This window comes from Pelodiscus sinensis, chromosome 18, assembly GCF_052426305.1.
Source record: "Pelodiscus sinensis isolate ZL-2025 chromosome 18, ASM5242630v1, whole genome shotgun sequence".
In the NCBI taxonomy this organism is placed as follows: Eukaryota; Metazoa; Chordata; order Testudines; family Trionychidae; genus Pelodiscus; species Pelodiscus sinensis.
In genome coordinates, this window is record NC_143069.1 from 31,439,397 (window position 1) to 31,545,000 (window position 105,604).

Sequence of the window (105,604 nt, forward strand, 5' to 3'; positions counted from 1 at the left end):
AGAGACCCCAGAAGCCCTGGCACTCAGCTCCCCTGCTCCAACCACTCCCCTCCACTCCCCTCCCGGGGCTGGCTGGCTGGCTGGCCTCGTGCATGGCAGCCTAAGGCTTGGTAAGGCACAGGGCTGCGGCTCAGGATACCTGGGTCCCGTTCCTGGTGCCACACCCCTCCCCCACTTCATCCCATGTGCTCCTGGGCAAATCTCTGAATTGCTCCGTGCCTCAGTTTCCTTTGTGAGCCCTAAGGAGCGTCCGGCGTGACGGGGCCCCCAGCTCAGTGGGGGAGGGGGGTGTCTGTGCAGCTTTTGGGGGGGACCCAGAGCTCAGTGGGAGGGTGGCCCGGGTGGTGACTGACATGAGGGGGCCCAGTTTGGTTGGCACTACCGTAATGCACCTAATAGAAGTGCAGCAGCCTTGTCACTTTCCTCCCCCCACCCCCCCCACACTGTTTGGCCCCCTTCAGAATGGGAAGTGGAGGTTTTTCCATCGTGGCTGGTGGCTCATTTCCTAGGGCAGGGTTTGCCCTGGGTGCCTTGTCCCATCCCTGCTACTTCCCTATCGCTAGCCCGGCTGCTGCTCAGCATGGCCGTGACTTTGCCAGTCCTCCTCTTGACTGTCGGTGAGTGCCGCTGCCCTGGCCCCCCATCAGCATCCTGCCCCACAGCTGGGAAGGGGGCTGGCGCGGGAGGGTTGGGAGCCCAGACACCAGGAGTCTACCCCTGGCTGTGGGAGGGTAGTTGGGTCTAGTGGTTGGGGGGGGGGGTGGCTGGGAGCTAGGATGCCTGGGTTCTATTTCTGTCAGAACAGATGAGGGCTAAACAGGCCATTGAAACTCTTCTATAAAGGGGGGGTGACCCCCGGGATTCATGGAGGCCCCTCGGTTGGGTGGAGGAATGAAGGAAAGGTGCAGGTTGTGAGGGGTAGGGCTGGAGGGGTGTGTGTGGGGCGGGGTGAGGGGAATCCAGAGCAGGAAGGGGGTGTAGCTGGCAGATTGCGGGGGGGGGGGAGGAGAAAAGGGAGGCTTGTTTCGGGGTCACCCAGAGGCCTCACTACTCCCCGCCCTGCTCTCTGTCTCCAGCCCTGCCCAAACCATCGCTGATCTGGGACCCGACCCCAGGTGTGGAGGGGGGGGTCCGGCTGCGCTGCTCCATCCCGCAGCCGCTCCGCCGCGGCTGGTTCACCCTGCACCGAGAGGGCGCACCGGGCTCTGTGGCTGAGCAGCGGGCCCCCGTGCAGGGCTCGGAGGTCACCTTCCTGCTGCCCGCTACTGGCCCCGGCGAGCAGTACCGCTGCGGCTACTGGAACCGGGATGCGGCCGGGGGGCGGGTGGAGTCTCCGCTCAGCGACCCTGCCAACATCACCAGCGGTGAGTCCGAGGGTCTGATCCTGGGGGCAGGGAGGGAGCAGGATACCGGGGTAGATAGCCCCATGGGGCTGACCCAGGTGGGGGATACCAGGGTCTCCCCACTGCCCCCCACCTGCAGCTCGGGGTACCTAGGAGCTCATCCTGACACGCTGCTTTCCCCAGCGCCAGGGCCGGATCGTTACCCCAAGCCGTCCATTGCCGTCAGCCCTGGTGCGGGGGTCTTGGCTGGCCAGACCTGGACGATCCGGTGCTGGGCCCCGTATGCAGGCATGAGCTTCGTGCTGTACCAGGCGCGGGAGTTCCGGACCGAGCGGGCGCCCCGCGGGGACCCCCCCACCGCCGAGTTTCACCTGGCCAATGCCAGCGCCGCTGACACGGGGAGATACACCTGCTACTATCACACCGTCCACGAGCCCTTCGTCTGGTCCAACGCCAGCGACCCCCTGGAGCTCAGGGTCACAGGTATGCGGGGGTGGGACACCGGGCCCCTTCCTTTAGGGGGCGCCAGCTCCCACCCGACCCCAGGAGAGCGACTGGTTGGCTCGGGGGGTCAGGGAACGGGGCACAGGCGGGAGAGTTTGTGGATGGAGGGAGGGAGGCAGGGATGGACGGGGAGGGGGTAGACGAGGAAAAATGGAGGGATGGAGGAAATAGGGGTTGGCTGGAGGGATGTGGAAGGCTAATACCCCCAGTGCATTGTGGGTGCTCGGCAGGGCGAACGAGGGAGGGTGGGTGATGCCCCCGGTGCATTGTGGTTGCTCGGCAGGGCGAACGAGGGAGGGTGGGTGATGCCCCCGGTGCATTGTGGGTGCTCGGCAGGGCGAACGAGGGAGGGTGGGTGATGCCCCCGGTGCATTGTGGGTGCTTGGCAGGGCGAACGAGGGAGGGTGGGTGATGCCCCCGGTGCATTGTGGTTGCTCGGCAGGGCGAACGAGGGAGGGTGGGTGATGCCCCCGGTGCATTGTGGGTGCTCGGCAGGGCGAGCGAGGGAGGGGGGGCGATGCCCCCAGTGCATTGTGGGTGCTTGGCAGGGCGAGCCAGGGAGGGTGGGCGATGCCCCCGGTGCATTGTGGGGTGGCCCCGTGGGCTCCGTGGCTGGAAGCCCCTCCTGCAGACCAGTGACCCGGCTCGGGTCGGGTCCCGACAGGGCCACGCGGAGAGGCAGCAGCGTCTCACGGGGGCTCTCGGCTCTTCCAGATGTCCCCAGCCCCTGGGAGCGGTTCGTGGACGTGGCCAGGACGCTCCGGGTGAATTGCTCCGTCCCCGACGCCCCGGGCGGCTGGTTCCTCCTGTACAGAGTCGGGGACCCCGAGCCCCTGGGCTGGATCGCAGCCAGTGGGAACGGCGAGCCGGCCGGCTTCGATCTCCCGGAAGAGCAGGTCCTGGGCCCCCACGAGGCCTTCAGCTGCCAATACGGGCGGGAGGCTCCGGGCAGCCGTGGGGACCTGGCTGTCAATGACACAGAGGTGTGGACTGAAGGTGAGGGAGCGGCTGGACCGGCGGCTTCTAGCAGATGGAGAAGGCATGTGGGGGGGGGGGGGGAGACGGGCTGAGTGTACCCAGCTCTGGGATGGGTGTGGGAGTCTAGGGGGTCTGAGCCTGGGGGGGGGGGGGAGCAGGACACCTGGGTTCTCTCCCCTCTCCCTTTTTTCCCCCACCCGCCATGGGACACTAGTGGCGACGGCCGATCTCTAGCCAGGTATTTATCCCGCCCCCCAGGCTCACAGTCGGGGGGGACCGATTGCAGCCGGATCAACGCGCTGCGGCTGAGTCTGGGGGCCGCTGTTCTGCTGCTGGCTCTGCTCTTCGTCGCCCAGGCCTGCTGGGAGGAGAGACGCCGGCGAGGCTGAGGCTGGTGAGTGGGTGCTCGGGTGGGGATGGAGCCATGCTACAGATTCCTACATCGCAGGCCCCTCCCCCCTCTAACCACTAGACCTCACTCCCCTCCCAGAGCCAGGGAGAGAACCCAGCAGTCCGATAGGGTACCTGCACCCCCCTGCAATGCCATCCTCTTGATTTCTGCCACCTCCCACTGCAGCCCAGCCTCCAGGCGGTGTTTGGGGGAAAGTCCCCCCCCCCCCAGTCTGTTGCACGCTTGGTGCCCTCTCACGGCTCCCCACGCTCAGGGGAGGGCTGGGGTCTGGCCAGGCCCCTGGTGGGAGGAGCAGGGCTGAGCCGCCCCGCTCTCAGGGAGGGGGGGTTGGGAGCCCTGCTATCCAAAAAGGGGAGGTTCTCAGGGGTGCAGCTAACAGGGTCCTCTCTCCCCTCACAGGCTGTTGTGGGTCCGCAGGCAACTAAAGGAAGGTGGAGCCACTGTCCCCTCCACTGCATGGACACTCCCCGTCTTCCCCCGCTGGGATCCTCCCCCCCAGCTCCCCCAGCCCAGTGTGCCCCATCCCCTCCCTCCCAGTCCTTCGGCTCCTGCCCACCAATCACCCCTCTCCTGTCCAAGCCAGCCCTCTGTCTCCTCCATCCCCCATGCCCCCTCCACATCATCCTCTCCACCCTGGGCTATCCCAGCCCGTCTGGCCAGCTCCCCAGCTCCCCCTCTGCTGGGACCCCCCACCCCCTCCCCTTCCCCCCAGCCTGGGCTATCCCAGTCCCTCCCACCACCGTGCCCCCCCCCCCCCCCCCGGGTTATGGCTGCCCTGGGATCCAGGCTGGGTCCTGTGTCTCCCGGGCAAAGGACGCAGCAAACGTGTCTTGGCGCAGAGGGGTCCTGGAGGAGCCCAGTGGGGGCCAGCCTGGTTCCTGGGGCAGTTGGTCGAACTGCGCCCCCCCCCCCCCGCAGGCAGGCAGGGGAGCTACCATGGCGAGAGGGGTGAGGGGTGGTACCATGTCACCAGCCTCTGGGGCCGCCAGTGTGGGGCTTCCCTGCTGCCCGGCACCTCCTGGGATTACACAGCCCAGCCCCTCATACGGCCCGGGGACTGGGCCTCAATAAAGAGCGTGATGCCCCCGGGGGGGGGTGTTTCCGGTGACTGGCAGCTTGTGTCCCCCCCGCACCGTTATTGTCACGTTCCCACGGTTAGTGCCTGGACCGAGGCAGGGCCCCCGTCATGCTGGGCTGCCCCTGGACCGAGATCGGGGCCCCTGCTGCATGGAGCATCACCCCGGCCTTCCTGGCTGAGATGGGGGGCCCCCCGTGCTGGGTGCTGCCCCCTGCCTCCGTGGCCAAGACCCCGTGGCCCAGGGTGCCACACATCCCTCCCCCCATGACTGAAATCAGGGTCCCCATCACGCCTGCCACTTCCCAGTCCTCCCCCACTACGGTCTGAGCCTCTGTCACCCCAGGCCTCGCGGCGGGTGGCGAAGGGATAACTAAAATGCCCACCCGTGGCAACGGAGTCTCCACCCCCGCCCCGGAGGCTGAGGTAACCCGCTGCCCTGGGCAGGCGATGGGGGTGGAATGGCGCGATCCCCGGATAGGCAGAGCCCGGCACCACCCAACCACGGGCTGACGGTTAGAAATGGGCAGGCTGGCTGCAGCCCCTGGCTGGCCACTCTGCCGCTGAAGCGGCGGCAGGAGGGCGGCCGCGCTGGGGCCAGGAAAGGCAGGGAGGGATTCTCGGTCCAGTGCATTTGTTGCATGACTCTGCCGCTGCCTCCGGCGAGGTACCGGGAATGTTTTAAGCCAGGGATGGGGTTGGGGGCCCCGACCCACAGAAAACTCAACTGGGGATCGCACAGGAGTGAGAAGCAAAAAAAAAAAAAAAAAACCCACCTCACTCATGTGGCCCCTGAGAAGCAGAAAGACACTGCCCACGGCCCCCTCACACGTTTAGGGGGGCCCCTGGGTTTTGGGGCGGGGCCAAAAATGAGGGGTTCAGTGTATGGGAAGGGGCTTGGGATGTGGAGTCTGGGTGGGAGGGAGGGTGCAGGAGTGGTCTGGGGGTGCAGGGTCTAGATGGTGGGGGGGGGACTTACCTGGTGCAGCTCCCCAGGGATGCACGTGGCTCCGGGTTCCCTGGCCATTCCTAGGCACCGCCTCCCGCTGCTCCCGTTGGCCGCAATTACTGCCATGACATTTCCCCAGCCGGTGTGCGGGGGGTAGGAACTGGCAGCCACTTTGCCCCCCACCCCGTTGATCAGATCCAGTCCCTGCTTGCCTGACTCCGGCCCGCGTGGCTCGGGGCTCCCCTCCTGCAGGGGGGACCCAGCGCTCCAGCCCTCCAGTGCTGGGAGGGAGGAGCCCCGAGCCACGCGGGCCAGAGTCAGGCAAGTCGGGGGCCAGAGGTTCCCCACCCCTGTTTTAAGTGGTTAAGCAACTGAGGTATCTAAAAACACGGGGGAGGGGAAGGGGGGGGACGCAGAGCGAGTGGCCAGCAGGGGTCGCCAGAGCCATTCCACAAAACGTAGTGCCCACGGCCGGCCAGTGGTTATTTCTCATAGAGTCATAGAATTGGAAGGGACCTCGGGGGGTCATCAAGTCCCGTCCGCTGCCCGCACCGCCGGACCAGGCACCATCCACATACAGCATCCCTGACAGGTGTCTGTCCAACCAGCTCTTCAGTATCTGCAGTGGGGGTGTGACGGCGCGTCGGGGAGCCCCCGACCCTGCACCCCCGTCCGCAGCCAGATGTGACGCTTCGCCAGCCAGTGGCGTAAACGTGGGTTTATTGCTTCTCCAAGAAACAGCACAGCTCAGGCTCAATGGAGGCGCAGGGGGAGAGGCCGAGAGCCCCTTGGGGGGAAGGGATTCACAGGCCCCTGAACCCCCTAGACTGGTTTGGATCTGCTTGCTCCATGCTGACACTGCCCTTTCTCCAAAACACAGAACACTCATCCCCCCAACTAGTCACACCCCACAGAACACTCATCCCCCCAGCTAGTCACACCCCACAGAACACTCACCCCCCCAGCTAGTCACACCCCACAGAACACTCACCCCCCCAGCTAGTCACGCCCCTTCCTTTGTTCAAACCCCTGCCAGTGCTCACAGACACAGACCAGTAGGGGTCACCCACAACCCACAGCAACCAGTGAATTCAACCAGACAGGATCCAGACCCACAAGCGTGTACAGCCCCCCCCCCCCCACTACATCACAGGTGGAGACTCCACAACCCCCCCCCCCCCCCGGGGCAATTGATTCCAGTGTTTCACCACCCTGACAGGCAGGAAGTTTTTCCTAGTGTCCACCCTAAACCTCCCTTGCTGCAGTTTAAGCCCCTTGCTGCTTGTCCTGCCATCAGAGGCCAAGGAGAACAATTTCTCTCCCTCCTCTCAACTCCCTTTTTTGATCTGAGGAAGTGGGTCTGGCCCAGGAAAGCTCATCATCTAATAAACCATCTTGTTAGTCTTTAAAGTGCTACATTGTCCTGCATTTTGCTTCAGCTACCCCAGACTAACACGGCTACATTTCTATCACAACTCCCTTTTAGATACTTGAAAGCTGCTCTCACGTCCCCTCTCCTTCTCTTTTCCAAACAAAACAAATCCCGCTCTTTCAGTCTTCCCTCCTAGCTCGTGTCTTCTGGACTTTCTAGTCATTCTTCTGATGGCTAATATCAACGGTTCTTTTGAAATTGTGCTAAAAGGTGTCTGTGGATTAAAGGGTCACTGTTTAAAATAGGAATGTAACCGATGAACGGGTAGGGATCACCCTTACCGGGTGATGCTTAACTGGTTAACGGTGCCCCAACCAGGGATTGCGGTTAAGTGGCTAACCCGCTAAACGTAATGTTTAACTAGTTAGCTGACATTTTACATCCCTAGTTAAAAATGATGCAGCCGTCCTGGGGGTTACCGAGTGCATAGCCCGACCTGGCTGCGGGGTTCCCTTGTTTGAACTGGACACGCTGCGCCGGGGGGGGCGTGGGGGCAGGATCCTTGTGAAGAATGACAGAGGGTGGCGTGGGCTCTGCCTACGAGCCATAGGCGCCATCTGCCCTGCCCCCTCCCCTGTTCACGGAGATCTGCCCAGGCTGGAATGGGTGGGTCGGGGTGAGGCTCAGACCTGCCACGGGACAGCAGCGTTCCTGGGGGCCCCCAGGAGCCGCAGTCACTGGGGGAGTCTCGGGCGCGATTGGACGAGGAGGCAGGTGGCAGCGGAAGACGAGGACGCGGGGAAGGCCCGGGCGCTCCACAGCGGCAGTGGGACGGGGTCTCTGCTCTGGACCGGCTCAGAGCTCGCGAGCGGGACACACAGACGCCGAGAAGCGCCCCCGCGGGACTCGACTTTCCCCGGTGACTGGCTGGGGCCTCGGGCCGGTTCTGTTGCGTTGGCAGGAGGGACTCTGACACGGAACCCGGCCCCGGCTGCTGCCGACTCCCCCCGGCAAAGCCCGCCGGTCAGTTTTCCCCACGTGGCTCGTCCGCCGGGTTGGAGCCGGGACGGTAACCCAGGGGGATCTGTGTGGAAATAGGCGCAGGGGTCAGTGGACCCGCAGACCAGCCCCAGGGTTCTCCTGGCTCCCAGCCCGGTGCCTCAGCCCCCGGCTGCAGGGCGCATGGCGCATGACCCTCCCCTCCTCTCCCCCCCGGTCCACCCTCCTGCAGACAGACAAGCTGAGAACTACATGACACTTGGCCAGGCTGAGGATCCCACAGTTTTCTGGATGTTGCAGGGATCTCTGCTGCCTCTGACCACAGGAGCTCTGCCCGGCCGATTGAACACAAGGTGAGAGGACTCAGGAAGGAGGAGCCATTGTCCATCGCTGGCTTCCTGTCAGGGTTTGATTCAGGGCCTTGTGGGAACTGGAAACTACAAGCCCCCGCCCATCTGGCCTGCCTCTGTCTTGTACCACTGGGCTAAGAGGAGCATCTCCTGTCATGCACGCTGGGAAGGAGGCTGGCTGAGTTGCTTCACCCTCATGCTCCAGGGCGGACACTGAGTCCTACCCAGCCGGGTCAGGAAGGAATCTCAGCCCTGCTGTGGGAGAGAGGTGTTTGGGGGGAGGGAAGCGGTGACTGGGGGGGGGGGTGCCGTCTCTGCTCAGCATTGTGGCTGCAAACAGGCTAGACAGGCCAGGGCAGCCTGGGCCCCTCCGGACACTGGGCGGTGCTGCAGGAGGGAGCAGGCGGCTACGGGGGGATGTGGTTTGCTGGGTGCTGCAGGGCTCTGGCTTTGCTCTGCCCACTGTAGATTTGGCCTGGAGGTTGCAGAGAAACCATCTGACGGGGAAGAAAGGGGCCGAGCGACTCGCCGGCTTTCTGGAGCTGCAGCCCCGGTGCGGTTCCTCATTCCGCTCTTACTCGGGCAGGGTGCAGCTGGGCACCGGGGCATTGGTGGGACCACTGAGGGGCCCCCACTGCCCTGTCATGGCGTCTGCTCCCACCGTCCTCCTCCTCTGTGAGTATTGGAGACAGCCAGGGTGTGTGCCCATTGAGGGGCCTGAGACCAGGGCGTGTGCCCATGTGGGGTGGATCTGAGACCAGGGCGTGTGCCCATCGGGGGGGGGGACGGGGACTGAGGCATATGTCAGGGGAGGGGGTGGATCTGAGATCTGTGGGATCCAGTTGCTCTGTGATCTGGCCCCTAACGAGCCGTCTCCTTTCCAGGCTGCTGGCTGGCCGGGCGGAGGGGGGGTGGGGTGGGGTGAGTATTGGTGGGGGGTGGGCGTGGGGGGATGTTACCATGCAGGATGGTGGGGTAGAGGGAGGGAAAAGGGAACCAAATTCTAACCTTCACTGCAGACTCTCATTGACACCCTCCACCACGGTTCCCCAGGTCACAGAGTGTCCCACGCCCGGCTGTGGAGGACCCAGAATAAACCCAGAATCCAGAGCTGATGCAAGAGTTCATCTGGATTCACCGTGGGAGGAGCAAGATGAGACCCCAGCCAAGCCTCCAGCGCAGTCCGGGGGGACTCCGAGATCAGAGTCTGACGAGGTGGCTCACAGAGGCGGCAGAGCTGAAATGCCCAGCTCACCCTGCTCCATGTTTCCCAGGGCTGTGAGGACGGGGCTGTCTCTGGACACCCAGGGACTGGACAGACAGACAGACACCAACAAGGCAGGGTGGGGGGCAGGATAGACAGACACCAACAGGGCAAGGTGGGGGCAGGACAGACAGACAGACACCAACGGGTTGGGGCAGGACAGACAGACACCAACAGGGCAAGGTGGGGGCAGGACAGACAGACACTAATGGGGCAAGGTAGGGGCAGGACAGACAGATGCCAATGGGGCAAGGTAGGGGCAGGACAGACAGACGCCAATGGGGCAAGGTAGGGGCAGGACAGACAGACGCCAATGGAGCAAGGTAGGGGCAGGACAGACAGACGCCAATGGGGCAAGGTAGGGGCAGGACAGACAGACGCCAATGGGGCAAGGTAGGGGCAGGACAGACAGACGCCAATGGAGCAAGGTAGGGGCAGGACAGACAGACGCCAATGGGGCAAGGTAGGGGCAGGACAGACAGACACCAATGGGGCAAGGTAGGGGCAGGACAGACAGACGCCAATGGGGCAAGGTAGGGGCAGGACAGACAGACGCCAATGGGGCAAGGTAGGGGCAGGACAGACAGACGCCAATGGGGCAAGGTAGGGGCAGGACAGACAGACGCCAATGGGGCAGGGCTGGCCCCTGCATCACTCACCTCCTGGTTCTTTTTTAATCAGGAGAGAAACTTGCCCAAACCCTCCGTCCGTGAGCCCCCGGGGGGGCTGTCTGAACTGGGGGAAACGTTTCCTGCTGGTGTGCAGGGGAACAGCCAAGCGGGAGCCGGGTGGCCAGAGGCCTAGTTCCCCTCCCTGGCCTGGAGCCGGGCGACCGAGGGAGCTGCACCTGCCCCCTCTCACACCAAATCCGAACTGACTGAGTGGTGGGAGCCCAGCGCCCCCATGTCCCTGCTCCCAGCCCTGCCCCGGGCCAGATGCTTTGGGGGGGGGGTTCCCCTGCACGAGGGGATACTCAGAGCCAGGCTCTGCCCCAAGCCCTGGGCCCCGCAGAGCGCCACGGGCCCAGGGAGCTGGGACAGCGTCATGAGGGGCTTTGCCAGCTGTGGGGAGCAGCGGCTGCGGGAGATTTGGGGCCGAAGGGTCCCTGCCCCTGTGGGAGCTGCAGAGCCAGGGGCTTTTCCCAGGGGGAGGCCCAGGATGTCCCTGCTCTGGAGACGCATGAAATTGGGGCTCTGGGGCTGCAGCTCCTGCAGGGGTTGCCGGGGGAGGGATGGAAGCTGCTCACAGGGGCAGTGACTCTCCCCCCACCCCGCTAATGGACTTGGGCAGGGAGCAAACCTGCCGCTCAGCCACAGACCCCTCTCTGACAGGACAGCCGGAGGCTCCCTCTGGGGGCAGCTGGGTCTCTCTGTCACCACGGGCGTGCCCTGAACTCCCCGCTAAGCAGCCAGCATGGCAGGCGGGACGCCGGGCCAGATGGGCCCGTTGGCTGGAGATGGGGTGGCCAGGCCCCGGCTAGTGCCATGGTATAATGTGTGTGTGGGGGGGAGGGGGGGTGCACTGGAAATGATGGTCAAGCTGGACCAGACAGCGCCCCCTAGTGCTGCGCTGATGAGAAGCAGCGCCCCCTACCGAGCCCCCTGCAGCCCAGCACCCCGTAGCGTCTTGCCTGCTCTGACACTGCTTGAGTCTCTGCTCCCCACGCAACATTCTCCCCATAGAATTCTCTGCTGCCTTTTCCCCAAAGGGGCAGGTTGAGGGGCCAGTCTCCTCCAGCCAGGGGTCCACCCAGCGCCCATGACCAGTTCAGATCAGTCCAGCCCAGGAAAACCCGCTGGCTTTCTTACACGCAGTCCTTGGCCGTGGACTTAAAATTACTGCAGTTGGCTTGATGGACTTCGGAAAGTAGCTTCCGAGATGCGCCGGATCTATGTCGGGAGGCTGGTGGCTACTTTTCCTACTAGGTTCTCTACCGCCAGTCTCTCACTTGTGAGCCTACTGTTGAAACCACTTGGGTCATTCCATTATGTCCACTACAACCAGAATAGATCTTTGTCCGGCAATTGAAACAACCCTGGGACCCCTCCGAGCGCGTCTACACAGCAGGGCTAACCTCGAAATAAGCGACGCAACTTAAGCTTCGCTAATTGCATAGCAGAAGTCGAAATTGCTTACTTTGACTTTTGGCGCTGCCTGCATAGCTGTGATTTTGAAACCAAACCTTCTTCCCCGCAACTTCCCTTTCCCCTCACACAGCAAGGGTTGCAGGAGTCGGCGTACGAAGCCCGTTATTTCAAATTTTATTTTGAAATAACGGGCTTGCTCTGTAGATGTGCTCTGTGTTATTTTGAAATAACACCGCTGGGCAGACATACCCTCAGGGTACGTCTAGACGGCGGTGTGATTTCGGGGGCGCGATCCCAAAATAGCTATTCCACATCTTTGGAAGTAGCCCGTTACTTCAAAATTGATTTTGCAATAATAGGCTCGCTATTCCGACGTCCCTGTAACCCTCGTGCCACGAGGATTAAGGGATGTGTCGGAATAGCGTTTTAGAGCAAGATTTGGTGCCGTGTAGACATCCTCCACTCACACCCAACAATTCTGTAGACTTTCAGAGAAGATGAATAGTGACTAGGGCTGTGTCCAGACTCCATGCCTCCGTCGACGGAGGCATGTAGATTAGCCAGATCGGAAGAGGGAAATGAAGCCGCGATTAAAATAATCGCGGCTTCATTTAAATTTAAATGGCTGCCCCGATCTGCCGATCAGCTGTTTGTCGGCAGATCGGGAGAGTCTGGACGCGATGCCCCGACAAAGAAGCCTTTCTTCATCGACACAGGTAAACCTGGTTTCACGAGGCTTACCTGTGTCGATGAAGAAAGGCTTCTTTGTCGGGGCATCGCGTCCAGACTCTCCCGATCTGCCGACAAACAGCTGATCGGCAGATCGGGGCAGCCATTTAAATTTAAATGAAGCCGCGATTATTTTAATCGCGGCTTCATTTCCCTCTTCCGATCTGGCTAATCTACATGCCTCCGTCGACGGAGGCATGGAGTCTGGACACAGCCTAACGGAGGAACAGAAAGGCAAAGGCACTTCAAGTAAACTCCCCCGCCCCTTTTGCTTGCTGCTGGGTCACAACAGCGTTTTACCTGCCCTGTCCAGCCACTCCCTATGGACAAGCACCCCTCACTCACGACCCACAGGGGGAACAGGGTGCAGGGACAGCGCAGAGCCAGAGGGGCGTAGGGAACAGGGGGAGCAGGGTTCACCGTGGGGAATGGGAGGCACAGAGCCAAAGGGGCACAGGGAGTGGGGGGAGCAGGGTGCGGGGTGCAGGGGAGGCACGGGGAATGGGACGCGGGGAATGGGAGGGGCAGAGGGATCGGGGTCCAGGGCAGACCAGGAAATGGGGAGCACAGACCCAGAGGGGTGCAGCGAAAAGGGGCTGCAGGGTGCAGAGGGGCACAGAGCCAGAGGGACGCAGGGACCAGGGTGCAGGGGTGGCATGAGGAACAGGCAGTGCAGAGCCAGAGGGGCACAGGGATCGGGGGGAGCAGGGAGCAAGGGTGGCACAGAGCCAGAGAGTCGCAGGGAACAGGGAGAGCAGGAGGACCAGGGTGCAGGGGAGTGGAGTGCAGGGGCGGCGTGGGGAACGGGCAGCGCAGAGCCAGAGGGGCACAGGGAGCGGGGGGAGCGGGGCAGTCTAGACGCGCCGCGGTCGACAAGGAAGCCTTTGTCGACCGGCACAGGTAAACCTGGTTTCCCGATCTGCCAACAAACAGCTGATCATCAGCTGGTCGGCAGAGCGCGGTAGCCATTTTAATTTAAATGAAGCTGCGATTATTTAAATTGAGGCTTCATTTCCCTATGCCGGGTAGCCTAATCTACATGCCTCTGACGACAGAGGCATGTAGTCTAGACATACCCTTAAAGGCGCAGCGCCCCTCCCCTTTTCTTTTTTTTTTTTGCTCAACAACTTTGGTCTCTCCCTTTTTTCCTGTTTTTTGGCCGGGGGTGGGGGTGTTAGTATTTTTTGTTAAACCATCTGGCAACCCAATCCACAGCAGAGGAAGAGGCTGCCTGGACTTCAACTGAGGATTCCCTACAAGCACGTGGAGAGACGGTTCAGACTCAGCATATGGGGCAGATTTGACGGTCAGAGGCACAAGCTGAGGCTTTGGTGAACTAAATCTGAGCTTTCGGGACCTCTCCGTCTCTTCTTTCTGTGTGTGTGTGGACTGAACTGTTCAACTTTTACTTTTACTTTTCTTTTGACTTATGTTTCCAGTAACAATGGACGTTATCTCTGGGGGATGACATAGCTGGGCTCTGTTGTAAGCATTAGATGATTTGTTTCTTCGTAAGATGTTATCCAGTTATTTAATTAAATCCATTTCTTTAGTTTCTTTTGGAACTTGAATGTAGGGAGGCTGACACCAAGCAATCTTTGCTGAAACTCCTTCCAGACTGAACGCTGGGTCTCCAGTACTGTATGGCCGTGGGAGTGGGCGGTTTTTTTAGGCACTGGAGAAGAGCAGTAAAGTCTCGCCCACCCAAGGTTACACTGGGAACATGAGGGTGTTGCTGGAAGGAGCCTCCGCAGACACCGGGAAGCTGACTGGGGCAGTAATTCCCTTCCCCCTCCCCACCCCCGTCATCTGCAGTTACCCGCCGCCTGTGACCAGCTGTGGCGGCAGAACTTTCAGCTGCAGGAAGCTGCCTTCCTGGAACTGTGTGTGGTGCTCAGCTTGACCCCGTGGTGCAGCAACATGAAGATAAGAGCTGATCTCTTGCCGGAAAAGCTGCTGGTGGTCGTAGTGTGGAAGCTGGCGATTCCAGACTCCTTTCAGTCAGTTTAGAAGGGGGGCTGCATTCACACCAGCGTGCAGAGCCGTTCGTCTCATCTTCCTACAAGGACCGTGACTCTTGGCAGTGTGTGTGAAATATTGGATGGGTTCTGCGGGAACAGGATTCGCTGACTGTTCCGGGGCGATAGAGGCTCTCGGCCACCTGGGGTACTTCGTCATGGCATTGCAGGCACTTGTGGATCGCCGCGGGTGTTTCACCGACATCGATGCGGGGTGGTTCGGGAGGGTATGTCTTCAGGAACACTGCCTGCAGGAGAAAGCTGCAAGCAGATTCTGTCTTTCCAGACTAGAAGACTCTGGTTGGGGATGTTGAAATGCCCACTGTGATTCCGGGAGATCCTGCATACCATTTACTCCCCTCGGCTCGTGAAACCTAACACAGGAAATCTGGAAAGCAGCAAGGAGCCCTTCTACAGAAGGCTGAGCAGGTGCAGCCTGACCTTGGAAAGTGCCTTTGGCAGATTAAAAGCTCCCTGGTGACGCCTTTGTGGCAGGTTGGATCCAAGTGAGGAAAACATTCCCATGGGGATAGCTGCCTGCTGCACACCCCATGATCTTTGCGATGCTGAGGGTGGCGAAATGTGCCTGGGGGAGGCGCGGAGAGACAGGAGCCTGACTAATGTGTGACCTTGTAGCCAAGAAGGCTAACGGCATATTAGGGTGCATTAGGAGGAGCATCGCCAGCAGCTCTAGGGAAGTGATTATTCCCCTTTATTCGGCTCTGGTGAGGCCACATCTGGAGTATTGTGTCCAGTTCTGGGCCCCCCCACTACAGAAAAGATGTGGACGCATTGGAGAGGGTCCAGCGGAGGGCGACCAAAATGATTAGGGGGCTGGAGCATGAGACTTATGAGGAGAGACTGAGGGAACTGGGTTTGTTTAGTCTGCAGAAGAGAAGAGTGAGGGGGGATTTGATAGCAGCCTGCAACTTCCTGAAGGGAGGTTCCAAAGAGGATGGAGAGAGGCTGTTCTCAGTAGTGACAGATGGCAGAACAAGGAGCAATGGTCTCAAGTTGTGGTGGGAGAGGTCCAGGTTGGATATTTGGAAAAACTATTTCCCTAGGAGGGTGGGGAAGCACTGGAATGGGTTCCCTAGGGAGGGGGTGGAATCTCCATCCCTAGAGGTTTTTAAGTCCTGGCTTGATGAAGCCCTGGCCGGGTTGATTTAGTTGGGATTGGTCCTGCCTTGGGCAGGGGGCTGGACTTGATGACTCCTGAGGTCTCTTCCAGCTCTATGGTTATATGATTTTGAGCAGCCTGATACCAGGGCTTTTATAGGGGTACCGTGGAGGGTGATTTGAATCAGGGAGGCTTTGAGAGAGCATTTTAATAATGAGCCCCAGTAATGTGTATTTCTTTTCAGCTACCTGCTGTGATTCATTATTTGAGTTTTCTTATTTTGCCTAACACCAGTGGTGCACCTGGAGTGGGATTTCAGGTAAGCAAATGATTACCTGCATTGATCTGTTTTACTACCAGCTTCAATCGCTTCAGGGAGGACACAAAGTAAAGACTGGTTATCTTTCGGAGCGCTTGTCGTTATTAAACAGCAGTGAGGACACACAAAAGGCGGGGTGAACGGAGGTAGTGGTACAGGACGGTGGCGGCTGTCATAGGGGTGTATCAGTGCAGCTAGCGTTTTGGAAGCTGTCTGAAAGGGGGGAGCGACTGGGTTGCCAAGATGCTCTGGAAAGTTGGAAGGAACCTGCGGAAAGAGTTTGGGGAGGACATGGAAAATGGTTCCGCATCAGCGGCCGAGGACGGGGGGGAGAGAGACGAGCACACATCTGTAGAAGTGTGTTGAAGGACTTCAGCCTCTTCTCCCCCCTGACTTTTATCCTCTGCTGATGGGTCTTTTGCACGCGCTCTGCACTCTCCTGTCTGCCCCAGCTTTTGCGTCTGCAGAAGCACAAGGAACAATACACAGAAGCACGGTTATTAATTCACGTCTAGCCCTGAATCATTACAGTCAAATACAGCTCTTGTAACATAGCGGCCGTGTTCCCACTGACCTTTGGCAATGCACACCTCTTGGCCAACACCCTAAACAGGGTGCGGTCAGCCCCGGTGGGCGGGGGCCTTCAAACTGGGCCCAAGAGCACAGGTGATGTTTCAAAGGGAGCAGTGCAAGTGAGTAGGGGCAAGATGGAGCGGTGGACGTAGTAAACCTAGACCAAGGCTACTCAACTTTGGAAGCCCGGGGGGCCACAATGATACTCCCAGCACATACCGAGGGCCACAACTGAAGTGTGGTTGCATATACATGCAAATATATGCAAATAGCTTCTTTCACACGGACAGGCATGAAGACACATTAAGGCAAGACTACAGAGATCAAGGCAAGACTACACAACACGCAGGCCCCATTCAAGTCAGTTCTGCTGATATTAATAAAATGCAACAATTACCCAATTTCCACCCATAGGACAGCACTTTGAATGAGCAATGATAGTCCAGGAATTGAACTTCCAAAAGGCATATCAACAGGAGACCATTATAGTGACGACTTTTTTGTTTTGGCTTCACAACAGTCCAGGTATTTAACTACTAAAGCACATATCAGCCCAAACCACACCGTAAACCCAAACCGCACCACGGGCCGCAAACTAACGGGTTGCTGCCAGGGGGTTGAAGCTTCAGCCGGGCGGGTTGTTGCCAGGGTTGGGGAGGGTGTTGAAGCTGTGGTCAGGCTGGTTGCTGCCGCCTAGGATTGGAGCTGCGGGCAGGCGGGTTGGAGATGGGGATGGGCCCGTGGCCACTGTGTCCTGCTGTAGGTTACCAAGCCCTGACTCAGTTGTGTGCTGCTTAAAGCATCAAACTACGAGCCCGAGATCGGAGAACCCAGCCAGGCCAAGGAGCACCCTGAACGGTTAGATCTTCATCTTACTTTATTTGTGAACGAAGCTGCTGCAGGCAGGACGATTACAGACTTTAAAAAGTATCACCAGCAGGCTGACCCGTAAACAGAAATGAATACGTTAAATCTTCCGCCACTTCGGAAAGGCTGCTGATCCCTGATCTAGAGCATCCCTGCTAGATGCCTGTCCAACCTGCTCTTAAATATCTCCAGGGAGAGAGATTCCATAACCCCCTGAGGCAACTTATTCCAGTGTTTCACCACCCTGACAGTTAGGAAGTTTTACCTAATGTCCAACCTCAACCTCCCTTGCTGCAATTGAAGCCCATTGCTTCTTGTCCTGTCCTCAGAGGCCAAGGAGCACAATTTTTCTCCCTCCTCCCTGTAACACCCTTTTAGGTACTTGAAAACTACAATCATGTCCCCTCTCCTTCTCTTTTCTAAACTAAACAAGCCCAATTCTTTCAGTCTTCCCTCACGGCTCATGTTTTCTTCGCCTTTCATCATTCTTGTTGCTCTTCTCGCGACCATCTCCAATTCCTCCGCATCTTTTCTGAAATGTGGTGCCCAGAAATAGACACAATACTCTAACTGGGGCCTCATCAGCTTATAGTAGAGCAGCAGAATGACTTCTCATGCCTGGCTCATGACATTCCTGTTAATGCATCCCACAATGATGTGTTTTGTTGGTTTTTTTTTGCAACAGTGTCACACTTGACTCATATTTAGCTTATAGTCCACTATGACCCTAGATCGCTTTCTGCAGTACCCCGCCTAGACAGTCGCTTCTCATGCTGTGTGTGTGAAACGGGTTGTTCCTCCTAAGTGGAGCACTTTGCATTTGTCCTCATTGGACCTCATCCTATTAACCTCAGGCCACTTCTCCGGTTTGTAAAGGTCATTTTGAATTTTAATCCTATCCTCCAATGCACTTGCAACCCCTCCCAGCGGTGAGGAGTCCTACAGCACCTTATAGACCTGATGCATCTGACAAAGTGGGTCTTTGCCCACGAAAGCTTATGCTCCAACACTTCTGCTAGTCTATAAGTGTAGCCAGACAGACCCCTCCCCCTTGTCACATCAAGCTTGCTTGCCCTCTGAGATGTCTGTATACAGGGCAGAGAAGGAACAATAAGGAAAATCAGCATAGCCATTAAGCTTTGATCTGCTTTGATGCGAGATCAGGATATGCGAGTTTTTCTCTGACTCTGAGTAACGATTAAGGCAATAAGCTGAGCTCAAGGCTGCAAGAAGTGCCCGGCTGGCACCCATGTTGATACGAACACACACAGCCGTCCCTGGGAGAGGAATGCCCCACCGAGAAAAGAATGCCCAGTACTTCCAATTTAATCCTCTCAACTCTCTCTTACAAGTGTAAATTAAGTTCACAACTCCCTTGTAAGAACTGGTGTCACAAAAGACAGACCAGCACCATTTGGCATCACAGATAAGAAAGAGAAATACGTGACCCAATGGGTATAAAGGTGGGTACAGCAGCGCACTCACTTTTGAGTGTCATTCTACCCTCTACCTGCTGGTCGGGTTAGGTGTTTGACCTCCCGAGGTTCCACGGGGACGCCCACCTCGTATTTTCGTCTTTTTGAGGAATTGAGGGACCGATCCTGGCCTGACACGCTGGGACCGAGCGACGCAGAAGGGGGTAAAAATTGTACCTGTATGTGTCCTTTTGTTTTAGTGCATGCATAGAATAGAGCTCTTTAAAGATTAAGCTGTCATTTGGTACCATTATTTTCTATTTCCTATCTTTATTTTTCTTTGTAACCATTTTTTTTTAAGATCTATATATACATATATATTTGCCAGCAGTTAAGAAATAGAATAGCCATTGCAACCATATGATTTATAAGCTTCCTCAATAAACCTGTAACTGTTTAAGCTTTAACCTGACTCCTTCAGTTGCTGAAACAGAACCAGGCACAATTTAAAAGAACTTCAGCCGGTCTTAAGGGACAGATATAGGGAGAGCTTGGGCGTTTGGATTTGTGTCACTCCCAGGTGGCAGATCTACTGGGGCACCTTTCAGTCTTTCCCTAAGGCTGCCCGCTACGAAGGAATTACGAATTCTAGCAGCTGAAATCCAAGGTGTTATAAGCTCTCCCTGTAAACTTATTGGGCACCCGTCAACCTCCTCCAGGTTGCCTGCTGCAAGGGACCCCGGTCCCAGCAGTTGAAGTCTTGGGTGTATAGCACATACACACTGCCCTGACCGTCGGCTGACAATAAGGTACCACAGACTCCTCGCCGCTGCCAGCCCTGTGCTCTTGGGAAGGCAGGGAGTGGCACTCATGGAAAACAAACCCTCTCCCCCAGGCCTCTGCTTGAAATCACAGACAAAGCAATGGAAAGGCCGGGGAAGACCCAGCTAAACTGCTCCAGACAAGGAGGATAGAATTAAGGAAACAGTCCAGCCTCCTCTGCATGGAAGACAGAACCTAGAGACATCTCCATTAGCATCCAGCATGGAGACCAGTTCTTGCAAAGCAGGATCCGCACTGAACTCTGGGATACCGAAAGCAGAGAAGCACGGCCTGATGGAAAATCTCTGCTCCAGATGCTAATGAACCCAGGCCTGCTCACACCCAAATTAGTCATGATCAGACCCATTCTAGTCATGGATCCTATTGACATCCAAAAACTGAAACTGCCTAGTTGCTTTGTGAGCTCCTTCAAGGAGCATCACCCACAGCCAGGGGTGCTTGGTGCTCAGTCTATTGTCTCACCTCTGTTTACCCAGAAACAAATCCAGTGTCCTCCTCCAACTATTGTCCTGAACCTACAAAAACTCCTACCCGTGCCCAAGAAAAACTGCTCTGATACCTGGATTTAAACTGTGTCCGTTCCATTGAGACATCTTCATCTCCTGCCTGATCGTGCTGGGAGCTCTGCTCTGCTTGTCTCCTGCCCTCTGGACCCCCGGCTCCCATCACCACCTGGGAACCCCGATTAGTGTAAGCTCAATGGAGAGGTGAGTGTCGCGAGAATCACAGGTCCGATGATGCATACCCAAGGGGGGAAAGACAGAACCAGGTGGACAGTTTTAGCAAATAAAAGGATATTTATTTATGACGGTGATGAATTTATAGTATTTATTATATTTATTCTATGATTTCTAATTAAACGTGTCAGAGATATAAGGATGGGAATGGCAAGGGGAATAGTCTCTATTCTAACAATATCCAGCTACACTAATTAAATAACTACAAACTCTATGTACTACCCAAAACAACTACAACACTAAGCTTATACAACAAAGAAAATCAAATCCTACATACCAACGTACACAGCACACGGAACATTTCAAAGATACCGGTTCAGTTGCGAAGGCCTTGGTTATGCCCGAGAGTCGGGGGAGGTGGCTGGTCGGTTGATCAGGCCGGCAGCGCTTTGGAGTATACGGGAAGGCACACGCACGGTGGTACGTGTGTTGCGAAGACCTCCTCGAGCAAACTGTGTGATGGGTATTTATCCGCAAATCTGCACATCGCTTTTCTGCGCTTGTATATTACCATACATGGCCCAATGGTCACCAAGTGGGGGGCCTGTGTACCAGGGGTTGGGCAGAAACTGTGCAGGTTTCATGCGACCAGGTAAGCCCGGCAGTTCTCAGGCCAAGGTGACGGGTGGGAGAGTCTGAAGCTATTTTCCCCTTTTCACACCTTCCCTTTTTCTAAAGGCAATGGTATGCAGGAAGGGTGCGGCCGGTTTCTCCCAAGGAATACTGCAGCCCACTATAGCAAGAGCGGCCTGGCCAAACTTTTTTACTGGGGGAGCATTTTTTTTTCTACTAGTGAGGTCTCTCTCTCCCCCCGCCCCCCGCCACTACCTCTCTCTAAGCATAGTCTCCCGACCCTGCCCTGTGTAAACTGTTCTATGGTTTTCTAGCCCTAACATTTGTAATCAGTTCCAATTTAGATTTAATATTGTAACTGTTTTGTGTGTTTGGCTCCTCATATATATATTTTCACTACCCAGAAATAAATCACTTTCGTTGTAAGCAGGATGCGTCTCTCACTTTTTCTTTGTCTTTGATCATTCTCCCTCAGGGGTGTTGTTTGGGCTTCCCCATTCGCTCTGCAACAACGCTTCTTGTACCCAAGCTAAAGGGCCCCAAATATCCTGTGGGGTTTGATCATAGTGTGGTTTACCAGCGAATGACTGTGGTGTGAAAGTGGAGATAGGGAAGTGCTGGACCTGGGGGCATATGAGGATGGCAGGTTAAAGTGCTGTTTAATCCAGCCCACTGAGTCCAAAGGCACAGGAGGGTGCAGTTTGGCATCGCTGTGAAAGCAGCCTGCTGAGTCCAGGGACATATGAGGGGTCAGCGTGTGAGTGCTGATGACCCAGTCCTCTCAGGCGTGCTGTTAGTGGGGGTGCGTGTCTGTGTGTCTTGCTAAGGTGGGAAGCACCCCATCCTGAGAACCTACCCCCTGCAGGAGAGCTCCAATGGGAGGGGGAATTGGCAGCAGGGAGAATTCAGCTCCATATGAGAGCACCAGTAAGCACAAGCCGCACACGGATAGAATTGTTAACTTTCCCCCCAGCCCCATAAGAATAACCCTAATCAATGAACCTACCCCAGCGTATTGGGCACATCTAGTAACACTACACAATCATGCCGCACATGGGAAGAAGGACACAGTTGTTCATGTGAGGCCTCAGAAAATTGGGCCTAGAGCGGTTATGCTAAAACAGACCGAAAAGAGGCTAACAAAGGTTTCTGGGTAGGCCCTGAGCAGAACTGGAGACATGACTTAAGCAGGGGCGTATTTTAGATACTTGCTTAAGCTGCAAAAGGTGCGATCAGTGGAAAGCTGCATTCTTGTACCTGCTGTGCTGGGGGAACGGCTTGTTTGGAGAACTGATAAGAAAACTCCCTAAACTCCCTGTTTCTGTTCTCTGCCTGTTCTTAACTCCCTGTCTCCCGGTTTTCTGGTGCTTGTCTCCTGTGCTGATAAGAAAGTTGCCAAGGCATTATGAATTGCTTAAGGCCACAGTGTATAGTTGGCTAGAAATGCATGAATACTAAACGTTTCTGACTGATAAGAGGGGGGTGGGTTGCTTGGGTGAATAGTCTATGACGCGACGGAACTGTCTATATAAACCTACTTGTTATTGAAATCGTGGCTGGTTCTCAGTGAAGACGGGTCGCTCTCTATTGTCGTGTACACTCTTCAATAAAGAGCTTTGTGATTGGACCTTGCTGGTGTTGCCTGTCTCTTTGCGGTCAGACAACAAACCGAAGCCATCAGGGTTCGAGTCCCCGACAAATTTGGCACCCCAGATGGGACCTGTCTGACTCTCCAGCGCGGGATCAGACTTCCAAGCAATGCAGCACACATCCTCTGGCTTTTGAGGATCCTTGCCCGGTGGCCTGATCCCTGCGTCGGTGATAAGGCGTATCCTGTGAACCAGCCAAAGCCCGTAGAAATCCAGCAACGTCAACCTACCCGTTGTGTAGGATCTAGGTCTTCAGGGTTCGAATCCCTGAAAAGGTAAGCGAGCGCTCGGTATTGAGAGGTCGGGATTCGAGTCCCTTGACCGTTGAAAATGGGAGAAGTTGGCAGTAAATGCCTGGGGGACGCCCCGTTGTCCCTGATACTCAGAGATTGGAAGGGTATCTCTGGAACAACCGGTTTAGCTAAGTCAAAAATGAGAAATTTATGTCAAATTCAATGGCCTTCCTTTACTGCCCATTTGTCCCCGACTAAAGACTGGCCAGGGTGTGGAACATTTTCCGCAGAAAGGATGAATTCCTTAAGAGATATACTGGTCAATCTTAGACCGGGACAAATGGATTATTTGTTTGTTTGGTATAATTATAAGCCAAAAGAGGGGCCAACGGCCTTTGAAGCCGTCTGTATGGAAGAATCTAGCAAATCTCCCCCACCCTATGTCCCGGAAACACAGCCAGAAAATGAGGAGTATCTTCCCCTTTGCGTACCGAGGTGGCAGAGTCAAAGACATGTTCAGGGAGGTGGGAAGGAGAGTAAGGAGGAGAGCTTCTTTGAGGGGTCTTCTGGGGACCCGCCAGGCAGTTTCATGTTTCCTTTGCGAGCCTACCCTGTTCCCCAGAGTAATGGACAAGCTCAAAGGGTGTTTACCCATATTGCGTTCACAACAACAGATTTACTTAATTGGCAGCGTTCTATGCCATGCCTTCAGGACAATCCTGAGGAGGTAGAGAGAACGTTTCGAACCATTTTCTCTGTCTATCTACCAATATGGGCAGATGTGAATCAGCTGTTGAATACCTGCCTAACCGAGGATGAATGTCAAACGGTTAAAGAAAAAGCTGCAGCATATTACCAGGACCAAGCTTGGGGAACCATGCCCACCTCTGAGCCCAATTGGGATCCGAATGGAGCTGGGGGAAAGGAAAGTTTAAGTCGTTATCGACAAGCTATTTTGCATGGGCTAAGGGCAGCGGGAGAGGTTACCCCTAACTGGGGTGAGGTTACTGCTTGTGTCCAACTCCCTGATGAGCACCCCTCCGATTTTTGTATGCGATTGACTAATAAAATTAGAAAACATAGTAACTTGGATCCTAAGTCAGACTCTGGAAAAGAAATGATAAAAATAATTTTTATGGCACAGTGTGCGGAGGATATTGCAAGAAGGTTTAGGGAACACCCGGACGGGATGCAAGGGAAAAGCTTACCCGAAATGGTTAGCATTGCGACACAGGTTTACAACGGAAGAGAGGAGAAGAAAAAGAAAAAGAGAAGGAAGGAAAAACAGAAGGATATGAGGGATCAAGCGTCGCTGTTGGCAGTGGCCCTGTCGGGAGGCAGAGGAGGGGGCCGCGGGTGGAGTCGCGGGAACTGGGGAGGACCTATTGGAAGGGGAAGGGGTGGAGTAGCTAGAGGACGAGGACGCGGAGGTAGTATGGACCCTGGCTGCGATGCGTGCCACTATTGTGGTGAGGTAGGACACTGGAAAAGGGAATGCCCGTTCAGACCAAAATCTAATTACAAGCCTGAGATGATGGGTCAGTTCTCTGTGGATCATGAATGAAGGGAGGCGCCGCTCTCCTAGGATCCTGAGGTTTATGAGGCCGGAATAATACAGCTTAAGTGTGATGCGCCATTTCCAGTGGTTCCCCTTAAATTAGGACAAAAGACTGTTGAATTATTAGTGGATACAGGAGCCTCTCATTCGGCTATATCTGAGGGAGCGGCACCGAAGGGTGAAGTGGAAAAACATGTAGTGGGAGTCACTGGTAAGCCTGCACGTCATGTCATGACTAATGCTTGTATGGCTACATTGGGTCCTATTTCTGTTCAGCACTCTTTCCTGTTAATGAACAGTCCGGTAAATCTACCGGGAAGAGATTTGTTGTGTAAACTGCATGCACAAATTATTTGTACTCCCGAAAGTATTTCCCTTTGATTCCTGGTGGAAAAAGCTTATTTGCTGACACAACTCGCCGGCAGCAACTGTGAAATACTTCCCCTCCGAGTTCAAAATGAAATGAACCCTATAGTGTGGGGAGGGAAACATGACGTGGGCCTGGTAAAATCTGCCTCACCTTTAAATCCGGTTGTGAAGAGCACTATGCCTCCCCCTGCTCAGAGACAATACCCTCTTAAAATCGAGGCTCTACAAGGACTTGAATCCCTTGTACAGGATCTTAAGAAGAGAGGAATTTTAGTGCCGTGCATCTCTCCTTGTAACACCCCCATTCTAGCTGTAAAAAAACCCACAGCCTGGCCCTGATGGAAAACCTGTCTATAGAATGGTGCAGGATTTAAGACTTATCAATCAGTATGTGATTCCAGAACATCCTGTAGTACCGAACCCAAGCACTATTTTGGCAATGGTACCGCCGGAAGCGGAATGGTTTACATGTATGGACTTAAGGAACGCTTTCTTTTCTGTACTGGTTGCCCCAGAAAAACAGTATCTTTTTGCATTTACTTGGGGGGTCCCCAGTACAGCCAGGAAAGGGACAACTCACTTGGACTAGACTGCCCCGAGGTTATGTGGAAGCACCGGGTGTGTTTGCCAGGGTTTCAGCAGAAGATTTAAAGGATGTCCAGTTGCCGACTGCCTCTACTTTGGTGACCTATGTTAATGACATTTTGGTGGCTTCAAGAGAATAATAAGCAGGACTCTGTCTATTTACTTAATCAGCAGGCACTCAAAGGCCATAAAGTCAGCCCCACAAAATTACAGCGGGCCCAACAGGAGGTAAAGTACCTCGGGTATACATTGGGTCCTGGAATACGTAGTCTGGATCCTAAGCGGATTGAAGCCATGGTTAATATCTCGTTTCCCACCACGAAGCAGGGTATGCGGGGCTTTATTGGCATGACTGGATTTTGTTGCCCTTGGATTATTTCAGCTGGAAAATTGCTAAAACCCTTGCATGAACTAACAAGGGAGGAGGCTAAAGAGCCCTTACATCCCAACTCTGAGCAAATAAGAGCTTTTAAAGCACTAAAGGAATCTCTCATCCCCAATTACAGCAAGCCTTTTGACTTGTATGTCCATAAGGTAAAGGGAGTGGCCTCTGGAGTACTATCACAACCTTTTGGAAATGCTCCTAGGCCTGTTGCATACCTTTCAGGACAATTGGACCTGGTGGCTAAGGGACACCCAGGCTGCCTTAGAAATGTGGCAGAGGCTGCACTATTAGTAGAAAAGGCTCAAGAAATCGTTTTGGGACACCCTCTAACTGTTTACACTCCACATGCTGTAGCCAGCTTGTTGAACTCTCGGCAGCACCAACATTTAACTCACCAGAGGCTGTCTAAGTATGAGGTAACTCTGTTAATGACTCATGGCGTTTCCTTAAATAAATGTGCAAATTTAAACCTGGCTTCCCTACTACCCCTTGAGGAGGGTCAGGAACAAGTGCGTAATTGCCTGGATCAGGTATCCACTCCGCGACCTGATCTTACTGAGGTTCCTCTATCTGATCCGGAATTAGATTTGTTTGTCGATGAATCTGCCATTGTTCGGGATGGAGTTTGACATTCTGGGTATGCAGTTACAGATGGACATACAGTATTAATAGGAAAACCCTTGTCACCTGGGACAAGCGCTTAGTCAGCCGAATTGCAAGCTCTAACAGCTGCCTGTTTGTATGCTAAAGGAAAAAGGGTTAACATTTATACTGACTCTAAATATGCCTTCGGCGTGTGTCATGCTACTGGAGCCATTTGGAAAGAGAGAGGATTTATTACTTCCTCGGGGTCACGGGAAGGAAATAGCTGAATTATTGCAAGCCATTCGGGCCCCTCAAAAAATTGCAGTTATTCACTGCAGGGCTCACACCAAACAAACGAATCCCGTGTCAGTAGGAAACCACTTTGCCGATGAGGTTGCTGAGCAGCTGCCTTACAAAGTACTCAGTTAGATTTATGTTCCCCTCTAGTAACCTGGCAGCCACAGGCCCCAGATACTAAAAAAGTAATCTGGGAGAGATGGGGAGCTCAGCCCAACTCGTCAGGAATTTGGGAGTGTGATGGTCGTTTTGTTTTACCCAAAAGTCACCAAAGTGAGGTGGTGCAACAAATTCACAAAAACGCTCATTTAGGAGCAAATAAAATAGCCCAAATTTTATTAAGACAGTTTGTTGCTCCAGGACTTCATAAAGTAGCCAGGAGAGTAGTGGAAAAGTGTGCCCTGTGCCAGCAAAGTAACCCAAAGGGTATAATCAAACAAGCACCGCTTGGTGGGCGCAGGTGGGCTCATAGACCTATGCAGCATGTACAGATTGATTTTACTGATTTACCTCCCTCTGAAGGAAAACGGCATCTGTTAGTTATAATAGACCAGCTCATTGGATGGGTGAAGGCATTTCCCACCGCCCGAGCTACTCCAACTACAGTTTGCAAGGTATTACTTAATGAAGTTATACCACGGTTTGGCCCTCCTGAAATAATTGACTCTGATCAAGGTACTCATTTCACAGCAAACATTTGTAAAAAACTTACCGAAGCTGTAGGACCAAAATGGGCCTTTCACGCTCCCTAGCACCCCAAAAGTTCAGGCCGGGTGGAGCGTAGGAATGGAACTTTGAAAAATCTCTTGACAAAATTATGCCAAGAACTCTGAAGCATACAAGAAGATTCCGCTTCAGCCTCAGTGGTTAGGACCCTTCGAAACTCTTCTGGTGAGCCCTACTGCTATCCGGGTAAAGGAGCTCCCCAATTGGATCCATCATACCAGAGCCAAGAGGAGCACCGCTAGGGAACCTGACCTGGCAAAGGGTTCCCCAGAAGCAGACGACGTCGGACTTCAAGGGAGCCACGCACGTTCACCCCACCGCGAACCGGGTGAACCAGAAGCAGACGACTTCTGTGCCTGGGGCAAATGGACTGCTACCCCCTTGGGCGACCTGAAGCTTCGACTGAAAAAACCTTAGATTGGTGGTGTCCTTTCCCGGAAGGATGGCCCCGTTTCTTTGCCTGGGTTCTTATGTTTTTAACCTGTTTATTATTTGTTGTCTTTCTTCTTTGGTGGTATGAAATGTAAAGGCTTCAGAATCTAATACCTTCATACGTCTTGCTCACGAAATGAAAGCTCGTATGCCAGCATCTCATAATGCTTCGTGCTGGGTATGCTCTTTAATGCCAGTAAATAGCCAGAAAAGTCTTCCCATGATTCCCATTCCCCTAGTGCAATGAATATGACTTGGACCCCATCCTGGAAGAATTCTTCTGATAATCTAAACAGAACTTGGGCCGAGACTGGAATTCCTGAAAGCAAATATCTCATTGGCAAGGATTGGCAAGTGGTGCCTCCTGAAAAAGGAAAAAATAGCACTAGGGAACAGCGAGTATGAAGCCTATTTAACGGCACCCATTTCAGAAGCAAGAAAGGTCCTGGTATTTCTCTCCTGGATGGGGCGACCTCTTGCACCTTCGAGTGGTAAAATTTTCCTGGTCAAAAATGTAGTATACATGGGGACGAGCACTTTCGGTACGAGAGTCACAAACTAGTTAAATATTATGTTATTAATTGCACACTTAAGTATAGCCTGCCAAATCATACTATGTGCCTATGTGTGGAGAAATCCCTGTGATATTATACTTTGTATTAAGATCTTGTCCTTTTAGATATATCTTTAAGTGTTCTTATAGAATCTCTGTAACATTTCTCCTATAACTTTGTATTAAGATATATAGATCTTGTAAGAAAAAATGTCTTTTGAGCTCTCCCCTTTCCTTGATTGTCCTGTTGAAATGAATGAGGCATGAATGGAGAATGAAAGGGGAGCACCTCCAGCAGCAGTTGCAAGGGTGGAGAAGGTCTGGGAGCCAGACCCAAGACAATACCTGCAAAGTGAGCTCATTAAGAAAACTGGACATACAGAAGCCTTGGGAGTCAAGCAGCAAGTGCCTGCCCTTGGAAGAACTCTCTTTGAAGCAGCATTAAGAAAGGCAAGGTGATGACTAATTGGTTGCATGAGAGGGATAAATAGGAGGCATCTTGCAGAGGGACCCCGGGTTTTCGTCTTGTCAACATGGGAGCATCGATCCGGATCTGCAGAAGCCCGGCTCCACCCCTCCCCCATCTAACTCACCTGGCCAGTGCAGTTAGGGGGAGCAACTTTTGGTAACAACAAAATCTTGTTAGTCTTTAAAGTGCTACATTGTCCTGCATTTTGCTTGTGTGTATGTGAGAGTGCATGAGTGTGATGTGTCATATGCATATGATAAGTATTGATTGATCTATGTATGTTCAATAAATGTGGCATGTTGCCTTATCCCCCTGAAAAAGATCCCGAGCACTTCTTTTAAGTACAACATTTGCTCCGCTAATAAGTCTAAGGCTAAATTTTCCCTTCTCCCATCTTGGTTGGAATGGTACACAATTAGGCTTGAAAGCAATGCTACCTGGTCCAAAATTTTTCCGACCCTTTTTGGGGTATATTGGGTAACAAGGCAACTTGATTCTTCCTCCCTCATGGAGCGGTTCCTGCTATTTGGCCTGGTTAGAGCCACCTGTAGTTTATCGCCCTCATCTTCCCAGGGAAAAAATTAGAAATGTAAGGGGTGCTGAGACAGATGTTAAGGAATCTCTTCCTCTTACTTGGCGGGCTCTGAATGATTGGACAGGCGCTTGTGCAGGATTTCCCTTTGCCTGTGAAGGGGTCACCTGGCGAATAGGAGAAGGAATAATGAGACTCCGGGGGGGCTTGAAAATAAGGGCAAATTCCACTGCCGAAGCCCTGATGGATTTGGCAACTGAGCAAAAGAGATTAAGGCAAATGGTTCTCCAAAATCGCTTGGCATGACATATTTTGTTGGCCTCTCAGGGAGGAACATATGCATTGATCGGGCAAAAGTGTTGTGTATGGCTGCGTCTAGACTGGCAAGATTTTGCACAAAAGCGACTGCTTTTGCGCAAAAACTTGCCAGCTGTCTACACTGCCCGCTTGAATTTGCGCAAGAGCACTGACGTTCTAATGGAAGAATTCAGTGCTTCTTGCGCAAATACTTTGACGCTCCCGCTCAGGGATAAGCAGATGACCATTTTGCGGGGCCCCAGGGCAGCACAATTTCGCGGGGCCCCCCTTTGCCCGCGGGGCCCGGGGCGGCCGTCCCGCTCGCCCTGCCCTATATCCACCCCCCGGGGATAAGCCCTCTTGCGCAAGAATACTTGCACAAGAGGGCCAGTATAGACAGGCACCTTAATTTTTTGCGCAAGAAAGCCCGATGGCTTAAATGGCCATCGGAGCTTTCTTGCGCAAAAGCATCCGTGCCAATCTAGACGCTCTTTTGCGGAAATAATTTTAACGGAAAAACTTTTCCGTTAAAAGTATTTCCGCAAAATCATGCCAGTCTAGACGCAGCCTATATGTTCCTGAAGTTAACACAACTTGGGAAAAAGCTAACCATCTTATGCAAGTAGCTAAGAACCATGGAGGGGAGCGAAAGACTTGGAGTTCTTGGTGGAGTAATTTCTTTAATTGGTTTCCCAATGCTGGGGGTTGGCTCCTTAATTTGCTTCGCAGTGCTGTCATCATTATTTGTCGACTGGTAGTTTTGTATGTTATTACCCGATGTGGAAGTTGAATAGGCACCAAGTTGTGCTCCTCTAAGCAGTAATTTGTCCCTCTCTCACTACTGCAAGTATGTCCCAAGCGTCCCCTTTGTGGCACTCTAGGGACAAAGGGGGGACTGTGAGGCCTCAGAAAATTGGGCCTAGAGCGGTTATGCTAAAACAGACCGAAAAGAGGCTAACAAAGGTTTCTGGGTAGGCCCTGAGCAGAACTGGAGACATGGTTTAAGCAGGGGCGTACTTTAGATACTTGCTTAAGCTGCAAAAGGTGAGATAAGCGGAAAGCTGCATTCTTGTACCTGCTGTGCTGGGGGAACCGCTTGTTTGGAGAACTGACAAGAAAACTCCCTAAACTCCCTGTTTCTGTTCTCTGCCTGTTCTTAACTCCCTGTCTCCCTGTTTTCTGGTGCTTGTCTCCTGTGCTGATAAGGAAGTTGCCGCAGTGTATAGTTGGCTAGAAATGCATGAATACTAAAAGTTTCTAACTGATAAGAGGGGGGTGGGTTGCTTGGGTGAATAGCCTATGACGCGACGGAACTGTCTATATAAACCTACTTGTTATTGAAATCGTGGCTGGTTCTCGGTGAAGACGGGCCACTCTCTATTGTCGTGTGCACTCTTCAATAAAGAGCTTTGTGATTGGCCCTTGCTGGTGTTGCCTGTCTCTTTGCGGTCAGACAACGAACCGAAGCCGTCTGGGTTCGAGTCCTTGACATTCATAGGAAGGTATCAATCTAATACCTAATTCAAAGGTTCTATTAGTACAAACTTTTCATTCATTCATTGTATTTTCTTTACGACACACTCCCTATTCTAATTACTCCTGAGAGCAACAGTGTGATCACGCTGACTCACAAGGAGCCTGCTGATCTCTAACTGTCTTCACATCAGATACAGACACAAGCAGTTTGCTTGATGGATCTTTATTAAGGGCCTAAGACACTTCCCGGCTTCCTGGGGAAGAGCGACTGGCAGTTGTAGTTGTTTAACATTCATTCTCATACATAAAACATTATAAAACTCTGTGGTCTACGCCTGGCATCCCCCAAGCCCGGCACTTGCCCCAAAATCTGGCTCTGGTGCAGGGGCATCAGGTTTACACTGACTTGCACCAGCAGTAGCAGAAACAGCAAGCGAGCATCAAACGTGCCGTTTGTGGAATTTTGGGCTCCCCCTCTAATAACTCAGGATCTAAGTGTAGCCTTCCCTCCCCCGTCAGAGGGGCCAGAAAGCTCAGCCCCTCCAGGCCCCTCATCCTGCCTCTGTCCTGTACCACTGGGCTGACAACAGCGTCTGCAGCAATGTGACCTGAGCGGGAAGTTGGCCAGACCCCTCCACTCTCAGGCCGGTGGGGCCTTTTTCTGCCGTGAGCTGCTCCAGGGAGGCTAAACAGGCCAGTTGCAAAAGGCCAGGACAGTCTGGGCCCCTTTGACACCTCCCAAGACTCCCCCGTTCCCAACTGGTGCACGGACTCAGCAGCTCCCGTGTGGGACCAGGCGGCTGCGTGGGGGGATGTGGTTTGCTGGGTGCTGGCTTTGCTCTGCCCACGGTAGATCTGGCCTGGAGATTTCAGAGAAACCATCTGATGGGGAAGAAAGGGGGCTGAGCGCGTCACGGGCTTCCTGGGGTTGCAATCCTCAGTGCAGTTCCTCATTCCGCTCGCACTCGGGCCTCGGGCTGCAGAGAGCGAGGCACCAGGGCACAGAGGGGCCCTCCGCTGCGCCCACCATGGTGTCTGTTCTCACTGTCCTGCTCGGTGAGTCTGAGAGCAGGGCGTGTGCCCACGGGGGGGTCTGAGACCAGGGCGTGTGCCTCGGGGGGGCAGGGGTCTGAGACCAGGATGTGTGCCCATGGGGGGGTCTGAGATGAGGGTGTATGCCCACGGGGGGGCCTGAGACCAGGGTGTGTGCCCATGGGGTCGGGGGGGGGGGGGCTGAGGCATGTGTCGGGGGAGGGGATGGATCTGAGATCTGTGGGATCCACTTGCTCTGGGATCTGGCCCCTAACGACCCGTCTCTTTCCAGGCTGCTGGCTGGCCGGACGGAGCTGGGTTCGGGGGCGTGAGTATCTGTGGGGAACGGGGCAACGGGGAATTTCAGCATTAAGGACGAGGGACGCGGGGGGGGGGGAGATCAAGGGGTACAGATTCCCCCAGAGATGATCCTGCCAGATATGGGCTCCTTCCCACAGCCAGAGGCTGAGACCTCGCCCCGCTCATTACAGGGATGGGCACCACGGCGGGAGGATTCACCTGCACCCAAGCCCCTCCCCCCAGGAAACACCGAGTCAGCCCCCAGTGCCCCGCAGTGACCCCCAACTCAGCCCAGGGCTCTGGCAGCAGCCTGGGGAGCGGCTCCGGCAGGGCCGGGCGGGGAGAAGTGCACACGCAGACGGAGGGTCTCGCGGCTCCGTTGTTCTCAGCCCTCGGCTGGCGGCACACACGGGTCCCTGCTTGGCTCCTGGGTCCGGCGCTGCCCGGCCCGGTGCTCTGAGCATCCCCTGGGCAGCCTGGGCCACGTCCCGCCCTGTGCCCCGTGAGGACAGCCGGAGTGACCGTGGGTGCGGGAACATTCAAAGGATCCGTGTTCTGCCCAGCTGCTGCTTTGCCGGAGGGTCAGGGAGACGGAAGGAAAGTGGTTCTGGTCTCAGGCCCACAGGGCCACGCCTGGCTGCCACGGGGGCAGGGCTGGAGTGACCCTGGGGAGCTGCAGGAGTCAGGGCTGGAGATCTCCTGGGTCTCACCCCGGCTATGGCCGTGGGGCCGGGCCTGCACCCAGGGCCGGGCGAGGGGGAACCCGCTGGGCCCCAGATGGGCAGAGGGGGAAGCAGGTGGCCACGGTTTGTGTCACCCCCACTTAATGCCGGTTTGTTTGTGCATCCAGAGGGGCTGTACCCCAAACCCTCCATCTCCGCCAGCCCCGGGGGGGTGATCCCCGTGGGGGGAAACGTCACCATCCGGTGCTGCACTGAGCAGCTGGGCGTGAGGTTCCTGCTCTACAAGGACGGGGCTGAGAACCATCTGAACTACACAGACCCTGCCGGCTCTGAGGCTGAATTCACCATCCCCAGCGCCAGGCGGGAAGACGGTGGGAACTACACCTGTCGCTATAGCCACAGGACAGGACCAGCTGCCTACTCGGCGCCCAGCGACCCCGTGCAGATCATGGTACACGGTGAGGGCCCTTCCCAGCCCCACGGCTCCCAACTCCACCCCCAGCCAGGCGGGAGGGGTCCGTGAGCCCTGGGCCCCACAGAGGGGATGTCTGGTCAGGGAGCAGAGACAGAGTCACTGGGGGGTCCCCAGCAAGGGGCAAGCCACAGCTGCTGGAAGTTCGGGGCGAGGCGGGGGGATCCCTGCCCCAGGGGTGCTGCAGAGCAGGGGCCTTCCCCGGGGGCTGCTCCCCCATCTCCCCCCGCTGTGGGGATGCACAGAGGAGTCGGGCTCAGGCCCGGCCCCGCTATTCCCCCGGGAAGGCTGGAGGGGCTCTCTCTGAGCTGCCATTTCTTCCCCTGTCCCGCCTGGGTCCCCGACAGACCCTGGTTCTATTCCCACAGTGGGAACCGACCAGACCCATCTCAGAGCGGTGATGGATCCCACCCGCCCGGGCAGTGCAGGGCCAGGTACCGGGGCGGGGGAGGGAGGGAGACTGTTCACGGGGCAGTGACTCCCCCGTATTGATAGATTTGGGAGGGGAGTGAAGCCGCCTGCTCAGACACAAACTCACTGGTCACGGGGCAGCCGGGCCCATCAGTGGCCACTGGGGTGCCCTGGGGCTCCCTGGAAAGCAGCTGGCGTGGGAGGCGGGACGCCGGGGTAGATGGGCCCGTTGGTCTGAAGCCAGGTGGCCAGGCCTGACTGTTGCCATGGTACCGACTGGGCAGGGGGACTGGAAATTAGTCCAGGCTGGGTCAGCCAGTGCCCCCCTAGTGCCATGCTGGGGCAATGGGGAGAGCGCCCCCTAGTGAGCCCCCCATTCCCTGCAGCCCAGCACCCCCTTGCATCTGGCTTGCTCTGGCCCCACTTGATCCCCTGGGCCCCCCAACAGCCTCCCCATAGAATTGGCTGCTGCCTCTGCCCTGCGGTGTCCTGGCCCCTTGAGCACTGCCTGGGTGGGAAGGACTCTGCGGGGGGGACGGGGGGAGGACAGACCAGCTGCTCCCGGCCCTCACGGCTGCTGCTGTTTCCCAGACGGTTTGGAGCAATCGGGATCTGATGGCCCGAGCACCCCCCTCATCGCCGGGGTGAGCGTCGCGGCCATCGGCCTCCTCCTCCTCCTCCTCGCGGCCTTCGTCTGCTTCGCGAGAACCCGAGCCAGTAAGTGCCCCGCCCGGCTAGGGGAAGGTCGGAGCTGCCACTGAGCAGGGCGGGAAGGGGTCGGGCTTGGATGGGGGGCTGCAGGAAAAGCCAAGGATGGGGGGTGGGGCTCAGTGGGGAGCCCCGGGGCACTATGGCCCAGATGCCCCGGGCAGCACTAGGGTGGGCAGTGCTACCAGGAATGGGGTGGGGGCTCGGCAGGGAGGAAGGGGGGGGGCTGCATGTGGATCCCTGTGCACAGAGCTGCCCCACCCCAGAGGTGGCCGCATCTCAGAACTGGCAAAGGGTCTCTGTTGGAAAAGCTGCCGGCGCCGCGCCGCTCAGGTACTGGGGTGCCAGGGGAGCCGACCCACAGATCCGGTTCGTTATAAGTCACCCACGAGGGAGGCTTCGGGGCAGCCCCCCAGTTCATCTGCCCCTCCCCCCAGCACATGGCGTTGTGCTGCCCCCTGCTGTCTGGCTCACCCCAGCAGGCGAAGGCCTCTCCCCCCACATTGTGCAGGGCCGAGGGGCTGGGTGCCGGTCCCGGGATCTGATTGGCTCATGGGGGATTCTGGTTTGTGTCCCTCTGCAGGAAAAGGAGACGCCCCGAGACCCAGCAGGTAGGGATCCAGCTCCCATCCCCCCCGTACTCCGTGATTGAGCTGCCTGGGTCACAGGGCTCCTGGGCTCTGTACCCTGCTCTGGGAGGGCAGTGAGGCCTGGTGGTTAGAGCAGGGGGCTAGGAGTGGGAACTCCTGGGTTCCGTCTCAGGCTCTGGGTGGGGCGTGGTGCATAGCGGTTGGGGGGGGGGTCTGGAAGCCCCCACACCTGTTTCTCTGCATCTAAAAGCCAGGCTGGTGTTAGAGGGTGGTTGCCCTGGGGCCCCTCTCCACAGGGGGCCCTCAAAGCGAAGTTCCTCAGGCTGCAGCGTTAGCCCCTGGTGGTGGGGCTTTGGCTTCCTGCTTCGTAGCCCCCCTGAAACCTGCCTGCGGCCCCAAACCCCTGACTGAGAACTGCTGGAAGAGAGAACAGGGCTCAAAGAGAGGAAGAATTGAGCAGGGGTGTGTATTGGGGAATCTCTCTGCAGGTGGGGGGCTATGACATTTACAAGGGAATTTTTCTCTCTCTTTAGTGCCAGCTCTGGGGCGTTGAAGACCCCAGTTCAGCAAGACCCCCTCTGTGAGTGACACATCCAAGGGGTACAAGGGAGGAGGGGGAGAGAGAGCAGAACACACAGGGAGGGGCTTGTGGGGGCTCCACCCACTTGGGAGTGGGGCTGTCACGGCTCACAGGTCGGGCCCACACGTGGCCCCTCGGCTCCTGGGCGGATCCCCCCTCTCCGGTGCGGCAGCCCCTTCTCGGGGAGCCCCCTCCTCTCCAGCGGCAGTGAGACAGCCCTTCCTCAGGGGTCCACTCCAGTGCGGCGACCCTCTCTTGGGGGGCCCACGCTCATCTGGGGGGTCCACCCCTCTGCTTCTGGGGCGGTGCCTCTCAGGGCCTCCAGCCGCCTGCCTCCGCCATGAGCCCCTTCGGGGGGTCCCCTCCCTCTGGACCCCCAGGGCCTCCACTCCCAGAAGGGACAGCGCCCCCCTGTTCTCTGGACCAGAGCGGCTATCAGCCAGCACCAAACAGGAGGGTCTATTGAGCTTTGAACGCAGCAAGGGGTCTGTCAGGCCAGTTGGCCTGGGCCCTCAGCCCACACATCAGTCTCCCCTGCAGCCAGCTGAGCCTTGTCTGCTCGGCCTTCAGTCCCCCCAAAACAGCCCCCGGTCGCCCAGCAACATCCCCTCCCCCGTCCACTGTCTTCTCCCCAGGTAAGAGGGTCCCCTGGCCCCTCGCTTCTCCGCCTCCTCTCCATCCAATGTTCTCCCCTCGCTGGGATCAGCTGGGCCGGTTGCGGGTCCCTCTCTGCAGCCCATTGTCCGACCTCTGGCCAGAACCGACTGTGTCCTCCGAGCAGGGTGGGGGTCACCAGGGTCCCACACACCCCGGCTCCAGCTCTGGGCTGTTCTTGGAAACACAAACTCCCCCCTTTGTCACATTAAACCAGTAACATCTGGGCACTGACGTGTATGTAACCCCCCGAGCCGGCCTTACCGTGAGGCGAACCGAGGCGGCCGCCTCACGTGCCAGGCTATGGGGGGCCCCACTAGGACCCCGAGTGTAGAAAATTGTGTCTGCTGCTGGCGCGTGTGTATTCTCTCTGCTCTGTGTGCACGGAGAGGTGGGAGAGTAGAGCAGGAAGGAGGCAGAACTGAGACCTTTCAAAGTTTTGGCCCAAGCGAGGAGGCCTGGGGGCGCCAATTGAGCTCCCCGCCTCACGTGCCCGGCCCTGGCAACTCCCTCCCCACTTCCTCACAGGGGCCTGTTTTCCAGCGGCTGCTGGGTGGGACTAAGGAGATGGTCCTAGACGCGGCTGGTGTCAGCTGAGCTCTTGTCTCCCACCTCTGGGGGCCACACTCCCATCCCCCTCTAGTTCAGGGACTTCACTGTGCCCCCCCGATTCTCCCACCCCAGGTCTAGAGCCTTGTGTCCCCCCACCCTTCACTCCCCCCTCAGACCTTCTCAGCCAGAGACCTGGGGGAACCGCCCCCCATCCACTCCTGGCTCCCAGTCGCAACCCCCCCCCCATAACCACGAGACCCCACTGCCCTCCCAGAGCTGAGGAGAGAACCCAGACGTCCTGGCGCCACCTCCTCTAACCACTAGACCTCACTCCCCTTGCAGAGCCAGGGAGAGGATCCAGGCATTTGGGCTCCTAGACCCTCTGTGCTCTAATCACTAGACCTCGCTGCCCTTGCAGAGCCAGGGAGAGGATCCAGGTATTTGGGCTCCTAGCCCCTCTGTGCTCTAATCACTAGACCTCACTCCCCTAGCAGAGCTGGGGAGAGAACCCAGGCATCTAGGCTTTTGCCTCGCCCCGCCACTCTAACCACTAAGCCCCACTCCCCCTCCAGTACCAGGAGAAAGAACTTAGATGCCCTGCCCCTCTGTAACCCCCATGATCCTGCTGCCGGCTCTATGCCTCAGTTTCCCTCTCTGTAACATGGCACTAATGTCCTGTCCTGCGGGGTGAGGTGGGGGGCGCTGTGCTGGGCTCAGAGCCCCCTGGATGGACAGGTGTGGGGGGGGTCAGCGCTGGGGGTGCGGCTCTGCTCTGGGCCGGCTGGGGGTACCGCTCAGCGGGTGTCTCTGTTCCACAGACGCCTCCGTCGACGAAGGGAAACAGCCGCAGAGCCTGGTGAGTGTCCCCGGTTCCCTCAGGGGGCCTGAGCCCCAATCCTGCCCCACGTGGGCCCCGCCCGCCTGGCCTGGCTCACTCAATGCAGGGTGGGGTGGCTGGGGTTATGGGATCACCGTGTGTGTGTGTGTGTGTGTGTGTGTGTGTGTGTGTGTGTGCGCGCGCGCCCCCTGCTGGAGGGGACAGGCCCTGCTCTGTGTGTGTGTGTGTGTGTGTGTGTGTGTGTGTGTGTGTCCCTGCGCCCCCCCTGCTGGAGGGGACAGGCCCTGCTGTGTGTGTGTGTGTGTGTGTGTGTGTGTGTGCCCCCTGCTGGAGGGGACAGGCCCTGCTCTGTGTGTGTTGGGTAGGGGGCAGTTGCTGGATGTACAGGCCCATCCACACCCCAGTGACTCTCTCTCCTCCCAGCCCCAGGAGCCCGACCCCGACGGACTCACCTACGCCGAGCTGGACCACCAGGCGCTGCAGGCCAAGCGGGGGGCCCCTGCCCCGGAGCCCGTCCTGTACGCCGCCGTCAGTGGGAGCCGGGGGGCCCCGCCATGAGAGCCCCCCAGAACCCCGGGGCACCGGACTCACTTGCAGCACCAGCCCCAGAGAACTCTTATAGAGAAGATTTCGGGGGGACGCTGCGCTCCCACCATTGCAGCCCCGTCTCTTTGAACTGGGGCCCCCCTGCCCTGCCCAGACCCATGGGTGGGGGGGCCGGCGGGGGCTCAGCGCCGGGAGAAGGGAGAGGATGCACCAAGGCGGCTCTTTGTGTTATTTTGCGCCCTGTTCCTGTCCAGATTTGTAATAAACACAGAACCACAAACTGCTCCCCCCCGGCACCCCACAGCCCCTTATCCCTGCGCGGGGGGGTGTAACCCCGGGGGGAAGATGGGGCAGGTGCGGGGGCTGTTTATACAAGGACCCATCGCCTGGCACCAAAATGCGGCCATCTCTGGGTTGGGGCACTGGAGCTGGTTATATTGGGGGAGGGGTCCCTTGCCCAGCACGGCCTTGTGGCCCCTCTGGGAAAGGGACGTTGGCCAGTTCTCCCCCCCCCCCCCGACTCTGGGTGAAACTACAGAGGGGTCTGACACCCAAGACCCACTGATGCTGGCCATATTCACCCCCTCCATGTGGTCATGGGGGGAGGGGAAGGGAAGAGATCCGGAGGCGGGAGTCCGGGGGTGGGGGGAATGACCCTGTGACCCTGATCTCCCCCCCCCCCCCCAGAACTCTGGACCGGACAACGTGGGCAAGGCCCTGGGCCCTGCCCCTGGGGCTACGCAGGAATCGCTGCTCCCTGGGCGCTCTGCAGTAGCGTGCCTCAGTTTCCCTGGCTGGGGATGGGAGTTTTGGAGGCCGCCCCAGCCCGGCACCTCTGCCGAGCGTGTGAGCGAGTCTTGGCTGGCTTAGGATGCAGGGAGGGAGCCCGGGGCGCCCTCCGCTCCCCAAGCGGGATCGCCCTGGCTGCTCCTGGGTCCCGTAACCACAAGTCTGTGCAACGCTGAGGACCAATAAACCGTCTGTTCTCCCTGCTGGCTGGGAGTCAGGTCTGGCTGGCGGCTCCCCACACCTCCGTGACAGCTGTGCAGGGGCTAGGACACATAGCCGTGCCGTTCGGAATCCCCCCAGCAGGGGGCCAGGGAGTGTGCAGCGGAGGGGTCCCCTTGGCTGCTGCACAAAACGCCCCCCCCCCTCCCCGAGCCCCTGCGGTGCCCGTCAGCCTGAAGAGACACGACGGACCGGGTCCACCTGCCCCCAATGCTCAGACGTCAGCCAGGTCCACGCTGCCTCAGTTTCCCTTAACGCCGGCTTAAAGAGCCCACCCGAGACAGCCGGTGCCTTGCTGTGGGGCCAGCTGTGAGCCAGCCCCTCCAGGGCAAAGGCTGCTCTGTCCCGCCCCCCGGCGCCAGCCCCTGCGGCGAGGCCAACGTCTGGAGGCTGTTGTGTAACTTGGGCTGTGGGTGGTGGAGGCCCTGGGAAAAGTTTTTCCGGTTGTGACACTGAGCCGGCGCTTCCTCCCCAGAGTCAGTCGCACACCCATCGCTCCCCAGGTGCCGCTTGCTCCCCGGGCTCCCCAGCGCCATGGGCCTCCCCCCGCTCTTGCTCCTCGCCCTAGGTAAGTACATCCCTGCGCCTCGGCCATTCCCCCGTCTGGGGGAGTCGTCTCCCCTCCCCGAGGCTGAGGGACGGGGCTGGCTCAGCCTCCGTGAGCCCTTGTCAGGTCCCCACTGCAAGTGGGGAGCCAGGGAGAGCCCCCCCACCCACACACAGCCTGCCCCCCACAACTAGCCCTGTCCTCAGCCCAGCCCCCTAACTTCTCCCCTAACCCATGCCCAGAAGTGTTTCCTAATGCCGGGGGTCAGATTGGGTGGGGGGCGGGGGGAGTTTGTGTGGCGGGGCCAGGTCTGCTTTGGACCCCAGAACTGAGGTCCCAGGAAGAAGCTGTGTTAGTGCCCCCCTCCCCCCAGCCAAGGCACGGTACCTGGTAAGGCAGACATGGCGGGGGTGGGGAGGAAGGGCACTTTAGGGAAGTTGCCAGCGAGAGACTGGCTCCCTATTTCATCACCAACACCCCCCCCCCCCAGCTCCTCCTCCGGCCTGTTCTATCCCCCATGGCTGGAATCTGTCTCCTAGCCCCCCATACCCCGTAGTCTGGGCACCTCTTCCCATTGTGGTCCCCAACCCCCCTCCCACCCACACCCTGTGGATTCTGGGCTGGGCACGGAAACTCCCAGTCAACAGCTGGAGCCCTGGTTCCGCAGCGAGCGGTGGGCAAATTCCCCCAAGAGGGACCTGGCTCGTGCCCACAGCCCAGTGCCTGGGGGCGTAGCCCCAGGTTCTGCATCTCTCCCAGGCTGCAGCTACACAGCGGAGGGGAGGTTTAAAACTCTCGGTTTCCTTGGGACGAATCTCTCCCAGCAGCTGAATTTCTCGGCCCCTCGGTAGGGTTCAGAGTTAACGCCCATGTGCACAGCCCGTGTGCACGGCTGCGGATTCCCATGGGCTGGCATGTGACTCTGGCCCTGATGATATAACACAGGGAGGGGCGGGATGTGATCTATTCTCCCCCCGCCCTCCAGTGAATGCTCCACTTCTCATTACAGGCGTCATCTGGGCCCGCCTCCCATTGGCTGCTGCACGTGGGTCGCCTGCAGACACCAGCTTTGTCCAAAGAAGGGTCTGGGAGATGCGATGGGGGGGAGGGTAACATCACAGCTCAGGAGAGGGCAGGGGTTCGAGGGGGCAGATTTGACGGTAGGGGGATGCTGGACAGTGGGCCCCAGGGACAGGGGCTCACTAGTTCATGGGGGGTGGAAAATGGGGCCTTTCCCCTCTAGGGGCAGCCAGTTCCCACCCTGCCCCAGGGCAGGGACAGGCTGGTACAGGGGGGCAAGGAAGGAGGTCTAGGGGGTGGGGGTCTGTCTCCTCTGGAAGGGCAGCTCCCATCTGGCCCCAGGGCAGGGACAGGCAGGTTCAGGGGCGGGGCGTGGGGCAGGGGACCTTCCCTCCCCCAAGGGGGTGCGGTACCTCACAGCCTGCATCCATCTCTCTGCAGAGGCCCCCTTCCCCAAGCCCACCATCTCCCTCAGCCCCAACGGAGAGCTGGCACCGGGTATGGATGTCTCCTTCTACTGCCACGGCTCGCGGTCGCGCGTGCGCTTCCGGCTGTACCGGGCGGGGGTGGTGCTGAGGCACACGGAGCCGGCCGGCTCCACGGCTGAATTCCGCATCACCAACGCCCGGCTGGAGGACGGGGGCAACTACACCTGCCTCTACGAGAGCCTGACGGAGCCGCCCAGCGTGTCCCCCCACAGCGACCCCATAGAGCTGGTGGTAGCAGGTGAGGGGTTGTCTGCGATAGCCGAGTACCGGAACCCAACCCTCCCCCCGGCTCTAACCACTAGACCTCACTCTCCTGCCAGAGCCGGGAAGAGAACCCACAGATCCTGGCTCCCTGCTTTAATCATGAATTCTGAACTCAGCTTCGGAGTCATGGGTCGGGCTGGGCTCCACCTCCTTCCCGATGAGATATGCTCTGGACGGCGCTTGGGCCTGCCGTGAGGGCCAGGGGCTGGACTCGACCTCTCGAGGTCCCTTCCCGCTGTAGGATTCTAGGATAGTGATGGATAAGCACATTAATTGTGTGTTTCTCCCCGCGCCGGACCCGCGGCCTGGACATACCTCGGACGGGACCAACACGGGTGAGGCTCTGTTCTTGTCTATTCCCCCTCTACCGTCCCGCCTGCTCCGGCCCTTTAACACGGGGGCTGTTTCGAAATAACAGGCTTCTCGTTCCGACGCTGTACCCTGCATTTCCCGCGGTGTGGGGGAAGTCGCAGGGAGAGCGCGCTTCCTTCCCCTCCCTGCCGCACAGACAATGCCCGAAGCCGCGTCCCGCTCCTTCGATTTCAGCCCCGCACGCGACGTGGCTTAACTCCACTGTCGCTGGCTGTGGAGATGTCCCCTGGGGGGACCTGGATTCTCCTCCATGGTGCACCCCCCCTCCCAGCCCCGCTGCTCGGACCTTTAGGGTGTGTCTACACAGCCGGGCGAACCGCGACATGGGCTACGCCATTTGCGTAGTCAGAGGGCTCATCTCGGCTTTTGGTGCTGCCTACACTGCAGTTATTTTGAGGTAGAGCGCTCCCCCCCCCCCCCCCCCCCGCCCCGCCATCTTCCCTTACTCCTCGGACAATGAGGGTTCCAGGAGTCGGGGTACCAATTCTCCCCTGACCTTTCTCTTTGTGGCACTAAATTCTCCCTTCTCCATGCAGGTTTTGCCTCTGACATTCGCACCCATCAGCAAGTGAGTAACTCCAGCGTGGGCGTAGACCTGAGTCCTTTTATTTCTGATACCTTAGGCTGTGTCTACACTGGGCCACTTATTCCGGAAAATCAGCCGCTTTTCCGGAATAAGCTGCGAGCTGTCTACACTGGCCCTTGAATTTCCGGAAAAGCAACGATGCTCTACTGTACAAAATCAGCCGCTATTCCGGAAAAGCTATGCTGCTCCCGCTCTGGCATAAGTCCTTATTCCGGAACACTGTTCCGGAAAAGGGCCAGTGTAGACATCCCAGTAGTCTTTTCCGGAAAAAAGCCCCGATCGTGAAAATGACGATTGGGGTTCTTTTCCGGAAAAGCGCGTCTACATTGGCCACAGATGCTTTTCTGGAAAAAGGGCTTTTCTGGAAAAGCATCCTGCCAATGTAGACGCTCTTTTTCCGGAAATACTTATAACGAAAACTATTCTGTTTTAAGCATTTCCAGAAATTCATGCCAGTGTAGACACAGCCTTAGTGTTTATTATATCTACTGGTGAATCGTTTGATTTCAAAATCTCATTGTGGTGTGTCGTTTTCAACTTCAGCGTGCGCTTCTTCGCAGTGAGACGTATTTGTCCTTGTTGCGAGGGGACATTGTTCGTTCTGGCTCAAAGGTTTAGTAAAGCTTGGCGAAAATTGTATTGCAAAAACATTTCTTTCATTTCCAAATTTGTCCCAATCGTTTTAATGTAGGCGAACTGTATTTTCTTTTCAGCATACACACAATCTTGAATATAGATCTTTTATTATTTCTTTCATGGCAAAATGGATTACACATCAACTATCCACTTTATTGTTTTATGGATTTTTCAGATTTTATTCACAAGTACATTTAACAGCATGGACAGGGGATTTTCCAATTGTATTTATTTCTGTTCATTTCAGGATTGAATGACAATGTGATTTGAATAGGGGAACAAAATATTGTATTGAACACATGGAAAGCTTCTACTATATATTTTAGAAATCTGCATCTGTCTGTCCATCTGTGAGCACATTTGTTCAAGAACTCCTCCTAACTGCTTCAGAGGGGGAGCCGAGTGAGTCTGTAACTGGAAAAACTTAAAAAACAACAGTCTGGCAGCATCGTAGAGACTAACAAAACATGTAGAGGGGATCATGAGCTTTTGTGGGCACAGCCCACTTCTTCAGATGACTGGAGTTAGACAAAAAAAAAGGGAAAGAAATAGTCAATTCTCTCCCCCCTCCCTAGCCCCCATTTATTTCGAAACTGGACCTTTAATAACGCCATTCATCTGAAGAAGTGCGTTGCGCCCACAAAAGCTCATGATGCAGTCCACGGCTACGTCTAGACTGCATCCCTCTGTCGACAGAGGGCTGCAAATCAAGCACGTCGAAATTGCTAATGAAGCCGGGATTTAAATATCCCGTGCCTCATTAGCATAAACATGGCCACCGCTTTTTTTCGAAATGGAGATTTTTCGAAAAAAACTGGCAGTCTAGACGCAGATCTGTCGAAAATAAAGCCTTTTTCGACAGATCCTGTAAACCTAATTTTTTGAGGAACACAGGATCTGTCGAAAAAGGCTTTATTTTCGACAGATCTGCATCTAGACAGCCTTTTTTTTTTCAAAAAAAACTCCAATTCAAAAAAAAGCAGTGGGCATATTTATGCTAATGAGGCACGGGATATTTAAATCCCGACTTCATTAGCAATTTTGATGTGCCTAATCTATATCTTTCTGTCAACAGAGAGGTGTAGTCTAGACATACCCTAAGGTGCTGCAAAACTATTTGGTTTTTTTTCAGGTTTATCCTCCTAAGCGGTAAAAGCCAGGACCACTAAATTGTACGTTATCAGAACTTATAGCAAGGTCGGAGTTTGACTGTGCTGCACAATGGGATGTGCCTGGAATGGGATTGTTCCTCATAAAATGGACACGGGAGGGTCTGATAGGAGGGACAAACAGATACGCAGAGAAACACACACTGAAATAGATGTGATAATTGGGGAAGCTATCTTTGTAATGGGTAAGATGATTAACAAGACACGAATTATCTTACCCATTACAAAGATAGCTTCCCCAATTATCACCTCTAATATCATTAGCTTACAGACATTTACCTCCCCCCCAACTTCCCTCTGTTCTGAAATTTGATTTGTCCTTTTTATATGTGTTCACTTTTTTTTGATTGTATCCCTTTGGTATATATATTGTTGTGACTATTTTCTTCCACTATTTGATCTGAGGAAGTGGGTCTGGCCCACGAAAGCTCATCACCTAATAAACCATCTTGTTAGTCTTTGAAGTGCTACATAGTCCTGTTTTTTGTTTCAGCTACACCAGACTAACACGGCTACATCTCTATTACTGAAACAGATAGGAGAGAGCTGTCCCTTTCTCCTCCCCTGCCCCCTGCTGGCCCAGTGGGGTTATACCTGTTCCTGCCCCCTTGCTGCCCCCTTGTGGTCATTCGGTATAACTGTCCCTCTGACCAGACCCCTCCCTTTCCACGTTACGAGAAACAATCCCATTCCAGGCACCTCCCATTGTTCTAGCACCACCGAAGCGTGACCTTGCTTTATGTGATGAGCAGAGGAAGCTGCCTGTCCAATTTGGTGGTCCTCACTCTTACCGTTTAGGTGGCCATGTTTAGTCTAGAGATGAGGACTGAGGGGGGACTGGATACATTTTCAGACCTGGGACAGAGGATGGGGATGGGTGGTTCTCCCTGTCCCCCGAGGTTGTGGAGTCCCTTGCTTTGGGGATTTTTGAGGCCTGGTTGGACAAAGGCCGGTCAGGGATGGTCCAGGCTGATTTAGTCCGGGCTCAGCGCGGGGCGGGATGAGTTGGCTGCCTCCCACCCTGCGTTTCACCCCGACGATTTCAGCGCCGATGTGCCAGGAGAAGGCCCCGGGATCCCCTAGCCGTGGGTCTGGTGCTGAATCTCTCTCTCTCTTTGCCCCACTCCAGTGTTCTACCCCAAGCCCACCATCTCCCTCAGCCCCAGTGGCGAGCTGGCGCCAGGGTCGGACGTCTCTTTCTACTGCCACGGCTCGCGGTCGCGCGTGCGCTTCCGGCTGTACCGGGCGGGGGTGGCGCTGAGGCACATGGAGCCGGCCGGCTCCACGGCCGAATTCCGCATCACCAACGCCCGGCTGGAGGACAGGGGAAGCTACACCTGCCTCTACGAGAGCCTGACGGAGCCGCCCAGTGTGTCCCCCCACAGCGACCCCATAGAGCTGGTGGTAGCAGGTGAGGGGTCGTCTGCTCTACCCTAGTACCGGAACCCAGGAGCCCTGGATTCCGCCCCCAGCTCTGACCACTAGCCCTCATTCCCCTCCCAGAGCTAGGGAGAGAACCCAGGGGTCCCAGCTCCCAGGCCCTATTGCTTTGGTCATTGGATATGAATTCTTGACACGGCCCCAGTCTCCGGAGGGAAGACGTTCATTGTTTCGGGTTTGTGAAGCCCCTGGGACGTTGGTCGGGCTGAGCTCCACCTCCGGCCAGGTGAGATATGACTGTGATCAGTAACAACGTTAATTATCTGTTTTTCCCCACGCCGGACCCGTGGCCTGGACTTGCCCCTGACCGGATCAACGCGGGTGAGGCTCTGCCCTTGTTTTTTTCCCCTCTACCGTCCCGCCTGCTCCGGCCCCTTACCACTGTATGCTTCACCCAGAGGACATCACCTCCCAGCCCCACTGCGCTAACCACTAGGCCACCCACCCCTCCCACAGCTGGGGAGGGAACCCAGGAGTCCTGGCTCCCAGCTTCCCCTTCCCACTCTAACCACTGGACCTCACTCCTCTTCCAGAGTCAGAAAGAGAACCCAGTGGTCCTGGTCTCCCACCGTCTCTCTCTGCATTTGCCTGCTAGATTCCAGAGCCCTCTGGTACCAGAAATCTCCCTAGGTGGGAACCCATGGACCAGGATCGATTCTCCCGACCTTTCTCTTTGTGGCACTAAATGCTCCCTTCTCCATGCAGGTTTTGCCTCTGACATTCGCACCCATCAGCAAGTGAGTAACTCCAGCGTGGGCGTAGACCTGGGTCCCTTTATTTCCGATACCTGAGTGTTTATGAAATGTATTGGCGCTACATTTGATTTCAAAATATTATCGTGGCGTGTCATTTTCAACGTCCGCGTGCGCTTGTTTGCCGTGAGACGTATTTATCACTGTTGTGAGAGGACATTATTCGGTCTGGCTCAAAGGTTTAGGAAAGCTGGGTGACAGTTTTATTTCGAAAGCACTTCTTTCATTTCCAAATCTGTTCCAATACATTTTCATGTGGGTGAACTGTATTTTATTTTAAGCATATGCCACATCTTTAACACAGATCTTTTATTATTTCTTTCATTGCCAAATGTGTTACACGTCAACATGCATTTTCTTTATTATTTTATGTTTTTTTCTAATTTTATTCCAAAGTACATTTGAGAGAATGGATGGGGGAAGGGGGTTCAAATTGTATTTACTTCTTTGCATTTCTGCATTCAATTACAATGTTATTTTAATAGGGGAACAAAATATTTTATTTAAAACATATCGAAATCTTTGGCTTTGTATTCTATAAATATACACCTGTCTGTGCATCGGAGAGTCCATTTGCCTAAGAACTCCTCCTAAGCAGTAAGAACCAGGACCAGGGCTGGATTAGGGGGAGGCTAGCTGGGCAGCTTGCCGGGGCGCCAACCTATGGGGGGTGCCTGATGGCAGCTGTAAGGTGCACAGCGCACTGGGGGGCGGAGCCACACGTGCGCCCGGGGGCAGAGCCACGCATGCATCGCCCGCTGCCTGGGGCGCAGGAATAGCTCGAGCCGGCCCTGGCCAGGCCACCACATTGTACGTAGCTTCCCCTTATCAGAACTTAAAGCAAGGTCAGGGTTTGGCTCTGCCACACAATGGGATGTGCCCGGAATGGGATTGTTCCTCATAAAATGGACAGGGAAGGGTCTAATAGGAGGGACAAACAGATACACAGACAAACACACTCTGAAATAGGTAGAACTGTCCCTTTCTCCACCTCTGCCCCCTGCTGGCCCAGTGGGGTAATACCGATGCCTGTCCACTTGCTGCCCCCTTGTGGTCATTCGGTATAACTGTCCCTCTGACCAGACCCCTCCCTTTCCACGTTACGAGAAACAATCCCATTCCAGGCACCTCCCATTGTTCTAGCACAACCGCACCGTGACCTTGCTTTATGTGATGAGCAGAGGAAGCGGTGCTGATGGGACGTTCTGAGCCAGGCTCTGTCCCCAGCCGCGGGGTCTCGTGCTGAGTCTCTCTCTCTCTTTGCCCCACTCCAGAGTTCTACCCCAAGCCCACCATTTCCCTCAGCCCCAGTGGCGAGCTGGCGCCAGGGTCGGACGTCTCTTTCTACTGCCACGGCTCGCGGTCGGGCATGCGCTTCCGGCTGTACCGGGCGGGGGTGGCACTGAGGCACACGGAGCCAGCCAGCTCTACGGCCGAATTCCGCATCGCCAACATCCGGCGGGAGGACGGGGGCAGCTACACCTGCCTCTACGAGAGCCTGACGGAGCCGCCCAGCGTGTCCCACCCCAGCGACCCCATAGAGCTGGTGGTAGCAGGTGAGGGGCCCACCTTGGTGTCCCTCCTCCCAGCCCCACGCTGGGACACACCCTCAGGGGGGCACGGTGCTGATGGGACGTTCTGAGCCAGGCTCTGTCCCCGGGGCCCAGGAGAGGGGACACCCAGCTGGGGACGGAGTCTCTGGGGGGGTTCCCAGCTGCTGGCGATGCCGGGTGGAAGGTAGCTCTGCAGATTGGGAGGGGGGGCTGCCCTCACCTTGGGGGTGACCAGGGGAGCCCAGAAGGCACCGTCCCCAGCCACTACACATCCTGCTCCCCCCGGTGTGACGATGCTGAGTCAGGGTGTGGGGTGGTGTCGCTAAGTCGCTGTGTCTCCCCCTTACTCCCCTCGCCCCCAACAGGTGCTGATTCTGGTGGCCCCTGGAGACCCTACCCCACCCGGCCTAGGACGCAGCCGGCTCCCACCCGCCCAGGCAGCACGGGGACAGGTACAGGGGTCTCAAGGCCGGCCGATTAAGTTGGTTCTCTATCGATCCAGGAGTCAGGAGAGACTCTATTGGGGGGCTGTGGGGACTGGCCCATCTTTCCCATAAGGAGTTAGGGAAACACGGCCCCCCCATGTGGGGCATTTACTTCCTGCCCCTCTCCTCTCTCTAGGGTCCCCCCCAAAGCAGAATTACTCCCAGGCTAACGTCGTCTGTCTGGGCCTGGCCGTTGGGGTGTTGCTGGCCCTGGTGGCCATCTTGGCCGAAAGCGCAAAGATGAAACTCGATAAAGATGAGCGTAAAGTGCTGCCCGTAGGAAGGAAAAAGCCAAGGCACGAGGCTGGTGCGGTCCAAGACTGCAGGAAAGTGTCTGAGTTTTAGAGCAGACCACAAATTTAATACAAGCCTCCAGTGCGATTCGGGGGTGGAAAAGGCAAATCTTTTTCTGGGCTGTATTAACAGAAACGTCGTAGGTAAGACCCAGGAAGCTTTTCCATAGATGTAGGTAACTCACCTCCCCTAGCAGTGGTTGCTAACTCGAGGGAAGAATTCTTCTGTCCAGCAAGGTGCATTCACACCAGGGGTTAAGGTGGTTTCCCTCCATCCTGCTGGGTGAATTTTTCACACGGCACTAGCAACTTGCTTTGAATATTAAAGGCAGATCTGGCGAATCCGGAGCAGAGCAATGAAGATGGCACCAGGGCTAGAGAGGGAGACGTGAGGAAAAGTTGAAAGGCCTGACCGGGTTTAGTCTAAAGACAAGGACCGAGGGGGGACCGGATACGTTTTCCGACCTGGGACAGAGGATGGGGATGGGTTGTTCTCCCTGTCCCCCGAGGGCCGGAGAAGAAGACATTCGTGTGGATGATGGCTAGAGACGTAGCAGGGAAAACTTTCCTAATCTGGGCTTGGTTAAGCCCTGGAATAGCTGCATTGGGAGGTTGTGGAATCCCTGCCTTTGGGGATTTTTGAGGCCTGGTTGGACAAACACTGGTTGGGGGTGGTCCAGGTTGGCTCGGTCCCAGCTCAGCGCCGGGGCGGGACGAGGTGGCTGCTTCCCACCCTACGTTTCACTCCGATGCTTTCAGCGCCGATGTGCCAGGACAAGGCCACGGGATCCCCTAGCCGTGGGGTCTGGTGCTGAGTCTCTCTCTCTCTTTGCCCCACTCCAGAGTTCTACCCCAAGCCCACCATCTCCCTCAGCCCCAGTGGGGAGCTGGCGCCGGGGACGGACGTCTCTTTCTACTGCCACGGCTCGCTGTCGGGCATGCGCTTCCGGCTGTACCGGGCGGGGGTGGCGCTGAGGCACACGGAGCCGACTGGCTCCATGGCCGAATTCCGCATCGCCAACATCCGGCGGGAGGACGGGGGCAGCTACACCTGCCTCTACGAGAGCCTGACGGAGCCGCCCAGCGTGTCCCACCCCAGCGACCCCATAGAGCTGGTGGTAGCAGGTGAGGGGCCCAGCTTGGTGTCCCCCCTCCCAGCCCCATGCTGGGACACACCCTCAGGGGGGCGCGGTGCTGATGGGACGTTCTGAGCCAGGCTCTGTCCCCGGGGCCCAGGAGAGGGGACACCCAGCTGGGGACGGAGTCTCTGGGGGGGTTCCCAGCTGCTGGTGATGCTGGGTAGAAGGTAGCTCTGCAGATTGGGAGGGGGGGCTGCCCTCACTCTGGGGGTGACCAGGGGAGCCCAGAAGGCACCGTCCCCAGCCACTATACATCCTGCTCCCCCCGGTGTGACGATGCTGAGTCAGGGTGTGGGGTGGTGTCGCTAAGTCGCTGTGTCTCCCCCTTACTCCCCTCGCCCCCAACAGGTGCTGATTCTGGTGGTCCCTGGAGACCCTACCCCACCCGGCCTAGGACGCAGCCGGCTCCCACCCGCCCAGGCAGCGCAGGGACAGGTACACGGGTCTCAAGGCCGGCCGATTAATTGGTTCTCTATCGATCCAGGAGGCAGGAGAGACTCTATTGGGGGGCTGTGGGGACTGGCCCATCTTTCCCATAAGGAGTTAGGGAGACACGGCCCCCCCATGTGGGGCATTTACCTCCTGCCCCTCTCCTCTCTCTAGGGTCCCCCCCAAAGCAGAATTACTCCCAGGCTAACGTCGTCCGTCTGGGCCTGGCCGCTGGGGTGTTGCTGGCCCTGGTGGCCATCTTGGCCGAGGCCGGGTACAGCCGCAGGTGAGGACCCAAGACAGGATCTGGGGGCCCCTCTCCCCCTACTGCTCTGTGCCTGGGGAGCGGGGCCACCTCTCAGATCCCCCAGGCAGGGCCTTGGAGACCTTTGCCCAGAGCGGGGCGGGAAGGAGCCGGGCATTGGGGTCAAACCGGGATCTGGCCCTTGGGGCATTGGGCCTGGCCTGTGCGCGGCTCGTCCCACCCCAGGGAGGTCCAGAGCTCCCCTTTGCAGCCTGGGGGCCCCTCTCGCACCCAAACTCCCTCCCTGATCCTGCGCCCCTAACCCCTTATTCCAGCTCTGAGCCCCCTCCTGCATCCCACCCCCAGCCCCCTGCCCCAGCCCTGAGCCCCCAACACCTCAACCCCAGCTCTGATACTCCTCCTGCACCCCAGCCCCCTGCCCCAGACCTGAGCCCCCCAACATCTCAACCCCAGCTCTGAGACCCCTCCTGCACCCTAACCCCCCGCCCCCTGCTCCAGCCATGAGCCCCCCAACACCTCAACCCCAGCTCTGATACTCCTCCTGCACCCCAACCCCCTGCCCCAGCTCTGAGCCCCCCAACACCTCAACCCCAGCTCTGATACTCCTCCTGCACCCCAACCCCCTGCCCCAGCTCTGAGCCCCCCAACACCTCAACCCCAGCTCTGATACTCCTCCTGCACCCCAGCCCCCTGCCCCAGACCTGAGCCCCCCAACATCTCAACCCCAGCTCTGAGACCCCTCCTGCACCCCAACCCCCCGCCCCAGCTCTGAGCCCCCCAACACCTCAACCACAGCTCTGAGACCCCTCCTGCACCCCAAACCCCTGCCCCAGCTCTGAGCCCCCCAACACCTCAACCCCAGCTCTGAGACCCCCCTACACCCCAACCCCCCCCCACCCCAGCTGTGAGCCCCCAACACCTCAACCCCAGCTCTGAGACCCCTCCTGCACCCCAACCCCCTGCCCCAGACCTGAGCCCCCCAACATCTCAACCCCAGCTCTGAGACCCCTCCTGCACCCCAACCCCCTGCCCCAGCTCTGAGCCCCCCAACACCTCAACCCCAGCTCTGAGACCCCTCCTACACACCAACCCCCTGCCCCAGCTGTGAGCCCCCCAACACCTCAACCCCAGCTCTGAGACCCCTCCTGCACCCCAACCCCCTGCCCCAGCTCTGAGCCCCCCAACATCTCAACCCCAGCTCTGAGCCCCCCAACACCTCAACCCCAGCTCTGAGACCCCTCCTGCACCTCAACCCCCTGCCCCAGCTTTGAGCCCCCTGGCCACCCAGCCCCACCTCTGAGCCCCCTTCTGCACCTCAACACCTTGCCCTCACTCTGAGCCCCCCCCCCCACATGCCAACGCCCTGCCGCAGCCTGGCCCTAGTGTCCCCTCCAGCACCCAAACTGCACCCCCCTGAGCACCCCAACCCACCTCTGATCCCCCTTCTCTCCCCAAAGCCTTTGGTCCCAGCCCCACCCCAGAGCCCGCACCCCCTGCTGGAGGGGAGGGGGCTGAATACATGGAGATCAACAGACAGATGGGACTGTGGGGGGGGTGCTGGGGGCAGAAGGGAGCGTGGGGGTGGGCTGCTGGGGGCAGAGGGGAGCGTGGGGGGGTTGGGGTTCTGGGAGCAGAGGGGAGCATGGGGGGGTTGGGGTGCTGGGAGCAGAGGGGAGCGTGGGGTGGTTGGGGTGCTGGGGGCAGAGGGGAGCGTGGGGGTGGGGTGGGGCAGAGGGGAGCGTGGGGTGGTTGGGGTGCTGGGGGCAGAGGGAAGCGTGGTTGGGGTGCTGGGGGCAGAGGGAAGCGTGGTTGGGGTGCTGGGGGCAGAGGGGACTGTGGGGGGGGTGGGGTGATGGGGCAGAGGGGAGCGTGGGGGGTGGGGTGCTGGGGGCAGAGGGGAGCGTGGGGGGGTTGGGGTGCTGGGGGCAGAGGGGAGCGGGGGGGGGGTGCTGGGGGCAGAGGGGAGCGTGGGGGGGTTGGGGTGCTGGGGGCAGAGGGGAGCGTGGGGGGTGCTGGGGGCAGAGGGGAGCGTGGGGGGGTTGGGGTGCTGGGGTCAGAGGGGAGCGTGGGGGGGTGGGGTGCTGGGGTCAGAGGGGAGCGTGGGGGGTTGGGGTGCTGGGGGCAGAGGGGACTGTGGGGGGTTGGGGTGCTGGGGGCAGAGGGCAGCGTGGGGGGTGGGGTGCTGGGGGCAGAGGGGAGCGTGGGGGGGGGTGCTGGGGGCAGAGGGGAGCGTGGGGGGTTGGGGTGCTGGGGGCAGAGGGGAGCGTGGGGGGTGCTGGGGGCAGAGGGGAGCGTGGGGGGGATGCTGGGGGCAGAGGGGAGCGTGGGGGGGTTGGGGTGCTGGGGGCAGAGGGGAGCGTGGGGGGGTGGGGTGCTGGGGGCAGAGGGGAGCGTGGGGGTGGGGTGCTGGGGGCAGAGGGGAGCGTGGGGGGGTGCTGGGGGCAGAGGGGAGCGTGGGGGGTGGGGTGCTGGGGGCAGAGGGGAGCGTGGGGGGGTGCTGGGGGCAGAGGGCAGCGTGGGGGGTGGGGTGCTGGGGGCAGAGGGGAGCGTGGGGGGTGGGGTGCTGGGGGCAGAGGGGAGCGTGGGGGGGTGCTGGGGGCAGAGGGCAGCGTGGGGGGGTGGGGTGCTGGGGGCAGAGGGGAGCGTCGGGGGGTGGGGTGCTGGGGGCAGAGGGGAGCGTGGGGGGGTGCTGGGGGCAGAGGGGAGCGTGGGGGTGGGGTGGGGTGCTGGGGGTAGAGGGGAGCGTGGGGGGGGTGCTGGGGGCAGAGGGGAGCGTGGGGGGGTGCTGGGGGCAGAGGGGAGCGTGGGGGTGGGGTGCTGGGGGCAGAGGGGAGCGTGGGGGTGGGGTGCTGGGGGCAGAGGGGAGCGTGGGGGGGGTTGGGGTGCTGGGGGAGGTGGCAGCTGCTGACGAGATGTCTGTGTTTTGCCCTAGGCACGCCCTCCCCGTGAGCCCCCCGCAGCCCGGCAGGGAACAGGGCCGGCAGCCCAGGGAAGAGACGGAGGCGCCGGCTTGGAAACTGGTGCCCCCCAAGATTCCTGCCTGGCCCTTTGGGACACGGAAGGAGAGACCCGCGGAGCAGGGGGCATGGGCGGGGGCCATTGGACCCACTGGCCTGTCCCACCTGGAATCCCAGCCCTCCTCCCCACCCCACTCCCCACCCCCGCCCCCTCCCCCGCCCCACTCCCCGCCCCCACCTCCGCCCCACTCCCCACTCCCATCCCCTCCCCCGCAGATCAGAGCCATGGCCACATCCCACCTGGTATCCCCGCCCCCAGCCCCACCTCCCTTCCCACCCCTATCCCCTCCCCACACCCCACCTCCGGCCCCTCCCCCACAGATCAGATCCATAGCTCCATCCCACCTCACTCCCCTCTCCCGCAGATGAGATCCATGGCCCCATCCCACCTGGTATCCCTGCCCCCCCTCTGGCTCTGCCCCGCGCCCCCTCCCCGCAGATCAGATCCATGGCCCCCGCAGGGCAAACCTTCAGCCCATCCCGCCTGGCACCCCTGCCCCACTCCCCGCGGGGGGCTGTCGGTTTTGGTCCAGCCTGTCCCTGGAGGTTTCGGCCTGTGCTGTCATCTTTAATTAAAGGTTCATCTTCAATGCCTGCAGACTCCCGGCTTTCCTACTCCCTGGGGTCCCCACGCCCCACCCCAGACTACTAGGCCCTTCCAGCCCGGGATCCCACCGCCCCCTCCCTGCCCACAAGCGCACCCAGCTCGGGCAGGGACTCGGGCGCGTCCTGCCCTGGGCTCTCACAGCGGCAGGAGTGGGCAGCCCCCGTGAAACCCACTGGCCCCACATCTCCCGCCTCATCAGTAAACAAGAGTGATGGAGGAGGCTGCAGCTGGGGGCTCTCCCCAGCTCAGGGAGGGGAGTGGGGGCTAGTGGTTAGAGCAGGAGAGGCTGGGCGCCAGGACGGCTGAGGCCTCTCCCCAGCTGAGGGAGGGGAGTGGGGGCTAGTGGTTAGAGCAGGAGAGGCTGGGCGCCAGGACGGCTGAGGCCTCTCCCCAGCTGAGGGAGGGGAGTGGGGGCTAGTGGTTAGAGCAGGAGAGGCTGGGCGCCAGGACGGCTGAGGCCTCTCCCCAGCTGAGGGAGGGGAGTGGGGGCTAGTGGTTAGAGCAGGAGAGGCTGGGCGCCAGGGCGGCTGAGGCCTCTCCCCAGCTGAGGGAGGGGAGTGGGGGCTAGTGGTTAGAGCAGGAGAGGCTGGGCGCCAGGGCGGCTGAGGCCTCTCCCCAGCTGAGGGAGGGGAGTGGGGGCTAGTGGTTAGAGCAGGAGAGGCTGGGTTCTCCCCCTGGCAGGACAGAAATCCCCCCTCCCTGTGCCTCTGTTTCCCCCTTTGGCTCAGCAGAGATTTACCACACGTCGCTTCACTCTGTGCGGTGAGAGCGGCTCCCCACCCGCCTGGGGAAAGTGAAGTAATTTCCTTTCCCCGAGGAGGTGGGGCGAGCTGTCACGGGTGAGGAAGTAAAGCGGGCCGGGCAGCAGCTGGCGCACCTCACATTCATCCTCGCCCCCTGAAACCTGCCGCCGGACCCCTGCCCTGATGGGCCCTGCAAAGCTGGTGTGGATGGTGCTCCTAGGTTGCTCGGTTGGGACCGGGGGTAAGCGTCAGTCCCACAGGAGGGGTGGGGCACAGCCCCCAATGGATGCAGGGTGCCCCTCACAGAGGGGGCTGGGTGGAGTCCGGACACCTGGGGTCTCTCCCCAGCTCTGGGAAGGGAGAGGGGGCTAGTGGTTAGAGCAGGGGGGCATGGGAGCCAGGCCTCCTGTGTTCTCTCGTTGGCTCTGGGAGGGGAGTGGGGTCTAGTGGTTAGATCTGGGAGCCAGGCCTCCCGGGTTCTCTCCTTGGCTCTGGGAGGGGAGTGGGGTCTAGTGGTTAGATCTGGGAGCCAGGCCTCCCGGGTTCTCTTCCGGGCCCAGCTGCGCGGGACACAGGATGCTCAGGGTCACGACCAGCTCAAGTCCCGACATGTCCCCGCCGGGCCTTGCCTGGTGCAGGTAGCCAGCTACGTGCTGTTCAACCTCAGCCGCCTGGGGCTCCCCCCCAGCCCTGGGCGCAGCTCCGCCCTTCCTGCTGCAGGACCTGCCAGCTGCCCCGGGCGCCGTCCCCCTGCACGCCGGAGTGCGTGGGAGGGTCCCTGACGGGGCTTTTTGGGGAATGGGACCCAGCTGGGACATTTCCGGCTCCCACCTGGCCCCAGGGCTGGCTGGGGGAATGGGGCTGCGGGGGCTTGTGTTTCGGGGAGCTCTGGGTGCCCAGGGCTCAGCCCCCCGGCCTGGATTCGGGGCGGAAAGCGACTTCACTCTGCTCCTCTTCATGCAAATTCTGCGGGCGGTGAGAAAACTCAGCCCCGAGCAGAGCCCGGAGATACACCCCAGGGCCCAGGCTTCCTGTGGCCGAGCCGGCTGGGGCCCGGTGGGGTCCCACCCTGCCTCCAGCCAGCCTGCAGCTGCCCAGCTGCTCCCCCTTCCTGGCCCTGGCCCCCCGATGTCAGGGCTTGGCCTCTGCAGCGTCCCGTGCTCGGCCCCTGTGTGCCTCCACACACACCTGCCCCGTAAGCTGGGGAGCCACAGGGCTGGCAGGGGCTGTGGGGCGGGAGTGGGGGCACTGGCAAGGCTGGGGGACAGGGCTGGGCTGGCAGGGGCTGTGGGGCAGGAGCGGGGCAGGGCTGGACTGGCAGGGGCTGTGGGGCGGGAGTGACGGGCACTGGCAGGGCTCGGGGGCAGGGCTGGGGGGCAGGGCTGGGGGGCAGGGCTGTGGGGCAGGAGCGGGGCAGGGCTGGGCTGGCAGGGGCTGTGGGGCAGGAGCGGGGCAGGGCTGGACTGGCAGGGGCTGTGGGGCGGGAGTGACGGGCACAGGCAGGGCTGGGGGGCAGGGCTGGACTGGCAGGGGCTGTGGGGCGGGGTCGGGAGCGGGGGCACAGGCAGGGCTGGGGGGCAGGGGCTGTGGGGCGGGAGCGGGGGCACAGGCAGGGCTGGGGGGCAGGGCTGGACTGGCAGGGGCTGTGGGGCGGGAGCGGGGGCACAGGCAGGGCTGGGGGGCAGGAGCTGTGTGGCGGGAGTGACGGGCACTGGCAGGGCTGGGGGCAGGGCTGGACTGGCAGGGGCTCTGGGGCGGGAGTGGGGGCACAGGCAGGGCTGGGGGGCAGGGGCTGTGGGGCGGGAGCGGGGGCACAGGCAGGGCTGGGGGGCAGGGGCTGTGGGGCGGGAGCGGGGGCACAGGCAGGGCTGGGGGGCAGGGGCTGTGGGGCGGGAGTGGGGGCACAGGCAGGGCTGGGGGGCAGGGCTGGACTGGCAGGGGCTGTGGGGCGGGAGCGGGGGCACAGGCAGGGCTGGGGGGCAGGGGCTGTGGGGCGGGAGTGGGGGCACAGGCAGGGCTGGGGGGCACACTGCACAGCCTCCTCCCTCCTCCCCAGCCTGTGCACATTTTCACTTTTGCACGGGCCTGGTGCACACTGACTCCCACACAGCCAATGAGACGCCAGCTGTGCCGGGAGCGTGTCATGCGGAGACTTGCCCATTGGCTGCTCTTCCCTGGGAGGGGAGTGGTGGGCGGGGACAGCCCTGCTCCGCTTAACCCTTTCCCTGCCGCACAAGCACGTTCAAAGCCCCCCGCCCGCGACCCCGGGGCGCATTCCCCCTTGCAGGGGCCACGGTGCAGGAGGAGACACTCAGCTACGTGTGTGACGCCGGCGCCCCCGCGCACCGGATCGAGCTCCCGCCGCACGCCCGGGAAGGAGACAAGTCCATGCAGTGGGTGCTGGGGGTGAGCTTTGCTAGGGCCTTCCGGGGGGTGGCAGGGGCTGACTGGAGGGGGCCCCTCACCCTGTGTGGAGATGCAGCTGCCTCTGGGGCGGGGATCAGGGGCTGGTTATAAAAGGCCCGGTGGTGAGATGCAGCTGCCTCTGGGGTGGAACATGTGGCAGCAGCATCTGGAAAGCACCAGAGAGAGAGAGAGAGAGAGAGAGAGAGAGAGAGAGAGAGAGAGAGAGTCTGTGCTTGTGTGTGTCCATCCGTCCCTGCTGCCTCCTACTGGAGGATCCAGAACTGACCAGCTGTGTGTCAGAGCCCCCCCGGGGAGGGCGATTCCCCTGGCCCCAGGGAGGGGTCGTGAAAGGCAGCCTGTTGTTGTTCCCAGGGAGCGTGGAGGGAGGCAGGTCCCCGGCCACTGACAGGGTTCATCTCTGCCCCCCAGGAGGAGTCGATCGCCACCTACCCGCCCAGCGGGCCTCACCCCTTGGTGCTGGACGTGGGCGCCTGGGGAATCGACCTGGCGCGCTGCCTGAATCTCACCCTGCTTGTGTTCGACACAACGGTGAGGGGGGCGTCTGAGGGGAGACTGTGGGAAATGGGGGAGCGGGGGGGGAGGGGCTGGGCGCCAGGACGTCGGGTTCTATCCTTGCTGGGGAAGGGGAGTGGGGTGCGGTGGTTAGAGCAGGGGAGTGTGTTTCCTGATTTCAGTCGTCTTGCTTTCCAGGGGAAGGAGAGGAGGCTGCACTACCGAGGTGAGCCTCACGGGGGTTAGCTCGGGATGTGTCCCGGCTCCTGGCTGCTTCTGCCCCCTACGGAGCCCCTCCCCATTCCCTCGTAGCCCAGCGCCCCCTAGTGCCACCCCGGGGCATTGGGAACAGCCCTGCCAGCCAGGGAGAGCGCCCCCTGTTGGGTCCCTGCTCCCCGTAGCCCAGCGCCCCCTAGTGCCACCCTGGGGCATTGGGAACAGCACTGCTCCCTGTAGCCCAGCGCCCCCTAGTGCCACCCCGGGGCATTGGGAACAACCCTGTCAGCCAGGGAGAGCGCCCCCTGTTGGGTCCCTGCTCCCTGTAGCCCAGCGCCCCCTAGTGCCACCCAGGGGCATTGGGAACAGCCCTGCTCCCCGTAGCCCAGTGCCCCCTAGTGCCACCCCGGGGCATTGGGAACAGCCCTGCTCCCTGTAGCCCAGCACCCCCTAGTGCCACCCTGGGGCATTGGGAACAGCCCTGCTCCCTGTAGCCCAGCGCCCCCTAGTGCCACCCCGGGGCATTGGGAACAGCCTTGCTCCCCGTAGCCCAGCGCCCCCTAGTGCCACCCTGGGGCATTGGGAACAGCCCTGCTCCCCGTAGCCCAGCACCCCCTAGTGCCACCCCGGGGCATTGGGAACAGCCCTGCTCCCCGTAGCCCAGCGCCCCCTAGTGCCACCCTGGGGCATTGGGAACAGCCCTGCCAGCCAGGGAGAGCGCCCCCTGCTGAGCCACCAGGGAACTGGCCCTGTCCCAAAGGGACCTCTGTGACTCGTTTGCTTTGTAGCTGTAGCCAGTCCCGGGAGCCTCCCGGCCAGGACGAAAGGCACCGGGCAGCTCTCTGACTGCAGCGGGGCCTGGAGACTGCACGCGGCAAACTCAGGTGGGTGGCTCAGTGTGGCAGCCAACGGGGCTTGGAGCCGGGCGCATCTGCGGGCGGGGGGCTGGGAGCCAGGACTCCTGGGTTCCCGCCCCAGCTGGGAGGTGTCGGGGGTTAGCGCAGTAAAGTTTTTCCCTCTCCTGGTTTCTTTGTGTCGCAGGTGGATTCGGCGTCGGCCTCCTGCTTTCTCTGCTAATCACTTATCTGCTCTTCTAGGTGAGTCTGCTAAAAATCTTGCAGCCCCTCCCTCCTGACCCACAGCCCATCAGCCCACCCCTGCCTCCCAGCCCTGCCGGTGCCCCTCCCTCCTGACCCACAGCCCCTGCCAGTCCAGCCCTACGGCTCCTTCCAGCTCCCCAGGCCTGGGATGACTGGACCAAGCCCGAGCCCTGACCCCCCAGGGCTATGGGGACCCAGCAGAAGACACTGCAGGGTTGCTGGCCTGTCTGCATGGGATGTGTGTGTGCGGGGGGATGTTCTCATGTTTTAGGCGTGTTCTAAGCGTGTTGGCATGTCTAGGGCATGTTCTGAACCCACCTTTTTCTTCTCTCCCTCTCTCAGCTGACGCAGGGATGTGGAGCGTCACCCCCCCCCCCCTTGCACCTTTGTCCCTGCCATGTGGTGCCCTCCTGCGGCGGCGAGCGGTACTGCAGCCCCTCAACCCTCTCCTCCCTCGCTCACCCCATGCACCGTGGAGGCTGCAGAAGGGGGCTTGCGAACTCCCTGCCCCGGCACAGAACCCAGGCATCCGGGCAGCCTTTTCCCTATGGAGCTGTAACTGCCTGAGCAGGCGGGCGACTGGACCCAGAGCCAGCAATTTGCCCTGACATGGGATTAACCTGCGGAACTCCTTGCTACTGGATGGGGGGGCGAGGCAAAGCGCTGGGGATTTGAAGGGAGGATCAGGCATTTAAGTTTAATTAATGGAAGAGCAGAGCTGTCCTGTGGATAGGATGTGGGTTTGGAAGCCAGGCTGCCTGGGTTTTTCCCCTGCTGTGAGAATGGCTGGGTCCCCCCTGGAGCTCTGCCCCAAACATGCTGTGTGGCTCTCTGGCCCTCCCAGAGTCCCTTTAGAGGGAATTTTAGTGATATTTTATATCCATTTTAATGCAGATATTAACCCTGGGGGAGGGGGGTACCATCTGCACCCAGAAATGAACATAATGTATCAGCCGTGGATGCTGATAATCCCCTCCCCAAACTTCTGGGCCCTAGTAGCTGTGTCCAGTGCTATTTCTGGCACCCTCACATGCGACTAGGGGCAACACCCCCACACTGGGCTAGGGCTGGTACTGGTGTCCTGTGATGCACTGGAGTGCCATGATGGGGGGAGACCAGCTGGAGGGGCGTGGATGCCCCCTGCTGGACACCCTCAGCATTGCCTGCCGTGTGTCATTGGCCCCGCACTGCCAGGAACAGGTGGGGATTCTCCATGAGGTACTTTGGGGCATTGGGAAGGGTTGTAAGTTCTAGGCCCACTGGAGGGTTGGGGGGAAAGTGGGTATAAACAGCCCCGATTCCCCCCACCCCTGGGAGTGAATGCATCTCTGTGCCAGGTAAGGGATCCCTGTATACACAGCTCCTGTGCCCATCCCAGAGAGACCATGCCTCAGGGCTGGGCAAACCCCAGCCTGGGGCAGGGGAGCCCTAGGTTAACTAACTAATTAATTAATTAATAATGAATAATTATTATGACTAATGATAGGGTCACACCGGGACCTTGGATCTGGATGTGACCCTGATATCTTGGTATTTTGGGGATGGCAGCGAGGCGGGGCTGGATTATGGTGTGGGTCCTGGCCCGGGTCTGCGCTGCCCTTCCAGAACCTGCCACAGGTTTCCCTCCTCTCACTTGGGACAGTCGCGGCCTCCTGCCGTGCCTCAGTTTCCCCATCTCGACCACAGGGAGAATCATCCATAAGTGCCACAGTCGGGGACCGACTCTCACTGAGGAGGTGGGGGCGGGTCTGTGTGTGATGGGGGGAGACCGATCTTGGTCAGGGATGGGGGAGGTCTGTGCACACCTGGCATAATGGGGGGTGCTGATCTCATGGGGGGGCGGGAAATCTGTCATGCACAACATAATGGGAGTCCCAGTTCTGATTGCAGTGCGTGCAGCATGCAGCAGAACAGCACCCCTTCCCCGTTACAATACTAGTCACTCACTAAAGCATATCCCCATCCCATTATTGATAGCTGCCTCGTAGCGCTGTTGGTAGGATGCAGTAAGTGTTCAGGGACCATATGATTAGCTCAGTGACTCTATAGTGCCCGGCACCGTAGTGGGGGGAGGGTCTCCCAGGCATTATGGCAACCGGGAGGATAAATGATACTCGTAATAAATGTCTGCTCCTCGCCGGAGTCCTGCTTCGCACTTGAGCTTCTGCAGTATCATGTGTCATGGAGTTCCGCAGGTCAGCCACGTGCTATGGCAACTGCTCTGCTCGAAATGTGCCGCCTTTGGAGGTCCTGACCCTCGCCCACTGTTGCGTTAATAGGGGAGGGGGGGTATGATAATGACTCATCCGGGCACCTGTAACACCCCGACCCCCGCTGCTCAGAGAAGTAGTTAACCCTGTCCAGGCCAGCATTGCCCTCACTGGCGTGTGACTGTAATACAGGGGCCGTTGTAACGTTCGTAATAAAACGGCTGCAGGCTTGAAAGCGGACCCTGGCTTGTGTGGAAATATTATTTTGGAAGAGGTTTTCTGGGGGCTCTTGAGTGCGCCCTCTGGTGTTCTTGTAGGGTCTCGGAACTGCTGGACTCGCTCCCGGAGTGGCTGATTATTGTAGGGTTGCTCAGAAGCACAGGCGTTGCTCACAGATTATTTGTCACGGTCGGGTCTCTCAGGAGCCTGGGTTTGCACCCAGACTGGTTTCCTACTCCGGGAGGGCGGAGGGTGGTGCTTGAGCTTTTGGGTTGTTATGGTAGGGTCTCCCGCCCGCGGCTTGGTTACTGCAGGTTCTTTCGGAGCAAGGGACTGTACACGCTGGTTTGTTATTGCAGGGTCCCCCTGCAATCTCCTAGCAGCCTGGCCAAACTATGGGCAGATGTATGAGCATGGGAGGGGGGAGGCTGTAGGGGATGGAGCGCTGTAGGGGGAGGGAGCTGGGGTGGGGCTGTATGGGCATGGGGAGCTGTAGGGGGAGGGGGTGGGGCTGTAATGGCATGGCGGTCTTTAGGGGGATGGGGTGGGGCTGTATGGGCATGGGGGACTGTAGGGGGAGGGGGTCTGTATGAGCATGGGGGGGGGCTGCAGAGGGCGAGGGGCTGCAGGGGGTGGGGACCTGTAGAGGGTGGAGATGTTGTAGGGGGAGGGGGCAAGAGGTACAAAGGGGAGCCGGGCTCCGCTTCAGCCCAGTCCCCTTTTCCAAACTAAAACTACAACTCCCATGAGCTCCCTCTCTGCAGGGGGGAGGTAACCCCAGCCCCCTCCCCTTAGGACATGGGACGCAGGACAGAGAAGGGGGAAGCTCCCCACACACCCCACCCCCCACCCTGGGGCTGGCAACCTTCCACCTGTCCATGGGAGGGAGACAGCAGCCTGCAGCTGTCTAGGGCCTTGCACGAATTCTTGGTCCTGTCGTGCAAGGAGTCGTGCACGAGTGGGAGCAGATACGGGCGCCGGCCTGGCTCCGGCTGGAGTCAACTCCCGAGGGGCAGAGGAAGAGAGAAAGGCGGCCAGGAGCCTTTCTTGGCCTCAGTATTCCCTGGGCCCACCCCAGAGGGGCTGCGGTCCCAGCGCCAGACGAGGGGTCCCGTATTCCCGACCCCCGCGCCCCACCCGAGAGGAGCCACATCCCAGTGCCAGGCAAGGGGTCCCATCTAACCAGCGCCCCCCATGTCGCACCCCAGAGGCCTCCTGCTGCCAGGCTGCGGCCCATCGATCCCAGGCTGTCCAGGACGATTCGCGGATGCAGGAGGCAGCCCGTCCCCTGGGAGCATTTTCCATCCATTGATCACCCCTTGTGCGATCAGCTGGGTGGCCGGAGCAGCAGCTGGATCAGAGAGAGCAAGAGACTGTGGGGAGGAGAAAGGGTGTATGGAAGGAAGAAAGAAGAGGGGTGGTTGGGAAAGAAAGAAAGAAAGAAAGAAAGAAAGAAAGAAAGAAAGAAAGAAAGAAAGAAAGAAAGAAAGAAAGAAAGAAAGAAAGAAAGAAAAATACCTACTTTTCCATCCTACCTTTATTACTTCTTTCTATCTATTCCCTTTCTTTTCCTGTCCCCAATTTCTTTCTTTCTTTCTTTCTTTCTTTCTTTCTTTCTTTCTTTCTTTCTTTCTTTCTTTCTTTCTTTCTTTCTTTCTTTCTTTCTTTCTTTCTTTCTCCACATTCACTCCTGTCAGTGACCCGAGAACCGGACTCCAGCTGGAGCCTGGCAGAAACCCGCTCAAGCTGGAGTGGACCCTGGCAGCGCCCCGGCCTGCACCCCCTCACCTCCCCCTGCCAGCTCACCCCAGGGCTGGGCCCGGGGCCAAGTGTCTGCAGCACCCACGTGGGAGCGTGCGGGGAGCAGCGCGTGTGACCGGGAGACCCAGCCAGACCCCGCGGCTCCAGCGAGGGGAAGGGCGCTCGAGCCCGGCAGGGGCGAGGGGGAAGTGGGGAGGTGGAGGGCTGGCGCGGGAGGACTCGGCGCGGCGGAGAGACGCGGGACGGGCTGGTCTCAGACGGGTAAGGGATCCCGGCCTGGCCACCACGGGGACCTGGGGCAGCGGAACTGGGGGCGGGGCTGGGGCACTGGGGCTGGCTCTATTCCTTGGGCATCCTGCCCCCAGTACTCCTGCCCAAGGCCATCCCCTCAGGAGGGGGTCGGCTTGGGGGCTGCCCGCAGGAGATGACAAGGGGACCCCCCAAGGACCAGGTAGGCACGGATGCCCAAGAGAGACAGAGGTGAGGGGGGTGGGGATGGACAGAGGGGCAGGGAGAGGGAGGGAGGGGTGGGGGATGAGGGAGGGGGGGTGGGGGGAAGGGGGCAGGGAGAGGAGGGGAGGGGGGATGGACAGAGGGGCAGGGAGAGGAGGGGTGGGGGATGGCCGGATGGAGGGTTTGAAAGTTGAGGGCAGAGTGGATTGGCTGTACAGATGAGGTGCATGTGGAGCCAGCAGATGGATGGGGGAGGCTGAATGGAGGGGTGGCTGGATGTGGGGTGGCTGGTTGGGGGCGATGGGGATGGTGGGATGAGGCAGGCAGCTGGCTGGTGACGGGAGCTGGGGCAGGGAAGTAGGGGGGCTCCAGGAGCCAATGGGAGGGGTTGGGGGAAGAGGGATCCAGTGGATAGGTCGGGGGATGGAGGCCAATGGGCGGGATCCCCTGTGTGGGGCAGGGGACAGGAGGCCAATGGCGGGTCACCGGGGGGTGGAGAGTCTAGTGGCCGCACTGGGGGGGAGGGGAGAGAATGATGACCCCGATTTAGGGTTGCCCCCAAGAGAAAACGCGTAGGCGAGCTCTTGTTATCCGTGCAAGAGAGACGTGCACAGTGGTTCTCCCCTGCCCTTGTCACAACTATTTACACCAGGCCTGATAATAACCAAAAGTGTTTTATCACGTTCGGCGGAAGGATTTCAATGGTTGTGGGTGAACACAGCCAGATCAAAACAAGTTCCGAAATGAAACCAAACCAAAACCACCCACGTCAGTCGTTCGAATCCACTAAGAAACGTGCCACATGCAAATTCTTACCCCAAACAGCTGTTCTTACCGCGGGAAAAGCTGCACATCAGAGCTGGGTTTTACTCTGACTTGCTCTGCAGCCGCTTTGCCTCTCTTCGGGGGGAGCCAGGCAGTTCCCAAGGCCAGCAGAAGACCAAGGCCTGATGGAGTCCCATGGTTCAAATGGACTTTCCCCCGGGGCGGGAATCTTTTGTTCTACATTCCCCATCGCCACGGAAAAATCCCAGGTTCAAGACGGATCCCAGGACCCGGTGCTATGGTCACATGTCTTTCTAGGACCAACCACCGTCCGGGCTCACAGGACAGACGACTATTGGTGTAATCACAGCGCCATTAAATTTCTCCAGCGGTTCAGTAACGACTCTCACTAGCACACTAGGGGTGTGTCTACACTAGCTTGTTAATTCGAGCTAGGTAGGCAAATCAGGGAACCGGGGTTGCAAATGAAGCCGAGGATTTAACTATCCCGGGCTTTATTTGCATGTTCCCGTCCGGCCGCCATTTTTAAATCCCCCTTAGTCCGAACGAACTGCCCACGGCCACACGCAGCAGTTTCAAGTTAATCCGAGCTAAGTCCTTAGTGGAATGAGGAGTAACAGTGAATCCGAACTAAGGACTTAGTTTGGATTAACTTTAAACTGCCGTGTGTAGCCGTGGGCAGTTCGTTCGGACTAAGGGGGGTTTAAAAATGGCGGCCGGACGGGAACATGCAAATAAAACCCGGGATATTTAAATCCCAGGCTTCATTTGCAACCCTGATTTGCCTATCTAGCTGGAATTAATGAGCTAGTGTAGACATACCCTCGAAGACTCACCCAGCGGTGCCCAGGTCCAGAGCCAGCCCGGGGTGGCAGGGGCCGCACTGCGGCCGGCAGCTGCTCCCTGGGGCAGGCCGGGGTGGCGGGAGCCGTGCTTCCGGCCAGCGGCTGCTCCCTGGGCTGGGTAGAACTGCCCCTGCTGTCACACCCCTCCCGTTCTGATGATGGGACACAGTCCCATTCCAGGCACGTCCCATGGTCCGGCCACCGCCAGAGCCTGGCCTTGCCTTACGTTCGAAGTGGAGGAAGCTGCCTGCCCCATTTGGTGGTCCTCGCTCGGACCGCTTAGGAGGAGTCCTGGAACAGACGAGCTCACGGACGGACACACGGGCAGACAGACGCGGGGACTGGCTAGGACGCAAAGCAGATTGACCACGACAAACAGAGCCACCCGTCACGTTTCTCGCTTCGCAGGCGGGAATGATACAGACCCTGCCGAGTGTAACTAGAACTTGGGGTGGTTACGTGGCCTGTTTTGCGTAATGCATCTTCACGCGATGCAGAGTCCTAGTCACAGGCCAGTTTTCACAAAGTCTGGGCTGTGACAGATGGGGCTGATCCCAGGGGCAGGGAGCAGGCAGGATACCAGGGTAGATGGGCCTGTGGGGCTGATCCGAAGGGGACAAGAGGAGGCAGGATACCGGGGTAGATGGGCCCGTGGGGCTGATCCGAGGGGGACAAGAGGAGGCAGGATACCGGGGTAGATGGGCCCGTGGGGCTGATCCGAGGGGGACAAGAGGAGGCAGGATACCGGGCTAGATGGGCCCGTGGGGCTGATCCGAGGGGGGCAAGAGGAGGCAGGATACCGGGGTAGATGGGCCCGTGGGGCTGGTCCGAGGGGGACAAGAGGAGGCAGGATACCGGGGTAGATGGGCCCGTGGGGCTGATCCGAGGGGGACAAGAGGAGGCAGGATACCGGGGTAGATGGGTCCGTGGGGCTGATCCGAGGGGGGCAAGAGGAGGCAGGATACCGGGGTAGATGGGCCCGTGGGGCTGATCCGAGGGGGACAAGAGGAGGCAGGATACCGGGGTAGATGGGCCCGTGGGGCTGATCCGAGGGGGACAAGAGGAGGCAAGATACCGGGGTAGATGGGCCCATGGGGTTGATCTGGGGGAGTGGGACACCGTGCCCCATGACTCCCTCTCCTCACTCCTGCCTGTCCGTCTCTCTCTCTCTCCCCCCATCTCCAGGACGGGAAGAGCCCTGCTGCTGTCCTGCGGTGCCGTCAGCCGCTGTCCCCCCCGTGCCCGCTGAGGCTCTGGAGCGGGGGGTGCCCGGGGCCATGGCTCCGGAGCCGCTGCGGGACGAGGAGGCGGCAGGGGGGGAGCCGGGGCCGCCCGCCCGCCGCAGCCGCTTGGTGAGGAAGGACGGGCGCTGCGAGGTGGAGTTCCTCAACCTGGAGGCGCAAAGCCAGCGCTACCTGGACGACCTGTTCACCACCTGCGTGGACGCCCGCTGGCGCTGGCTGGCCCTGTTCTTCTGCCTGGCCTCCCTGCTCTCCTGGCTGCTCTTCGGCCTGGCCTTCTGGCTGCTGGCCGCCCTGCACGGCGACCTGGGGCCCGCGCCCGCCCCCCGCCCGCCCTGCTTCACCGAGCTCTCCGGCCTGCTGGGGGCCTTCCTCCTCTCGCTGGAGACCCAGACGTCCATCGGGTACGGGGCCCGCAGCGTGACGGAGGAGTGCCCGGCCGCCGTGCTGGCCGTGGCGCTGCAGTGCCTGGCCGGCGGCCTGCTGGACGCCTTCCTGCTGGGCGCCCTGGTGGCCAAGATGGCCAAGCCCAAGAAGCGCAACCAGACGCTGCTCTTCAGCCGCTGCGCCGTGGTGGCCCTGCGGGACGGCAAGCTGTGCCTCATGTGGCGCGTGGCCAACCTGCGCCACAGCCACCTGGTGGAGGCCCACGTCCGCGCCCAGCTGCTGCAGGTGGGAGACGCGGGGTGGGGCGGGGGGGGAGGACTGGGGGAAGAGGGAGGTGGGCTCTGGGAGGGGAGTAAGGTCCAGTGGTTGGAGCTGGGAGCCAGGACTCCTGGGTTCTCTCCCTGGCTCTGGGGAGGGAGCGGGGTCTAGTGGTTAGAGCCATGAGGGTCTGGGAGCCAGGACTCCTGGGTTCTCTCTCTGGCTCTGGGAGGGGAGTGGGGTCTAGTGGTTAGAGCCGTTGAGGGGCTGGGAGCCAGAACTCCTGGGTTCTCTCTCTGGCTCTGGGAGGGGAGTGGGGCCTAGTGGTTAGAGCCATTGAGGGGCTGGGAGCCAGGACTCCTGGGTTCTCTCTCTGACTCTGGGGAGGGAGCGGGGTCTAGTGGTTAGAGCCATGAGGGTCTGGGAGCCAGGACTCCTGGGTTCTCTCCCTGGCTCTGGGGAGGGAGCGGGGTCTAGTGGTTAGAGCCATGAGGGTCTGGGAGCCAGGACTCCTGGGTTCTCTCTCTGGCTCTGGGAGGGGAGTGGGGTCTAGTGGTTAGAGCCGTTGAGGGGCTGGGAGCCAGAACTCCTGGGTTCTCTCTCTGGCTCTGGGAGGGGAGTGGGGCCTAGTGGTTAGAGCCGTTGAGGGGCTGGGAGCCAGGACTCCTGGGTTCTCTCTCTGGCTCTGGGGAGGGAGCGGGGTCTAGTGGTTAGAGCCATGAGGGTCTGGGAGCCAGGACTCCTGGGTTCTCTCTCTGGCTCTGGGAGGGAAGTGGGGTCTAGTGGTTAGAGCCGTTGAGGGGCTGGGAGCCAGAACTCCTGGGTTCTCTCCCTGGCTCTGGGAGGGGAGTGGGGCCTAGTGGTTAGAGCCATGTGGGGCTGGGAGCCAGGATTCCTGGGTTCTCTCCGCAACCCTAGGAGGGGAGTGGGGGCCAAAGCGGGACAGGGATATGTCTCCAGTGGCTGCGGTGGGGCGGGGGGGCTGGCGGGGTGGCCCCACTTACACCCCGTCGCCACCCCCCACCAGCCCCGCATGACCCCCGAGGGCGAGCTCCTGCCCCTGGACCAGCGGGACGTGGACGTGGGCTTCGACAGCGGCACCGACCGCCTCTTCCTGGTGTCGCCGCTCACCGTGGTGCACCAGATCGACGCCGACAGCCCCTTCTACCGGCTGGGGCCGGCCCAGCTGGCCCGGGCCGACTTCGAGCTGGTGGCCATCTTGGAGGGCATGGTGGAGGCCACGGCCATGACCACGCAGTGCCGCACCTCCTACCTGCCGGGCGAGCTGCGCTGGGGCCACCGCTTCGCCCCCGTCCTGGCCCGCCGCCGCCGCGGGCGCCACCAGGTCGACTTCCGCCACTTCCACCGCACCTACCCCGTGCCCGGCACCCCCCGCTGCAGCGCCCAGGAGCTGGGCCAGCAGCGCCCCGGCCCAGCCCGCGCCACCCTCTGCTACCTCAACGAGCTGGCCCCCCGCCCCGAGGGGGGGGAGGAGGCGGAGGAGGGCAGCGGCCGGCGGCACAGGGACGAAGGTGCCACGGGTGGCCCCAGGGACCTGGAGACGTGACGGTGGCCACGGAGGAGGGGGCCCGGAGGGACGGCTGGAGGGGGAGGGGTTGGGGGGGCAGGTCCTGGGGGGGGTGAATTGGGGGGAGTCTGGGTTTTGGAAGGGGTGGGGGGGCAGGTCCCTTCTGGGTTGGGGCTGGCTCATGGGTGGGTTTGGGGCTCAATTGTTGGGAGTTACAGGCACAGCTCTGGGGATCTGGGGGCAATTCTTGCGGGGGTGGTTTCTTGGGGGGGACAATTCTGGGGGCAAATCCTGGGGGTGGATTCTTGGGGGGGGACTCCCCCAGCTTAGGGGCTCAGGCTCCACCCAGGAAGGAGGGTCCGTAGAGGGCAGCCGAGAGTGAGGCCCCCTGCTGGCAGGGAAGCCTGCAGAGCAGCTGTGTGTCATAAGCCCCGCAGTGCAGGGAGCTTTGCAAGCAGGGGGCTGGGATGGAAGGAGCAGCCCCAGCTGAACTGAGCCGATCCTGCCCCTGCCTGTCCATCTGTCCACCCATCCGTCTCCCCCAAGCAGCCCCAAAGTGACATGGGAATAAAAAGGCTTTGCAGAGGGAAATTGGACCCGTCTGATTATTGGGTGGTGAATGGGGTTGGGTGGGTGTCACCCCCCCCGGACTCCTCACCCCATCAGCCAAGCCTGCTCCCCCAGGTAGCCCCAACTCCGCCAGCCAAAGCTGTCCCCCAGAACACCTAGGCAAGGACCCTCCCTTCCCCTCCCCCCAACCCTGCATCTGGTGGGCTCTGCCCTGGCCCAGGAACAAAATAGTCAGCACAAAATCCCTTTCCGAGAGCGCATTGCCCGGGGGCTGGCTGGGGTGGGGAGCTGGGATGGATGGGGGGTGGAGGGAGGCTAGCTGGGGAGTGCCAGTTTAGTAGGGCTGGGGGGGGCTATAGCCCCCCCAGTTTGGAGTGGCCTAGGCAGGATAAGGGCTGTCCTCAAGGAAGGGCAGTGGGGTGGGTTCTGGGGCGGCCGGGGGGACGGGGCATCCTGCATTTCACACTAAAGTTCTGCTCAGAACCCTGGCTCCAGCGGCCGCTCTTAGCTGCACCCGAATTTGAGTTACTCCCCACTTTGCCTTGGGGGCAGGGAGTTTGCTCCTCAGCAGAGGGCGGCGGGGTGAGGGACTTGTCTTTCCGGTAACTGAAGGATCCTTAGAGGCTCAGGAAAGGAAGGGCAGGAACGAACAGGGGAGCTCCATTGGGGCTGCTCTTCAGAAACGATCCGGGGTGACCGGGGAGGTGGCAAAATTTGCCAAGGACACACAATTACTCAAGTTCCTCAAGCGCACAGCAGGCCGCACAGCGCGACAAGGGGGCCTCACAGGCCTGGGCGAGGGGGCGACACGAGGGCAGGTGGAATTCGGTGACGCACGTGGAAAAACCGAATCCCAGCTACCGATACAAAAGCGGTGGGGTCTGAAATAGCTGTTCCCACTCAAGAGCGAGAGCTTGGGATGCTTGTGTAGATAGTTCCCTGAAAACATCCGCTCGGTGCGCAGGGGTCGGGGGAAAAGCTCACCGGAAATTGGCAATCATTCAGATGTGGTCACCCCATTCTTAAAAAAAAGATCGATTGGGAAAGGCATAAACAGGGCATCCGAAATGACTCGGGGGTAAGGCGCAGCTTCTGCGTGAGGAGAGATTACCAAGATGGGGACTTTCTCAAAATGACTAGAGGGTAGAGGCAGACATTCAAGGTCTAGAAAATCACGACCGGTGTGGAAAACCTGAGGAATTTACTCCTTGGCTGACAGAACACAAGGTCGCCCCATTAGAGTTCTAGGCAGCGGGTTTAAAACACAGCAGAGCAATGCGTTTCTTCACTGTCAACTTGTGGAACTCCTTGCCAGGGGACGGTGGCAAGGCCCAAGGTGTAACAGGGTCCCAATAAGAACACAATAAATTACTGGAGGAGGAGTCCATCAGGGAACAGGATGGGTCTGGATGGAGGGATTCTGGAGGAGGCCAAGCACAGCGGGTCCAACCTGATCCCCGTGGGAGCTTGGCAAAGTTTCACTCCCTAAACCCAGCCACTGAACGGCAGCCACGGTGGGGACAGCGCGGACTTCTAGTGTCCCCTCCCAGGCCCAGCCTGGCTTCCTCCCCATCCCTGCCTGCCCCCCAGCCTGGGCTAACCCCCCTCCCCCCAGCCCAGGCTGCCATGGGGCAGAGTGTGTAGAGTGTGGGGGGGTGTATGTGACTGTGCTCTCGAAGGTGCGGTGCTGTCACCAGTGGCTCTGCTGACACCTTGTCCTGGTGATAAGGGGGAGGCCCAAAATAACCCCTCAAGAGCCCCTAATCGTGGGTCATGAGATAGAGGATAGGCCGGCCCGGGAGGCAGGGGGGGCCATGCAGTCTGATCCGGGCCATTATGCTCCAGGGCCCACTCTGGATTGACCCTGGGTTGGGGAGAGGCCGAATCCGGCCCTTCCCCCGCTCTGCCACCCTCCTGAGCCCAAGGGCAAGAGATCACAGATGGGGATTAGTGGAGGAGGGACGCAGCCAGATGCCTTCCCGCCCCCCCCCCCAGCCTGCCCTCCCCAGCTGCTAATGCCATTCCCGGGCATCCGAGGTCCGTCCCCTCGTCGTCAGGGCCACGGGGCTTGGCAGGGCCCCTGGTCTGGGGCACAGTGTGTGCCAGGCAGGCCTTGTGCAGCTGCCCTGCCGGTGCCCCTCACTCCCGACCCACAGCCCCTGCCAGCCCAGCCCTGGGCTCCCCCCCAGCCCTACCGGTGCCCCTCACTCCCGACCCACAGCCCCTGCCAGCCCAGCCCTGGGCTCCCCCCCAGCCCTACCGGTGCCCCTCACTCCCGACCCACAGCCCCTGCCAGCCCAGCCCTGGGCTCCCCCCCAGCCCTACCGGTGCCCCTCACTCCCGACCCACAGCCCCTGCCAGCCCAGCCCTGGGCTCCCCCCCAGCCCTACTGGTGCCCCTCACTCCTGACCCACAGCCCCTGCCAGCCCAGCCCTGGGCTCCCTCCCCAGCCCTACTGGTGTCCCTCACTCCCGACCCACAGCCCCTGCCAGCCCAGCACTGGGCTCCCTCCCCAGCCCTACTGGTGTCCCTCACTCCCGACCCACAGCCCCTGCCAGCCCAGCACTGGGAGCTGGGGCAGGTGGAGGTGACCCTCAGGGGAAGCCACGTGTGTGTGTGTGTGTGTGTGTGTGTGTGTGTGTGTGTGTGTGTCGTATGTCCTAGTGTGTGTATGCGAGTGTGTGACCATGTGTGTATGTGTATGTGTGTGTGTGTCAGCGTCTGTGTGTGTGTGGATCCATGTTTGTGCATGTCTGTGTGTCCCTGTCTGTGTGCATCTGTGTGTGTGTCTGTGTGTCCTTGTGCCCGTGTGTCCATGTGTCCGTATGTCCCCGTGTCTGTGTGTATCCATGTCTGTGTCCGTGTCCGTGTGTGTCTGTGTCCATGTGTCCGTGTCCATGTCCGTGTCCGTGTGTCCGTGTGTGTCCATGTCCGTGTGTGTCCGTGTCCGTGTGTCCGTGTGTGTCCGTGTCCGTGTGTCCGTGTGTGTCCATGTCTGTGTCCGTGTGTCCGTGTGTCCGTGTGTGTCCGTGTCCGTGTGTCCGTGTCCATGTGCCCGTGTGTCCATGTGTCCGTATGTCCCCGTGTCTGTGTGTATCCATGTCTGTGTCCGTGTCCGTGTGTGTCCGTGTCCGTGTGTCCGTGTGTGTCCGTGTCCGTGTGTCCGTGTGTGTCCGTGTGTGTCCGTGTCCCTGTGTCCGTGTGTCCGTGTGTGTCCATGTCCGTGTGTGTCCGTGTCCGTGTGTCTGTGTGTGTCCGTGTCCCTGTGTCCGTGTGTCCGTGTCCATGTGTCCGTGTCCATGTGTCCGTGTGTGTCCATGTCCGTGTGTGTCCGTGTCCCTGTGTCCGTGTGTCCGTGTGTGTCCATGTCCGTGTCCGTGTGTCCGTGTGTCCGTGTGTGTCCGTGTCCGTGTGTCCGTGTCCATGTGTCCGTGTGTCCGTGTCCGTGTGTCCAGCCGTGGGGCATCCCAGGGGCCCTGCATGGGGGGGGAGGGGCCTGCCACCTGTGGAGTTGAATATAAATAAATATCTTATTAATATTCATGAGACTCGATTAATTATTCATCACCTTGGCCCCTTAGTAACGGCCAAGCCCCAGCCGGCCCCTAGCAACGGCCTGTTCTTTCACCTCTGTCCCCTGAGCACAGTCAGGGCGAGGCCAGGGAAGGGCGCTTCAGTCTCCTATTGGCTAGTTTGTCCATCATTCACAGTGATTGACAGCCAAGGAGGGAGCGACTGTGGCTGTTCGGACTTTCATTGGCTGCTTGAGCTGTCACTATAATCACAGGGAGGTGTGTTGGATTCTCAGTCATTGATTGGTCGAACTGGATGTCAATTACTGGTAAGGCCGGCTGTCGTACTCCTTGTGCGTCTCATTGGACGAGCTATATTTCAATCTCACAGCTGGGTCGGGTTTTAATCAACCCTCTGGTGCCCATTGGTTGACCTGGCTATCAATCTTAAAATCTGACGGGTTCAGACGGGAGTCTCCTCCTCCTATTGGTTGTCCTTAGCGGGAGGGGTGGTGTTTCTCGGACCCCCGCTCCCCCATTGGCTGGTCCTGGGGAAGGAGGCGGGACATTCCCCCGCAGTGCCAGGCCGGGCGGCTGCGGGAGGAGGAAGCCGCCACCGACGCGGCAGCGCAGACGGGACCTGCCCTGGGCCGGAGCAGCCCAGCGACCGCTGCGGACGCCATGGAGGACGGAGTCTATGGTAGGGGCCTAAGGCTGTACCACTTTCAGAGGGGGGGCAGGGACACACCCATTCACTGCTGGCGAGGGGGGTGGAACCGTCCACTCCCAGGGGGCGGGGTTGGTCTGGGCTGAACCACTCCCTCCTTTGTGGGGTATGTGGGCTGTACCATTCTCTTGCTGGTGGGGAGGTGGCAGGGCTGTACCATCCCTCCCCTTGAAGGGGGTGTGTGTGGCCTGAACCATTCCACCCCTAATGGGTAGGTTGCCCTTTTCTCGTGTAGAGATGGGTTGTACCATTCCTCCCTAATGGGGGGGTAGGAGGCATTGAGGACAGGGTTGGGATGAACCATTTCCTTCCAGATGGGGAATGGGGAGAGGGTTGGGTTGTGCCATTCCTTCCCTTATGGGCGGGGGGCTGGGTTGAACCATTTTCTCCCCCATAGGGGAGCGGAGGGGAGTTGGGCAGAACCTTTTCCCTCCTTTGTAGGGGTGTGTGGGCTGTACCATTCTCTTGCTGATGGGGGAGCTGGCGGGGCTGTACCATTCCCTCCTTTAATAGGGACCGTGGTCAGAACCATTAGGGTTGGGGGAGTTGGGCTGTACCATTAGGGTTGGGGGAGTTGCTGTCCATAATGGAGACTAGGCTGCCTTATTGGGGGAGGTGGGAGGAAGGGGCTGGGCTGAACCATTGATTCCCTATGAGGATGGGGGGTGTTGGACTCAACCATTATTGTCCACCCTCCCTTGCAGCTCCTCCCCGTTGACTCCCTGTTCTGGCCAATCAGAGGCAGGGGCCGGGTCCTTGGCAGGCCCCTCCCTCCAACATGCTGCTGGCCCCGCCCCCGATGGCTCTGGGAGCTCCTGGGGGCAGGGGCTTTGTTCTGTGTCCTGCAGCCCCTGGCGCCGGGGCCCCGATCCAGGCCGGGGCTCCCCGCGGGCCGACAGGATCCAAGTGACAGACCCATGTGCAGCGGGGGCCCGATCCGGGGGCCCGAACTCCGAGTGAACAGTAGCCCGGAGCCGGGCTCCTGGGAAGCCCTGGGACGTCCCGGGGCAGTCAGCCCGCCCTGCGCTCGGGGCCTCAAAGCCAGGGCTACGGCCGGGAACGTGCCCAGATTCTGCACGTCAGCGACAGTGCTCCGTGTGGGCCTGGGGAGGCAGGGAATAGCCACAGCGCAGGGCTCCCCGGCCGCACCCCATGTCTGCAGCCGCGTCTCTGCAGTGGGCAGGAGATAAGAACATCAGAATGGCCAGACTGGGACAGACCAAAGGTCCAACCAGCCCGGTGTCCTGTCTGCCAACAGTGGCCAGTGCCAGGGGCCCCAGAGAGAGTGAAGGGAACAGGGAATCATCCAGTGATCCCCCAGCCTCTGGCGAATGGAGACGAGAGACACCATCCCTACCCACCCTAGCTAATAGCCATTGCTAGGCCTTCCTTCATGAATTGATCTAGTTCTTTTTTGAACCCTGTTAGAGTCCTGGTCTTCACAACATCCTCTGTCAAGGAGTTCCACAGGTTGTGCGCTGCATGAAGACAAACTTCCTTTTGTTTGGTTTAAACCTGCTACCTACTCATTTCATTTGATGACCCCTAGTTCTTATGTTATGGGAACAAGTAAATGACTTTTCCTTATTCACTTTCTCCACACCACTCATGATTGTATAGACCTCTATCATATCCCCCCTCAGTCTCCTCTTTTCCAAGCTGAAAAGTCCCAGTCTTTTTAATCTCTCTTCATATGGGATCCGTTCTGAATCCCTCATAATTTTTTATGCCCTTTTCCGAACCTTTTCAAATGCCAATCTGAGATGAGGTGACCACATCTCTACTCGGTATTCAAGATGTGGGCACCCCATGGATTTCTTCAGAGGCAATAAGATATTCTCTGTCTTACTCTCTATCCCTTTTTTAATGATTCCTAACATTCTGTTTGCTTGTTTGACGGCCGCTGCACGCTGCATGGATGTTTTCAGAGATCTGTCTACAATGACTCCAAGATCTCTGTTGAGTAGTTGTAGCTAAATTAATCCTCATCATATTGTATGTGTAATTGGGATTTTTTTCCCCCAATGTGCATTACTTTACATTTATCAGCATTACATTTCAATTGCCATTTTGATGCCCAGTTGCTTAGTTTGCTGAGATCTTTTTGAAGCTGCCACCTCACTGTTTACCCCTGTACAAACACTCCCATATCCCCCTCACACTGCAGGTGTCTGTCACTGGAAAGTCGAGACCCATTCACACACACACCCCAGTTTCTCTCTCGCTCCTAGAGCAGGGGAGCTCCCGCATCAGGCTAACCTGTGACCTCCATCTCAGTGCCCCCGGACCTGACCCCCGAGGAGCGGCTGGAGCTGGAGAACATCCGACGGCGGAAACAAGAGCTGCTGGTGGAAATCCAGCGGCTGAGAGATGAGCTGAGCGAGGCTATGAATGAGGTGGAAGGGCTGGAGGCGAATGAGGGCAGGTAACGAACGTGCTGAACCCCCCAGCGCCAGGCGAGGGGTCCCCGTTACCCAGCCCCTGCCCGTCCATGGGCTTGGGCGCTGCCGGGGCCGTTGCAAGTGCTGAACCGTGTGGTTATTCCCCATCCAACCCACAGCAAAACCCTCCAGAGGAACCGGAAGATGGGGATGGGCCGCAAGAAATTCAACATGGACCCTAAAAAGGTAGGAAGCGGGTGGGTGCCGGGGCTCCTGGCTTCTCGCTCTGCGTCTGGGAGGGGCTGGGGTGTCGTGGGTAAAGCAGGGGTCGGGGCTGGGAGCCAGGACTCCTGGGTTCTTTCCCTCCATGAGTGTCAGTTCCCCCAGGGGAAGGCGATACCTGGGCAGGGGGTTGGGAGCCGGGCGGGGTCTGTCCCAGGGCTCCCAGCTCCGTTCTCTCCGCCGCACAGGGGATCCAGTTCCTGGTGGAGAACGAACTGCTGCACAACACGCCCGAGGAGATCGCCCGCTTCCTCTACAAGGGCGAGGGGCTCAACAAGACGGCCATCGGCGACTACCTGGGGGAGAGGTGAGGGGGCGGGGCCAACGGGGAGGGGAGGAGCCATCACGGGGGGGAGGAGCCATCACGGGGGGGGAGGGGCCATCGGGGACTACCTGGGGAGATAGGATGGGGCGGGGCTATCCAGGAGGGTTGGAGACTAGCTGAGGGGGCGGGGCCATTGGAGATTAGCTGGAGGGTGGGGCCATTGGGGACTACCTGGGAATACATGAGGGGGCGGGGCTATCCAGGAGGGTTGGAGACTAGCTGAGGGGGCGGGGCCATTGGAGATTATTAGCTGGAGGGTGGGGCCATTGGGGACTACCTGGTGACTGAGGGATGTGGCTATGGGGGACTGCAGAGAGCAGGGGGCGGGGCCATAGAGGACTAGCTCAGGGGGCGGGGCAGGCCTGTGGGCAGAGACAGGGATGCTGTTCTCTCTGATGGGGAGGGGGCAGCCAGAGAGGAGCATGGGAGGGGATTCGCTCTGACCTCTCCCTTGGCCCCGCCCCCGCAGGGAGGAGTTTAACATTGCCGTGCTGCACGCCTTCGTCGACCTGCATGAGTTCACCGACCTCAACCTGGTGCAGGCCCTCAGGTGAGCCGGGGCCGGGCGGGGGGCTGCCAGGGGGCTGGGGGAGGGGGATCTGCAGGAGGAAGGTGAGGGGAAAGTTTGGAGGGAAGAGGGGCCTGGGGGAGGAAGCTGAGGCAGGGGAATTTGCAGGGGGGGACATTTTGCAGGAAGGGGGGGGCGGGGGGAGGGTGGGAAGGTTTAGGGGGCTGGAGGAGCTGGGGGAGGGGGTTGGGGGGCAGTTCACCCTCCCCTTTATTCCAGTAATGGGGAGGCTGGTGGGGCCCCCACTTACATGCCCCCCGTCCCCCACAGGCAGTTCCTGTGGAGCTTCCGCCTGCCTGGGGAGGCCCAGAAAATTGACCGCATGATGGAGGCCTTTGCCCAGCGCTACTGTCTCTGCAACCCCGGCGTCTTCCAGTGCACAGGTACCGTGGGGCCCATGCCTGGGCTCTCCCTGGGCAGGAAGGGGAGCGGGGGCTAGTGGTTAGAGCAGGGTGGTGTTGGGGGGGCACTGGGAGCCAGGACTCCTGGGTTCTTCTGGCTCTGGGACAGTGGTGTGGACTCTCGCCTCACTCGGGGGCCGCATACAAGCGAGAAGCAGCAAAACTCCAAATCAAACCCTCACTGACGTGGCCCCCGACTGAGGCGAAAGCTGCCTCCCACATCCCCCTCCCACACCAGTGCCGGGGCGGGGGCCTTCCTGGTAGAGTTTGCACCTGTCACAAGGGGGCGCTGCTGCTGCTCGCGGGCAGACAGGGCTCCTGGTCGTACAGTATAACCGGCTCACAGAACAAGAGACCCACAGGAGACAAGCTGTATCTTTAACAAGTTTTATTGTGAGCAATTCAGAAGCAGTTTTAAAAGCTGTGTGTGTGTGTGTGTGTGTGTGTGTGTGTGTGTGTGTGTGTGTGTGTGTGTGTGTGTGATCTAGTAATTAGTAATTAAAAGGCATTAAAAGCAATATTTAAATGGATAATTAACAATCTAAATCTAATCCTTAACCCAATTTAGGAGCCTAATTCTTAATCCAATTTAACACACACACACATACACATCCCACTCACCCCCTGGGGCTGGCCAGACCCCAGGTAATGTTGGTTAATTTGGTTGAGGCACGTCCGACGTGCACGTCACCCCAATATGCCGAATTGATGGACTCCCACTCGTGGGGCAAAATGGTGTGGTATATAACCTCTCGGGGGAGACACACAGTCCGGGTCCGGGTGGGATGTGTATGTGTATGTGTGTGTGTGTGTTAAATTGGATTAAGAATTAGGCTCCTAAATTGGGTTAAGGATTAGATTTAGATTGTTAATTATCCATTTAAATATTGCTTTTAATACTTGTGATGTATTAAACACCTTCTTCGGGTGTTCTCACGACAGATCTTGGGGGCATCCTGCTTACACCACCCAATTCTGAAATAATGGAGTGTCCTTGACTAGGTCTCTCCCTTGTCCCTCCTTATCTGGGAACGTTGCCTCCTTCTTCACCCTCAGCGCACACACGGTTCTTCTATTTCACACCGTCCTTTTTCTTGAAGTTGTAAACAGTCCACGTCCCTCCAGGGCTCTTGCCTGGACCTCAGGGTGGCCTCTCTCCAGTGGGGGGGTGGAGCACCCCAATGCTCGGGGGGATCCCTAAGCCTCTGAGGGCTGGATCCAGGGACCGCGTCTGGCCCCCGCTCCTGAGGTTCCCCACCCTGGCCTAGCGGGTCATTTCCTGCCAACCGACCTCCCTTCTCCCCCAGACACCTGCTACGTCCTCTCCTTCGCCGTCATCATGCTCAACACCAGCCTGCACAACCCCAACGTGCGGGACAAGCCCACGGTGGAACGCTTCATCACCATGAACCGCGGCATCAACGACGGGGGCGACCTGCCTGAGGAGCTGCTGCGGGTGAGGCCGGGCCCGGGGCTGGGGGAGAGAGCTGGGGCTAACCTCGGGGCGAGGTGGTGGAAGGGGCGTGGCCTCATTCTGGCCCCACCCCTGGGCGGGGCATGGCTCGTGGGTGACTCCGCCCCTCGCCCCCCAGAACCTGTATGACAGTATCCGGAACGAGCCGTTCAAGATCCCCGAGGACGACGGGAACGACCTGACCCACACGTTCTTCAACCCTGACCGGGAGGGCTGGCTGCTTAAGCTGGGTGAGAGCGGGACCTCCCGAAGCCCCTCCCCCCCAACCTCCCCCCTCCCCTCCGCCGCTCCCCCCCCCCCGCGATCTCTGCATGCCTCTGCGCTCTCCTCTCTCTGTGTCCCACCGACCCCTCGCTGTGTCCTCAGAGCACCCATCCTCCTTCCGCAGCTCCAGAGACCCCTCTTCCACCCCCAGCTAGCCTCGGCACGGGCTCCTGGGCCCCCCGGCTCTCACCCCATCAGTGTCAGCTAGAACTCGCCCCCCCCCTCCCGCCCCCCCAAGTCTGTCTCCCACCGCCCAGCCTCCGCTCCAGCTCCTGGTGTTCCTCTCCCCGTGCCCACCTTTGGCCAGGACTCTTGGCTTGGGGTCTGCCCCTGTCCCCGGCCACCTGGCTCTGGCGAGGGTTCCTAGCTTTGTTCCCCCCACACTCCCAGCTTCACCCAGGACTCCTGGGTCCCTGTGACCCCACCCCCTCTGACACCCGGCCTTGGCCAGGTCTCCTCCTCTCCATCCCTCCACACACCTCAGTCACCTGTCTCTCCCTACCCCACTAGCTGGGCCTTGGCCCGGCCACCTGAATGCGTCTCTGCTGCCTTCCCCACTGGGGCTTTTGAGGGCATCTCCCCCTGATCCCCCCCACGGCTGAGATTCCGGGTGGTGGGGGGCTGCACAGCAATAGGGGGAGCTCCTGCCCCCCATGCTACTCCCCACCTTTAAGACAGCTGGGACCCCAGTTCCCCCCCCCCCCCCAAGTTTGGAGGTAGAGTCCTCCCGACTAGCGGGGCCATGAAGGGTGAGGACGGGGTTCGTGAGGGCGCCCCGGTCTGACTTTCTCCTCAGGTTGAGGCCCAGGATAGGGGGTCTGGGGGTCACGGGGGGGGGGGAGCTGGAGCAAGCAGGATGGGGGGCATGTTCTCTAGGCCGGGAGGTCCTAGGCTGAGTTAGCGGGAGAGTGCTGTGGGGACCGGGTGGGGGGGGGGGCGTGGAAGTGGGTACAGACCTGAGCCGGCCTTGCTGGAGGCCGGACCCTCAGGCTGCCTCTAGGGGGCGAGCAGGAGTCAGCTCCCAGGGCAGGGGAGAGGGGAGGGAGGCCTATTGGTCAGAGGGGGGTGCTGCTGGGAGCCAGGACTCCTGGGATCTCTGAGAAGAGTGGGGTCTAGTGGTTAGAGCTGGAGGGACGGGGGGCGCTGCTGGGAGCCAGGACTCCTGGGTTCTAATGCATCTCTGCCCCAGGGCGGGTGTAGAGCCCCCCCTCCCCCCATGTATCAAACCCCCATGACCCCCGCCAGCAAAAACTCATTCCTTCCTCCCCAAGCCTGCTCCCCCCCCCACCTCCCCCCCAGCTCCCATCCCTGCGGCAGGGGGTTGGTTTGACCGTGTTTTTCCTCCTCACGTTGATGTAACTGATTTTTCCTCTTTCTCTCTCTTCTCTCTTCTCTTCCCCGCTCCCCTCTTTCTTTCTCTCCCTCCCCCGTTTTCCTCCCCTCCCCCCCACTCCTTCCCTCCACGGCCCCCCACGGCCCCCCCACTCCCTCGCCGCTGATGCCACTTGCTCTCGGGTCTCACCGTCCCTCCCCAGGAGGTAGGTAACAGAGCGGGGATGGGGGGGGCCCAAGTAACGTCTCGTCCCATTGGAGCCAGATCACTGGGGTAGAAATCTGCCCCCCCCCTCCAATCCTGCGAAGCATTTGAATTGGCTGGGGGGGGGGGGGTCTGGCTGCTTGAGGGGAAGGGGGTCGTCAGCTGCACCCCAGCAATGGTCCCAGATTGGGCTTTGTCTCCGCGGGGGTCCCCCCTCCCCTCAAGTAGGTCTTAGGGATTATAGCAGTGGGTGCTGGGAGCTTCCTGGGTTCTCTCCCTGGCTCTGGGACGGGAGTGGGGCCTAGTGGTTAGAGTAGGAGGCGGCTGGGGGCCAGGACTCCTGGCTTCTCTCCCCGGCTCTGGGAGGGGAGTGGGGCCTAGTGGTTAGAGCAGGAGGGGGCTGGGGGCCAGGACTCCTGGCTTCTCTCCCCTGCTCTGGGAGGGGAGTGGGGCTTAGTGGTTAGAGTAGGAGGGGGCTGGGGGCCAGGACTCCTGGCTTCTCTCCCCGGCTCAGGGAGGGGAGTGGGGCCTAGTGGTTAGAGCAGGAGGGGGCTGGGGGCCAGGACTCCTGGGTTCTCTCCCCGGCTCAGGGAGGGGAGTGGGGCCTAGTGGTTAGAGTAGGAGGGGGCTGGGGGCCAGGACTCCTGGCTTCTCTCCCCAGCTCTGGGAGGGGAGTGGGGCTTAGTGGTTAGAGTAGGAGGGGGCTGGGGGCCAGGACTCCTGGCTTCTCTCCCCGGCTCAGGGAGGGGAGTGGGGCCTAGTGGTTGGAGCAGGAGGGGGCTGGGGGCCAGGACTCCTGGGTTCTCTCCCCGGCTCAGGGAGGGGAGTGGGGCCTAGTGGTTAGAGCAGGAGGGGGCTGGGGGCCAGGACTCCTGGGTTCTCCCCCCAGCTCTGGGAGGGGAGTGGGGCCTAGTGGTTGGAGCAGGAGGGGGCTGGGGGCCAGGACTCCTGGGTTCTCCCCCCAGCTCTGGGAGGGGAGTTCGGTGAGTGACACCAGTTTCTCAGGCTTCATCCCCTCTCCCTTGGCAGCGCTATGGCAGGCGGCCCGCTCAGAGCCCAGGGACACCGCGTGGGTCTTGTGCTTGAAATCGCCCCTCCCCATGCCCGGCCGGGGGCGCCGTATCCATCTTGGCCTGCCCTTGGCCAGGCCGGGTCCTTGTCTCTCACTGCCCCCAGGTGGACCAGGCCAGCAGAGTCGATTGCTCCCCTTCCCGGCTGCCACTGACCCCCCCCCCCCCATCTCTGTTTCCCCTGCAGGCGGGCGCGTGAAAACGTGGAAAAGACGCTGGTTCATTCTGACTGACAACTGCCTGTACTATTTCGAGTACACCACGGTGAGCCCCGCCCCCCGCCTCCGGAGCCCTTGTGGGCTGGTATCTGCCCCTCAGGCCCATCTACCCTGGTATCTGGGCTCTGACAATGCCTAGAGCCTCCGCCTCAAAGGAAAACCCAGGCACCCCCTAGTGGTCAGTGGTGGAATCGCCTCGGGGGAGCCACCCAACCCCCGATCTCTCAGGGGTCGCGCAGGACCCCACAGGCAGCCCCTGCCAGGACTTGGGTGGGTTCTTCCCCTCCCCCTCTCAGGCCCAGGGCCTGCTCTTCCCACTAGGCCCCACAGCCAGGGTGGGGAGTTCCGCAGGCCGAGCCGGTCCCCCCTCACTCCGGCTTTGTTCCTCGCTCAGGACAAGGAGCCGCGAGGGATCATCCCACTGGAGAACCTGAGCATCCGGGAGGTGGAAGATCCCCGCAAGCCGGTGAGGGCAGCGCCCCGGTCCCTCCCCCCGTCCCCTGCTCTGTCCCCGTGGCCCTTGTCTGTCTGTTGCCAGCCCACTCCTTGCCCTTCGGCGCCTCCCTCCTTGTTTTCTCTTGTAGCTGTGCGGCCTGTCACCTGCCCTCCCTCCCTCCGCACGCCTCCATCGTCCCTCCCTCCCTTCCTCCGCACGCCCCTCCCTCCCTCCCTCCGCACGCCTCCATCGTCCCTCCCTCCCTCCCTCCGCACGCCTCCATCGTCCCTCCCTCCCTCCCTCCGCACGCCTCCATCGTCCCTCCCTCCCTCCCTCCGCACGCCTCCATCGTCCCTCCGCACGCCTCCATCGTCCCTCCGCACGCCTCCATCATCCCTCCGCACGCCTCCATCGTCCCTCTGCACGCCTCCCTCCACACGCCTCCATCATCCCTCCCTCCGCACGCCTCCATCATCCCTCCCTCCGCACGCCTCCATCATCCCTCCCTCCGCACGCCTCCATCATCCCTCCCTCCCTCCCTCCGCACGCCTCCATCGTCCCTCCGCACGCCTCCATCGTCCCTCCGCACGCCTCCATCGTCCCTCCGCACGCCTCCATCGTCCCTCCGCACGCCTCCATCGTCCCTCCGCACGCCTCCATCGTCCCTCCGCACGCCTCCATCGTCCCTCTGTCCCTCCGCACGCCTCCATCGTCCCTCCGTCCCTCCCTCTGCAAACCTCCATCATCCCTCCCTCCACGCGTCCCTTCCTCCATCCATCCACACACCTACATCCCTCCCTCCCTCCCTCCGCCCCTTCCTCCCTCCATCCACACACCCTCCCTCCCTCCCTCCCTCCCACACACCTCCATCATCCCTCCCTCTATCCCTCCGTACGCCTCCATCCATCTGTCCCTCCCCGGTACCGTGCTGGGCCCGTATTGTCCCGTATCTCGCTCCCAGCTCTTGGCCTTTCCTTTCAAGCATATCTGAGCTGAGTTGCCGCGGGAGGTGGGGGGGGCTCGTCGCTGGGTGTGACCCGCGACTGATTCTGTCTCTTCCCCCCCCCCAGAACTGCTTTGAGCTCTACATTCCCAACAACAAGGGCCAGCTCATCAAGGCCTGCAAGACGGAGGCCGACGGGCGGGTGGTGGAAGGGAACCACATGGTCTATCGGATCTCCGCCCCCACGCAGGAGGAGAAGGACGAGTGGATCAAATCCATCAAGTGAGTTGCACCCCCCCCCCCCCCACCCGTCCCCTCTCCGGGAGAGAACCCAGGAGTCCTGGCTCCCAGCCCCTGCCCAGCGTATCGGGGGGGCGGGGGGGGCGGCAGGGGTTGGTGATTCCAGCTCCTGACAGGGGGAGGTGAGAACAGATGGGGGGGACGAGGTCTGGTCCGCCCCAGTTGGGGGAGGGGAGGCCTGTCCAGTGATGGTACATGAGCCATGGGCCCCTCATGGGATGACTCTACCCCAAAGCCGGAGCTCTGACTTAGCCTCCCCCTCGGGGACCCCCGCCCCCCCCTAATGCCCCGCTCTCCCCAGGGCCGCTGTCAGCGTGGACCCCTTCTACGAGATGCTGGCCGCCCGCAAGAAACGCATCTCGGTCAAGAAGAAACAGGAGCAGGCGTGAGCCCGGCCGGCCGGCTGCCTTTCTGCGCCCTCCCACTCCGCCCCCTTGGGGGCCACTGAGACTGACACCCCCCCGAGCCGGGGGGCCCTGCCACGGACGGACAGACAGACAGACCAGCTTCCCCTTCCCCAGCACCTGTGTGCACCACCAGCCGGCTCAGACTTCTGACTCGTCCCTCCCCCTGCAGCCCCCTCCCCAGGAGCCCCTGGTGCCAGGGACCAGCAGACCCCTCCCTTCCTGGGGGGAGGCTGCGCCTGGAGAAAGGGGGGCTCAGCCATATCACGGGCTGAGGACCTTGCCGCAGGTTCCAATCAGGAGTGACTCCGGATTCACCCTGGGGGAGCAGAGATCGGAATCCAACCCTGTCCCTATTGCAATGGGGAGTGACTCCGGATTCACCCTGGCGGAGCAGAGATCGGAATCCAACCCTGTCCCTATTGCAATGGGGAGTGACTCCGGATTCACCCCGGGGGAGCAGAGATTGGAATCCAACCCTGTCTCTATTGCAATGGGGAGTGACTCCGGATTCACCCCGGCAGAGCAGAGAGCGGAATCCAACCCTGTCCCTATTGCAATGGGGAGTGACTCCGGATTCACCCCGGCAGAGCAGAGAGCGGAATCCAACCCTGTCTCTATTGCAATGGGGAGTGACTCCGGATTCACCCCGGCAGAGCAGAGAGCGGAATCCAACCCTGTCTCTATTGCAATGGGGAGTGACTCCGGATTCACCCCGGGGGAGCAGAGATTGGAATCCAACCCTGTCTCTATTGCAATGGGGAGTGACTCCGGATTCACCCCGGGGGAGCAGAGATCGGAATCCAACCCTGTCCCTATTGCAATGGGGAGTGACTCCGGATTCACCCCGGCGGAGCAGAGAGCGGAATCCAACCCTGTCCCTATTGCAATGGGGAGTGACTCCGGATTGATCCTGAGGCCCCTAGGTTAGAATCGGGCCTTGCCCCCATTGCAAACGTAACTGACTCTGGATTGACCTTGACTGACTCAGCTCCTCAGCACTTTTCCTTCATGGGGCTGGGGATTTTTGCTGTCTGCCCCTAAGCTCCCGTTTACACTAATCAGCGCCAGGGTGCAATAAGCTATTGCCTGGCAACCCCAGAGACCCCCCCCACCTCAGCCTCAGGGGCTAGGAATTTACCCATGAGTCTGTGCTCCCGCCATGTCTGGCCTCCTGCAGCGCCCCCTAGCTGCCAGCATGGAGTTCTTCCTTCCTCGGGGCAGACTGTGCAAGGGGATTTTAGCCACCCCCAGCCCCTCAATACCTGACACTTAGACACCCCCACCCCTACGCACGCACAACTGGGCCTAGAGCGCAGGGGGTGGGGCTGGAACCCCTCCATTTCCAGGCACCCCCCCTCTAGGCTCCAGCAGCACCCACTACAGATGGGGGGGGCTGGAGAACGCTTCCCCCCCCCACACACACACACAAGGGAAGGCTATTTGCTTTCCAGATGTGGAATCCCGTCCTTCTGATTACCCTCCCGCCGGGAAGTCGGCCGCGAGCTGCCGGAACAGCTAATGGGGGGCTACCCTGCTCCACCGGCTCCTGTCCCCCCCCCCCCGTCTCCCCCCCTGCCTTTGTGGATCAGCTGCCGCAGGTCTGCTGGGAGCAGCATGGGGCGACTGCCCTCGGGACCAACAGCTCCCAGCGGGCACGGGATCACAGCAATGCGCCCCATCGTCTCCCACGCCGGGGCCCCCCGGCCTTGCTGCCTCCTGCCGGCGCGGGGATCTCACCCCGCCCTGGCGCGGGTCTGGACAGAGGGGGGCTGGCCCCAATCCTGTGCCCACCGTGGGATTCCAGGGCGGGTTCCGGGTTTTGTAATTATTATTTAAGGATTTGATGGCTCTGACTTTCAACGGGATTAAAACACTACCGCCTTGAGTACAGGCCGGGCGCTGCTGGGGGGCAGGGGGGGGGACCCAGTGGGCACCAAACACCCAGGACAGCAAGGGGGGGGCACCCAACATCTGGCACCTTAAACCTTGTTTGGGGAGCCAGGCCTGCTGGTTCTGCCGTGGCGCGGGGAAGGGAGTGGTGCCCAGTGGTAAGAGCGGAAGGGCGGGGAGCCAGGGTGCGGGGGGAGGGTGGCTGGATGAGACCGGCGGCTTCTGGCCCAGGTGACTGTGGGCCCTGCTCAGCCCTTAGCTCATCTCCGGACGTCTGTGCTACCTCCAGCCGGGCGCAGGACTGGGGGGCTCTTTACACAGGGACCCCGGGCTGCCGCCGGGCTCCATCCGCCTGGGGGCAGTTGGGCGCGTTGGAAGCAAGGACTCGTGGGCAGCGTCGGGGCTGCTGCTGCCTTGGCAGGTTTATTTTGTCCCGCGCCCGTGGTGAGTCCTACGTAAAAGCGCCTGCTACGCCCCGCAGGGCAGCGTATGTACAGCCAGCCCCTGGCTATGTCCAGCAAGAGGGGAAGGGGTCGCCCGGCCCTGCTGCTCTAACCACTAGCCCCCACGCCCCTCCCAGGGCTGGGGAGAGAGCCCGGCTCCCCCCGCTGTCCCCACTTGCTGCTCCGTGTGTGTGTGTGGGGGGGGGAACCCGGGCGTCTGGGGCAGGGCTCAGTGGCAGGCGCTGAAGGGCAGCTTGGCCACCCCGCCGTGCAGTTCCACGGCGCCCTCGGCCCAGGCCACCAGGTCCCCGCGGGCGTGGCCGGCGCAGGTGGCCAGCTGGTAGACCTCGCCCGGCGCCAGCACGTGGCTCCACACGTTGAAGTCGGCCAGCTCCCCGATGAAGGCCTGCGTGGCGTCGAAGCGGCCGCCCAGCGTGTCCTGGAGGGGGGGAGAGCGGAGAGGTGAGGGGGGTGCAGGGAGGGAGACGGGTTACCCCGGGGGGATGCTCCCAGCCCGGGGCCACGTACCTGCTCCTGCCCCAGGATGAAGATGCCTCCGGGCTTGATGGGGTGCCAGGGGGCCAGGCTCTCCCCGCTGCCGCGCCGCACCCCGTCCTGGTAGCTCTCCCAGACGCCGTCCCGCGTCGACCAGGTCACGCAGATGTGGTGCCACTTGGCATCGTGGATGGCCAGGGGCAGGGTGGCAGCCTGCGGGGGTGGGGGGCGGGGTGGGGGTAATGTTGACTCACCTTGCTCCCTGTCCTTGAGGGGAGGCCCCCCTCCATTGGTATAACCCTCTCCTGGGCCCCTGCACCCCAGCACCCCCAGCCGGGCCCCCACCCTGCTCCCTGCAGCCCAGCGCCCCCTGCTGGGCCCCCACCCTGCTCCCTGCAGGCCAGCACCCCTGGCCGGCCCCCGCCCTGCTCCCTGCAGCCCAGAGCCCCCCGCTGGGCCCCCGCCCTGCTCCCTACAGCCCAGAGCCCCCCGCTGGGCCCCCGCCCTGCTCCCTGCAGCCCAGAGCCCCCCGCTGGGCCCCCGCCCTGCTCCCTGCAGCCCAGAGCCCCCCGCTGGGCCCCCGCCCTGCTCCCTACAGCCCAGAGCCCCCTGCTGGGCCCCCGCCCTGCTCCCTGCAGCCCAGAGCCCCCTGCTGAGTTCCCGCTCCCTGCTGGCTCCCCCCCCCCCCCCCCCGGCTCCCTGTGGGCTGGCAGCTCCCCGCCTGCACCTTGTCGTTGATGAGCAGCTCCATGGGGTTGTTGCCCCACTCAATGAGCACCAGCTCGTTGGCCTGGCCCGGCACCGAGTAGGAGAAGGGGGTGCCGACGCCGGGCGCCGAGCCAGACTTGAGCCACAGGCAGACCGTGAAGGCGAAGATCTCGTGGTGCAGCGTCCGCTTCACCTTGACGTACATGTAGTTGGTGCGGAGGGGGAAGCCTACGCGGAAAGCCTCAGCCGGTTTCTCCACCTTGGGCCCTACAGGGGCAAGGTCAGTGCCCGGGGGCCGGTCACAACCCGCCCCGGGAGAAGGGGGGTAATTCTGGCCAATCACCAGCCGCCCCCCCCATCCATTGCTACATCCGTCCGTCCTTCCATCCAGTCGTCACTCCCAGCCAGCCCTGGACTCGCCGGCTGGAGGGGGGAGGTCGTCGCGTCCTGTCCCCAGCAGGACCAAGCACCATCTGGACCATCCCTGCTAGGTGTTTGTCTCACCTGCTGGATCCCACACCTTCCCCCGGCAATTGATTCCAGGGCTGAATCACCCCGACAGGAAGTTTTTCCTAATCTCCAACCTCAACCTCCCCTGCTGCAGTTGAATCCCCTTGCTTCTTGGCCTGGCCTCAGACACTAGGAAGATTCATTTTCCTCCCTCCTCCTCCTCACAACCTCGTAGATGCTTGAAAACAGTTGTCTCCCCTCTCTGTCTTCTCTTTTCCAGACAAAAGCCAGGTCCTTCCGTCTCCCCTCAGCACTCCTGTTTTCTAGACCAGTGTTTCTCGATCTTTTTTCGTAAAGTCCCCCTTTTAAAAAAAATGTGTAAATACCCCCGCTACCTACCGTTTTCAGACACACAATTTTTTTCTACCGTTGCAACACATTTGTTTAAACAACTTAATTGTAGCCGGGCGGGTGATGACATCTTTGGGTGTAAAAAGTACAAAAATAATAAAACGGTGTAAAACGTAAAACAAAGATTCAGTTTTCTCCAAATGTTAGTTGTGCTGAAGTACCCCCCAGACTGCTCTTGAGTACCCCTAGGGTACTTGTACCACTGGTTGAGAAACACTGGTCTAGACCGTCTTTGTGTTGCTCTTCTCTGGTCCCTCTCCAATTTCTCCGCCTTGTTCCTGAAAAGTGGTGCCCAGAACTGGCCGCGATCCTCTAACCGAGGCCTAACCAGCACAGAGCACAGCAACTCCTCGGCTGTGTCTAGACTGGCAAAACTTGCCAGCTGTCTACACTGGCCGCTTGAATTTCCACAAGAACACGGACTTCCTGCTGTCTGAAATCAGTGCTTCTTGCGGAAATACTGTGCTGCTCCCGTTCGGGCAAAAGTCCCTTTTGCGCAAAGCTTTTGCGCAAGAGGGCCAGTGTAGACAGCTCCGATTTGTTTTCCGCAAAAAAGCCCCGATGGCGAAAATGGCGATCGGGGCTTTTTGGCGCAAAAAACGCGTCTAGATTGGCACGGACGCTTTTCCGCAAAAAAGTGCTTTTGCGGAAAAGCGTCCGTGGCCAATCTAGACGCCCTTTTCCGCAAATGCTTTTAACGGAAAACTTTTCTGTTAAAAGCATTTGTGGAAAATCATGCCAGTCCAGACGTAGCCCTCGTGTCTGGCTCACAGGACTCCTGCGAATGCAGCCCAGAATCATGTGGGCTTTTTTTTTTTTTTTACTGTGTCACAGTCTTGCCTCGTGTTTAACGTGTGGTCCGCTAGGACCCCCGGTTCCCTTCCCGCCAGTCTCCTTCCTCGGCAGCCGTTTCCCATTGCGTGTGAACGAAACTGTGTCTTCTGAATTGAATTAGCCAGCCCTCTGTCTGGGTGCCATTGGGTGGAGAGAGGCTGTTCTCAGCAATGGCAGGACTAATAGCAATGGGCTCACGTTGCAACGGGGGAGGCCTAGGTTGGATATTAGAAAAAACTCCCGAGGAGGGAGGAAGCACTGGGACGGGTTCCCCAGGGAGGGGGTGGAATCTCCATCCCTAGAGGTTTTTAAGTCCCGGCTTGACAAAGCCCTGGCCGGGCGGATTGAGTTGGGGTTGGTCCTGCTTTCGGCAGGGGGTTGGACTTGATGACTCCTGAGATCTCTTCCAGCTCTGGGAATCTCTCATGTCCTCTAACCATCCATTCAACAGCCTCCCCATTCATTCAGTTATCAATTCAGCCACCCTGAAGTCCATCCGTGCAGTCTCCTGACAGTAGCAACAATCCGTCTGTCCATCCCTGGTCTGTCCCGCCCCTGGTTCTCTACCTGACTGTCCCTGCAGCGCATCCTATTCATCCGTCCACATCTCTAAGCTGTATCCTTTGATCCTCCCCCTCCCTCGCCAGCTATCCGTCCCGGCAGCTCTGCCCCTCACCCTTCTCGTGAGAACCGTGGGCCCCGTTCTTGTGCCACTGCGGCTCCTCGTGGCCGTGGTGCGGCTCCTCGTGGCCGTGGCTGTGGTGCTCGCTGGCATTGAATTTCTCTCGGATCTGATGCTCCAAAATGCTGATTTTCTTCTGCAGGGCGTCCCGCAGGGAGAGGGAGAACAGGGAGCTGTTGCGGCTGTGCTGGGGGGTGGGTAGGGTGGAAGGAAGGGGCTGTGAGCGAGACCTCATCCTCCTCTGGGTGCCCATCTACCCTGGCGTCCCGTCCCTGCTACCCTAGCTCAGCCCCATGGGCCCATCTACCCTGGTATCCCGGTATATGAGAGGTCCTCTGCCCAACCGTCCGTCCATCTGATTGTCCAAGAACTTCTAAACGGTTGAGCTGAGACCACAAAATTCCTCTGATCCTAACAGAACGTGAAGCAAAGTCGGGGGCTGGTTGTGCCAGGACAACGGGAGGGGCCCGGAACGGGACTGAGGCTTCTCATAAGACCACAGAGAAAAGAGACAGAATCACCCGGCAGGTGAAAGGGGCTGGCTGGGGGCGCCCGACCCCTGTCTGGGACTGTCCCAGCCCTGAACCTCCCCCCCCCCCCTGGCTCCCTTTAGAGAGGGTGGGGGAGCTGCACCCCTCCCCCCACTCATACAGGGGCATCGCCGGCTGTTCTCCTTTTCTAGGGCACGAGGGGAAAGTGCCCAGTTTCCTGCATTCCTCACTCTGGCTGGGGGGCGCAGGGGGGCAGATGAACCTGGACCTGCCCCAGCCGGGGGAACATGCCCCCCTCCCCCGACTGTACCCGCTGGAGCTGCAGCGGCCACGGAGGGCTGGGGTTGCCCTCTCCCCCCGGGCCAGCCTGCATCCCGCCCCCCTCCCCCGTAGCCCTACCCCAGAGCAATGACCCCATGAAGAGGAACAAAAATGAACTGAGTTGGGCAAAAGGCCAGAGACCTGCCCCTCCCCCAAATAACCCCTAGGGCTGATCTCTTGCAGCAGGGGTGGGCAAGCAGGTTTGACGGAGGGGCCTCTCCAAGAATTTGGTCAGTGGCCAAAGGCCATGATATTAAAGGAAGGGGTGCGGTCTCTGGGATGGGGGTCGGGCGCAGAAGGCAGCTTGGGTAAGGGATCGGGGTGCAAGTTGGGATGTGGGGTCTGGGAGGAAGTTCGGGTGAAGAAGGGGGGTTGTGAGCTGGGGCACAGGACCGGGGTGTAGGGGTTTGGGCTGTGACCTAGGGGAGGAGGGTGTGGTGACCTGGGATTGGGGTGCAGGAAGGGGGGAAGAGCATTTGGGTGACATGGGACAGGAGAGGGCAGAGGGTCTGGGGTGCCACAGGCAAGCTCAGGGTAGGAGTTGCTGACCTGGGTGACTCCCGGCCAGCAGCCCAGCTGGTTTTTCAGCCCTTCCATACCCTGGCAGGCGGCCGTGTGCATCTGTGAACAGCTGTGAGCCCAACGGGAGGGGTACTTTGCCAAAGAAGCAGCTCCCATTGGCTGGAAACTGACCAATGGGAGCTGCAAGATTTTGCTGAGGGTGGGGTAAGTGCGCCACGCCTTTCCCCCTCCCCCTCCTGGGCTCACAGACAAACAGGGCCCCACAGCCGGCATGTAGGAGCGGGACAGGCAGGGAGCCAGACGGAGGCTCCCACTGCACCGCGGGCCATATTTCACTGGGCCCTCTCTTTGAGAACCCGCCCCCTCCCCCCTCCGGCTGAATCATTGGGAGTGATGGAGAAGCCGCCATGGTCCAATGCAAATCCTGCCAGTGGTTGATTTTGCCAAGTGCGCGGCACCGTCTTTCCAGTCTGACTGCGTCTTGTTTCCGTCTCCAGCTGGATCGGGTTCGACCTTCCTCTGCCCGTGATGAAACATTTATCCCCCTGTAGACACTGGGATCAAGGCTTCCCTTCCCCTTCTCTTTCTCTTCCTGGCGTTTCTAAGGCCGGTTTCCTAACTCTCGTGGTCCTTCTCCAGCCCCCTCTCCAGCGGATCAACGCCCTCTACGGATTTGGGGCACCTGAACTGGATGCAGGAGTCCAGCCCCGCATGGCCTCAGGCCCCTGCTCCTGTGCGAGATTCCCTGCATCCCAGGATCCCCTTGGTCCTTTTGATCAGCATTCCCTGTAAGCTGAGCATTTGGGCGGCCACCCAGGAGAGATTCAGGTGCTGCCCGGCTGATTAGCAGAGCGCCCCCAGCTGGCAGCCTGTGTTTCTATTAGTGGTGCACAGTCACACATGCCTTGGTGCACAGAACAAAATTTATTCTGCACACGGGTTAAAAAAATAGAGGGAACATTGCTTTTGACCCATGGGAGAGCTCAGCTTTGACACTGACTAAGTTTTTCATCTGAGCATGGGGCCACGAGCCGATTCCTGCAGGAGCCTTCTAAAACCAAGCCTGCTTGATGGTGATGCTCCATTTGCAGATACATTTTGAGGCCCAGTGTTTAATCCATTTCTATGGGGCCGGGCTGGTTTAGAGCGGTCTGGTTTTTTTAATCACAATGCCGTGTGCTACCGAGCGAAATGACAGTGAAGTGTAAGCTCAGTTATCTTCATCAACCAAACTTGTCACCCTAGCCAAAGGAAAGATCACGTTACTTTGATAGCATCTGTTTTCCATAAAACCATGTTGATTGGCACTAATTACATTTCCCTCGTTTAATTCAATAGTGAGTCCTGTATCAGCTACTCCATTATCTGGCAGGGGGTTGCAGTCGGACTGACAGGCCTGGAACTACCCAGGTTATGGCTCTTTACTTTTTTTAAACACTGGCACAATACTGAGGTTCTTCCTGTTTTCTGTAACATCTCCAGTGCTCCATGATGTATTAAAAATCAACATGACTGGGCCAGAAAGCCTCTGGGCCAGCTCTTTTAAAACTCTTGATCGCAAGTTCTCTGGATCGGCTCATTTAAATAGTCTAACTGTAGTTAACACTGCTGAACATTGTCTTCTAACTGCTCTCTCTTTGCTTCCCTTATCAATTTTCTACAATTCCTAGCTTCCCATTTATATTCATTACTATTAACTTCTCCTTTGCTTCTGATTTGTATTCATTGCTATCGACTTCCTCTTTGCTTCTGATTTAGACTCATTACTATCAGCTTCCCCTATCTTCTAGTTGTTAAACCTATCTGCCTTCATTGCTGTTCTAAATTAGATTGTGTTAACCATGAAAGTCTTCTTCCGCAGCTGTGGTTTTTGGGCTTCTGGTATAGTGTTCTTCGGTGGTTTCCAATGAGCATTCACACTTTTCTGATTCAATTCTTCTTCCTAGCTGATCTGGCATATAATTATTTCCTTGTTTGTGATGCTTGTCCTTTTAAAGCACCAAGGCTGTATCTGACCACTCTGGGCTTTTCTCTTATTGCACATTACGAGCCGTGATCCTTTGGATCCAAGCCACTATTAATTTCTAGTTGCGTGATCAGTTCCTCGTTCTCTGTTAGGACAAGTTCTTGTGCAGAATTCCCCATGTAGAGAGCTGCAGCTGTTGCGGTAGGAAATTGCCAGCTCGGATGTTTAGACATTCCCAGGATGATTTCATGTCAGCACCATGTGACCTCCCAAGTTTGTTACTCAAATTGAAGCCCTAGTGATCGTGCAGCATTTGTTCCTGTATTTGCTAGTGGGCAAAAGTAGCCGTTCACTCTGGTCCCTAGTGTGATTGGATGGGGGGGGGGGCTGTAGCAGATTCTGGCTAACAACCCTTCTTGTGCTTTATGTGCATTTTCTTCCCAGGTGCCCGTGACGCAGAAACAAGACATGCCATTTCAGGCACAGATTCCTCTTTTGCCCACTTGGTCCTTCCTGACTAATCGTGGATTTTAACCCATTGGGACTAGCTAGATCACCCTTAGGTGCCCCTGGGAGCAGTGCCTCCTGGCTGTCGCCCAGGTGCTGAGCTTTGCCGGACCAGGTGAGAGCTGGTGCCGCCTGGAAGGGACAGGCCCCCTGTCCCCCACCCCCGAGCCACCCCCGAGCCAGCCAACCAGACTGTCCTGCCCTCGCATCCTTTGCTTGCTTGATTCTGTTTCTTCTCGGCAGCCTGATTTGGGTTGGAACCCTTGGCCTGCTCCTCCACCGGGCCCCACTCTCCTCGCATCCCGTTAGGGGGTCAGGGCGGCCAAAACGGATGGGCCAAGATCTAACACAGCTGGATGCCACATTTAGAGACCCCACCCGCCCCGGACCCTTCTGGCCTGGTAGTTCAGCTCAGCACCCTACTGATGCCCTGATCTCCTCCCCCAACCTCTGCCCCCATGGAATCTGACCTCCCTCCCCCTGGAGCCAGGCTGTTCTAGATTTCTGGACAGCTAAGAAGGGAAACACAGGAAGGAAGAGGCCGGGGGGGGGGGGTTATATTTAGCTGAATACGCCGTCTGGGACCCGAGCTGCTCCCACTAATCCATCCCACTCACTAGCCACAAACCCACTGATACTAACGGAGCAGCCTCTGTACAAGGCTTGGGGGGGGGGGGGGGGGAAGAGTACGAGGGGCAGCCTGGACCCCATTCTCCTCCAAGAGCTGGGGACAGAACCCAGGAGTCCTGGCTCCCAGCTCCCCTGCTCTAACCACTAGACCTCATTCCCCTCCCAGGGCTGGGCTAGAACCCAGGGGTCCTGGCTCCTGGCTGCCCTTCCCTTCCCTGGGTCCCTTCACTCTGGCGGCAGGAGGTCGAACTGGGTCTCAGGGCGGGAAGCTGAAGCCAGAGGTGTGGAGACAGGAAGTAGCGTATGTCTCTGACGGAGAGAGTTGTTCCATGCGTTTCCCTGAACACTCAGCCCTGGGAACAGCTTGGGGGCCTCTCTGCCCCGGACTCTGGAGGGCGGGCAGCACGATCACAAAAGACCTTGGGGGTGCATGTCTAGGACTCTAACCACTAGACCCCGCTCTCATTCAGTTCACCTTGAGGAATGGGACATGGGGCCTTTCCATCTAGGGCAGGGCCAGCTCTGATCTGCCCCAGGGCAGGCACTGGCTGGCTCGGGGGTGGGAGACAGGGGGCCTGTCCCCTCCAGGCGGCACCAGCTCTCACCTGGCCCCAGGGCAGGGACTGGCTGGCTGCATCCCAGGACCCCAAGGGAAATGCGCCTCTTCCGGGACCGTCCCAGTACTTCAAGGACAAAGGGGTCTTAGCTGGGGTCTTGGCAGATGGTCTTGAAATAGGATCAATCCGCTCACGCCGCAGGGCTGGGATTTGGGGGCTGTTTTTACTTAATTATTTAAAGCCGGAAACCGGGGGTTGGGAGCCAGGGCTCCTGGGCTCTATCCCCGGCTCTGGGAGAGGAGTGGGGTCTAGTGGTTAGAGCAGGGGGCTGGGAACCAGGACTCCTGGGTTTTATTCCCGGCTCTGGGAGGGGCGTGGGGTCTAGTGGTCAGAGGGGGGTGGGCGTGAAGTTCCTGGCTGGCAGGGGGGGCTGTTGGGAAGTTGAAGGTAGGGCAGCAGGGTTAGGGGGCAAGCAATGGCAAAGGGTGCAAGGGCATGAGGTGGGGCGATCGTGGGGGGGGGGGGGGGGCTGTCCTGACCATGGAATGGGGGAGGGGACTTGGTCTTGCCCCCCAGAGCGACAGGGGGAAGCTTTGGGGTCACTGCTGGGGGCAATTCTGCCCTAGGATAGAGGCATGGGGGCTGAGAGGGTGGGGTGTAGAAGTCATGGCAGGGGGTGGGGCTTGCAGGGGGCTGCACTTGGAGCCCCTCCAGCATTGGGGGGGGGCCAAGGTGCCCCAGTATCTGCAGATGTGCCAAGCCCTCCTTGAATGACTCCAGCGTGTGGGGGGCACTGGTGGGGGGAGAGCAAGGGGGCCGGAGAGGGGGTGGGGAGAATGGCCGGGGAGGGGGGCGTCAGTGAGGAGGGGGACGAACGTTGCCCCCCCCCGGTACCTGGAGGTGCTCCAATCTCTCCTTGAGCGACTCCAGCATCCGCTCCAGCTGGGGGGCGCCGGCGGGCGCCTCCCGGGGCGGGTCCTCCATGGTGTTGGGGGCAGCGCTGGCCTTGCGGAAGGCGGCCTGGTGCCCGGCGGCGCCCGGCGGCTCGGGGGGCTCGCGGTGCCCGAAGTGCGGGTACTTGTTCTCCCGCCCGGCCCCGTGGCTCAGGTTCTCCTCGTGCCCGCCTGGCCCGTGCTCCCCGCCCGGCCGGCCCTCGCACCGGCTCAGCTTGGCCGTCAGCTCCCGCACCGTCTCCCGCTGGTCCAGGATGGTCTCCTTCTGGTGCACCACCGTCTCCCGCAGGTGCAGGATGGTCTCCTTGGCCTCCTCCAGCGTGCCCACCCAGTGGCCCCCGGCTCGCGCCGGCGGGGCCTGCGGGCAGCCCTGCTCCAGCTCCAGCGGCATGGGGCTGCAGACGAACTTAGGCAGGGCGTACTCGCCCCCGCCGCCAGGCACCCAGCACAGGGCCCAGACGAGAGCCCAGGCCGGCCGCATCCCGGACCCCTCGTCACCGCCCCAGCCCTCCTCCCCCGGAGACGCTCGGCCGCTCTGTGCCCACGGCCGGCGGGCTCCGCGGGCAGCCGGGACGTGGCTTTTTTCTCCCAGCCCTGCCCCGCCCCCCCGGCGCCGGCCCGTCCGCCTCGATTTCCCAAATCCCCCGGTGATGCGGGAAGGGCGCCCGTCTCCCCGGAGACAGGGGAATTAGACAGGCGGGTTAATTGGCTTAAAGCGGCCTGTCAGAGCGTTTCCCCCCCCCCCCCGGCAATGGGACCCAGGCGTCCTAGCGGGTAGGGATCAGGGGCTTTGGCAGCTCAGTGGATGGGAATTAGCGAGGGGAAGCAACATGCCGGGACACAGAAGGGCTTCCCAGCCGCCGGGTACGGACCCCAGCACGCGTCTGTGTCTCCCCCCCAGAGCCAGCCGCATCTTGTGTGTGTGCGTGCATCTCTCCCCAGAGCCAGCCGCATCTTGTGTGTGTGTGCGTCTCTCCCCAGAGCCAGCCGCATCTTGTGTGTGTGCGCGTTTCTCCCCAGAGCCAGCCGCATCTTGTGTGTGTGTGTGCGTCTCTCCCCAGAGCCAGCCGCATCTTGTGTGTGTGTGCGTCTCTCCCCAGAGCCAGCCGCATCTTGTGTGTGTGGGCGTCTCTCCCCAGAGCCAGCCGCATCTTGTGTGTGTGCGTGCATCTCTCCCCAGAGCCAGCCGCATCTTGTGTGTGTGTGCGTCTCTCCCCAGAGCCAGCCGCATCTTGTGTGTGTGTGCGTCTCTCCCCAGAGCCAGCCGCATCTTGTGTGTGTGTGTGCGTCTCTCCCCAGAGCCAGCCGCATCTTGTGTGTGTGTGCGTCTCTCCCCAGAGCCAGCCGCATCTTGTGTGTGTGCGCGTTTCTCCCCAGAGCCAGCCGCATCTTGTGTGTGTGCGCGTCTCTCCCCAGAGCCAGCCGCATCTTGTGTATGTGTGTGCGTCTCTCCCCAGAGCCAGCCGCATCTTGTGTGTGTGCGCGTTTCTCCCCAGAGCCAGCTGCATCTTGTGTATGTGTGTGCGTCTCTCCCCAGAGCCAGCCGCATCTTGTGTGTGTGCGCGTTTCTCCCCAGAGCCAGCTGCATCTTGTGTATGTGTGTGCGTCTCTCCCCAGAGCCAGCCGCATCTTGTGTGTGTGTGCGTCTCTCCCCATAGCCAGCCGCATCTTGTGTGTGTGTGCGTCTCTCCCCAGAGCCAGACACATCTTGTTGTGTGTGTGTGTGTCTCTTCCCCCCCAGCCAGATGCAGCTTGCCGTGTGTGTGTGTGTGTGTGTGTGTGTGTCTCTCCCCCCCGCCAGATGCAGCTTGCCGTGTGTGTGTCTCTTCCCCCCCCGCCAGATGCAGCTTGCGCTGTGTATGTGTGTGCGTGTGCGTGTGTGTCGCCCCCCCGCCCCAGAGCCACACACATCCTCCCTGGGGACAATCAGGAGTCACCCCTGACTGCACTAGGGGCGGGGCTGACTTCTAACCTCAGTTCCCCAGGGGTTAATCTGGAGTCCTAGCTGGCTGCGCTGGCATGACTCCAGATTTACTCCGGAGTTTCCAGTCAAGTCCCGGCCCGTCGCCCTGGGCTGTAGGATGCATCCCATGAAAGGAGGCAGCTTTATTCTCACAGCACCAATGTACACAGGAGGCGGGAGTGACTGGCCCCTGCTGGATGGAATAAGCCCCGGTCACCGCCGTGTCATAGTCCACATACCGCTCCGGGCGGAGGGGGAGTCTCTGCAGCACCAGCTGCAGAGGCTGGGGCTGGGGGAGGGGAGGGGAGGGGTGTCCCCTCACTCCCCCGCTGAGGCTAGTCGATCATGTTGAACTGCACTAGCCCCTCGGCCGCCCCGCCGGGCCCCAGGGCCTCCCGCAGCTGGGTCCAGAACATGTCCTCCGCCTCGGGCTGCTCCGGCCAGTGCAGGTAGCTGCGCTGCTTCACCAGCTTCCGCAGGCGGTGGTAGGGCGAGAGGCTGCGGGGGGAGAGGCCGAGATATGAGCCCTGGGACCCACGGCGGGGGTCACGCCCCTCCCACAAACCTAGTACCCGGCCCCACCACCCACAGCAGCGCCCTGGGAGCTCCCGCAGCCAGCACCTGGGCCTGCCCCCCCAGTGCCCTGGGAGCCCCCCACAGCCAGCACCTGGGCCTGCCCCCCCAGTGCCCTGGGAGCTCCCGCAGCCAGCACCTGGGCCTGCCCCCCCAGTGCCCTGGGAGCCCCCCACAGCCAGCACCTGGGCCTGCCCCCCCAGTGCCCTGGGAGCCCCCCACAGCCAGCACCTGGGCCTGCCCCCCCAGTGCCCTGGGAGCCCCCCACAGCCAGCACCTGGGCCTGCCCCCCCAGTGCCCTGGGAGCCCCCCACAGCCAGCACCTGGGCCTGCCCCCCCAGTGCCCTGGGAGCTCCCGCAGCCAGCACCTGGGCCTGCCCCCCCAGTGCCCTGGGAGCCCCCCACAGCCAGCACCTGGGCCTGCCCCCCCAGTGCCCTGGGAGCTCCCGCAGCCAGCACCTGGGCCTGCCCCCCCAGTGCCCTGGGAGCCCCCCACAGCCAGCACCTGGGCCTGCCCCCCCAGTGCCCTGGGAGCCCCCCACAGCCAGCACCTGGGCCTGCCCCCCCAGTGCCCTGGGAGCTCCCGCAGCCAGCACCTGGGCCTGCCCCCCCAGTGCCCTGGGAGCCCCCCACAGCCAGCACCTGGGCCTGCCCCCCCAGTGCCCTGGGAGCTCCCGCAGCCAGCACCTGGGCCTGCCCCCCCAGTGCCCTGGGAGCCCCCCACAGCCAGCACCTGGGCCTGCCCCCCCAGTGCCCTGGGAGCCCCCCACAGCCAGCACCTGGGCCTGCCCCCCCAGTGCCCTGGGAGCTCCCGCAGCCAGCACCTGGGCCTGCCCCCCCAGTGCCCTGGGAGCCCCCCACAGCCAGCACCTGGGCCTGCCCCCCCAGTGCCCTGGGAGCCCCCCACAGCCAGCACCTGGGCCTGCCCCCCCAGTGCCCTGGGAGCTCCCGCAGCCAGCACCTGGGCCTGCCCCCCCAGTGCCCTGGGAGCCCCCCACAGCCAGCACCTGGGCCTGCCCCCCCAGTGCCCTGGGAGCTCCCGCAGCCAGCACCTGGGCCTGCCCCCCCAGTGCCCTGGGAGCCCCCCACAGCCAGCACCTGGGCCTGCCCCCCCAGTGCCCTGGGAGCTCCCGCAGCCAGCACCTGGGCCTGCCCCCCCAGTGCCCTGGGAGCCCCCCACAGCCAGCACCTGGGCCTGCCCCCCCAGTGCCCTGGGAGCTCCCGCAGCCAGCACCTGGGCCTGCCCCCCCAGTGCCCTGGGAGCCCCCCACAGCCAGCACCTGGGCCTGCCCCCCCAGTGCCCTGGGAGCCCCCCACAGCCAGCACCTGGGCCTGCCCCCCCAGTGCCCTGGGAGCCCCCCACAGCCAGCACCTGGGCCTGCCCCCCCAGTGCCCTCGGAGTCCCCCACAGCCAGCACCTGGGCCTGCCCCCCCAGTGCCCTGGGAGCCCCCCACAGCCAGCACCTGGGCCTGCCCCCCCAGTGCCCTGGGAGCTCCCGCAGCCAGCACCTGGGCCTGCCCCCCCAGTGCCCTGGGAGCCCCCCACAGCCAGCACCTGGGCCTGCCCCCCCAGTGCCCTGGGAGCTCCCGCAGCCAGCACCTGGGCCTGCCCCCCCAGTGCCCTGGGAGCCCCCCACAGCCAGCACCTGGGCCTGCCCCCCCAGTGCCCTGGGAGCCCCCCACAGCCAGCACCTGGGCCTGCCCCCCCAGTGCCCTGGGAGCTCCCGCAGCCAGCACCTGGGCCTGCCCCCCCAGTGCCCTGGGAGCTCCCGCAGCCAGCACCTGGGCCTGCCCCCCCAGTGCCCTCAGAGCCCCCCACAGCCAGCACCTGGGCCTGCCCCCCCAGTGCCCTCGGAGCCCCCCACAGCCAGCACCTGGGCCTGCCCCCCCCAGTGCCCTGGGAGCTCCCGCAGCCAGCACCTGGGCCTGCCCCCCCAGTGCCCTCGGAGCCCCCCACAGCCAGCACCTGGGCCTGCCCCCCCCAGTGCCCTCAGAGCCCCCCACAGCCAGCACCTGGGCCTGCCCCCCCAGTGCCCTCGGAGCCCCCCACAGCCAGCACCTGGGCCTGCCCCCCCAGTGCCCTCGGAGCCCCCCACAGCCAGCACCTGGGCCTGCCCCCCCAGTGCCCTCGGAGCCCCCCACAGCCAGCACCTGGGCCTGCCCCCCCAGTGCCCTCGGAGCCCCCCACAGCCAGCACCTGGGCCTGCCCCCCCAGTGCCCTCGGAGCCCCCCACAGCCAGCACCTGGGCCTGCCCCCCCAGTGCCCTCGGAGCCCCCCACAGCCAGCACCTGGGCCTGCCCCCCCAGTGCCCTCGGAGCCCCCCACAGCCAGCACCTGGGCCTGCCCCCCCAGTGCCCTCAGAGCCCCCCACAGCCAGCACCTGGGCCTGCCCCCCCAGTGCCCTCAGAGCCCCCCACAGCCAGCACCTGGGCCTGCCCCCCCAGTGCCCTCGGAGCCCCCCACAGCCAGCACCTGGGCCTGCCCCCCCAGTGCCCTCAGAGCCCCCCACAGCCAGCACCTGGGCCTGCCCCCCCAGTGCCCTCGGAGCCCCCCACAGCCAGCACCTGGGCCCCCCTCCCCAGTGCCCTCGGAGCCCCCCACAGCCAGCACCTGGGCCTGCCCCCCCATTGCCCTCGGAGCCCCCCACAGCCAGCACCTGGGCCTGCCCCCCCAGTGCCCTCGGAGCCCCCCACAGCCAGCACCTGGGCCTGCCCCCCCCAGTGCCCTCGGAGCCCCCCACAGCCAGCACCTGGGCCTGCCCCCCCAGTGCCCTCGGAGCCCCCCACAGCCAGCACCTGGGCCTGCCCCCCCAGTGCCCTCAGAGCCCCCCACAGCCAGCACCTAGGCCTGCCCCCCCATTGCCCTCGGAGCCCCCCACAGCCAGCACCTGGGCCTGCCCCCCCAGTGCCCTCGGAGCCCCCCACAGCCAGCACCTGGGCCTGCCCCCCCCAGTGCCCTCGGAGCCCCCCACAGCCAGCACCTGGGCCTGCCCCCCCAGTGCCCTCGGAGCCCCCCACAGCCAGCACCTGGGCCTGCCCCCCCATTGCCCTCGGAGCCCCCCACAGCCAGCACCTGGGCCTGCCCCCCCAGTGCCCTCGGAGCCCCCCACAGCCAGCACCTGGGCCTGCCCCCCCAGTGCCCTCGGAGCCCCCCACAGCCAGCACCTGGGCCTGCCCCCCCAGTGCCCTCAGAGCCCCCCACAGCCAGCACCTGGGCCTGCCCCCCCAGTGCCCTCGGAGCCCCCCACAGCCAGCACCTGGGCCTGCCCCCCCAGTGCCCTCAGAGCCCCCCACAGCCAGCACCTGGGCCTGCCCCCCCAGTGCCCTCAGAGCCCCCCACAGCCAGCACCTGGGCCTGCCCCCCCAGTGCCCTCGGAGCCCCCCACAGCCAGCACCTGGGCCCCCCCACAGTGCCCTTGGAGCCCCCCACAGCCAGCACCTGGGCCTGCCCCCCCAGTGCCCTCGGAGCCCCCCACAGCCAGCACCTGGGCCTGCCCCCCCAGTGCCCTCGGAGCCCCCCACAGCCAGCACCTGGGCCTGCCCCCCCAGTGCCCTCGGAGCCCCCCACAGCCAGCACCTGGGCCTGCCCCCCCAGTGCCCTCGGAGCCCCCCACAGCCAGCACCTGGGCCTGCCCCCCCAGTGCCCTCGGAGCCCCCCACAGCCAGCACCTGGGCCTGCCCCCCATTGCCCTCGGAGCCCCCCACAGCCAGCACCTGGGCCTGCCCCCCCAGTGCCCTCAGAGCCCCCCACAGCCAGCACCTGGGCCTGCCCCCCCAGTGCCCTCGGAGCCCCCCACAGCCAGCACCTGGGCCTGCCCCCCCAGTGGCCCCAGGAAGCCCAACCCCACAGCACCCTAGGAGCCCCCCACAGCTAGCGCCCGGCCCCACCACCCCACAGTGCGCCTGAGAGCCCCCCCCCCCACAACTAGCGCCTGGTCCTACCCCCCACAGTGCCCCTAGGAGCCCCCCCACAACTAACACCCGGGTCCACCCCCACAGGTGCCCCTGAGAGCCCCCCCCCACAGCTAGCACCCAGCCCCACCCCCCACCGCACCCCTGGGAGTGCCCCCAGCTAGTGCCCAGCTCCCCTCCTCACTGCCTCTGGCAGCCCTCCTGCCCCACAGCGCCCCCTGCTGGCGGTGGCCGGGGCTGGGTTAGCGGGGGCCCCTCACCGGAAGTTGGGGATCTCCTCTAGGAAGACGACAACCAGCGGGTCCTGGCCCTGGTAGTAGGTCCTGGCGCAGGCCAGCTGCATCTCCAGGGAGCACCACTCGCTCTCCAGGTAGCGGGCGCTGACCAGGCACAGGGCCTTGCGGCTGCTGCTCACCCCGGCCTGCACGTTGTCCAGGTAATAGGCCCCGGGGGCGAAGTCCCGGGGCCCGAAGCAGAGCCGGAACTGGGGCTGCCCTTCCTCCTCCAGCTTGGCCAGCAGCGTGCGCGCCACCCACGCCTCGTCCTGGGGGCAGCAGGACACGTAGGCGTCGTACTGGTAGCCCCGCCGGTCCCGCCGCAGCCGGCCCCGGCCCCAGGCCCGCAGCAGGTAGTACCCGTACCGCAGCGTCCAGCCCAGCTTGGCCCCCGCCAGGGACCCCGCCAGCGTCAGGAAGGTGGCGGCGAAAGCGGCGGCGAAGAAGAAGACGCCCGTGTCCATGTTGCAGAAAGCCATGTCCTGGGCTTGGAAGAGCGCCTCCCGCACGCCGGGCCCCTGGCAGAGGTAGGAGCCCAGCAGGGCCACCTGGACCCCCGGCTCGGCCGCCGACCAATTCTGGAACTTGGCGTTCTCGCAGGAGCAGGCCAGGGGGTTCCCGGAGAGGTCCAGGTACCGCAGCGAGTGCAGGGAGTTCAGCAGGTCTACGCTCACGGTCTGCAGACGGTTCTTCTGCAGCGACAGACGCTCCAGAGAGGCCAGGCCGGAGAAGACCTTGCTGGACAGGTCCCGGAGCCAGCTGCGGTCCATGCTCAGCCTCCGGAGGCTGCCCAGGCCTTGGAAGAAGCCCGGGCGGAGGCTGAAGTGGCTTTCCCGGCCGGGGTCGACATCGGAGAGATCCAGGCAGCTGAGGTTGGCCAAGGGGGCCAGCGAGAGGTTGACGAAGACCTTGCCGGGGTTGTCACGCAGGCTGAGCTCCCGGAGGTGGCCCAGGCCTTGGAAGAGTTCGGAGGGCAGCTGGACGGAGGAGCTGGCCTCCTGCGAGCCCAGGTCCAGGCGCTGCAGGGCCAGCAGGCCGGCGAAGGGGGCGGGCGAGTCGTACCGGCTGTAGGCCAGGAGGCCGTTGTGGCTGAGGTCCAGGCTCTCCAGGGCTTTCAGGCCCAGGAAGGAGCCCTTGGAGAGCTTGTAGAGGCTGTTGCGGGCCAGCGAGAGGTGGCGGAGGGAGGTGAGGCCCTTGAAGGCCATTTTCTGGAGGGTCAGGATGTGGTTGCCGGCGAGCAGCAGGGTGCGGAGGTGGTTCAGGTTCCTGAAGGCGTAGGTCTTGATGTACTGGAGGTTGTTGTCGCTCAGGTCCAGGGTCTCCACCTTGCGGGCGTAGCTGAAGGTGTCGCGGGTGACGGCCGCCAGCTGACAGCCCTGCAGCAGCAGGGTCCTCAGGGAGGCCATGCCCAGAAAGGTCCCCTTGTAGACGTAGGTGAGGCGGTTTCGGGACAGGTCCAGGTAGGCCAGGCCGCTGAGGGGCTTGAAGACGCCGTCCGGCAGCTTGGTGAGGTGGTTGCGACGCAGCACCAGGGCCCGGAGCCGGGGCAGCGGCCCGCCCCAGGCGCCGGCACTCAGCCACTGGGCTTTGCACTTGTCCAGCACGAGGGACTCCAGCCGGGGGAAGGCGCGGAAGATGCCCTCGTCCAGCTGGCTCAGCGGGGTGGTGGACAGGTCCAGGTGGGTCAGGTTGGTGCAGGCGCCCAGCTGGCCCAGCTCTCTGGCCGCGACCTTGGAGTGCTGGATTTCCAGGGCGGTCAGCGCCGGCAGGCTGCTCAAGACCCGGCAGGCCAGCCCCAGCTCCGAGGCCAGCGCCGGGCGCATGCTGGACCAGTGCAGGGCCCGGAGGTTGGGCAGTGGCAGGCCCAGGAGGTAGGACATGTTGAGGGGGTTTTCATCCAAGTTCAGCTCCTCCAAGCGGGGCGTCAGGCGGAAGGCCCCGGCCTCCAGGCGGGTCAGGTTGTTGCGGGTCAGGTTGAGCGAGCGCAGGCCGGGCAGCCGGCAGCCGGTGAGGTCCAGCCAGGTAATGTTGTTGTTCTGCAGCTTGAGGTGCTCCAAGGAGGGCATGGAGAGCGGGCCGAGGGGGGCGGAGACCCAGTTGGAGTCCAGGTCGAGGAAGGTGAGGTTAGCCAAGCCGCCGGCGGCCGCGGCCACCTCCTGGAGCCGGGAGAGCCGGTTGTAGGGCAGGTGCAGCTCCTGGAGGCCCCGAGGGGCAGCCAGGGAGGTGGGGTGCAGGGCCGCCAGGGCGTTATGCCCCAGAAGCAGCACCCGCAGGCCCGTCAGGTCGGTGAGAGCCCCGGGGCCCAGGGTCTCCAGCTGGTTCTGGCTGAGGTTCAGCAGCGCCAGCTGGGCCAGGCCCTGGAAGGCGCCGGGCGGGAGGGCGCGGAGGCGGTTGCGGTCCAGCCGCAGCTCCAGCAGGTGGGGCAGGTGGGTGAAGGCGGCGGGCGGCAGGGCCTGCAGGGCGTTGAGGGAGGCGTTGAGCCAGCGGGTGGAGTTAGGCAGCGGGGCGATGGCCGGGCCCAGCTGGGTGATGCCGCGGCCCACGCAGTCCACCAGGTGCGGCTGCTCGTAGGACAGCAGGCACCAGGCGAAGCCAAAGGCCCCGGCGCCGCGGGCACAGGCGGCGGCTGCCAGGAGCCACAGGGGCAGGGCCAGGGCCATGGTGGGAGCCGAGGGGCTTGCGGGGGCTGTGAGTGTATCCCTGCTAGCTCTGTGTGTGTGTGTGTCACTGCCCCCTGCTGGCTGTGTCTGTGTGTGTGTGTGTGTGTGTGTGTGTGTGTCACTGCCCCCTGCTGGCTGTGTGTGTGTGTGTGTGTGTGTGTGTGTGTGTGT

The 105,604-nt window shown here is 60.6% G+C and overlaps 9 protein-coding genes and 1 long non-coding RNA gene across 14 annotated transcripts in view; 8 read left to right on the forward strand and 2 right to left on the reverse strand.

The window, feature by feature from the left end:
* The first annotated feature begins 440 nt into the window (after positions 1-440).
* LOC142825574 (immunoglobulin superfamily member 1-like) lies at positions 441-41,187 on the forward strand. The gene is made up of 16 exons (XM_089770441.1): positions 441-617; positions 1,077-1,364; positions 1,527-1,826; positions 2,562-2,843; positions 3,084-3,209; positions 31,367-31,729; positions 31,998-32,033; positions 32,856-33,146; positions 33,508-33,594; positions 34,163-34,288; positions 34,863-34,890; positions 35,403-35,449; positions 37,474-37,511; positions 37,917-39,615; positions 40,604-40,677; positions 41,056-41,187. The coding sequence occupies exons 1-14, from the start codon at positions 581-583 to the stop codon at positions 38,049-38,051; spliced, it is 2,184 nt and encodes a 727-aa protein (XP_089626567.1). The 5' UTR covers positions 441-580; the 3' UTR covers positions 38,052-39,615; positions 40,604-40,677; positions 41,056-41,187.
* LOC149523369 (uncharacterized) lies at positions 12,776-30,622 on the forward strand. The gene is made up of 2 exons (XR_016347211.1): positions 12,776-22,451; positions 26,879-30,622. It is a non-coding gene; the product is annotated as an uncharacterized LOC149523369 (long non-coding RNA).
* Positions 22,445-30,622, forward strand: LOC142825594 (uncharacterized). The gene has a single exon (XM_089770321.1). The coding sequence runs from the start codon at positions 22,507-22,509 to the stop codon at positions 23,971-23,973; it is 1,467 nt and encodes a 488-aa protein (XP_089626447.1). The 5' UTR covers positions 22,445-22,506; the 3' UTR covers positions 23,974-30,622.
* LOC112543917 (leukocyte-associated immunoglobulin-like receptor 2) lies at positions 41,115-46,360 on the forward strand. The gene is made up of 4 exons (XM_075917457.2): positions 41,115-41,340; positions 42,275-42,310; positions 45,259-45,540; positions 46,275-46,360. Exons 1-4 carry the CDS (start codon positions 41,115-41,117, stop codon positions 46,358-46,360), a joined length of 630 nt encoding a protein of 209 aa, XP_075773572.2.
* Positions 45,574-54,096, forward strand: LOC149523370 (leukocyte-associated immunoglobulin-like receptor 2). 5 transcript variants are annotated; one of them, XM_089770335.1, is made up of 8 exons: positions 45,576-45,890; positions 46,103-46,306; positions 47,596-47,877; positions 48,240-48,326; positions 49,496-49,777; positions 50,140-50,226; positions 50,395-50,506; positions 53,418-54,096. In XM_089770335.1, the coding sequence occupies exons 3-8, from the start codon at positions 47,691-47,693 to the stop codon at positions 53,869-53,871; spliced, it is 1,209 nt and encodes a 402-aa protein (XP_089626461.1). In that variant the 5' UTR covers positions 45,576-45,890; positions 46,103-46,306; positions 47,596-47,690; the 3' UTR covers positions 53,872-54,096. The 5 variants fall into 5 exon arrangements, with proteins under 5 accessions (XP_089626463.1, XP_089626461.1, XP_089626459.1 ...); XM_089770333.1 differs by having other exon boundaries at positions 46,275-46,306; XM_089770337.1 differs by lacking the exon at positions 48,240-48,326 and having other exon boundaries at positions 45,574-45,890; positions 46,275-46,306.
* Positions 54,097-54,960: 864 nt separating this feature from the next.
* Positions 54,961-61,900, forward strand: LOC149523371 (uncharacterized; the record flags this gene model as incomplete). The annotated part of the gene is made up of 7 exons (XM_089770358.1): positions 54,961-55,093; positions 57,140-57,258; positions 57,688-57,807; positions 57,970-57,997; positions 58,776-58,871; positions 59,029-59,084; positions 59,430-61,900. Coding segments are annotated over 6 exons (552 nt in total), but the record flags the coding sequence as incomplete, so codon positions are not given.
* Positions 61,901-66,375: 4,475 nt separating this feature from the next.
* LOC142825585 (ATP-sensitive inward rectifier potassium channel 14-like) lies at positions 66,376-68,840 on the forward strand. The gene is made up of 2 exons (XM_075917484.2): positions 66,376-67,274; positions 68,275-68,840. Exons 1-2 carry the CDS (start codon positions 66,453-66,455, stop codon positions 68,812-68,814), a joined length of 1,362 nt encoding a protein of 453 aa, XP_075773599.2. The 5' UTR covers positions 66,376-66,452; the 3' UTR covers positions 68,815-68,840.
* Positions 68,841-73,398: 4,558 nt separating this feature from the next.
* Positions 73,399-86,075, forward strand: CYTH2 (cytohesin 2). Its single transcript, XM_075917485.2, has 12 exons — positions 73,399-73,557; positions 75,862-76,009; positions 76,145-76,211; positions 76,436-76,554; positions 77,042-77,122; positions 77,411-77,523; positions 78,849-78,997; positions 79,134-79,245; positions 82,074-82,150; positions 82,499-82,570; positions 83,611-83,765; positions 84,085-86,075. Exons 1-12 carry the CDS (start codon positions 73,539-73,541, stop codon positions 84,170-84,172), a joined length of 1,200 nt encoding a protein of 399 aa, XP_075773600.1. The 5' UTR covers positions 73,399-73,538; the 3' UTR covers positions 84,173-86,075.
* Positions 86,076-86,243: 168 nt separating this feature from the next.
* Positions 86,244-97,047, reverse strand: LOC142825584 (neuronal pentraxin-1-like). The gene is made up of 5 exons (XM_075917483.2): positions 95,992-97,047; positions 90,098-90,290; positions 87,746-87,993; positions 87,052-87,231; positions 86,244-86,962 (listed from the first exon to the last, which is right to left on the reverse strand). Exons 1-5 carry the CDS (start codon positions 96,529-96,531, stop codon positions 86,753-86,755), a joined length of 1,371 nt encoding a protein of 456 aa, XP_075773598.2. The 5' UTR covers positions 96,532-97,047; the 3' UTR covers positions 86,244-86,752.
* Positions 97,048-98,136: 1,089 nt separating this feature from the next.
* LOC142825582 (uncharacterized) overlaps positions 98,137-105,604 on the reverse strand; it is a 7,510-nt gene continuing 42 nt past the window's right edge. Inside the window, exons 1-2 of the mRNA XM_075917476.2 lie at positions 102,759-105,604; positions 98,137-98,511 (exon numbers count right to left, since the gene is read on the reverse strand). The exon at positions 102,759-105,604 is cut by the window's right edge and continues 42 nt beyond it. Of these exons, the coding sequence (XP_075773591.2) occupies positions 98,349-98,511; positions 102,759-105,433 (2,838 nt within the window). The 5' untranslated portion in view covers positions 105,434-105,604 and the 3' untranslated portion in view covers positions 98,137-98,348. The remainder of the gene's footprint in view (positions 98,512-102,758) is intronic.

Bases quoted from the DNA above. Each gene is read 5' to 3' on its own strand.
- LOC142825574 (XM_089770441.1), top strand. From the start codon at position 581: ATGGCCGTGACTTTGCCAGTCCTCCTCTTGACTGTCG. The intron at 2,844-3,083 runs GTGAGGGAGCGG...CCCGCCCCCCAG, and splicing joins CACAGAGGTGTGGACTGAAG to GCTCACAGTCGGGGGGGACC. The intron at 35,450-37,473 runs GTGAGTGACACA...TCTGTTCCACAG, and splicing joins AGTTCAGCAAGACCCCCTCT to ACGCCTCCGTCGACGAAGGG.
- LOC142825584 (XM_075917483.2), bottom strand. From the start codon at position 96,531: ATGCGGCCGGCCTGGGCTCTCGTCTGGGCCCTGTGCTGGGTGCCTGGC. The intron at 87,994-90,097 runs GTGAGGGGCAGA...TTGCCCCTGTAG, and splicing joins CCACGGTTCTCACGAGAAGG to GGCCCAAGGTGGAGAAACCG. The intron at 87,232-87,745 runs GTGCAGGCGGGG...CCACCCCCGCAG, and splicing joins AGCTGCTCATCAACGACAAG to GCTGCCACCCTGCCCCTGGC.
- CYTH2 (XM_075917485.2), top strand. The intron at 76,212-76,435 runs GTAGGAAGCGGG...TCCGCCGCACAG, and splicing joins TCAACATGGACCCTAAAAAG to GGGATCCAGTTCCTGGTGGA. The intron at 76,555-77,041 runs GTGAGGGGGCGG...CCGCCCCCGCAG, and splicing joins GGCGACTACCTGGGGGAGAG to GGAGGAGTTTAACATTGCCG.
- LOC112543917 (XM_075917457.2), top strand. From the start codon at position 41,115: ATGGATGTCTCCTTCTACTGCCACGGCTCGCGGTCGCGCGTGCGCTTC. The intron at 41,341-42,274 runs GTGAGGGGTTGT...TTCTCCATGCAG, and splicing joins CATAGAGCTGGTGGTAGCAG to GTTTTGCCTCTGACATTCGC. The intron at 45,541-46,274 runs GTGAGGGGTCGT...TTCTCCATGCAG, and splicing joins CATAGAGCTGGTGGTAGCAG to GTTTTGCCTCTGACATTCGC.
- LOC142825594 (XM_089770321.1), top strand. From the start codon at position 22,507: ATGGGAGAAGTTGGCAGTAAATGCCTGGGGGACGCCCCGTTGTCCCTG.
- LOC142825585 (XM_075917484.2), top strand. From the start codon at position 66,453: ATGGGGTTGATCTGGGGGAGTGGGACACCGTGCCCCATGACTCCCTCT. The intron at 67,275-68,274 runs GTGGGAGACGCG...ACCCCCCACCAG, and splicing joins TCCGCGCCCAGCTGCTGCAG to CCCCGCATGACCCCCGAGGG.
- LOC149523370 (XM_089770334.1), top strand. From the start codon at position 47,691: ATGCGCTTCCGGCTGTACCGGGCGGGGGTGGCACTGAGGCACACGGAG. The intron at 50,227-50,394 runs GTACACGGGTCT...TCCTCTCTCTAG, and splicing joins CCCAGGCAGCGCAGGGACAG to GGTCCCCCCCAAAGCAGAAT. The intron at 50,507-53,417 runs GTGAGGACCCAA...GTTTTGCCCTAG, and splicing joins GAGGCCGGGTACAGCCGCAG to GCACGCCCTCCCCGTGAGCC.